Raw genomic sequence first — 144,179 nt, forward strand, 5'->3', positions numbered from 1 at the left:
ACAGGACAACTAGCAGAACCTGACTTTCATTCCTGGTTTAAATCAGCCTTAAAGACAGGTCTAGTGCTCTTTCAGAAGATCACTAAACATGTGTTAGAAAGAGGTTTACCACCCTTCCAGAAGAGTGTTAAACCTGCATAAATAAGAAGCCACATAATACTCATTCAGATGTCTGCAAAAGCCAAGTCTCTTTGCCAGCCCAAGCCAAAAAGGCAGTGGAAGGTAGTGGCCAGTGACCAGAAGGCAAGGGGTATGCCTGAAGCAGCCTCAACTATTCAGTAGATCTCAGCCCTGTCTGCTTCATCATGAACATCATCAACAAGCAATGGCACATTGTTTATAAGGTAAGGCTTAAGTCAGAAAAAGATGGAAAACACTACTTCAACACTACTGGAGTAGCTAAATGTTAATGTAAAGTGCCTCTGTGAAGGATTGGGGATGAGGTGAAGTTGACATTGTGACCTTTAAAAAGTGAATAGCTTGGCATTTTTCTGCTCTGGTTAGAGGGTTGTGAGGATGAGCACCGGACCATAGAATGGTTAGGTTGTGGTTGAGTGCATTACGTAAACTCAACCACTGTAGTGTGTTCACTGTGATTTTAATCTAGCCTACTGTGTTTTGGGTGCAGTCAATTCTAGATTATTTAATAAAAGGTGGATAAATAATCAAATTTAGTATGCTATAACCCAGCCATTGTTTCAATCCTCAAGTCTTAACCTATATCAGATCTAAATACTGAAGCTGCCCCAGAAATGTTAGGCTTAGCATTAGCCAATTTCATCTAGCTGGAAATCTCAGAATAAGGGGAAAAGGGAATTAATAAGAGAAAGGTAAGATTCACTTGACATATGTCACTGGCAAAGATTAGTTGAACGGGGAGCAACATACACTGAACGCCAACCTGATAATCTCTAGCCATTGTGCAGAACAACAGAGCAGCATCTGTAATGAGCCACAAGTATAGCACTGATGCTGCGGTCCAAAGGATGCAACTCAGCACTTGCATTATGACGTGTGACGCATATATATGTCACATCATTTGCATCAGGACATGTTATTTGCCCTTCCAGAGATGTTCTCTGTTCATCATCTGGAAGGCTGCACTTGCTTGTGCTTTACAAGATTTACATCAAATGGTGAAGGAGTAGGCAAAATACAGGTAAAATTCTGTGATATGGGTTTAAAAGAAGCAATTTACACTCTTGACAATGTGAGCAGTCACTCTTGTACAAATCTACTGATTTAAATGGAAATGAGCTGGCACCCCTCCCAGCTAAATGTATTGAGCAACAGGCACTGCTCCATCCCAGCTAAATTGAAAACCAAAGAAGCAACATGATCAGTGGGGGGACCTCTAAAGGCAACCACTCAGACCTTGTACCCATGCCAGTAAAATTCTTGCATTGCTTCAGTGACAAAACTGGAAGACTGAAATGTACATCACCTCCAGTATCCCAATTAGTCAGAAATTCATTAGAATTGAGAAACAGTGGCAATTTTCCCTGTGGTTAATGTCACAAAAATATAACATGTAGTCTAATCCAAAAAGGGTTAGACATGTGATTAAAGGGAAAAAATGAATGATCTATAGTAGAGCAACCTGAATGTTAGGCAACCATAACTAGAATAATGAATGGCGTTGTTTATACATTACAGCCTAGTGAGCACTCCATTGGAATTCTGCTGTTACACGATTTATAGAATTAAACTATAAAAGTGATCATCTCATAGTCTAGTGTGGATTGACTATGCTTTGTGGAATAAAGGAGAAAGCTTCTCCTTTTGGGGATGGTATCTGATGACCCCAATTGCTTGCCTAGTATGGTGAAGCATTGCCTGAGCTGACATTTTACATTATCCTGTAGTTTGGTTTGTTTAGGGCTTATTGTAATGTGTGAACCCAGCTTTTGTGGATATTTAAACCATGGGCTATGGCTTAACATGTCACATGAGCCTAGCTTAGCACAATGTGTAAGCCCACTTGGTTTCCTTAAAGGTGCACAATTGGATTTGGTTCAAATCCTCTTTCAGCTATGAGGATCACTCCCTGATCTTGGACCAGCCAGTATCTGAGGGAAGAAATTACATACTGGCCCTGTCTGGATGACATCTTTAACTGGGATACGGGAAGGGAAAGAATACGAGAATTGCAAAATTGCTTCTCAGCCAATTAAACCAGACGGGCTTAAGTGTCGCTCCAGACATCCAGTTTTGTTTAGAGTTACACTTAGTTCCAATGTTAGCGATGGAGGCAAAGTTCCTGAGAGGCCTTCCACAATAGGACATTTCTAAATATGCCAATCTATGTGGTTGTTTCCATTTTTGCCCCATGTGGCCCCACAGGAGTGACTGAAAATGGTCAGAAACAGGTGGGTTCATAACCCCCCTGGAAATGTTCATATTTGCATCAAGCCCCATTTATCATTCCATAGACTTAAATTCCCTCTCCTTGGAGTGGGAGAATGGAAAGAAGTCCTCCGATCTGATTTAGAAAGTGGCTGCCAGATGATTGATTGATTGAGTAGAATCTGGACCATAGAGATGAGGTACGTTTGGTTGCTCAGGTTGTGTGCAGCTGTCCTGTGGAGCTTCTCTAGAGCAGGGATGCAGGATCCAGATCCATGCTCAGATTGCTGGGGAGGGGTTAGGTCTTTTCCCCAGACTTCAATTCTGACTTTCTCTGTGAAGGAGGTTATGACACCAGTAACCATGGCTGATTTTAAAAAAATAACCAACCACCAGAGGCCCAGGGCATGGAGAAAAATTCTGAAATTAAGCAGCTGTATAGAAAAAGGTGTTCTATTGTATCACTTGGGCCAGCATGTTTATCTTTTTATAAACATCTGCATTGCTTTGTTTAAAAAATGAAGTTATGATTAGGAAAACAAAAACAGTTAGGCTGAGCCCGTTTAGCCAACTGCCAATTTTACTTCTAAAACTTATTCCAGAGATCAGTACAGAAAGTTGTCTCCAACAGGTAAGGTAAACATGCACCACAACAGACATTTTAGATGAATTGCTAATACATTACATGTTTGATTCAAACAATGCACCATGATCTGCAAACTATATATGAGATTTAAGATTAAATAGAAGTTACTTCTGCAGTGTCTGTCAGCCTATCTAACTTGTAGTTCCATTATGACTGAATCCTGCATGCCCAAGCATTTCTAAATGATTATAGAAATCTTTGCATTTTTAAAGGATAACATTGGCATTAAATATAAACATTGTTATTTTCAGACACTGAATGTACATTTTCATGCATAATTTATAGGGAATGCAAATGTAGAAAAGGACACTTCAAATCTTCAGCATGCCAACAATCCATCCCCATCATTGCAAGCTTAAAAGGAGCTCTGGGTACAGGCCAGTTCTCCTCTGCAAGGGCTGTACAAGAAAATAATCCCGCATTTGTGCAACTCCCATTTCAATAGTTTCCTGATTGATCATGCTCTGACAGCTAAATAAACCTACACTACACCTGGATTACACTTGTTTCAAATGTTATTTCTGAAGAATACAAATTTGGCTACTCAATTCTGTTAAATTAAAGCACATGAAAATAACCCTTTGGAGCAGACTAAAAGCTTATCTAATAAGAGTTCTGAAAATTGTTCAGAACAGGTTGTTCAGAACACATGGGGGCACTTGTTAAACCAACTGCATCATTCTTCAAAAACTGCTCTTGGCATTCTCCAGCTTGAAGCAGCTGCTTTAATGATTTGATAAGGTTTCCTATGGGCTCCCACTGTCCCAAAGCATCCCATTTAAAGGATTTGCCCAGCCCTCTATCTAATACAGCATCCTGACTTTTGTAATGGCTGACAGAGACTTATGGGAAACTCCCAAGCATGATAGGAGTGCAGCGGCATCCATTGCATATGTTGCCCAGGGATCAGAGCTCAGATGGAGAAACTATCTGGGGCAATATTTGCAGTCTTGAACCTTTGAGCATTCACATTAATAAGCCCCACTGAACATGAAATCAAAATGGTATCAGCCTAGACGGTGCTCAGAATTCAGGATATTCTACATTTCATGTATTTAAATGTCTATTGGGTTAAGACAGAATAATAGCCCTTGTTCCTTAATGTGTTTTTAAAAATAAAATAAAGGACAGCTGACCCACTGCAGCTGATAATACTTAACAAATACTACTCACACATAGTCCTTCTTTTCAGACTAATGCTTTCTATTCTGTCAGATGATTAGATGATTCTGAGGATTTAGATTGGAGTGTTTTTTAATCCTATCCAGTGATCCAGTAGGCCTTGTACCTACAGGTCAGTGCAAAGTTGCAGTGAAATAACTCCTTTTGAAGAGTCTTCCAACAAATAGTCTGAATACTGCAAGATCCCAAATGCTTAACATAACCTCACCCACCGACCCACCCCTTTGTTTCTTACCACTCTGCAGAAACCAGCTACAGATATTTCCTATGCTCTGGTGTGTTTGGTCCCTGTAGTTCAAACTTCTGGAGAAAATCTGGAGAAAAAGGGCTCCATGGGACATAATATAGCCTCAAATAAATGAAGGCTTGATTTCACAAGTAGGAGTATAGGCAAGTCAGTAACTGAAGTGAGCTGCTTTGCATGGCAGGCTACTGGTATTTTGGGGGGTGCTTTACATAATGGACAATAATGGGAACCACTAATAGGTACTGAGATGGAATGAGAGGAGGATGTCTGATAACCATTTTCCCTGATAGATTTAGCTCCTATTTAACTGAAAGAACAATCATGCTGTGGAAGCCAATACTGCCCAAACTTTGAAAGGTATTTCTTGAAACCAACAGGGCAGAGCAGAGCGCATTTTCTCTCTCATTCTCTCTCTCTCTCTCCACACTGTATATACCCATGATACTTCTGAAATAGTTCTGTCCCTGAGTCTACATTGCCTGCTTGGTTAAAGATTACACACAAGTCAGGTCAGTTGCCAGTGTTAGAGTAACCATAGGCAACTCAGTGTTTTCTAGATGTTTTAAACTTCATCTACTGGACTGTGGGAATTGCCAAAAATATCTTGAGAATATCAGGTTGCCTCCCCCATGTTCAAGAATTGAAACAGAATCGAAACCCTTCCCAAATTCTCCCCACAGTGAACCAAATCAAGCCTGTTTTTTTCCTCTCCCTGAAACAAAACTACTTCCACTTTTTCCCTGTATGTAACTGCAGTTACAATGCACCTTCAAGACACCAAGAGGGGAAAACATACAATAGCGCCCATATTAGACATATTTCCAAAGGAACATCCATCCATAGTTTCTCATCCACCACACAGCAGGCACATGGGAGTCCATGAAAATGGCAGGACCCTATTTCAGTCAGGCAGGTTGTTGTCCACTTCATGCCAAGGACATAAGTTCTACCTTGCTTTTGCAGTACATAAACAGTGAAATAAGGAGGTTGGAATTAGAAACTGTCTTGAACCAAGTCTTACTCGCCTTTCTCCCACACAGAGGTTTTTCTTATGGGTTGAATTCATTCAGCTGCTGAAAGAAGAAAGATAAAATCAAATCAGATTTTTGATCTTGCCAGCTTTAACTGCTGCTCCTCAAATATCTTGACTTGAAAGGAAATTCAACAAATAAGTATAAATATTGAGCAGCAGTCAAGCCAGCTATTTATCCAGTCCGTTGGCAACAGATCAGTGGAGGGATGAGAGGAAGAAAGAAACCACTTTTGAACTAGAGATTTTTAAAAACCAGAAAAGTTTCAGATTACTAATTCATAATGAGATCTTATCAACAGCCTTGTTGTCCAATCACTTCATATTTTAATGGTTTAGGCGTGCATAGAACATTGTTGAAACTAACCGAGCAGGCCTTTGATCCACACATAATTTAGGCGTTATATTTTAATAGTTTAGGCACGCATAGAACATTGTTGAAACCAACCGAGCAGGCCTTTGATCCATGCCTGCACTACCAGATAGTTTTAAGGGGAATAAGGATTGGGGCCCAATCATTGCATCAAAATGCATCTTTCTTTTTCATTATTGCGTTGTGTGTGGCTGGCCACTCACATCATAAGGTAGTTTCTGCCTTTTGTGTATAGATGGAGTATCTTAATAGTTAAGTCTGATAATTACAGTAAGCAAGGAGCCCCACAGTACAGGCAGCCACAAGGCTGATGTTACTGAGCTATTTGGAGATGCGACGTTTTTATATATGTATGTATATATAAAATCTTCTGAGAAATAAATGTAAGTTGTTCTGCAGGCTCCAAGTATACCTGGAGAAAGGGCTTCTTGACCTTGGGCCCTTTTCTACTCTACAGTACCATGAGCGCACAGTAGCTACCAGCTAATCACAACTTAAATTTTATTCAACCGGGATGGAATGGTGTGAGAACAGCTATTGGGATAATCCATTTTCCACTCCAAATTAACACCTGAATCTGAATAAAGTTCTTAGATGAGGACAAAACAGCCTAACTGGTCTTGAACTACTTCCTTTCTAAAAAATTTCCTTGGCAAATCTGGACATTACACACTTTATAAACCCAACTAAGCGCTATCAGCTGCTAAGGAAATAGACACTGTGAAATAGGCCAAGGGGCTCCAGTATCAGGAAAACCAGCTCCAAGAGAGAGATTAATACTTTCTAGTTGTACATTGCAGAGAAAAGGCAATACATGTATTTGTTTCAGCTGCTATAGAATTATATTCTGTATATTTTAATTCTCCATCAAACTAAGGTTAACAGTTAGATAAAAATATCAGTCTATTATTTAACAACAATTCTAAGTGCATATAATTTGAGAGCAATATGCCCATCTAAACACATCATGTATTAACAAATGCATAGGGAAGCAGGGAATAAAGCTGAGTTCCAAAATAGAAACAAAACAGTTCTTTAACATAATTGACTTCCTCTTGTTTGAAATGTCTATTTCACTTTAGCCAATCTGACCAAAACTGATACAGGAGAATATTCATTGATTAGGAAACATGGAAATGTGCTCGTTTTTTTTTTTAATGAAAGACTATTTGATTCAAATTGTTTCAAATCTCATAAAAATATTATGGCATACAAAGCCTTCACCAAAGAAGCTGATGACTCCCTGTAGTACTAATATCTCCTAACATATGCATTTGTTTGATTGGTACACATTTTTCATGGGTCAAATTAAGATTTGCATTGCAGTATTGCTTACGAGAATGCCATGTGCCTTCCAAAACTGAAGTTACTTTTTGAAATCAATGCACAACTGTATTAAAAACATTGAAGAAATGACTTTAACAGTTACGCTGTCTGAAAATGTATTTTTAGTTAGTACCTGCTGCATTTTACTTTATTTTTTAGAAAAGTGCTTATATCACAATAGAGTTATATTACTAACTCTAGTTATATTGCAGACTAAGAAATGATTAAAATTAGAAGATTTGTATTTGTGAAACAAAAACACAAATCAGCAGATTTTATCTTCTCTTCTTATGATTGTAACAAATGAATTTGCAAAGAGAGATTTAGCAGACCTTGCAATAAGGATGTTTGTGTGCATGTGTATGGAAGCTTCTTAAAACAGTGGTATAGTTAAGCTATAAACATTTTGAATACTGTAATGGTAATTAACTTCTACACGCTTACATAGGTTTACATGCCACTGAATTCATTAGGACTTATTTCTAAAGCAACGTAAAATCACTCTGTAAAATTGCTACGGTAACTTATTTGTAATTTATTAGACCTAGCTGAAATAGCAGTATTTCACAAGCAATACCAAGAATGTAATACATTACACAACTTACCAAAAATTGCTAAGAGCACCTCAACAGAAAGTTAATGTATCTATTTAGAGTTCATAAGCAGATTGGCATCACAACTCATGCATTCCGGTTTGTTTCTAAGAAGGCTGTGTTTAATACACTTCCTGTGCTATCACAATGTTCAAACTGAAGGTGACACTGTGCTTTGCAGAACATCTTTCCTTATAAATGTGCAGAGAAATACATACAGCCATAGCCATGCACAAGTCAAACCATAAAATATACATTTACAGATTCTATATTCCTCCTTGTGAATATCAGCCGAGGTTTGAAGGCCTGACTTCCATAATATTGTCTTTAGCTTGGTTCATCTGCTTGTAATTTCTGCCATATACATATATATATATGGGTGGTCAGATGGTTGAATGCTCCTCTGCATTTACAGGCACCCAAGTCTGGAAAAATTGGTATGAAAGCCATTCTTCTTAGTATTCCACTGTTCTATGTAAGGGACTGTACAGGTGAACACTTATGTCAGCCTCCTACCTTGAGGTCTGAAAATTTACAACCTCTCAATTGGAAACTAAGGCCACCTTGACTTCAACAGAGATGATTTATAATCAGATGCTAAGCATACTTATATGGGAGTAAGCCTAGCACTTCAAAGGACTTACAGATTAATTCTATGACTATTTCTCCAGAAGTATATGTGCTTAAGTCCACAGTCTAATTATTCCAGCTTAGATACATTAGGTATGATTTGGTCAAATTAAGCACTTTTTCCACAAGATGGGGTGTCACTGAAGCTCATGGGACATTATGACTGGGTTCATGCATTGTTAAGCCATGATTAGTTTAATCATGGTTTGTTGAATAAATCACAATTGGCTGGGTTCACATAATAAACTGAGCAACAATGAAACAATCCATATTTTAATTCAATGCAATATGTGATTTCAGTTTTAAGATTCCTCACATGCACTTGGGAGTAATTCCCATTGAGTTGCCAAAAGTAACGTTTGCATAGATTTAAAAAAAACTGTACAAGTGCCCATTACGCAGCAGCAAGATCCTGCTTCCAATTTCAGTGATTGTTCCAAGAATCAGTGGCCATTTAGTCCTTTATCTTTCCACTTAGACTGTTGTACAACTGCCCCTAGGTAACAACAGGCTGTGTAAAATGAGAATGTTTAATAAAAAAGATGGCTGTTAACATGCAGTTTAACAAACAAGTGCAAATTATTATAACTTTGCATTTTCCTGGCCTGTCTGAAAATAAACTACATTGATGACGATACTTCCAAACAACCCTTTTAAAAAAAGGACATTCTTTCACATTTTGCGCAATTTTTATCAAAAAGGAAAATACCTTTATCCTGTCGTGGGCTTATTTTCCATATTATAAGAGGATAATAGCCAGGTTCAGCAAAACAGAAACCCATGTAAGAACATTTATTGAATTGTTTAACAGTGCAAACTCAGTTCACATGCAATTTATATGAGGTGAGGGTTCCTTAAAAATACCAGTTTTCACATAAATTGCAAATGCTTGTTACCTTTTACCAAAAGCAAAACCATACATGTGGTTTGTACAAATAAGCAAGTAAAGGGCAAGTATGCAAATACTTGATTCTGCTTGACTAAGGATTTGATTTTGACTTGAGCTAAGGGCTTTTCCCTTAGCCAAGTAAAATCAAGTATTTGCATGCTTGTTCTTGTTTGTACAAGCCGCTTTTCTAAATCTGTATGTAATCTATAGACATCTTCACAATTATAAGGCATAAAGACAACCTTCTAGCAATCAGTAAAACATTTCTCTCAAAAAAAGTTGAGGCAGTCTTTGTTGAATGGTACTTTTTAATACGCGCTCATGCTTGGAAAATATCAGAGGGGGAAACAAAGAGGAAAAGGTTTCTTATCTTTTAGATATTGAGAAATATCCAGCCATGAACTGGTAGTGAGTTGCAAAGGAAACAGGCTGGAAGGTAGCAACTTTCTTACATACAGCCTGATACCATGCACCACATTCATAATCACAATAATGTGAATGTTGTGCAGGGAGGCATAATTCTCTGCACATGTGAAGTCTCTGATGTCTAGGTGGAAAGGGGGCAGAAAGCAGGTGGAGGGAAGGGATAAAGTTAGAGTCTACATTTCATGCATGGCTATTACACATCAGGCCCACTGCCCCATGGCGCTTCTTCAGACATCTGAGTTGGAGTTCAGGTTTGTTAACCTGGGATCTGTGTTGATCTCGTACCTGTAGTGATAGCCCTCCATGTGGTCTCTACAGGCATCCCTGATGTTATACATCCACTTTTTGATCCCCTTTCGGTTCAAATATAAAACCAGGAGGAAAATGGCACCAATGAGGGCCAGGACTATTCCAAGGAAGACATAAGAAGTCTGCAGTGGGGTCTGGTCGTCGATTGGAAGGGGGCAGCTGAGCTCCGACACATTGATGCTCACTAAAGAGCGCTCTTGCAACTCCTGGGGATGGGAGCACTTGAGGGCCCCTTTGGCCTCCACCTGCTTGCTCTCCTTCAGCCAGTTCACCAAGTCCTCAATGTGGCAGTCGCACACCCAGGGGTTGCAGCTGAGATTGAGGACCAGCGAAGGGAGGCCCTGCAGCTGCAGGAGGGTGTCATTCCTCAGGGTCTTGAAAGCATTGCTGCCGAGGTTGAAACTCTGCAGCTGTTGGAGGCTCCCAAAGGACACAGTACACAAACTCACCAGGGAGTTGTTATGCATGTCCAGGTGCTCCAGATTGGGCAGCGCGGAGAACATGCTGGCCGGCAGATAAACCAGATTGTTATCCGACAGGTCCAGGTGCCTCAAGTTGAGAAGCGTGCCTGTCTGGAGCAGCTGAGCCACGAGGGGCACAAAACTGTTGTTGTAGAGGGAGCTGCTCAGGTCCAGTTCCTCCAAGGGGCTGCTGGCATTGCCCAGGGCCACGGGGCTGAGCCAAGTGAGCGAGTTATCGCTGAGGTCCAACTGCTTCAAGCGGGGCAGCCCAGCAAACGTCCCAGCACCCACCCATGTCAGCCGGTTGCCCCTCAGGCTGAGGCTGCTGAGCTCTGAGAGAGAGGTGGAGAGGAAGGAGGCAGAGGAGAGGTTCCTGATGCAGTTACTGGGGAGAAAGAGGCCCTGCACGAAAGGCGGCAACTCAGGCGGCACCTCTGTCAAGTTCTTGTTGATGCACTTCACTATTGGGGCTGCCTCAGAGCACTCACATGGAGCAGGGCAATGGGCAGTTTGCAGTTGTGGCTGCTGAGCCCAAACCCAGCCTGAGAGGACCAGCAGGAGTAGCAGCTGCAGCCCCCCAGCACGCCTCTCCCCACTTAACGCAGGGGGTGCACAGCCCCAGAGAGAGCCCCCCAGCATCACCGCCTCTTGCCAGGGCCTGCTCTCCTGCGGCGCTCCCCGGGCTGCCTCTGTCTCCAAAGGGTCCGTGGCTCCAGCCCTCACCGGGAGGGTTCTTCTTAGGTCAAGCAGGAAGGCAGAGGAAGGAAGCCTGGAGAGAGGCTGCGGTTCCCTCCACGCGTGCAGCCAGGCTGGGACACCGCGGTCCGGAAGGTAGAGGAACAGCCCTGGAGGTGGACTTCTGCTGTTTTACGTCCTGCCACCCTTGAAAGAAGCAGAAAAAAAGGGGAGGAGGAGGAGGAGGAGAGAAGCAGTTTGAACCAAGCCGGGTTGGGGAAGAGATCGTGCTCTGTTCTCAGACTCTGCCTCCCCTAGTGCTGCCAGCACATCCCTGCCCTCCTTCTCAAGATCATTTCCTCCTGCCAAGGCCCACCCCTCCAGTCAAACTACCAAACTGCCTGGACTGCAAAAACAAAACAAGAGCGGTCCTTGGCCGTGTCTTGACTTATTACAGCATGTTTTGCTAGCCTGCCTGGGTCTGACAGAGCCACACCCTTGGGCAACCTTCCCCAGCAGGTTTCATAAAAACATCCCATCAGCCTGGACAGCAGGGGATAACGGGTACTGTAGGCTGGAGGGCATCTGGTTGGGGTATGCTTGTTTATTTGCTTTTAATAGATTTCTTTTCTTTGTTCAGGTGCTCAAGTTAATGTCTCCAGTATTTCCTCTTCCGATCCCCATCCAACAACCTTGTGAGGTAGGCTAGGCTGAGAGTGGCAGTGACTGGCCAAAAGTCATCCAGTGAGCTTCCACAGTTAGAAATGGCCTTGAATCTGGGTCCCCTTACCTTAACTATTATGCCTCACATTCTTTCCCTCACAACTTTCTTACAGCTCCTACAGATAAAAATGCATCCGTACACCTGAATTGCTGCTACTGGGTAAAGCACTAGGATTTCCATCCCTCGCCCTTCCCTGCCGGCATCCTTTCGGAGGACTGGAAACGCAGTGTTGGGCGCAAAGGATTTGTTGTGGGCCAGCAAGTTACTGTAGTTCTTGCCCCTCAAAGGCCGTGCGCTGGCTCTCAGAATTACAAGAGCCACGGTTCTGTTCACCCCGCTCCAACCTAAGAACACGATGAAGAAATCTGCAACTTTTCGCAAGTCCCCCCCCCGCCCGCTGCCAAACCCGAAAGCTTTCGCTTTTCTTATTCATCTCCTCCCCTTCCAACTTTTCCAACATCCTACTACCCGCCGCACCCCAAAAGCAAGCTTCACACACGGGTCCCGGCGCTTCGCCGTTCCCAACGGGAAAACAAGCCCGCCCTCCCCTTCGTCCGACCGCCACCTCCAATCCTAGGAAGGCATGCCCGCGAGCTCCAGCGGTTGCGTTTCCAGGGAAAGCCGCGCGCGGTCGAACCGTGGGGCTCGACATCCCCCGCCCCTCCAGGCGGGTGTAAGCGGGGGTTGAACCAGCCTGGGGCTTGAAATGAGACCGGGCTCGTTACTCTCTCTCCTGGGGCGGGAGGGCGAGGGCGTTAAGCAGCGGGTTCAGCCTGCAAAGCTCAGCCAAGGAAAGGGGCCGACGCAAGAGCCGCCCTTCCTCCTGGTCCGCGCCGCGCTTTCCCAGCCCCGCCAGCATCGGCTTACCTGCCTCGTGCCTCAGCTTCTGTTCCGCCAGTCCCGCGCAAACTCCCGGGCCGAGTGGGAACTGCATGGCACAGGGAGCAACTTTCCCTGCCCCTCTTCCTCCCTCCCTCCGTCCTGGCTTGTCTAGCCCAGCCTCCGCTGCAGGAGAAGCCAATGGCAGCCCCGGTCTCCGGGAGGCCGCCCGGCGCCACGCACCACGCCCTCGGTGGCAGCGGGTGCTTCTCGCCTCCCTGCAGCGGTTTTCCTTGCAAAGGGGCGGTCAAGTGGCGCTGGTCAGCGTCCGCCGGTGGCGCCGGGTTTGTACAGTATTATGCCCGACTGCCGGGGGCTCGCGGAGAAAGGAGCCCTCAGGAGTAAGAGGAAAGTCCTCTGCACAAACTCAGAGGTACTCCTTATGTATGATCGTGGCACCGCTTCACAGAGCTGAACTCTGGCATCTAAAAGGGCAACGTCGTGCTCAGCACTCTCAGAGCAATACGCAGTGCCCTTCCATGTTTGTCTTCACAGCAGTCCTGCGTGGTAGGCTAAGCTGGCAAAAAGATAACCGAGCATCTCATTCAGACACAGGCACCCAGTGAGCTGTGACCTCAGGATACTACTGCCTTACCAGGCTGGGCACTATTATATCCTATGCTGGGTAAACTTACCCTGCTTGAAGCAACATCCTGGCTGGTACTGTAATGCTTTGTAGCCACAACTTTTGGTAGAGGCCTTAACCCTGCTGAGAGGTCTGACTCTTACCTCTCAGTTTGCTGAGGCAGTGGGGAGATTTATACACCAATCGAAGACATGAGGGAGCTGATGCTGGGTTAGGTGCTGTGTTGATTTCACAGCTCTGTTCTTTTTTGTATCAAGGGAAAAATGGAATAAGAAGCAGTTTAAACAAAAATCAGAGCATTCCCTGTACCCAGTGGCTGTTGCACCTTAAACTTTACGCATAAGAGCTGATTCTCCTGTGCTTGAAGACTTTCTACAGGATCCAGAGCTGTGGAAGACAAGGTTAAGTTGTAATTGTGGAACCAGTTTCTCTCCTTCCCATTTCCTGAAGGATGGAAAGAGAAGGTGTACTTGCTGCTAGACCTAAGCCAATGTCAGAAGACAAGTTTTCTGCGTGCCTGAGATTACTGTAATGCCCATGTCAGCTCAGGACCAAGTGACCTTCCAGATGAGAAATGATTTCAGGGACTCTTCTTGCATTCTTCTTTTGACCATGTTTGAAACAAAAAACCATTTGCTGTCCTATTTCACGACTTCGCGTTCTTGTCTGACTTCTCACCTTAGAAGATGAGTTTGCACCAATGGATCTGATCGTTGTCACAAGAGGGAATCAAACCCTCACTGTAAAGGTATAGTTGAGAAACCTTATTCCTGGTTCATATAAGGGAATAGACCAAGATATTCTAAGCGCATTTTAAAAGAAAAAGATCAGTTTCTCTTGAAATAATATTCTCTCGGAATGAGTTGGGGTCAGTTAAAGAAATATTTGGAGCTTAGTTGTGTGCATGTATATAGGTTCTGATCAGGTATTTTCATACATACCATATGGACACTGATGCATATTCTGTCCCAGATTTTTTTTAAAAAAAGATGGGGCATTTTAAACCAATATCTGAGATCTGCAAGTGCTGATAGAGGGTAATATATGTTTCAGCCTGTAAGTGAATGATTGAGCAATTAGTCTGTGACAGGTGTCCGCTGCTTTTCAAGCCTAACATATCAGACAGTTGCCCCTAAAGCTGGCCCTGCTTCTCAGTTATCTTAATGAAATGGAGGAAGAAATATATAGGCTAATGATTCTTTGTGATTTGAAAGCTGAATGATAGCCTGGTTGTATGCATGTGGTGGGGGGTGGGGGGGTGGGAGAGGGGGGCAATGACAAAATACATTTTGTCATAACAGAAATGCTGCCTCAGTGTTGTCTGCAAATACATCAGTGGTGGAGCTTGTGTTGTGCTGTCACGACACACATTTCATCATTTTGACAACATCTTGGCTTGCTGTGGAGGTCCCTGGCTGTACAGATAGGTCTGTAGTGAGTCAGTTATGCTTTTTTATGGCAAGGTTACAAAGCCATTTTTAATGAACACGGTTCTTGCTTCATACTTAGGGGAGTTATATGCTTATCGACTGACTAGTGGTTGGTCACTGCAGGCAGGATTCACAGTTTTACAAAATCCCATTAAGGCTGTTTTTGGGCATTCCGGCCCCACTGAGAATTGGCTGTATACTGAAGGCGTTGTGGCTGGCACCAAGTGAGCCTCAGAACATTTGGGCTGGCAGATTGGGGGCAACGCCTTTGCGGACACCCTGTTCTTCTCCTTTTGGGTCCCATTGGGAGTAATGAAAACTAAGCTGCAGAAAAGGCTACATTTCTGAAAAAGGTGACCAGATGCAGCTCAGCACAAGGATGAAAGGAAAATAAATCAGGATCCATTAGTACGTCTCTGGACAATTTGTTGTACATAACAAGGTTTCTAACCTCCATTTATTGAATCATGGAACTACAACAAAACACTTCATCTTTCTTCTGAATTAGGTTTATTTGTTTATTTATTAGATTTCTACCCTGCTTTTCCTCCAGAGCTTACAGTGGTGTACAGAGCACTTAGTCCTCTGTAGGTGTCCCCCCGCCCAAGCAACTATTTAATGTTACTCAGTAAATCCCCATAGCTGAACTGGGTGTCCCTGATCCTAATCCAGCACCTTAACCATTGTGCCACTAGCCCCATGCAGTTTGTTAGAATGGGTTTCTAACTGGGTATGTAGGTTATCCCAGTACATGACTTATGAAGTAAAGAATTCATAGAAGGCAGACGTGTTAGGCTATGGTGGTAAAAAAAGAAAAATCAGAAGGAATCTTGTAGCGCCTTTTCTGACTAACAAATTTTTATTAAAAGGCATACATTTTCATGAGCTGCAGATCACTGCATTAGATGCATAGAGTAGCTAGATTGATGAAGGATTTAAATGGGGTGAAATGGGAGAGAGAGGGGAGAGAGAGGAGAGAGGGAGATAGGTTGGTTATGTGCATACAGGTTACATGTGAGACAGATTACAGGTACCTTATCAATTAACAATTGCAATGGGTTAAAAATCCATTGGGCTTCTTGAGACCTTCTGAGATTTATGTGAGATGGGAAATGGGGAGAAAGAAGAAGATCCATTGTTTAAATGGCGGTTTGCTTAACATATGTAGGGCATTGTCCATGTATTGGAATTTTATTTGGGATCCTTATGAAAGAGGTTATGGTCATAACATTTTTAGAGAGTTTCTAGAGATAGCAAAATCCCATCAGGATTTGTTTATCATTTGGTTTACCATTCTTCAGATTCTTTTGATGTTCCTGGAAACACATTTCATTCTTTTGCCTGGGAGGAACCTCCAGTGATGTTTTGGAATTTTGGCTGGGCAATGGTGGGAGAATCTAATGTTATTGCGGGAATGAGCAAAATCACTTTATGATGTCATTAGGAACTGAATAAACCAACTTCATCTGTATATCTATCAGCAGTGTTAAATCAAATCTGTATAAAGTATCTATATTTAACTGTAATTAGATTAAGATAATGTCAGTATCAGTTGATTTTAGGGATACAGTAAGCTAAGCTGCCATGTATCAGAACTTTATGACCTTCTTGGAATGCTTGTAGGCCTATTGTCTCTGGCTCCAAAAATCCTGACAGCCATTTGATTGCAGCAAAGAGGTAGTTTTCTGAATCTCTTTGCTGTCATCTAGTGGTCACCCCAGTTTTTGCAGTCAATGTATTTGTATGGCAATAGTTCTCCAGAGTCTCACAGGCACAGTTTTTTTCTTCTTGCCAGTTATTTCTTCTTTGAAATACTGATGCTGGAGGTGGACCCTTCTATAAGCAAAGTGGCTTCTCAACACTGAATTGTAGACACTGGTCTGACATCTGGCATTCCAAAGGTTTTTTTTCAAATCCTGATGCTGCTCTCCTAGGTTCCATGGAGTGAGAAAGTGCTTTGTCAGCTATTTGGAAAGGCTGCACAACCAGCTCCAGTAATACACAAGAGCAGTAATTTCCCCTGCTAGCTCCTACAAGGCAGCCTTTTGCAATCATTTCATAATATCAAAGTGCCAGATTTCTTTTATCTCCATTTTGGATCTGTCTTTTTCAAAGACTAGGCCTTGAAATAATATGTTCTATTAATATCCTTCTAACCACCCAGCGTCCCTCCTTGTGGGGGGAGATGGGTGGTGATAAAAATTTGATTGATAAGTAAATAAGTAAGTAAGTAAGTAAATAAAATGTTCTTCTTGGCAGCAGTGCTGGTGGTAGTGGAGTGAGCCTTGTTTTGTGTTATGGTTTTCTGTCATAGCGATTGTTTGCAAGAAGATAGTTGTGCTTTTTAAGTTGGGGGTTAACTTGAAACTTCAGTGTGCTGACTATTAGTGAGGAAATATGAAAGTGTTCTTGAATAAAACCCTTCTGATATATCTTTCCCCCCAAAATGATCCTGTTGGTTAGGAAAGGGAAGGGTAAGCTGTGTCTTCCAGATGTTGAACTGCAGTGCTCACGTCCCTTCATCTACATTAGCTAGGACCGATGGATTTCAACATCTGGATTACCATATATTATTCATCTGTATACTGAAATGAATATATTCCAGTATAGTGGAATCCTTCTCTCTGAGCCCTAGGCTGAAGGAGATGGCAAGCCACATACCCGATTTTTTAAAAAATGCATGTGAAAGTTTGGAATAGACATTGTCTGGATTCTTGAGAGTAAATCAGTGAGCAAATAAATGCCCTCAGCATGGCAGAAAACAGCTCAAAGTAGAAGCCTCTTTGATCTCCACAGTTCTGGCTCATTAGTGCTACTTTGGTCTTTATTTGGAACAGATGATCGCTTTGCTCTTTCTACATCCAGGAGAAGATGTATGAACAGAACTTTACGGCCAATGACCTCTCCTGCCCAACTGGCCACTGATTTTTAACCAGTGTCATATCATCAACTAAGCAAGAGCCAGCAAGATTAACAACTGTATGTCCACAGCGGCCGATTCACAAGTTGAGTCAGAAGCAAAAGTGTCCTTCCCTTCCTGTATTGCACTGCAAACATGGAGCAGGAAATAGCCTGCATGAAGCGTTCTGGGGACCAGTGGCTTTGGGTTGGTAACGGCTGGATTTGGGCTTGGCCTTCAGATGCTTATTACCTTACATTCTCTTAGCAAAAGAGAGACTCTGAGCTCCCTCCAAAGACTGGGAAGTTATGCCGTGTCCAAAAGCAATTCTTCCCCCTTAGACAGCAAACAGAAGACAGGAGGAAACTGTGAAAGATAGGTGGCTGCAGAACTTAGGGGGAAAATTGTAATAAAGAGAAGGAGAAGAGCTGAAACTTGGTATGCAGAAGTTCTAGGGTCAGTCCTGGAAAAGCTAAGTAGAACTGGGTGAGACTGTTTATTAAATCTCTTAGTTTTCTTTCCACATTTCTTATGAGACACTTCCTGTCTGCTTACAGACAAGATAAAAAAGTAAATGGTGGAAAATGTGCAAAATATCCAAATGACAGGATGAAAATAGAGCCTGAGGCTAAAGGCACAATTGCCACTCCTGTGTGTTAGGCTTTAACACAGCGTGAACCTAAAATGTTAGTCATCCACCCAAAAGGGGATGGAAAAGGGAGTAATAAAAGCACGGTGGCATGTTCTAAGATGCCACCGAACAATATTTATTTATTTTATTTATTAATCAAATTTATCACCGCCCATCTCCCAAAAGGGACTCCATTGCTTGCAGATCAGATGGAGTAGAAAGCAAACTTAGAAGCTCTTAAGAATACTGGATCAGAGTATATTTTAGGAAGCACAGCAACATAAGGTACAATCATGAAGATATGAGAGTGATAAAATTATGATGCTGTGGAAAAAGTAAATAAGAATATTTTTCTCCCTCATAATATTGGAAGCCATGCTCATTCAGTGGAGCTGAGTAGTTGGAGATTCAGGTCAGACAAAAGGAAATTCTTCGTACACACTGCTAAAATGGGAACTTTGGTAAGGTATCAGAAGAATATGACTGGAATCGTTCATTGCATTAAGCCATGATTTCTTGAATAAACCACAAGGCTGGGCTTACTCAATAGACTATGCCAGACCCAAACATACCTGATTTTGAACAGCTTTAAGTGGGAATTAGACAGATTCAAGGAGGTTAAGATAAATTAACTATTAGTCATGATGGCTATATTCTATTGATAGCATTAAAAGCAGCATATTTCTGAATTCTAGTTGGGAAAAACAATGGGATACTGCATTGCACTAATGCTCTGTAGGCTTTCTAAGGGTGTTTGATTAATTATATTAACTAATTCTATTGAAACAGAATTAGTGGACTTGATGGAATTTTGATCTGATCCCACAGGTGCTTCTTACGTCCTGTAATTAACTTGTAGGGTTTTTGGTAAGTAGAAAAATAAGTGTTGTCAAAATGTAATGAGAGCACTGCCCTGAGAATTATTCTTATCTTGAAAGCCATATTCCGCTAAAAATACATGAATATACCTCTAGAATAGTATATTCAGTTTATAAACTTGCTGTCTCTTTCCTATTTATTACTTAAAAAGAACTTTGCTGCAAGTTCTTTAAATTGACCAAAAAGCAGAAGGAAAAAAAAAGAAGAAAGAAAATTCAGAAGTGTCACCATGTTAAGTCAATTGTATTATTCAAAAAAACAAAAACAAAAAATCCTATGGCACCTTAATACAAAGGAACTGAAAATTGGAAATAAAAGTTGAGTTAAAAACCAATAAACAATTCAGTTTTTTCCTATTATTTGAATAAAGAAGAAAGGTTTATTTTCTGATCACTTGTCTGTGCCCAGTGGCTAAGCAGGCTCTGTCCTGGTTAGGAATCCAACCCATCTTAAAGGAGACTACTCCTTTTTTTTTAAACACGTGTTCATCCTTTGCCTGGAAATGTGTGTTATAATCTGACACTGAACAGTTTTATGAAAGTGAAAAAATAATCAGTGTTTGTACTTTCTGCATTTCATTTTCTTCTGACTTCCATATTTACAATCCCTCCTTCTTGTGAAAATGTATCTGTAAATTAAGACAACACACCATTTGATAGTGAACTCTAATAAACTGGTTAATCTTGATATAGCTGTGAGACTGTTATTTTTGTTAAAAAAATGAACCCACATAGGATCAAACAATACCACAAAATAATTGGATTTTTACACTCCCTTTTCTCTTTTCATGGTTAAGTTCTTTGATTGCTGTAAATTAAAGTCAAGGATGCTTCCAAGGATGGACAGAAGGTAGATATGAATTTTCGGATAAATCTCAGAAATTTGTAGTAAAATGTCGTTGTCATTCTTCAGTTTTAAATAAGAGTGTATGGAATGTTCTTCTGCTCATGGAATTGGATGGGATGAATTCACATCCATAAGGCCCACCATAAATATTTGCTAGAGGATATCTCAGCCCACTGGGTCAGACTTACAGTGGGCTGAGGGTACAGGGAGAACTATGGCAGGGTGGGGTGGGGAAGAACTACCACTGATTGAAGGGAAGGCCACTCATATAATATTGGATTCCAATGCAGGATCTTTTTGATGACTCTTAGGATCCTAATTAAAAAAAAAGATAGGTCCGATTAGTTTAAACTCTGGATTCTGTTGGATTGTCCTGTAGCGATAATGTTTCTGCCACCAATCAGTTAAGTTCCTGTGATGTGGTACAGGATGAGTTGCTTAACTATTTGTCATGCAGCTTTTATGAAGAAAAGGAATGTCAGTTTGGCTTGGAGTAAAAATCCCGCTCAGTGCAGGCTGATGACAAGAAAAAGCTGACAGATGCAATATTGGCTTCCTAAGAGAAAAAGGAAATGTGGAACATTGTGATCAGCCCCTTTCTAGGAGATTCTAATCTTGCACTGGCCATTCTTCAGCAAAACCAATTTCAGGGCAAACTAGAATTCATTAAGAGTTCAGTTCCATAGCCTATATTTCAACCGACATAAAGGGCTCATTTGCAATGGCATACTTGATCGATCAATTTACTGGTGACTAAGGTCAAATCAGGATCAGGTATATGATAATTCAGAAGACTGTTAGAATCTTATCACACTGATCTTTATTGTTGGACTGGGCCAGATTTCTGCAAAAGGATATTATTTTTAAGTTTTAGTATTACTTCTCCCTAGAAAGAAAGCAATATTGTGCCATTAACTTTCTCCTTTGGCATAGGATATTTCTCCTCTTCTAGCCAATCTGATTCCCCAGCAGACAGCTGGAATTTGACATAGTTGAACAAAAGTGAAATATTAGTGCTAAAGAGGTAATAATTCAGTATGAAAAAAAAATACTGGTCAAATGATCAGAAATGAGTACTGTAGTTAGACCAGATTTCTCCAGCCTGCTGCCTTCAATGCCCTCATCCTCTGTCAGCATGGGATATTGGCTTGGAATGATGGTTATTGTTATTCAACCCACTTGGAGAACATCACCTTGGGAAAGATGAATGAAAGAAATGAGAACATACTCTATGGTCAAAAAGGATTAAACAGCTCCATTATCTATCCTGTTAATCCTAGAACTTAAATATACTTAGGTAGAATTGAATCTCTGTAAGCTTTTGAATCTCTTCAGCATAATATTTTTCAATAATTAATATGAAATGTTGTTATATGGGATGTAGAGGAACTTTTCTTAGGGAATGCAGATTTTGCATTTACCTTGCCCTCAGTCTGCAGTATTTTATCACTGATAAACGAAATTTGTCCATCACTTACAGCTTACAGTCACTTTAGCAAATATGATGAGATCTATGCATTTGATTGGACAAGTGTGGCAAATAGTTACTGGCATAGCTTATAGTAAATAGGTACCCAAACATTCTTATCAAAATGCTTTTGAGCAAACGTATTTCCTCAGCTGTATAATTCCATAAAAGATGATCTAGTCATTTTACAAAAAGAAAAAAAAAGTTGCCACCATCCTGGTGTTAGCACAAGTATGATATTAACAACAACTATAATGGTAGGAGTATATTGTTGCCTGGCAAGGGCTATATTTTTCATTTTACACACACTGACGAGAAATGGTAAAATCATGATTCCAGGTTCAGAATCTTCTTTTACTGGAATTTGTTTGTAGCAGCATACTTTGAGATTGCTGTAGCTCTGGATCTACCAGAGAATGAGAGTGACTCTCAGTAGATATTTTCAACAATTCAGCAAAAATTTCATACATGATAATAGCATTGAATAGTTTCATCCCCAATACTGTAAATTGGAAAACAAGATATCTCAATGGTGACATCTTGTGGCTAAAACAACACATAGATGCTCAAGCACTTGGGGAGATTATTACTATTATCTGACAAATGGACAAAGTTATTACTTTATTAATAACAGTTCTTAACATCACAAGAATTTAAATACATTTACCAAAATCAATCATACTAATTGAAATCCCATTTAACTCAATGTAACACAAGTTAACATTATTTAATGGTACTAATGTGGAAGCAACATTCCAGTAGATAATCTCTTACACCATTCTGTTTACACAACAGCAGAGGGCACAAGGATCTGAATATCATAGGAACAATCATACTAGGCCCAGACAATAAGCTAGGTTTCCATAATAGTCTTTCTCCTGCACTGCTACTAATAAATATGCATCAGGATATGCTTTCAGTTACGTACGTTTAAGATCAGGGTTTAAGACTTCATCCAACTAGGTGGCAGCATCTAGTTGCCTTGGCTGATCTCAAACTAGGCTGGATCTGACTGGTTAGGGGTTAGATGGGAGGCCCCAAGAAAATCCCAAGACTGTAGACTACATGCAAAGCCATTGGACTACATTACCATCTAATCCATATTTACCTACCTTATTTGCAAGGATATCATGTGAGATCTTGTCAAATGTTTTATTGAGCTAAGGGATATTACATCCACAGCACTCCCTTGGACCACCAAATTAGTTACCCTTTCATAAAAAATAAGGTTAGACTTATATGTTATGTTCTTTACAAGCTTGTGCTGTTATAGAGAGTAAAGAGGATGGCCTTGATGGAGAGAGAGGAGATCCATGACCAAAGCAATGAGGGATGTAATGGAATGTGAGAATGACCTTGGAAGATAGGGCAGGAGGGAAGAGGTACTGCCTAGGGAATGATCAGATAAAAGGGGGAGGAGCCTGCAATTGAGTAACGGACAGAGAAAGCAGCTTAGAAAGGATCCGCCCTAATTTGGCAGGCGGTAAAAAGGGATGGTGGGAGAGTTGTACTTTCAGACTTGCAAGATTCTGTTAATGTAGCCTGACAACAAAGTAGTAGTAGCTTGGCTGGTCATGTTTCCTGTCTGGTTTACCTGGGAGGGTTGAAAGGAGGGAAACATTGGTAAGTCCAAACAATGAAGGAGGAATGTGAAAACATCTTAGTGCAGAGATAACCTTGAAGAAGGAATGCAAGAATGGTTGAGTAAAATTCAGCTTAGTCCTGAAGAAAAAGGAGTGGGGTGAGAATGAAACTCAAAATTATCCTGCCTTGATTCTCTTTGGTATGTGGGGTGGGGGGCGGGCAGAAGAAACTCTGTCAGGCTTTCAAGATTCTGTTGTTATTCCCTACAACAGTAGAGTTCTAGTAGTCCTTGTGGCATCAGTTTCCTGCCCTGGCCTACTGTATATTGAAGGACTGACACAGGCATGCTGCTTGACCATCTCTTCTACTATCTTGTCCAGTGAAGATATTAAACCAATAGTTTTGGATTGATACCTCTCCCCCTTTTTAAATATTAGGAACCCAGTTTACCTTCCAGTCTTTTGGCATGTCACCAGCTCTAAGGAGTTTTCATAGATTGCAATCAGTGGTTCTGAGATAACATGTGCCACTGTCTGGTCTTGGAGTCTTGAATTCATTTGAAGTAGAAAGGTAGGTCCTTCTTATACCTATAGCGATCCAGAGCTGTGTTCTTCCCCTTTCTTCAATCTCCCTGTTCTGAGAGAAGACAGATGTAAAGATGATGTTATGCAGTTACCATCTACCCTATTTCCTACCACGCAACAGACCAACAGACTCCTTGACTCTTTTTTTATTTTGGATAGACACCGCAAAATTTTATTACTGTATTGTACATTCTTCATCGCCTGATCTCATCCTGAGCGTGAGCTATTCTGACTCCATTCCTATGGGCTCCACTTAGCTGTTTGTTCATTCCTTTCTGTAGTTTTCAGCCCGATTGTTTCCCATAAATACCATTTTTGCTTCTGTTTGTCAGAGAACTATTTATTAATACAAGCATCTGAAAGTTTTACCCATTTTTCCTTATTTATGCTCCATGCAGTGAATGTCTTGTTTATAGGTGTTGTTTGTGCCTGTGTTTTTAGTTTCCCATTTTTTGGGACCTTCCATCCCAATTCGTCTTGTTTATCCTTTAAGCTTTCAAGACATGGAAACGTGCCCACCTTTTTCTGAGTTCATTAAAATCTCCCTTCTTAAAGTCAAGGTATATGGCTGACATCTCTCAGCTTTTCCTCTCCCAGTTTTCTTGAACTCCAATGTGTTGTATTACTTTCTCCCAACTTGCCTGACACCTTCACCAAGTTTTTTAGAGGGTGGCCCATAGTAGTAATGGGAGACTTCAGCTACCTTGATTATCTGCTAAAAAATGAACCCATCTAGAAGTGGAGGATCCAACAGATTTCTAATCTCTCTTGCTGACAATTTCATTTTTCAGAAGATGGAAGAAGAAACAAGGAGTTAGGGGTCAGCTATTCTGGATCTAATCCTGGATACCTCCACTTCTAGATGGGTTCATTTTTTAGCAGATAATCAAGGTAGCTGAAATCTCCCATAACTACTATGGGCCACCCTCTAAAAAACTTGGTGAGTTGATTAGAACGGCACTGTCCACATCTTCTGCCTGGGTAGGTGGCCTGTAGAAAGATCTAACAATGTTACCATGTTTGCTTTTTGCTCCTTTTAATTTTATTCAGATGCTTTCATCATTCCATATTTCAAGGACACAGATTTCTCCCAGGCACTTCCTTCAGTCCAAAGCTGCTCTCCACCTCTCTTTTTGTTGGCTCTATTTCTTTTGAACATGTAATATACTTTGAGTTTTATATTCCAATCATGGAATGTAAGAAAGTTCATCTCATCATGTTTCTGTGATACCAGGTCACATCTACTTTCCTGTATAACTTATAGTTCCTGCAATTTGTTACCCAAGCTTTGTGCATTCCTGCACAGATATTAGAGACTTGGGACGCTACTATTTTACTTTCTCTAGTGCTCTATGTTGACAATTTCTTTGTACCCTTTCTTGCTTTGTTTTTACCATAATCACATGAAGCCATGTTCCTAATGTGCAAATGTTCTTCAAATCTGTGCCTCTGTCACCCTCCCCCTTCCAACAAAGCTTAAAGCCTCCTGCCAAATGTATTTTTCCCTGCACTTGTGAGGTACAGCCCATCCCTGCCTAACTTGCACTAATAACTTAAACCATGGTCTAGGAATCCAAATCTTGACAACAGCATCAGTTATCCATTTCCAGGATTCTGCCTTCCGTTCTTGTCCTTTGATTATGAAGGGGCATGACTGGAATGATGAAAACATTTCTTGTGCCACAGCTCCTTCGCCTTCAAACAAAGAGGCTCTGCTCCCAGGCATCTTCCTATGTCCTGTCCTCCTTTGAAGGCTTCATTCTACTGGACTTCCTGGATAGCTGTCTGTGTGATACTGTGTGCGGCATCTTCTCTGATGTTCCTAAGAAGGTTGGCTGGCCTCCAGTCCTTTTACATTTTCTTTCAGCAAGGAGACAAGCTTGCATTTGCGATAGGAGTAACTAGTTTACTCTTCTGGTAAGGAAACATAGCACTCACCTGGCAAGTCACGAGTGCTGCAAGAGGGTGTTGATTCTTCTGGCAGTATCTGAGTTGGCTTGTTCCTCCCTCTGCTAAAGGCCATCATAAAACTCTTTTTTTTGTTTGCTTTCTTGTTCACTTGCTTTGGTCATGAACATCCAGCTGTCTGTCCTCTTTCTAAAGAGCACTGGTTAAGACTGAAGTCTGTATGTATGAAGTCTGCCCTGTATCAGTTATGGAAACAAAAATATCTGAATATTTTCCCCTTTAGGGCAGCCATCCTTTTAACAGTGCTGGGACTGCAATACACAAATTGGCCATGGTGACTGGGAATTCTGGAATGTGCACAATATTTAGTCCCACCTTCACAGCTATGCTGCTCCTCCTGCTGTCATATTCTGTGAGACAGGGATAATATTTTTGGAGATTTTGCAATTTCCAGCCCTACTTATGCAAAGTGTGTGGTCCCTTTTGCTGTGCTTACTGCATTCATACAAGGAGCACATGAAGAAGCTAGCAGAGCTCATTGTTGAAGGGATAAATCATACGGTTGACTCATTTTACACTTTCATCTGCATGACATCAAAGGATGAACACTGAAGCGACCATGCATATGTCTATTGGCCCTGACATCCTGCCTGTACTCACATCACATGCTTAGCTACGATAAATTTATTTGTAGTTTAATCTAGCCCAAACTTCTGGGTCACATATGCTGATCCATAAACTAACCATATGGGCCGGGTTCATACAGTAAAAAAGGAAATGGGAATACCAGATTTGTGGTTGTATGGTGTGTAAACATAATCCTCTCTGATCCATCCGTGAATTGGCTAATGGAGCCAAACAAATTGCTCTGTAATGTATTCTGTGATGCTGTTGTTTATTTAATGGGGATTTCAGTCTGATAATTTTATATCAACCTGTTGTAGATAATTATGGATATTGATTTTATTTTTCAAATTGATTTCTATGAGTGTTGATACTGACCTCTTCGGCATTCAAGGCTAGTGCAGTATTAGGAGAGGGTGGGGCTGTTGAGTGCTGTTTTACCTTGTAAACACAAAGTATATTTTCCTTAAGTCATATCCCTAGTGATGGTCATCAATAAAATAAGCAAACAGCTTAGTTATTAAGATTAGTTTCCATTTCTGGAAACTTTATAGTGGAATACATTTTAAATTTGTTATTAAACCATGTATAATACATAGGGCAAAAATTATTTTTTCACAAGGAGGAGACTCAAAAGAACGCTTCACAACAAAAACATTAAACTATAAAGGGTTATCTTAAGATGCTAAAATCTGTTCTATTATTCTTTTATTGTTATAATCATTATAATGCCAGCTATTTTTCGCAGGCCAAACTTTAACGTGTCTATTCCCATTGGCTACTCTCAGGAAAGAGTGGTAAGCTTAGCAATTATTACCCAGTATTATCTGATTGTAGTGGGGGGAGCGGTATCTGTGCTGTATTTTTGATTATCACATTATTTGTATTTTCAGGTTGTTTGGATTGTGAGATGACTGCTTCATCTCGGACAGATTTTTTTTAAGCATACACACACCTTGACAATAATCACTTAGCTGAGTATTCTGAAAAATGCCCATATAATTTCGTTTTAAAGCTAACTTACATATTTCATGTTTTTCACTGTCCACCCTAGATAAGCCACCTTCCCTTCCGTTTGGGCAACTGAAACCTAAGTCCATAACCCTGAGTTTATAGAAGATGAATTTTACATCTCCTTCAAATTGGGCTTGCCCCTAGCGACATCACGGACACATCCCTGCTATTTACTTGGCGACGATGAAAAAGCGGTGGGCTGCTGCTTTCTTCCGTGATGAGTTTTAACATCCCAGGCTAGCTTATTTCCCTGGGATTCCTAGCGGTTTCTCATCTGGTCCCGCTTAGCTTTTTCAAGACCAGCCCAGGTTGGCTAAATGGTAGGTATTCCTACTGAAACGCGCCTGCACAACACTAGAGCAACAACGCAGAGTTCCTTGCAGGTTCCTTGAAACTGGAAGGGCTGGAGAACATTCCTCTCCTGCCGCCACGAATCTACGCAGACCCTTACTGCGGAGCAAGACCCATTGAATTCAATGGGTCTCAGCAGGAATGCAGGCAGCGCAGCCCCCTCCATCGCAGCCTAATTCTGGGTAGCCTTTCCAGGGAATACAACTCAGTGAGGAAACACAAGGGTTCCCGGACCTACAGCCGAAACCAGCCCGGGCTGCAATTCAGACGGAAGAAGGGGAACGTAGCCGCTGCGGACCGCTCCTCCTCGTCCGCACCCCGATCCTGAGCCTCCTGCCAGAAGCGCCCTCTGCGTGTCAGCCCCTTCCTTCCAGCGCTGGACAGAAGCCGGCGGGTAGCCTCCCACCAGCCAATAAGCACTCGGAATACTCAGCGCGCTGCCCAATCCCGCGCTCCTTTGCTCCCGTGTTCCTGCCGCCTCTGTCTCGCCGCCGTCAGTGGCTTCTGGAGGTTTGCAGCCGTGGCGGGTCCTCGGGCCGTCTCTGCTTCTTTCCGCGGCCGCGCTCCTGGCCCGGCTCGGCGTCCTTCGGATTCACTGAGGATGAGTTTCCCGGCCCGCCAGCGCGCGTCCTCCTGCGGCCGTCCCAGCTCCTTCAACTAGCGACTGGTGAGGCGGTCCCGAAAGGGAAAACTCTGCTGTGGGGATTGTGGGGGACCCGGGGAGCGAGAAGGGCAGGCGCAACGTGCAGGAATAGCAAGCGGGACCTTCACGCCCGCTGGCATCTGATTTTCACACCTACTGCAGGCAGAAGTCCGACAGGTCCAGGGTTTCCAAGTATGGGCAAGGAGGAGGAGGTGCCCGGATTAAATTTCTGCACGTCACGGAGATATTAAAGCTTTGCTGATGTCTGTGCGTGGATTGCTACTCCCAATAGATGAAGAAGAAAGGGAGGGGAGGGGGAAGTCAGCAGACGGTGTAACGGGCAGTGACTGGCGAAAGATTAGGTACAGTATATAAAAGGAAAGGGTATTAACTCTTGCCTCTCCTCCAGGTGATTAGCCTAAATTAAGCAAATAATAGATATTTCCGAGGGTTACTATACCGGATGTTATATAAAGCAGCCTTTCTCAAGTTTATGACCCCGGAGGAACCGTTGAAAATTTTTCAAGGCCTTGGGGAAGCCCTGCACATTCAGACTCAAATAAAGGCCAGAAATTACAAAATTATTATACCGTTTCATGTGTAAGCCTGTGTATATGCATTAACTAAAAATAAAGAATGAAATTTACCTCTTTAATGTGAAGTTGCCTGAATATGAAATAATTTTTTAAATAAATCGGGATCTCCAGGGAACCCCTAGTGACCTCTGGTGGAACCTTAAGGTTTCTGGGAACCCTGGTTGAGAAACCCTGAGCTAAAGATCACGGATTAGCACAAAAATGCCCTGCCTGTTCCTTAACATTTTTTGTAATAGAACTTGTAGATTTTGCATTTGCCCAAGAGTAGTACTGTAGATCTTCCTCTTCCCCTGATCCTGATATAAAATTCCATTGTACTGTTTTGTGGGTTCTTACTGGGCTACTTTTTGTATGGCTGTTTATTTTAGTGACAATGCTAAATATTACCTGACTCTCAAATGTTTCTATTGCTTAGGTCAGAAGCTCCTGACTCTTTTTACTTTGAGTGTAAGATGATTGCCACACAATAGCAAGTTGTTTATCTTGATAGAATAGAGGAAACCCTGTATTGTTAGAAAGAAATCTCATATGAAGATATTTCAACTTTAAAGTGGTCAGCTTAATCAGCCTTCCTCAGCTTTGTGATCTCCAGATATATTAGCTTTCATGTCCTATAATGCTCAGGTAGGATGACTTTTAGAAATCTTTGGGCACTAAGGTAGGAGGGTGATCAGAATGTTTATTAAGTCTGAAATATTCAGGAGCAAAGAATACCAGAGCAACATTGCCTTTAGTGCTCTGTGTGTCTTTTATGCTGGTCTTGGTAGTTTCCAGATTCTCTCTGGCATCCTCACCATTTTGTTCATCATGGAAATGAAGAATAAAATTATGTTTGTTATGGTTGGGGAGCTAAGTGAACTGTGTTCAAAACATTATGGTAGGTACTTTAGGTTTTTCTTTAGCATTGTTACAGCCCAGTATCTTCAGTATTGTGCCAAATATGCCAACTATTAGCTGATAGGTTTATATGAATTAGCTATAATCCACTGGTTCTGGGCAAAGATTCTGAAGTGAGTTCCAGTTACAAGCCATGAGGATGTGTGATACGGGTTGGATGATTGAAGCACTTGAAAGTGCCTCTTCTTTTTATAGTGTTTCCCTCTGATATCAATATTGTTAACAGTAGAACATACTTAGTCTGATGGTGCAGTTGTATTACCTGGGAGTAAGTCCAATCAGACCCTGGTAAAATTTATGAAATATATATAGCATTAGTTGTCTGTTAGTAGCAAAGTGAATGTAAGGGGATTTAGAGTTGACCTTGGAAAGATATGAAAGAACCATTAAATGGAGAAGGAAGGATTCTTGGAGAAGGGATTACACAGTCCAGAAATTGAAAGATGCTTGAGAAAGAAACTCAAAATAATACCACATTGATTTTCTTTAATATAAGATGGGACAGAGAGAAACTTGGACTGGCTTTCAAGATTTTGTTATTATCCCCTACGACAGTAAAGTACCATTCCTGAAATCCCTGCAGGATTTGTTTCTTGACCTGGCCTACTTTGAATGGCTGATGTTATCTGAGACCCAGTCCTCATATAGGTTAAGTAATATTATTTACATATTAGAAGAGGATTAACAGAAGTACAGTATATTTTTTAAGAGAAGAAATCTGTCACTCTGAAGAGGATTTATCACTCCCTCCCCAAAAAAGTGCCAATGAGGGCTGATCCACCATTTTTTAAAAATTTATTTATGAGATTCCTTTATCTCACCTTTCCCTCAAAAGCTCAAGGTGGTGAACCTAGCACTCACTCAACAACAACCCTAACCCTAACTTTCCCCCCCTTTTCTCACCACCTCTCCTTTCATAAAAGTTCTGGGAAACCTCAAAGTTTGTTCATTGTTTTGTGACGTTTTTGGTTGCTTAACTCTGAATTTTGTCATTCGCTCTTCCTTGTTTTGTTTCATGAGTCATTTCAACTATCCCTTAGAAAATGCCCTTAACTGAGTTTCAGAACTGAGTTAATGTTTTTACAATGATAGTGGTTTCAGACCAGTGTTTGTGGCTCCTAGGAAACTAGGACATAGCATTTATTTATTTATTTGGTGGTCTAAATATACAGTAGACTCTCAGTTAACCGGCCCCCATGGGGATTGGTAGATGCCGGATAAATGTAGTTTCTGGTTGCTTGAGAGTTACTATTAAACCCTGATACTCACTAGATGGCAGCAGAGTGATACAGATTTTTTTGCCAGTTGCTTGAGAGTGCCATTTTTTTTCCTGGTTCAGTTTTTCTGCTGGTTGCTTGTGAGTGCTGGTTGCTTGAGTTCTGGTTAACTGAGAGTCTACTGTATTTTTCCTGTTAGTTGTCCCTTTAGTCAAAACCTTAAAATAGGTGTGTGTGTGTGTGTGTGTGTATGTGTGTGTGTATGTATATGTGTGTGTGTTTGTGTGTAAATGAAGGAAGGAAGGAAGGAAGGATGGGATGGGATGGGATGGGATGGGATGGAGATAAAGTTAAACTCTCCAATACTATGAAGTTACAATGAAATCTTGATTAAAAAGTGGATGAATCTAAAGGTTCTGGGGCAGAAGAAAATAATGGGAAATTCGAGACTGGTAATGCTGTGCTGTGAATGCTTTAAATTTCGTGCTCACATATAGCAAGTGAAATACTTCACTACTGTAGTTGTATCTCTAAAACACTGCTTACTTACCAGTTGGCATTTCAGTTAAATATGCAGTCTAAAAGAGCTGTGCTTTGATTATTTTTCAAGTCTCAAATTAATTGCTTCATTTTTTTCCATAGAGTTTTTTTTTTAATTTCCCCATCTGCTAACAGTTAACCACATAGCTTTGGAGAATCTTGTTGTGATTTGGTTTCTTCTTCTTTTCTATAAAATATATGACTCAAACATTCTGCATTGCTATGGAATCAGAGATTGATGTCACTTTTCTAAAAGGTGATAGAAAGTTCATATTTGGAAAGTTGTACCTTGTGGCACTGCCATCCACTTCAAATCTGAGTTCGGCAAACTTGTTCCCCCAAATCCTGAGGATAAGCTGTCCTGTCCTGAAGAAAAGAGCTGCCATGGAGCGCCTACTGCAAGGGTATTATAGACTGGAATTGTATATGGTTTTAAGGTACATAAGCCATTGCACTAGTAATTACTTTATGGGGTAATTCAGTGTTCTAGGAGGCTTCTGGTACACAAAGGCACTTGCACTTGCAACTACTTGGCATTCTATTCCTTGTTTCATTTTAAATAGTCATGAGATCTGTTGCAGGTTTCTTTGTTCTGTATCATTCTCTGTTCTCTTTCTATTGTTTGTGAACATCTGGATGTCAAGAGGGGAGAAGTTGGATATTGTTTGATTATATTGTATTGCATAGTTGCTGATATTTTGAATGGTATATATCTGAAATCTGTGAGGCTAGCATTGTTTAAGTTTTGGGGGTCACAGTGTAATATGATTTTAGGACAAATTACTGTACTTCTAGCATGCATAGGATTAAGTGTATTGCCACTCCTGTCCACCTGTCCCCTTAAAAGAGAATCTTATAAAATTTACTTCATGATAGGTTAAAAAGCTGTTGTGATTTTTGAACACACAGTTTAACTATTGATAATCAAGAAGGCATATATAATTTTATTTTAAAAAATTATAACTATTTTAAAATCAATATAAAGACACTGAATATACTCTTGGATGAGCCAAGAATTTTAGGTACTAAAATACACCCCCCAAATTGGGTTAGGCTGATCTGCGGATGGATTTATCAGTGACTACAGGTAGTCTTTGCTGAACAACCACTTGTTTGGTGACCGTTCAAAGTTATGACAGAGCTGAACAAGGGGGATTTATGACTGGTCCTTGTAGTTGCGACTATTGCAGCATCCCCATGGTCACATGATTGTGATTTGGGTGCTTGGCAACTGGTTTGCAATTACAACATTGCAGTGTCACGTGGTCAAGTGATTGCCATTTGCAACCTTCACTGCTGGCTTCCGACAAGCAAAGTCAATGGGAAAGCTGGCAGGATGTTGCAAATGGTGATCACATGACCGCGGGATGCTACAACCATGTGGGATTTGCCTAACGGCAACTGGGACTGCTGCAGCTGCTGTTGTAACTGCAGTCACATGACGTTGCACTTTATGACTGCATTGCTGAGTGATGGGGTTGCTGGTCTCAATTACCATAGTTAAGCAAGGACTACCTGTATATACAATAATGCTTTTTAAAGGTACCCGTATATCCTAAAGGTACTCATGGATAGCCAATTGTGAAAATTAAAACATGAAAATTTTGAGGGTCAGGTTATCCGTGGGTGGCACATTTTTCATGGTACTTTAATTAAAAATTTGAGGGTCAGCTTATGCACAGATGGGCTTATCCACAAATATATATGGTATATCTTTATTTTACTCAAAAATTAAATCATATTCTCTTAAGAGGGAGACGTAACCATCTCTCAAATAAACTCAATTAAGGACCCATTTCTGTTAAAAAACCCCCACTGAGAATATATATCCACTGAGATTAAGCACTATGAATAACCTGCATAACATTTACTTTATTGGATCCCAACAAGTTTGAGTATAGCAATATCACTATTAATTCTGTTCTGTGAACTGCTGTAGAAGACTGCCTCAAGGTACCGAAGCCTCATCGTGGCTGTAATTGTAGGGATCATGTATTCAGATGCATCCATCCTCTTGGATGCAGTTCCCTTCTGCCAAATTCCTGCTTGGGAGATTTTGACTCCATTTGATGATGTCAGCCCTTTGAGGTAGGCCAGGAAACTGATACCACAAGGCTTCTGGGAATGCTACTTTATTGTTGTAAGATATTAGGACTGAATTGTTGTTTTCCCTCCCTTTCTGCATTCCTTCATCAATGTTATATCTGCATTTGTCAGGCTCTGCCTGCTACCCAGTAAAACCACAGACACTAGTGTAGGCTTAGGTTCTGGTTTTATTTGAGTATAGAATGCATGCCCTTAGAAAAGCTGAGAGTAAGTGGAGCGCGCCGGAACGGGATTTAAATAGCCCGCGCCGGTCAGCGCTCCATCCCTTCTTACTCCGGGTGCGCCCCGAGCCCCGTTGGTTCCGTTGCCGGTAGGTGAGGGGTGGTGGAGCCCCTCCTGTGCCTCGGGCGTTCCCTTGACTGTTTTCTTGGCCGGTGATGGTTCATTGCCGGGCGATCCGGTTGGTAATCTTTTTGACAGCTCGGGCGCGCCTCGTGTTCTGGTCTTGTCAATTACCTTCTTTGCAACATTGTATCTCTCTCTTCCACACCTCCTGCTAGAGTCGATACTTTGTTGCCAGCACCTGTTGCTCTCTTTTGTTAGCTAGTTGCCTTTTCCCTTAATCCGCCCGGTACCCATTTCCCTGTATTGTTGTGTGAGTCCTTGCAATGTCACAAGCATCGCAACGGTGATCATGACAGCATTCTTCTAGAAATGAAAACCTTTGAAGCAGGAAGGGAAAACCACAGTGAAAGGGACAATATCCAGGTGGTTGGGGGGAAGGAAAGAGTGAGGGAAAGGAGCTGAAAAAAGTAGGGAGAAATGGCCCAGTGGTGATAGGGCAGCTCTGCTGCTGGGAATTTGCAGCTTTCTTTCTATGAGGGTGATATGGATTGGTCCTTGTATAGGTTCAAACCATGGTGACCCAATACTGTGGCATCCCTTCTGGGATGGAAAGGAACTTAGAATGCCCCTTCTGGACCAAGGCTGGAGAGCCTGTCCAAAGGGAGGAGCAAAGGGACTTACTGAAGAAAGGCTTGGATGTCCCTTGTTGTTGGACCAAGACACCTGATAAGCCCTACAATTTCTGTGGCTGGAGGAAGGAGACAGGCTGGGAGAGGAATGTCTAGCATAGGAGGAAGAAGAAGAGGCTGTAGTGCCAAGGCAGCAGGGAAGAAGGATGGGCATGTGGTTGTTCCTGACGAGGATTTGTCTGCTGCTTGTAGACTGTGCCCTTAGGTATTGGCAACTGCCTGACAGCAACTCTGGCTCAGCTAGCGTGTCTTTTTTATCAGTGACTTCCCATAGTGATGAGGATGGTGCCATGCTCTCTTCCTGGCTGGGAGGAAGCATCTCTGTCTAGATCCAAGCTTATACCTCTAATAGTATTGTCTCCTTCCTTCTGTTTTTCCCAGATGTTGGAGTTCTGCAGACACTATACTCTTTGTTCACCTACTTCTCAACAATTCTGGCTATCCAGAAATTTGTGACTCCCCCAATTTGTTCATTACTCCCTTTTTGAGAACGGGAAAATGTCTACAGAGCAAATTTCAGTAGGCTGTTAGTTTATGGGGGGATGGGTCTTGCACTGGCATATTTAATTATTTCAATTAATAGAGCAATTCCAAACCAAGTATGATCCAAGTGTTACTTATGTTAACGTTAGTAAATTTTTTTTGCTCTTGTATTGCAAATGAAAACATTTTATTACTGCTTCTCTTTTAGTCTGGCCATAAAAGAAGCTGTCATGAGTAAGGATGGCGAGCAGGGGGCTCACCAATTCCTCAGTGCTATGCATGCGCTTAACAGTCTGGAAGGGAGCCCCCTGCTCACCATCCTTACTCATGACAGAAGCATTTCTTATTTGACTATAAAGTCATTTCCAGCAGTGGCCATGTACTTCAGTCCCTGTAATAAAATTTGCAGTAGTTTATTGCTGTTACAGCATTTTCATGGTTTATGGACAAACAAGTAAAACTTGTTGTATTTGTAATGCTAGTTATTGTATTTACTAGAATATAATAAAAACAAATTTGTAGATACTGATGGAAATAGAGATCTTTAATATTATGTTAAATTCTAGATACACACTTTTCCTGTTTGGGGAAGAATCTGGGATCAACTATATTTTGAACTGAATCCTAACTTCCAACAAATGCTACTTAAAGCTTGCTATATATGTAGTAGTTTCTAAAGTGGTTTACTAAGATAGGCTTACTTTTCTAGGAAACTTGCTTTGTATAGTAAGGGTGGTTTCTTTATGTCTTGAATTGTTAATTTTGGGCATATTGCCATGAAATATGTAAATATGACTGAATAATTGTCGTTTCGTCGTTTTCGCTTTCCTCTTCCTTGGTGAAGTAGGGGAAGTCCTTTGCTGCGGTTTCACCCGTTGCGACTGGCATTTTCCTGAGTGCTGGGGTTGGCTTGGTTGGTGCCTTCCACGAGCTGTCCCTCGCCTTCGCTTTCGGGCAAGCCGCCGCCTTGTGATCTTCCTTCCCGCACCTGAGGCACTGACCTTTAGCGAACCGTCGGTCCCTTTCTTCCTTCCAAGGTGGGGGTCTCGATTTCGCTGGTCCTGCCGCTGTGCGGGGTCCTCTCGCCGCCTCTGCCTGCTGCGCTTCCTTCTTCGCTTGGAGGAAGGTGTCCTGGGCGTCCTCTGCCTCTCCTGCCAGCCTGATCCACTCCACCAGAGTGTTGGGGTTGTTTCTGCAGAGTGCCCACCTGAGTACGTTCAGGTTTAGTCCCTCCTTGAACCGCTCAATGAGGGTGGATTGGGACCATACTTCGACCTTACCGGCCAGGGCTTGGAACTCCATGGCATAATCTGCCACGGAGCGCTGTCCTTGTTTGAGGGTCTTCAAGGCTCTTTTCGCCCTCTCCCTTTCCAGGGGGTCCCTGAAATGTAGTTCCACTGCCCAAAGGAACTCATTGCAGTCCTCAAGTTCCGGGGCGCCTGCCTGGCATAACTGGACATACCAGTCAGCGGTCCGGCCTTTTAAATTTATTGCTAAGGCATTTACCTTGCCTTTCTCTGTTCGGAAGTAGGGGCCCCACTCCTCCATGTAGTTTCTCGCGTTGGTGAGAAAAAAGGAGAGTTTTGTGGGGTCCCCATCGAACTTAATGCCGAAGTCCTTGATCGCCGCTTTCGGTGGGCTCCAAGCCACATCTGGGCGTCTCGGAGTGCTTCGGTCCGTCGGGGCTCTGTGGTGTTGACGTGGGGATTCCCTCCGTTGGGCGTCGGGTGGTGTTGGTGCCATCTCTTGCCGGCTCCCGCAGCGTTCTGGTCATCTCACCAACGGGGTGGGAGGGTGGGGTGCAGCCCATCTGGCGGGTTCTTGGAAGCAGACTCTGCCTGGCGCTGCGTTGTCCTCTGGACCTCTCCTCCGGCTTTCCAGCTGATGCGCCTCCGAGGGGGGGGTAATGGGTGTCGGGCATCTGGGGTCTGGCCTCTCCACGCCCCGCTTGTGGGGTTCGTGCGCCGCTGCCAACCTCTGGAGTAGCTGCTGCATCGCCTCCAGCTTTTCCTCGAGTGCGCTCAGCCTTGCCGCCGTTCGCGAGCTCTTCCTGGTGCGTTCGCCCCTCCGCTCTCCTTCGGTTCCTGACGCTGTGGATGATGGGACGTCCCTCGGCTCCTCTGGGGTTCTGGGCGATCCTGGTGAGGATCCCCCCGTCTCGTCAATGGTGGCCCACGTGCCACGGGACTCACGGGTGGCGTTTGCCGTTGCTTCTCCCTCCGAACTCGATCCCGAGCTCACCTGGACCTCACGCCGTCGGGGCCTCGGGCACCTTCCGTTCGTTGGGATGGGAGTTCCGCTGCCGGTTGTCGGGTAGTCGCCTCGCCGTGAGCTGATGTCTTCCATGCTAGCTTGGTTCCCTCACAGAATGGACCTGGACGGGTGCTAGTGGGAAAATTTTTTTTTGGATTCCCGTCTTTATGTCAGGGCAGCCTTGTCTCAAATAAAACGCGGACTCACTTAGAGGGTCTAAGGGTTTCCGGATTTATTGAAACAGAATGCATGCAGAGAAAAAGACGGGAATACGTGAGGGGTGGCAGGGCATCCCGTTTATACCCCGGTGGCGGACCTTGTCCCCCTCCACCCCCTATTGTCCCCCAAGCCAGGTCCGGATGGGGGATTAGAGTGGTAATGGGTTCGGTGATGGGTGATTGGGGCGATCTCCGATGATCCTCTTTGTCTTCTTGCCTTCGCCCGGTGCAGGTGCGTCCCCCGGGGTAATGAGTGGGAGTTCCCTCGATCTTGCTGATGGTTCCCAGGTCCGGTCTGACGTGCCCTTCTATTGTCCTGGTGATTTACTTATGGGTTTGGGTGCTTAAGGGGTGATGTGTGTGTTTAAGGGATGATGGCTCTCCCTTCCTTTTTCCTGATGTGCATGTTCCTCGTTGTGATGTACATATGCCTTGCAATGGGGAACATGACAGCTTGGCTTACAGAAAAACATGTCTGAAGCCCCCACTTACATGCTTAACTTGTTTGTCAATATTTCCTACTTGTTAAGTAATAGGTAAGAGAGATCTACTGAGTCAAAAATGTTTCACAACATAAGCAATCTATATTTTTTTATATTAAGGTCCTAAATAGTATTCTAACTGAAGTTGTCCTGCTTTTGGTTTTGTTCCCTCAGTTCCTTGTAGGGTCAACTTGATAAACTAAGAAGACGTTATAAAATTGAATTTCAATAGATTGCATTTAGTAGTGCACAAAAACACGTTTTATGCCTTTCTAATCTAAGAAGAGACATAGCTTTCAGGAGGAAATATTTCACTAACAGTTATTAAAACAGATTCTCCTGGAAAGAAAGAAGTAAAGTTGAAATATAACTTGCCTTCATAAATCCTTCTAACACAGATCTTATTGTGTCTACACCAAACAATTGATGCTATGAATTGTGTCATTCTATCTATCTATCATGGAGCATGGCATCATATTTTTCAAGGGTTTTTATAATTTATTTAATGCTTAAATTTGTTTGCCACTCCCTTCCATACTGACTCTGAGCAGCATGCAAGAAAAAAGACAGTGCGGTAAAACAACTAAACAATAAGGCACCATCCACTGGAGCAGGCCCAAACTAATATCTCTTAATGGCTTTATCAAACAACCATGTTAGTATAGCCCTGTGAACACACAATAGAGAGGAAGTGGTCCAGATGTATGAGGGCAAACTCCTCACAGAAGGCCATGACCATCGCTGAGAAGGCCAGATTTTGGGGTCTCTGCAGATGAAACAGTATTTGATAGGTATGCTTTATAATGAACATTATTTAATATTCTACTGAGAACATAAATTACTTAATTTTGTACCATTTTTGTGTGTACAGTCTGATTTGTCAGTCTGAATAAGACTGTTTGCCATGAAATCTCTGTATTCTCACCTCAGCTATGAATACAGCTGCAGAGTGATTCTATACATGTCTATTAATAAGTAAGTCCAAATGAGTTTAATGGGACTTAATTCAGGAAAAGGAAGGGGCCTTAAATAACAAGTCAATCTTCTTTCAGCTTGTAATCCTTAATATAGGTATAAAATGTAAATATTTATGGTAGGGGTTTCCGAAATAAATGATATGCAGACAGTTGGAAAAGAACAAAAAGTGGCTTTTGGTGGGAAAGGCAGACTGAATGGCTGTGCTTGCTGTTTCGGCGGGCAGAGCAGACAGCGTGGCGGTTTTTTTCGGGCTCAGGTAGGCTTTCCTGAAGCCCAGAAATGTTCTCCAAATCAAGGAAAATACTTGGAATTATCTCATTTGTCCTCTGGAATGGTGGCTTGCAGCCAGGAGATTGTGAGCAGCGTTTTGTGGTTGATGGTAAGAGCAGCTGGGAGGCGGAGACGTCACCATTTCCAAGCCCCGCTATAGCCTTATAGGGACACTAAGACCTACCACCCCATTTCTAAATCCCCATTTTTTTTTAAGTATATGTACCCCAAGAGACACTTTCTACAGCGAGGAGAAGCTGGTTCTCTTGGTGCTTAACATTATTTTTGGGATTATTTTTTTGACTTTTATCAAACCTTTATGCAAGATATCCAGGACACTGGAAAATATGAGAGCTAAAATGTGCCATCAGGATGGGGATGTGGTGGATGAAATTGAGGAATCTAAGAGCAATAGAAAGGTTTCTTCTAAGACTGTGATTGGGCTTTCTGTCAAGATGCTGGATGAAGATTGGATAATGAAGTTGGAGAAATCTAGGGGAGAGAGTAAACTGCAAGCCATAAGTAGGGTCGATCTCCTGGTGGAATGCCATGAAAAGAACCTGGAATTTTGGAGGGGGGCAGCTGGGCTGTTTGATTTTCTTAAGAAGAAAGCTCTGTGCATATCTTGGGAATATGTAACTGCTCTGGTTTATTTTGAAGTGGGATAAGGGTTGAAGAACGTTTATTTGGTTTATTTTAAGGATTTGACTGATGTTATTTGCCTTTAAAGATTTGGATTTACTGTTTTGAATTGGCTTTGTTTTTTGTGTTTATTAAGATTTTGTGTTTATTAAGATTGGGATTATTAAAATTGTTATTCCATTAAGTATAATAGCTGACAACTTGTGTGCTTTTCAATTTGATTTTTATTATAGTAGACAGAAATGTATAGAATAGTGGTAGGAAGGGAATAATTAAATATGTTTTAATTTTTGGAGGCGAGAAAGATGTTTAGGAGGTTTATATGGACTTTTTTCTTCTTTATTTTAATATAAGGGGGAGGAGTAGCTGTACTTACTGATTTTTATTATGTGTTAAAGTGGAATGACTTATAGAAATAATGTGGTGTTTTGGTTTAATATAGAGTAAGAGATAGATTATGGAAATTTTGTATATCCTTGCTGTTAAAAGTTGGATGCCACATCTTCCTGTAAATTTAATTTTTTTTCCTTCTCTTGCGTTTCTGCATTTTTTTAGTTTTTTTCTTTTGTTGTTGTTTTTATTGTTGTTTTTATTCTTTCCTTGAAATTTAATAAAATTTACTTTAAAAAAGGGAAAAGAACAAAAAGCAAAATGGATTATAACTGAAAATAAAGAAGGGACTACATTAGAGAAATAAGTTTACTTTGTTACTAGGCTCTTCAGCATGATATATACAGTATTGCTAAATTTTTACCTTGGATTTCTCTGTGTTGCAGCTCTCATTTTAATGTGGAAAAAAGGCTTTGTAAATTCAGTAGTCAGTATATTCCCCCTTTCCTTCACCATTATGGAATACGTGGGTAAATAATGATTTGGGACATTTATTACTAATGAACTGAGGCTAATGTCTAGGAGAGAAAATTAAAATATTGTCTTAATATGATCTATAGAAATGTATAGAATAGAACAGTGAATGAAGATGCAACTGAAGCAATAGACATGCATACAGCTATGTATATTTCTCAGAAAACTTTCACATCTATGTCAAGAATTTTCCCAATTTTGTATTATAATTGTTCATGAATATGATCAGTTTATTTGCCTCATATTTGGGATGAAAAATATACTTAAAATCTATCATAGATACCTACATATATAAATGTGGATAATTTGATCTTTTCCCCCTGAAAATTGCTAATTGTTATGATTGTATAACAATAGGTTGAAGCATTAGAGTGAACTCAGAGCTTTGTTGGCAGTGCTGGTGATGAGGTAGAAGATAATTGCTAGGAAGAAACAAGGAGTACATAGGCTGTATATGCCATATTTCCCAATTCATAATGCTGTTCAGATCTTCAGCATTCTCCCTACATTTCTGAAGATTTGAGTCTAGGGTTGTTACATCAATATTTTATACTCAATGGTATGCACATAGAACATATATACTCTGCTTGTTCTCACACATAGTGTCCTTTTTATATATCGAGATAACAAAATAACAGTACTAGACAATTTTCTTTTTAGGAAAGCTAGTTGAAAGGTGGTTGGGTTGTGGCTTCAGAGGCTTTTGGAGGAAATGGATTATCTAGGCCCTTTTCAGTCAAGTTTCACAGTGGGACATAGCACTGAGATAGCACTGGTTGCACTTGCTGGTGGCACCAAGACAGAGGTAGTGCAACCGTACTGATTCTCCTTATTTCTCAGCAGTTTTTGATACCATTAACCATGGTATCCTGGACTGATACAGGGATTCGGAATGGGAGACTATGTTGTGATGATTCTTCTCCTTTCTCTGTGATAGGGTCCAGTTGGTGTTGGTAGCAGGGAAAGATTGACCCAGAAACTCCTGGCATGTGGACTGGCTCAGGGCTCTTTCTTTTTTAACATCTACATGAAATTGCTGGTTGAGGTTCTCCAGTTTGAGGTCAGCTGTCATCAGTATGTTGATGGTGCCCAGTTGTACATCTTATACTTGGGCTGGCCAGGTGATACTGTCAAGTCTTGCCCCAGGGTCTGAAAGCTCTTCAGGTCCGGATGAGAAGAAACAGGCTGAAGCTCAAGACTGACAAGGCTGATGGGTGTAGGTATTTGGACTCCCCAAATCTAGAGATATTCCACCTTTAGTCCTGAATGGGGTTGTACTTCCCCTTTCAGGACTGGGGAGCAATTTTGGGGTCTTCACAGTTCTGCTCAAGCAACAGGCAGCAGCTGTGGCCAGAAAAGCCTTTACATAAATTCATCTAGTGCATCAGTTGCATCCATATCTGGACTGAGAGATCTTAGGACAGTCACTCATGCTTTGGTCACCTTGTGTTTGGACTATTGCAATATGCTGCACATGGGCCCTTGAAGACCACTCAGAAGTTCTGACTGATTCAGAATACAGCAGCATGGGCAGTTATGGAGATTGCCACAATATACCCCTGTAACAACTCTGCCTTGTGAGCTGCACTAGTTACCAGTACATTTCTGGGTGCAATTCAATGTGCTGGTTATCACCTATAAAGACCTCCATGACATAAGGCCTGATTATTTGAGGAACCATCTCTTTCCATACTTTCTACCCATACTATAAGATCAAGCAAAGTCAGCATGCTTCAGGTCCCATTATTAAACAGTATCATCTGATAGGAACGAGGAAGCAGGCCTTCTCTGTCACAGCACCTGCCCTCTGGAAAAACGTTCCATCAGAGATTCAGATCCCCCCCCCCCAAAAAAAACAATTGAAATGATCCCTTAGAACCTGGGTCATTCTCTAGGCTTTGGATAGAATGTGGGTGGACACTATGGGGGATGTTTGGTTTGGAAATGTTAGTGTTTTTTTCTGGATGAAGAAAGGAAAGAAAGAAAGAGAGAAAGAACAAACCTGTAACACTGCTATGTTAAATACTCTAATTTAATCTGTTTCCTTCCTCCACTCCTCTTCTTACAGGTCTCTCTTGCAATTATGGATATCTAAAAGAACTAGACAGAGTGGAGGGGGAGCCCCCCTCCCCACTCCATTTTTTGCTTTTTGGAAACATTTTTTAATTTTCTGGACAGTAATATGTTTTGTAGATTAAACATGAAGAAATGAACTCTGAATTTATATTGATAAAGTTATTTATTTTTTTAAGTATCAAGCCTTAATAGCACAAAGATTCCCATGGAAGCTGCTCAAAACTTGGAAATCATGAACTTGTGAAGAACAAGCAAAGCAAGAGTTTGCAGGGCCTTATCTTGCATAAAGGAACAGTTCAGTGGGGAATAAGATGAGTTCTTTGGTGCCTGATTGTACCTTGAAGTGTCGATCGCTACAGCATGCTTTAGATATTGTTTCAGTAGTGACTCGGGGAACTGAAGGTCAGATCAAAGCCTTTCTCACTTCTCACTGCTATAATGCTGCAACAAGCAAGGATGTGTTTGGCAGGAATGCCCTCCATATTGCCTCTTCCTGTGGTAAAAAAGGAGTGCTGGACTGGTTGGCAGAAACAAATGGAGTGGATTTGTTGGCAAAAGACAAGGAGTCGGGATGGACAGCTTTGCATCGTGGCATTTTCTATGGCCATATAGATTGTGCATGGTCATTATTAAAGGTATTTCACAGTTTTTATTAATATTGCAAATCTGTGCCAAGCGTGATGCCTTGAGAAATCAGTGGGCGAAAGAAAATTTTGCATGAACAAACATTGATTGCATTGTTGCCAGCTCCCCTGTAGTTAATCATTTTTTAATTTGCACATACCTTTTAGCTGTTTGCTGAAGTGCTAAATAAAGTATAACTGGATTGGTCTATTGACAAAATATTTAAGCAAAAATCCCAGTCCCCCCCCCCACAAATGCTGAAGAATTGAGAATGATTGGAAAGATATTTATTTCCCAATCAAGTAAGTGAAGTAGAGAGATACATGAGCTAATAAAAGATTCAGATTTGCTTCTTTTTTGTCTATTAAAATTGCTTTAAACTAGAGAGTAATTCTTGATTGTGTTATGTAGGCTGTATTTGCTAGCTACGCTATCAAATATCCCTACTTTATGGGTACGGTAATTAAATTTTGCCATAAGAAGTTAAGGAAAACTAAAGACAAAGTGTGGACGCAAAAATGAAAAAAAAAGATTAATGCTAGCAGCTGGTCAAGATTTATTTCTGCAATTAACAAGGAGGGGGGATGTCTAGTCAGATATCACAGCTTGGAGGATGGGTTTGTACATTATTCTATATGTGGATGATTATGCCTTAGTACAGAGCTTCTCATTTTCTTCATTTCTTTTCCCCTTGTTTTCAGCATGGTGTGAACTTATATGTGCAGGACAAAGAAGGCTTATCTGCTTTGGATCTTGTCATGAAAGACAGGCCGGCCTTTGTTACCTTCAAGAATACAGGTTGGTAATTGTAGTGAGAGGTTTGTTACACACTTGAACATAAATACAGAATTGTTTTTTGGCTGGTGGAAATAGATTCCGTACTTGATGAGTGCATTAAAAATATCTGTTGGATATAATAATAGTACCCCATTAGATGTTGAATATCCCTCCTTGGCACGTCTGGTCCTGAAGGCAGTTCTCATAATGTGTAGATACCATTAGGTAGTTTAACTTGTCAATTTTCAATCCATTATGGTGTCAGTTATTTGAAGGAGGCACACAAAGAAAGCAGTGATGCCAACATTTGGTGTTTGCTCTGCTTGAGCCAAGAGTTAATCTTCCTTTTACCCTAAAGCAGCAGTTTTTGATAATTCCAGTCTGAGGGTGTTGTTAAGTCATCTGATACGTTTTGGGGCCATCATTACGTATAATTGTTGCTGTTATTAAAATGGGTGAGGTTATAATCTAGTCTCTTTCCCTCAGCTTATGCTGAATTATCGTAGTATACTAAGACTTACTGTAGCATTAGGCACTTCTCGGCCTTTTGGCTAAAACCAAGTGTAGTGTATGCTGAATCTACATTTTTGTACCCTTCCAAATTCTGAAATTACATTTGTTTTTAAATGGAATAATCCATAGACTTTATCCAATAATAATGATAGCAACAACTACTACCATTACTACTACTTTATATGCCATCAAGTGGTATATACTGATTTGTTCTTTGGAACTTTTATGTTCTGTTTCTAGGCTTATCTTCTTTGCAAAGTATGTTAATTTCAAATAAATTGCACTTGCTTCGAAAAACACTGTTTTTAAAGTTCTGTTCTGTAATAAAAAAGTAAAGCTTTAGTACCAGTTCACCTTTGGGAGCATATTTTACAAAATGTACTTATAAGGTAAAATGTATTTGTATATATTATAAAAATTGAAAATACAACACTTGCTTTCATGAATAATGTCTGATTCAGCATCAATGGAATTATGTGTCTGGTTGTATTCTGGGTGTGTCTGTCTTTTAAGATGGTATTACCTTAATTTTGATTATGCAAATTATTGGGTGTATAATTTTTTACAGTAATACATTGTAATACAGATTAATGTTCTTAAATGTTATTTTGGAGATATGTGAGAAACAGTCATAAGCAGAAATAAAGTAAATATTTCATCCAGATGTCAAATGATATAGTTAGATCTTAACATTTTACTTTAGATCCCACCGATGTCTATACATGGGGAAACAACATCAATTTCACTTTAGGGCATGGTGGTCAGCAGAGTAGACACCATCCTGAGTTGGTGGATCTCTTTCCTCGAAACGGCATTTATATTAAACAGGTAATGCAGGCGTTGGGGAAAGTACTGCAGGGTGGGGGACTGGGGTGGTGGTGGCGGTAAGCCTTTGGCTGACCATAGAGGTTTGGGAGGAGTTTTTATAATTGTATAGCAGCTAGTTCTCTTTCTTCTTAGCAGGAATATTTGAAAGGAGTTGTGATATTCTTGTGATATCTGTTCCTTATTATACATCTGTGCCTAAACCAGTTTTCTTGCTTATTTCATTAATCCTTTAGTTTCTGATCCAGTCCTATCCTAAAACCCTTACCAAAAAGCAAATTCTTAGTACTTTTAGTTTATTCTCGCTTCTTGTATTGTAATAGGCAGTATCACCCCTCCTATCCCAATTTTACATGACTGCTAATTATCATCCTTAGGTTTGATTTAAAATTAAGTTCAGTTCAGTTATTTTTATGTTTTTAGTTTCTGACTACTCTAGCATTTTACTTTTTGTCACAGACACATTGTTTTGTGTGTAACTCGCAGAAACTTAATCAGGCATTAAGTACTTTGAAATGGGATTTCATTCAATGTAGTCTACTCACTGTAACTCTAGTTTCTACCGATCTCCAGTATGCTTATTTAGAGGGCACTTTTTAAATTTAACATTAACCACAATCCCTAGGGTGCCTCCAAAATACAAGAGTGGCAAGAAGCAAATCCCTTATTAATCCCCTCCTAAATCGGTATTAAGATTCAAACTATACGGATTTGTTTTTCTGAACTTGTGTGTTCCCTTTTTAGGCTTATCTTCTTTGTAAAGTATGCTAATTTCAAATAAATTGCACTATTCTCCCAAAACACTGTTTTTTAAGCTCTGTTTTGTAATAAAGAAGTAAAGGTCAGCTTTAGTGCCAGTTTGCCTTTAAAATACCAGTTTCTTTTAAAACAACGGCACACGAATTCTGCAGTCTGAAATTTGGCAGGTTTTCTCACTTTTTAAAAGGGCTCTTGTCACTGCAAATTTAATACAATTCTGGCAGAAAGCAGAAGCATTTTCCTGTTACTGAGAACATCAGCTTGGGAAAATAAACATAGGGATTTCTGGACCCACTGTTCTTACTCAGTCTGGACTGAAACTGGTTTTTACAAATCATTGAAATGGAATCTATATCCAGTCTTTCACTTGGTGCATTCTTAAATATAAAAGCCTTATTTGCAGATTATGATATAAACATAGCACTTTGAAAAATGTGAGAAACTTACATGCTGGCAACCAACTGAACATTGGATAAGTTCAATGAGATGACTGCTCATCTCATAAAGCTGTCTCTTAATGTTAATTAACTTCACCCTGAGATCTAAAGTTGATCCTTTGTATCTTAATATTTCAATCATTGTCTTAGAATTTTTAAGATGTAAGGCTTTGCTGATAATTTTCATCTAATCCATACTTACCAAGAAATGAAGACTTTTATTTCCATTGTGTTTGTGGACAAGGGGAAAAAGTTGAAAATGGACAAGCCAGCTAAGTGCTTTTTGGCTCTGTTAGCAGTTGTCATAACTTGGTTGGGATTGGGCTATGTGAAAACACAATAAGAGCCCTTGTAGTTTTGCATTCTGTATTGCACAGTGACCAACCAGATGTATTTAGGAGCTCCAACATCTGCTCAGTAGTTAAGTAGCTGGTATTTTAAGCATACTGCCTGTAATTCCAAAGGAAGCAAATAGTAATGATGGTTACTCCTTTGGGGGGGGAGATGGGCGGTAATAAAATTTGACAAACAAACAAATAAATAAAATAAATAGTACCCATTAAAGCTCATCTTCCATGAATTGATCTACTCCCTACAGGAGGTTGCGGTAGGGTAGTAACCATTCTCAATACAAATGGAGCTAAGATTCCAGTTAAATGAATTTTATTGCAGTATAAAATAGTAGACTAAATAGTAAATAAGCAGAGCAGAACAGAGCAACCTCCCTCATAACAGCTTACCTGCGCTGTCACTTACATACCTAGTTTCAAAAAGCAGATGTGCCAGCTTACAGGCTAGTATTTTTTTCTAAATGCCTTCCTGACTTTAGTCCTGCACCTGTGAGACCACTAAGGATGGTGTGGTGGGGGGACCCTTTAACTTTTATATTTCTAATGCAGAGAAGAACAGTTTCTATCATGGCAGTTTGCACTGCCACCCTCCCCTTTTATAACTATCTAAATTCCTGGCCATCTGGTGGTAGCACTGAATTTCATTTTAACTGCTTGTTGGGTGAGTACTTTTTTTTAATTGGTCTGTCTGAATTTAGTTTTAATGGTTGACTCTAAGTTATACCTTGGTAAAAGATGGGGGGAAAAAGTCTCTGTTTACATTTTCTATATCATACATGATTTAATGAGATTTAATATACTAATGTCTTAACTCCTTATACCCATCTTTGCTCCAGGTTACAGTAAAAAGCCCCAGTTGCTTTTTCAAATGGGAATTGCTTTCATCATGTGGGAGCTGTTTTTTTACAACTTTTTCAGCTCTGCAGTATATTTTTTAAATGTCTTCATTGGTTAGATTTAGATCCTGCCTTCCTTCCAGGGGCTCAAGGCAGCATAGGTAGCGTTCCCTTCTTCATTTTTTTCCTCAAAGGCAACCCTCTGAAATAGGTTGGCCTGAGAGGTGATTGGCCCAAAGTCACTCGGTGAGTTTCTGTGGCCGAGGGTGACCCTGAACTTGTCTCCCAGGTCCTTGTCCAGCACTTTAACCATTACTCTATATTGATCCTTTTTTAGGGGTGGTCACCAATACAGTACTGTATATAGTATTCCAAGTGTATTCTCTCTGTTATTTATTTGATGGTATTAGAGTTTTAGCTGTTTTATTTTCAGTCAGTCCCTAATTATTCCAAGTGTGGAATTTTTATAGCAGCCACCTAGTGTGTTGGCACTTTGATTGAGCTGTCTTTTAGTCCAGACTCCCTTTCTTCTTCAATCATTGCCCTCTCATATCCCATTACTGTATATGAGAAGTTTGGATACGTTGTGCAGTGGGCATCGCTTTGAACTTGCTTACATTGAACTACATTTACCATTTTGCTCATAAATCACTTTCTTGTCCTTTTGGAATTCATGGCATTTTTCTTGATCTTAGGTGTATATTCTAGCCAAGCAGTTATTGATGTAGATTTCAGTAAGCTTCAAGCATCCTGGGAAGACTTGATCCTCTTGACTTTACTTTTCAACTTTGTTTTTACCAGTCCCCTCATTTTTTTGGTTGGGGTGAAATTTTCTCTTTTGAATTCTAACAAAACTCCATTGAATTATATGCACATTGAATATGCTAGCATTATGATCAGATACAGTCTCCTAAAAAATAAGTACTTGTCCTCTTGTTATCTATGGACTCATTATCTGTAGTTCTGGTATCTGTGACTGGTAGAGACCCCAGTATATTTGTACAGGCTTTTTTAGCATATCTGCAGATTTGGCTTGTTTTTTGTTGTGTGTGAAAGGATGGGCAGGTTTCTTTGTGCATGTGTGAAGTACATTTTTTAGGGCAGAGGGTTAGATCACTTGTGCAGTATATCAGTATTTGCTTCTTATTTTCTCCTTCATTGCTTGGTTGTGGTAGATCTCACTGAGTCAGCCTGGTTATGAGACCTTCTGTGACTTTTCTATCTCCCATACACACAATATCTCCTGTGTCACTGGCTGCCACGTAAACATATTCTTCAAAAACTTCTCTCTCCCCACCCTCCCCTAAATGTATCTTGTGTGGTGGCAGCTAAGAAACGCATGATGAAATTTTTGTTTCATCAGTCCAAAACACTTTGGACTGATATATTTAGAACATTTATCAAGGTTTTCTTTTGCCTATTTGAAACAATAACTTTTGTGAAGACATCAGAGAAAGGTTTTCTGACAATTCTCTTCTATAGAATTCTGTTTTATAAGCAATGCTGTACTTGTGGACAACTATTCTAGTGTCAGCTAAACTTTTCAGCAGATGATTTTCATTCATTTGTGGGGTCTGTTTTGCATATCTGACCAGTTTTCAAGTAATTCTAGTAGAGATTTTTCTTGGTCTCCAGATCTTGCCATGACTTCAACAATTTCATGTAATCTTACCAATGTTGCTTATAGTTGAAATTGCTAACTGGAAACATTTAATGGTGTTATAGTCATTTTCTGCTTTGTAAGAGTGAATTATCTTTATTTACAATGCTGAGACAACTGCTTAGAGGAGCTTATGGTTGTTAAAATTAGACAAAACAGCCATCACAGCCTGAGAAGTTAAAAGTCAAAGTACTTTTTCAACAGTGGAAATGTCTTCACCTGGCTAGTTATATAGTAGGCCTAATGAATCAATCACTTTTTGCAGCCTTATTAAGAACCTTGTGGAAGGAAGGAAGGAAGGAAGGAAGGAAGGAAGGAAGGAAGGAAGGAAGGAAGGAAGGAAGGAAGGAAGGAAGGAAGGAAGGGAGGGAGGGAGGGAGGGAGGGAGGGAGGGAGGGAGGGAGGGAGGGAGGGAGGGAGGGAGGGAGGGAGGGAGGGAGGGAGGGAGGGAACAAACTGTAAATTTCCACATCTGCACATACTCAGTCTTTTCTTATTTTGAATCTGTAAACAGCTGCACTTAAACATGCATTCAGATTTGCAGAAAGATCATATTTAATGTTGTATCATGTATAGGCTGTGCCAGTTTCTGTTCACATAGGAATCCATTGAAACATAAAGTTTGGTTCTCTGACTTCTCTGTATAACTGTGGCTGAGTATCAGCATACCAGTGGTACTTCACCTTGAATCAACAGATCACCTTTTCTAGCAGATGTTAAATAACATGGGGAAAAAGATCAGGTTTTATGGCACCTCACATTGAAGTAATTGTAGGCTTAATTGCTCCTCCCCCGTAATTTCTAACAGGAAGTGCCCACTTGGGTAGAGCCAATCCACCATAACACAGTTCCTCCAATCTCCATTCCTTGCAGGCGGATATGGTGGTCAGTGGTGTCAATAAGACTAGGAGGGGGACACTTCCCCCATCTGGGCTTTGGCAAAGGTCATTCATCAGAGTGACCAGTGCTACTTCTGCTCCATGTCTGGACCTGAATCCTGACTGAAAAGAGTTCAGATAATCTGTTTCCTTTAGGATCTTCCCTACCCTCTCGGCAACCTTCTCTTAAAAGACTGGGCAGTAGTTGTTCACTAGGGTTAAACTGAGAGATGGCTTCTTCAAGAGAGGGCATACCTCCAGGAGAGAGATTGGCATCTCATCCTCCCTCAAAGAGGCATTTATTGCCTCTTGAATCCAGTCCTCCACATCTCACTGGCTATCTGAAGGTACAGCCAGAGATGGCAGAGCTCATGCTACAGAGCACTGTTTACTTCCTTAGGTGGATATGTAGGAAATGATCTGTTGCTACAGGTTTTCAGATTCATGCATAAAGTTATACTCTTGCCTTGGTAATTTCTGTGTCATTTGTTAAAATCATTTGAAAAATATTAAAGACAATTGTTTTTAAAGTATCTATTTTTCTTATGTAACTTTTTCCTGTAATACAGTAAAAATAGTAAGTGGTTCTGTATGTAGGCATCCAGTATTATAAATGTAGAATGTGCAGTTTATTTAAATTTGTTTAGTATATATTCATTTAAAATCAGACTGATGCATGATTTCTTTCTGCATTATTACAAAGACTGCCCAGAGTCCCTCCTTGTGGGGGGAGATGGGCAGTGATAAAAATTTGATAGATAGATAGATAAATGAATAAATAAATAAATAAATAAATAAATAATTTAAATATCAAATTACTTTGCAAAAATTAGCTAGGTGCAATTCAAGTCCTCACTTTTTTTTATCTCTCTCCTTAGGTAGTACTCTGCAAATTTCACTCTGTGTTCCTTTCCCAGAAGGGACATGTTTACACCTGTGGACATGGTCAAGGAGGACGCTTGGGGCATGGTGACGAACAGACTTGCTTGGTATTCTAAAACTAATAACTTAGGTTATGAAAAAATAATTGGTTTTCAGAGATAGTATCAGATCCACTAGGATATATACACAGGGCTTCTGATTTCTTTTTAAAAAGTGGCTATTTTGCAGATACCGAAAATGTGTTTCTGTTTAATGTAGTCTGCTTTAAACATGAATATTATAACTTTAATTGCATAACCAGAACGTCATGTACACAGACATGGATAACCTGTTATCCACAACTTGAGAACCATCAGATGCTGACTGTTATTCCATGATGATGGAAATAGTCCAGTGTAGTTGGAGGATACAAGGTTGTCTTATACTATTAAAATACCTTTTTAATAGTAAACTAGTAAACTGTTTATGTACACAGAGATACAGTATACAAGCAAATATATATACACATGTATATATATATCTACTGTACATACCCATTGTCATGCTCCCTGATCAGATGTTCTCAGAACACCTTACCGTACTTGCATCCATTGTGGTCCAACCCATGTCAGCCTGCGAGTCAACCTGATGGGAGGGGGAGCATGCTTGGAGTGGGAATCATCTTGTTTGGGCTAATTGCTCCTTGCACCAAGGTATACACAAAGAACTGTTACAACCATCTACTGGCACGAGAAGGAGGGGCACGTAGCTAAGTGGGCAGTGCGGGGGATTTGAAGTTACTGTCATTTTAAAATGTAGAAATGTGTGGGAAATTTCATTTGGAACTTTTTGCCTCTGTACTGAATGCTGTGCTTCATTAAAATAGATGTATAAGCAGAAGCTTATGAGTCGTAACTGAATGAATGCATGAGTGTTCCAGTCATCACACCCATATATACACCTACATATACACTTCTTGAAGAAATTAGGGGATGCTGTAATTCTAATTTTAGTGGGTAGTTTGTATTAAACTTTTTTGATGTTTGGTTAGAGATTGGCTTGGTAATTGATTCCACAAATAATAAACTCTTTTCACTATTAACGAGTTCTCAAATTATTTGGTAGTGAACATGAATTAAGGAATAATCTTGGATAATGTTTTGAGAGGTAGCCATGGAGGAGTATTTTGCAGCAAATCATACTTTAAAATTAACAAATTTATTAGAATATAATGAAAACCCTATTAGGACATTTAGTCAGTTTCCAGTGTAGATGGGTTATATTACAGAAAAAAACAAGAGAGCTTTGTAGTACATTCAGAAATTTACTTTTCTCCACAAAAGCTTGTATTGTAATAACAGTATCATTACAGGGTGTCCTACAATTCTTTGACATATTTATAAAGACTAAGGATGATATTAGGACTGTTGGAGACACAATATGTATGTTACGTAAAATACTACTTTTGAAGATGATTTTGCTTGGGTTCTAGATAACAAACCTCCTAATTGAGAGAGATGTGGCTTGAAACATTGAAGGTGACATTTTCTTCTCTGTCTTAGATTCCTAGACTGGTAGAAAGCTTGGTGGTTCATCAGTGTTCTCAAGTGGCAGCAGCTAAAGATCATACACTTGTACTAACAGAAGATGGATGTCTGTATGCCTTTGGCATCAATACTTTTCATCAGCTTGGTATACTTCCTCCTCCTCCTAACTGCAGTGTTCCCAGACAGGTAAAATAACCTTCTTACTAAGAAGGTGCTTTAGGTTTGCCTATACATTTGTATGTGCATGTATAATGTATGCATACCTGTGGGCATGAACATACTGCCATATATATGCACTTTCATATATCAGATGTAGAGCCCATAGTACTGTGTGATATTATTTATTTTATGGTATTTATATTCTGCTCTATTATAAAAACTGTAGACAGTTCACAAAGCCTATTCGTTGAAGGATAATAAAACCATGTTCCAGCACAATATACATATATAAAATCCAGAATTAAAATTTAACTCACAAGCAATTAGAATGAAATGCAGCAGCTAGATATTAATCTCTGAAATCTTATCTGAAAGGCTAACTTTTAATCGCTTTCCTAAAGATAGCAAATACAGGTAGTCGCTCTCTGAGTGAGATGGGCAGTGAATAAATTTGATATATAAATAAATAAATAAAAATAAATATAAACAGTCCTCACTTATCTCCCGCTATTGGGGCTAGCAACTCCATTGCTAAGCGACACAGTCATAAATTGAAAAATGCAACCATGCCCAACTTATGACAGCAGTTCATCAGTTTGTGCTGGGGTCATTAAGCGTGATGTCATATGACCACAACTTGCGACTTCCTGCTGGCTTTCCCATTGACGTTGCTTGTCGGGAGCCAGCTGTGAAGGTCGCAAATGGTGATTACGTGACCAAGGAATGCTGTGACCATCATAAATGCATGCTGGTTGCTGAGCACCCAAATCGCAATCATGTGACTGCGGGGATGCTGTGATGGCCACAACTTCAAGGACCGGTCATAAGTCTCTTTGTTCAGTGCTGTCATAACTTTGGTTGCTGAACAAGTGGTCAGTAAGTGAGGACTACCTGCATGGGGACTCTTTGGATCTTGGAGGAGGAGATTTATTACAGAGGATGGGGATAGCAACAGAGAAGAACTTCTTCTGGGCTCCAGCCTTCTTTCCTTTTGGGTGGATGGAGCTTATATGATCCCTTCCCATGTGGAATGGGCAAGACAGTTCGAATCACTATGATTCGTGCTACAGTTGAGGGAAAGTTATGAATAGATCAGTTAATGATTAGAACTTAGTTTTCTTTTAATACATTTATCATCCCAGATTTATGAATGGGCTGTAGAAATATAATTTCAGCTATCAAATGTTGCTTACAAGACAACTTGCCCTCAAGGCAATTGGTGTAGTGGTTAAGGTGCTGGGTTAGAAAACAAAAGACTGAGTTCTAGTCCTCCCTTAGGTCTGAAAGCCAGCTGGGTAACTTTGGGTCAGTCACTCTCAGCCAACCTGCCTCACAGGGTTGTTACAGGAAGAGGGAGCAGTAGGTATGTACACTGCCTTGAATGATGAAAAATGAAGCAGGATAAAAATCTAATAATAAATAAAAAAAATTGAAGCAACGTGTCCCCCAGAAGGCTTGGTATGGCTGCTTCAAAGTTTTCCCTGGTTGCTTTTGCATGCACAGGCAGCACTTCTACTGGGTCCGACAGGGAAATTAAGTGACTGCATGCATGCTCACGCGCGCGCGCACACACACACAAACACAGGAAGACAATGGGGAAAAGCTGCTTTGAAGGCTTTGCTGTGCTGAGCTTCTGTTTTGAGTGCTTTGCAGAATCCTATTAAGCAAGCTTTTTATTGTGATTAACATCATTTTTGGTGCTTTTAATCTAAGCATGAGCCAAGCAGATGACAACAATAAAATATTAAAGCACATAGCAATCTGAGGGAATGTTGCAAGCACTTGTGAAAGCTGTCTTTAACAATTAGAGTTCTTCAAGGTCACTGAAAGATGTCCAAGCCTGTTGGATGAAAAATGTTTCTCTCTGACATCTAAAGCTAAAAAGAGATTGCTTGGCAACTTTCCCTGAGAAGGGAATTCCAGAGTTGTGGTGTCACTATTGCAGTGTTCACATTTCTTTTGTCAGTGGTTGGTCTAATAATGTGTTCTTAGTTTTTGCATTTATGAATTAAAATGCCCTTGTCTTCATGTTCTTTAGATGCATGGCTAAGCTAATTTGATTCATTACACCTGTATGTATGTCTGGGCTTTTGTATACAGGTTCAAGCAAAAAATCTTAAAGGAAGGACAGTGATTGGTGTGGCTGCAGGCAGGTTCCATTCAGTACTGTGGACCAAAGAAGCAGTCTATACAATGGGACTGAATGGTGGACAGTTAGGTGAGATGTAATTAAAATATTTGAGTGTTTGGGGGAAAATCTCTTAAACCTTGCTGTTCTTTTTAGAATCTACTTGCTGTATCGCTAATAAGATGTCTCAGTTGAAATGTATTTTAAGCAATGCTGTTAATGACTGAAACTAACTATGCTCTTGGGAAATTGCTGATTTTTTCATATTGGAGTTTTCCTCTTAGTTATTTGATTTTGGTTACTGTCTAGCCCTCTTTATGTATTTTGCCTGCAGAATGTGCATGCCTGCCCACCCCCACAAAAGGAAGGATTATTCTAACAATTCCTCCCATCTTAATTCCCAGAATGTAAATACCCTTAATGTTGCATACAGAATTTTGTAATTAAATAAAATTGAACTTCAGCATTTTCAATTTAGGAGCTACATAATCCATGGAGCATAGGTACAAATTTTAGAAAAACTTACAAGGTTTCTTGAAAGAGCATGTGGGTTTAGTCTGTAGATTTGACAATGGATTCAGACTGGTAAAGGTTGCATTATGAACTGTATGAATCCATATAGCTGTAAGATTCCTTTCAAATAAATGTGCTCCAGGTAAAGGTAAACATATTGACCATATTAGCAGTAAAGTTTTGTTTGTAAAATGTTTTAATACAATTTGATCCTCCCTATAAGGCTGGCTTTTAGTGATATATTAAGCAGACTATTGTGCAATTATTCAGTTAATAAACAGATTTTGTGACCATCTTTCCATGCTGTAATCCAGAATTCCGTAAACTTTTCCAATGTTCTATTTTAATATGGTCTTCATTACAAATAATCTGTCTTTGGCAGGAAGACCCTGGAACATTGTTACTGATCAGAAAAAATAAGTGCCGAGTTTGGTGGGATAGTGGACTAACTCAGTATAAGGCTGCTTCATATATTGGCATATGTTTAAAATTACTTTTTGATCCTCTAGGCATTTTTATTGTGCAAGTGGGTGAATGGAAACACTTATTTCAGCCTTTCTTAATAAGAAAAGAATTGTGCTTAAATGCCAAGTAATTATGGATCTGAAAAACTTGACATTTAGGGTATTCTCTTACATTGTAGGATACTTGCTAGATCCTAATGGAGAGAAGTGTGTAACTTCTCCTCGCCAAGTCTCTGCTCTACATCACAAGGACATCAATATGTCCTTTGTCACTGCAAGTGATGGTGCCACAGTTTGTGTTACTGAAAAAGGAGACATCTATTTGCTTAGTGACTATCAGTGCAAGAAGATTGCTTCCAAGTGAGTGGATTTTTTTTCAGAGAAATCTGTAAGCTTCTATTCCTGAGGTTTTTTTTAACTATGTCAACAAATTGAAAGGCTGTGTTTTTTTGCAAAATCTTCTGGTTTGAGCATACCCATCTGGCTGACATCTAATCGTAGGCCATTTGAGCTGTGGTGCAGAAGGTTGCATGTGGAAGGACTAATACTGCTTGCTTGATTATATAGATGTACAAGTCTTTGCCCAGACTGTTGTGTTCGTTGTGTGAAATAGAGTTCTGCATGTAGAACTGGCCTGTATGCAACCTGTTGTTTCTTACAGTACTGCAGGAACACAAGAGAAGATAAAGCCAATTTAGTTTGTCAAAATAGAAATCCTTTAGATAATCCAACTTTTGAACATTTTTTCCGGAAAAAGAACTTCAGTGAAACAAACAGTATTTTAACATTTTCTGAACAGTACCTATGTTAGTCTGTTAAAGCAGTGTGGTAGCACCTTAAATGGGGGCCATTTATGATATCCCATTATAGCATCCTTTTTTTAGTTTTTAAAGTGTTACAAATTAATATTGAAATTTTATAATAATAATGAAATTTTGCACATTAAAAGTGAATTATGGTGCCGTAGAGTTAAAATATAAATCACTGACAGTAAAACATTCTGCTGCTTTCAGTTTCAAAATTCTGTCGCAGGGCTGGGGAAACAATTCTGGCCAAAGGTTGAATTGACTTTGGGTAGCCATGAGACAGCTGTGGGTGGATTCGCCCACTGCAGGCAAGTAGCCTGACGTATTTTCCTAGAGACCACCCCCACACTCTCCAATTACTCACCCTTTATTTACTCATACTACACATGAAATTCTCCTTCCCACTTATTCAGCTTTTCTTACCTTCTTTGAAACCTGTGAGAGTAACTGTGACAAAATGATGTTGGTCTTACTGAGTTTTATTTGAAAGTTAGTATGCAGCAGCACTCATTGTTTGCAGAGGAAGTCTGTGTTGTGCAGAGAATCAAATGGAATATACAGTATATGCCTATATTCATTTATTCATTTCATTAGTCCACCAGTCAGTCAGTCAGCTAGTATACCACTAAATCCCATAAGACTCCTGGTGGTTGACAACATTTTATATATATAAAATGTCCATTGTTAAATCGAGATCAAAACATCCATGGTAAACAGCATTAAAATAAATCTAAAAATCAAATAATAATTCAGAGGTTGTAATCATACATTCAGATCAAGATGTCATCAGTTAATATGCAAACACTGTATGGAGAAGCTTAATCCTAAGCATCTTCTGAAATGAAATCTGGATGGGGCTTAGTCCCTCTGAGCTTTAGCCTACCTCACTTGACAATAGTTGGGTACTAGTGGAGGCTTCTCCTGGAACAGGCTGGCTGATGGGATCCATTCTGCCTGAAGAATGTGTTTTACCATTTTTTTGTATGAATTGTAATCTCACGTTGTCAGCTGCATGTAATCATATTGACTATATTTAATTTTGGTTAAATTTAAATATAAAAAAAAAAAAGCTTAGCTTTTTCCAGGCCTTGGGTTTTTTTTTTGGAGTACAGCTCCCAGTATGCCACTGAGAAGTCAAGTGTGGCCCTCCATCTGGAAAATGTTATATACCCTGCTCTAAATGCTGATAGTGCTAGATAATGTAAATTGTATTTTGTTTAGCTTAAGTTATTGTAAAAATGAAATTGGAAATTCTACAAATGTTTCAATACAAATCTATGATAATCCTTTCTTTTAATTATAAATTGATACTATATGGCTTTCTGGATTTCTCAAATTTTGATTACCTAGATTGTGACTATAATTTGAATCATTATCATCAAATTCTTTCCAGTTTACTTGAATCTGGAACTACAATGCTTTTGTAAAAATAATGCTTAGCTTTCTGTTTTCAGGTGCCCAGGGAACTTTGCGCGCACTCTTGTCAGTAATCCTTACAATTTGATTCATACAACTCATATAATAGGTCATTATTATTTATTGAGTATAAAGAAAGCTGAAAGGATTATGGTTTATTAAGATGATTTATTGTGTTTGTGTTGACATTTCAACTCAAAAGGGCCTTATCCAGATTTTAAGTGTTTTAACCCACTTGTTGTCTCCACGGTTAAGGATTTAAGCCAGTCTGCTTCCTAACTCTCCCTGTGAGTTGTGAGGAAATTTGAATGCTGCTCTTCTTTTTTTCTGTTGCTTTTCAGTGATTCTTTCAGACAATACCTTACAATTAAATGTTTGTGTTGTTTTTGTTGACACACAATTCACTTTTTTAAAAAAAATGCTAGTTATGTGGTAGATGTTGCATGATTTGTGAAGCAAATTGTTAGCAACAGAACAGGACAAAATGTCACATTGCAGTACCATTGTACCGATGTGATATTCCTACAGCAGTGAGAAGGGTTACCGTCTGCTGTTCTCTTTGCTTACTCATTGGGCTCCGGTCACGCCTGTATATCAACACTACGGTTCTTTCATTTAAAACTCACTTTTTCAACTACAAAGAGATTTCTTTTTATATTGTTATTTTTATTTGTTTACATCTGCATAAATGCTTTTGTGCTCTTGTTTAGGCAATTAAATCTAAAAAAGGTTCTGGTAAGTGGAGGGCATTTGGATTACCGAGTGAATCCTCAACATCTTAAAGAAAATGGAGGTCTGAGGATTTATATTCTTGCACTGGATCAAGCTGGAAGAGTAAGTTGTCTCTCTCCCTCTTCCCACTGCATTGCTATACCTGGACAGCATACCCGGGTGGGTAAACTGCTGATCAGAAAAGCTAATTGTGCTCCCCCACCCTTTCTAACACTGAAAATTTCCTTTTTGAATTGGTTTAAGATTATGTATAGTTGCATCAACAGAATCATAGAGACCAAATTCACAGTTAGTTTTCTCAAGTACGTAAAATAGGCTCTATTGACTTCTCAGTACAGGAAATAATAAATGCAGAATGAAGCACTTAATCAAGATATAGAGTGCAACTGATGTAGACATATTTTTCTTTCCCTTCCTCCTATATTATGTTTTAGGTGTTGTGCTGGAAATCTGCCAACAGTCCAATGAAGCAGTGCCGATGGGTCTATGGCCGACAAGTGTATATGTCTGATATTTTTCTAAATAGGAATGAAATTATGTTTGTTACCCAGGATGGTGAAGCTTTTAAGGGAAAATGGATGGATGGGAACAAACATTCAGAAAAGAGAGGTCAGTTAACCTTCAGTAGGCTAATTTTGATAAAACTGAAGCCTTGAGTTTAATCATTTGTGGATAAGTATCAACCTGAGCATTCTGGATATGAAATCAAGAGTATAAGCATACATCTTGTCCTTCTTCTCCTGAAGCCAGCATTTATCTGTCTTTCCACCAGATCTGATCTGGGTTGTCCTTTCATTTGTCCTGAGAGAATGTGGGGGCCACATAGAAAGTTGCAGTGAAAATGGCAAATTGCAGTCTTCTGATTCCCTAACAGAAGCAATTCCCTTAGTGAAAAGATTACATATGATTTCACTCATAGTTATTTCTTCTTATCTTTATGTGTTCAGACTCAAAACAAAAAAGTACACAGTCATGTTGGCAATTTTACTCAGGTATGTGGGACTGCTGACACCTGAGACAGTACTACAAACAGTACAGCAGAAGATATCTGACTAGTTAGTGCCATCTAGTGTATTGAAGTAGTATGGTTGTATATATAAAACTGATGGAATATATGCTTGTTATTAAAAAGATATTACTTTAGTAATATATTTTATTTATTTTAAAATGCTCATACAGCTACCCATATTGTAACAACAATCCTGGATGCCACACAAGATAGTAAAAACGACAAAAACTCCATTATCCCTAGAATTTCAACTGAAAGGGTCATATAAACCAACATATCTTCTAAACTAGCAGCATACTAAAATTAGGCCACAGGTGATGGATTTCTTTTTAACCAAGCATTTTAATGTATTAAATATTGTGAGATTTTTTTTAAGAAACAAGGTATGCACCCTAATATGTATGCATGTGTCTCTGATCTTGACACTTTCATATAGATTACAGAGTAATTATACAAAGCAATTATCTGTCTAATTGTCTTGCCCATTCCATGTATTCATTGCAACATGAGTGTTCGTGCTGCAAATTAAGAATTACATTGTGTTTTATACTGCTTTGTATATGACATGTTGGTCTGATACTGCAGTGCTGCTCTTATAGGTTGGATGCATAGCCAGTGTAAAATGTTGGGGTGTACAGGTGGTCCTTGCTTAATGACCTTTCATTTAGTGACTGTTCAAAGTTATGATGGTGCTGAAAAAAGTGACTTACAGCTGGTCCTCGCCCTTAAGACTGTCACAGCGCCCTGCGGGCACATGATCACAATTCAGACACTTGGCAACTGTTGAGCATTTACAATGGTTGCAGCATCCCATGGTCACGTGATTGCCATTTGCAACCTTCCCAGCCAGCTTCCAACAAGCAAAGTCAATGGAGAAGCTGGCAGGAGGTCTCAAGTTGCGGTAATATGTCTTGCTTAACGACTGCAGGTGATTTGCTTAATGACCGCAACTGAGACTGCTGGAATTACCTGTCCTGTCTCAGGCCATGCATCCACAAACACACAGAGAGGTGGTTGCAAACTTTACTGGAAAGTTTGTGAAGCAAATAAACAAGCGGCAAAAGGAATGTGAGTGCAAACACACATGCAAACACACTAAGAGAAATCAAGTCTCCCAAAGTCCAGCAAGCTTGCCTTGAGAGTGTTCCTGATCCAAAACAGCAGGCACAAGAATGGTCAAGTGAAGTCCAAGTGTCCAAACAGCATAGAAGGGTTGTCAGATGGTCTCATATGAGGCTATGGTGGTGTAGGTTTTAGACCTCCTTTTTGAGAGACCCTTTGAGTCTTCACACCCTGATCTTACTTCCTGCTTTTTGGAACAGCAGCTTGGTAATTTAAGCTCCCACCATCTGTCTTCAGGGAAACACCTAACCTGGTGTCCTCCCCCTAACCCGAGTGTACGGGCAGCCTTATTAAAGGCCATGAGCCAGCTGTGGGTGGAGAGATAGAACTTTCACCACCTATGCTGCCTGATTGTCAGCCCTCTGAGGTAAACCAGACAGGAAACAGAACCAGACAAGCTACTACTACTTTATTGTTAGGCTACATTAATAGAATCTTGCAAGTCTGAAATGCCTGCCATCCCTTTTTACCACCTGCCAAGTTAGGGCAGATCCTTTCTTCCTCCGTCCGTTACTTAGTTGCGGGCTCCTCCCCCTTTTATCTGATTGTTCCCTAGGAAGCATCTCTTCCCCCGTCTTCCAAGGTCATTTTCACATTCCATTACACTGATTTCACAATTGAGAAGTCAAAATGGGAAAAAATGAGAGAATTCCTTGAATGCTACGTCCTGGAAGTTCAGTCATTTTCTCTTTGGAGGTGATAGACCAATCTTGCAAGAGATAAACAAAATCAAACCTTTTTTTAAAAAAATAAGAAAGATAGGAAACGTAACCCTTACTTTAAAAGCAGTTTATATGCATGCAAAAAATTATACAGTGTTCTAGACCTACCACAAGATGTCAGTGGTCTGCTACAATTAGTGAGATTAGAATAGAGACTGATTCTAGGATATCTTTCAGCTCATAAGATGTTAATAAAGAAAAAAACTCTTAAATCTTGGATATAGCCTGTAATAGGAATAATGAGACAACATGTCCTACTTCCACAGTAAAAGTAAGCACAAGAGATAGCAAGGCTTAACTAGCACCATGAGGACAGATAAAATATAAAATTCCTAATGCAATTTTCTCACTTGACTTGTTTATCTTTTCCTTAGAGATAAATGGACTCCTGAAACAAAATTCTCTGCTCTGCTTTCCCTGACTTTTTTCAGCTTCTTGTAGATTTCACCTTCCATTAGAGGCTCAGAACTGTGTTGGTTCTCTTCTTTTCTTAGGCACAGTACCAAGCTTCTCCATTTCTTCCTCCAGTTCTGCTGCAAGATTTAAAATTAAATTTAAAACATTCAAAACATTTCTCCATTTTCTAGCACAGAGAGAGGGGTTGGGATCTAACTCCTAGTGCAGATGAGCAAGAGCCTTGTCTTATTCCCAAATGTGGATTGAAGATGTCTGCAGTCTGGTTACAGGGAGTGTGTATACTGTGTGTAAGCTAGCAGCCTGTGTGAGCTACAGACCCTACTGAAGCCCTAAGATGGAGCTTGCTTATCTTGTGCCTAAATCTGACACCCTCTTAATACATTTGCTTAAATAAATAAATACATAAATAAAATCCAACATCATGAGAAATCTCTGGTAGCAGTAGCTTTGGGGAATGAGGATGTAGTCTACAGATGTAGGAGCCCTTAAAGAAAAAGAGTAATCATTATTATCTGTCTTTACTCTTCAGTTCTAGAAATCAGAAACTCCTCACTTTGCTAAATTGTGTGTAGAATTTTAGAAGCCCAGAGAGGAACCTGACTGCAGGCCAAGCCCCCCTGTGGTTATGGGCCTGATTAGGAGCACAATTCAGAAAGCAAACCAGATATGAAACTTTCAGCCTCAGTAAAACTATTCAAATAAAAATATTTATCTTCCTCTACTGGTCATCTAATTAATTAACTTTTTCTGAATTTTACAGAGATTGTGTCCGGTCTTCAGAATTCTTCAAGTGATATCTCATCTCATGATGCAAGCAATGTATATGAACGAATACAACTTGAGAAACTTGCTTTTGTTCACAGAGCAGTCAGTATCACCACAGATCCTAATGGATGTAATTTTGCTGTTTTACAGTCAGATCCCAAAACAAGGTTTGAGTACATATAGTAATAACCTGTTTGAAAGTGCTGGAGGGAATAGTGCTAGTGAACAGAGAATTCCTCCTAATGATTAATTATGCTTTTATGCACATTGGTCAAGCTCCTACCTCATTAATATTTAGCATTCAAGTTTGTAATGTAGATACTCTTACCTTACTAAGAAGAGGGGTAATGAGCCCAGCCTTGCTGTCAGCAAATAAAAGAATATTGGACTATATTTAAAAAACTAAGGAAAATATGGATATAAATACAGTAAAGAAATAACATACGTTAAATCTTCAGAGCGGGAAAATGTTTTTGTTACTGTTAAAACATATATATGAATTAAAAATTTCTTTTTTAATTAATTTTTAATATGGATTTTATATTTTTAATGCTTGTTTTTATATATATATATATATATATATATATATTATTTTTATTTGATTATTCTATGTTGCCCAAAGTCACTTCCTGGCAGCTATATAAATTTGACAAAGAAACAAACAAATGGTCTTTATTCAAGATACAGTCAGCAGCTGAGAGTGTTCCACAGTCCCTCTTCCAAAAGGTGGGATATATTTGTGCATAACTAAAAGGCACTTGTAGGTCAATGGCAAGATTATATTCCTTCATTGTGTTTTTGTTTCTTTTGATGTTCATCAGCAGGTAAAAATTCCTGTCTTTAAAGTTGTTGCTTTCTCTTTCATTAAACATGAAGATTTTTATAGGGTATATTAAACGCTAGTTTTGTTGAAAAATTAATGCTTATATACTTCTTTCTTCCAGTTTGTATGAAATTCCAAATGTGTCAAGATCTATCATTACTGAAGATTTTGGAAAGTTGTTGAGAGAAGCTGAAGTTATGGACACCATCCATGACGTAACTTTCCAGGTTGGCACTAGGACTTTTCCTGTGCACAGATACATGTTGGCAATGCGCTCTGATTTTTTCCAGAAAGTCTTTGTATCAGACCAGAGTTGGTTAGATTCTGCTGACCTTTACCGTAAAGATAAAGATGATGTTGGTTGTGATCTCTTTGTGATGGAGAAACTTCATCCAGACTTGTTTATGTACCTCCTCCAGTACATTTACACAGACTCATGTGATATGCTGATTCATGGCTACAGGCCCAGAATGGTGTACAAAGAAAGAGTGGAAGAGAATGAAGACGACTTAATTACAAACTTGAATAAAATAGCTATTCATGGGGATGTTAATAACAAGTCTGCATTTGCGGTTTATAGACGCAACCAAGGGCAGATGATGAATGAAAAACAGAGGAGTAAATCAAAAACCACTTCTAAAAAATGCAAAGATGTTGGAGAAGGAATTAATCTTATTAAAATGTTGCAAATTGCTGCAAAGAAATTTGGTCTTAGTAGTTTAAGTTCAAGGTATGTGATCCCTTTATATGATTTTGTATGTGTGATTTTTCCCCCCTAATAGTTTGATCTTTAGGTTAAATACCTGGATCCAGTATTGAATCTGGTAATGGGTAGGACTCTACCTTCAGAAGAAATATTTGAAAACATGTGGCTTTCTGCATTTAATTGTGTATGGTGTTGTAGCAATGTTGTACTAAGAGAAAATATTCTTAAATATTCTACCTTGCTGTTTGACCATCCTGAGGAACTCATTTCCAAATATGCCGAAAGCTCAATAGCTAAAGTAGTATCCTGTTTGTGTGTGTTGGCCGTGAAAATTCTACTGCATTTACTATGCTACTTAAATTATAATAACAAAATTAGCTATGGACTTTTTACCAAAGATTTGGAGCAATGCTACAAATCCTGTTTAGCTTCCCTGTTTCTAGGAAGCCTCGGTAATCTTTTTACTTTACTAGCATAGAGAAACAACTGTATGCAAAAGCAGACATTTTTCTAATTCCTGGAAAAAAAATGTACTCAGTACTAGAAAGATACCATGTATTGAACTTTGGCAGATAAATTTTCTGTTGGTTATTTATTATTACTTTCAAAATAAATTCTTGCTATAACAATGATTTTCCTCTGTGATTGTGAATATTTTTTTAAAATTTTTCATGCAGGCTAGATGGAATCAGAATAGAAAATGGAAGAATTAATGTTGTGAACAGAAAAAATAGCAATAAACCAAAGTTCAGTCAGAAAAAATGGTGAGTTTATATGACCCGGGAGAGGTGGGGATTACAAGGCCAAAGAAACCAGTGGGTAATCTGGAAACTCCTCTTCATGAATTGTTCTTTTATAGTGGTGAAGGGGTTTCATATCTCAGTGATGGCTATGAGCTATGCTATTGAGAGTGTGTGCTCGAAGAAGAGTCACCCATGACAGGCTGAACATAGTAGAGGGATAAGACTAAATAATATCCACTGGGGAAGAAAAAAACAGTCTACTCCAGTATTCTGCCAAGAAAACCAGATAGACACTGACAACCCATTCAGTGTGAATATGATACTAGAAGGTTACTCCTTGGGTCAGAAGGTATCCAATGAGCTATTGGGGAAGAGCAGAGGGCTGGTACAAGTAACACTGGTGCTTATGCTGGAGTGAAGCTAATCCTGATGTGACCAGAAGCAAAAGGAAAGATTAGCATTGCAACATTGGTATGTGGAATGGCAAAATGTTAAACCAAGGCAAACATGATATTGTCAGAGCAGAAATATCAATACTGGACATTGACATTCTGGGAATCAGCAAATTGAAATGGAATGGAACACATCAGAGGAGCATCAGATCTACTGTGGGCAAGAAGGTCACAAAATAATGGAGCATCTGTTAACAAAAGGAAGTCAAAGTCAGTTCTGCAATACAACCCAAGAAATGATAGAATAATCTCAATTTGAGGTGCTAGGCAAACCAGTCAGTAATATGGTATACAAATCTATGCTCCAACCATAGATGCAGAGGAAGTGGAGGATGAACAGCTATATTGTGACTTGCAACACCTTGTTGACACAACAAAAAATATATGCTAATTATAGGATACCTAAAAGCTAAAGGAGGAAGTAAATAGCATCTCAGTGTGAAAATTTGGCTTTGGTGTATAAAATGAAGCAGGATAGTAACTAGTAAAATTTTGCAAAAATAATTTCAATATTTATAACATATATCTTCTCCAAACAGCCTAAATATGTATCTACAGAGGGACATCTCAAGTTAGATAAGACTGTAATCAAATTGGCTATGTACTCTGCAGGCAGAGAGGGTGAATCTGTTCAGTCAGCAAGGACAAGATCTGGCACTGATTGTTAGTTCTGATCACAAACTTGTTTTTGCAAAATTACAACTGAAAATTAAAAAAAACTCAGACCTAGAAGAATATGACCTCAGCAGTATACCATGTGATTGCATGAGAAAGCTAAAGAGTAGATTTAATGGACTAGAATTGACCGAGTGCCTAAAGAACTCTGGCATCATTTAAGACAGAGCATATGAAAATATCCAGAAACTTAAAAAGCCAAAAGAAGGCAAAATGGCTCTCTGTTAATATACTGCATATAGCGGAAGAAAGTTGGACATTTGAAACATTTTAAGCTTAAAATGTTTCTGGCCATGGTGGGAATGATCTGATGCCGCTCCACCTATAGCAAAAGTGTTCCAAGCTCAAAATAGCCCCTGTGAGCTCCAAATACCTCCAGTACGGTTAGGCAATTCCTCTTTCTTGGGCGGTTCCCAGTCTCCTCCTCAGTATTAGCAAGGTTAGTATTTTTGGGGCTTGGTGTTTGTCTCCATTTTTTACTGTGCTCTGTTTCTTGGATTGTAAATCTTCTGGATAGCTACCATCCATTTCACTGTGTTCGTTACTGGCGCGCAAAATATTTTGTATTCAAAATTGGTAGTTCCAACCTTACTAGAAGTGTTACGTTCCTGCTGCGACCATGGCAGAAGTATTCTGAGCTTACAATGGCTGCCTTGAGCTTGAAATACTTTTGGTGTAGGTAGAACAGTGTCAGAACGCTCGTCCTGTGGTTGGAATAATCCATTTTAAGCTTAAAATGTTTCAGATTTGAAACACTTTGAACACCTCTAACACTTGTGTGTTCAGCAGCTCTGGGTACTAAACTGTAGGATACTACAGGTAAAGAGAGCTTTTGTTGAACTTGTACCTTGCTTGTAAGATTCTCAGCTCCATCTTTGGTTAATATTTGAAAGAAGGATGAAACTGTTTTTGTGGTTGCGTGCTTTTATTTTTTTTGAAATAAATAAATACATTATGTGTTTACATGTTCAGCTTTGTAAGGAATAAATTACTGCATTTGATTAATTAGTGTGTGTGCATATATTACAGTCTATTATATATAATGTTGTAACTTGTTTTAGTTCATACCTCTGTGATGTGACTATGAAGTCGAAAGATGGAAAGGAATTCCCATGCCACAAATGTGTACTCTGTGCAAGACTCGGTAGGTATCCTGTAAGGTAGCTTGGTTATTTTATTAACAGTTCTATGCCTTTTTAATGCATGTCAAAATGAGATCTCTCTCCTTTTCAGACTACTTTCACAGCATGCTGAGCAACTCTTGGATTGAGGTGAGTGTGCAGCTCCATTACCAGTCCCTTTTTAAGAAAAATTGTGCAAAAGTATTTATTGGGGATTATGTGGAGAAAGTAATTGCATATGGAGTAAATTAAAGTAATGCCATACAGCATAGAGGATTATATCCTTTTAAGAATATAAAAATCATGCAAGAATAAATCAATATTTGCCTTTTGTGTAATGGATTAAAAATGGATACTTAAATCATTGTAATACCTATAATTAGTATAAAGTATTAGCTGCGCTATATTGATGGATTTTAATGACATGTTTTAATGGATATAATAGGAAGCAGGACCTTGCTTAGTGGAAGGAACTTTAGATGTTCTGGGAAAGAGGAAATATTAAACAGTCAGTTAATAATAAAACTGAAAGAAAATTAAAATGTCCTCATTGCCTGTCAAAGGTGTCCTTAGTAGACCTCCTTAAAAATATTTTTAAGAGTAGGATTAGTTAACTTTTATAGAAATTGCATTTGTGATGAGGAAGCCACAGTAGCAACAACAACAACAACAATTATTTCCTCATGCTGTGCCAACCAGTGTAATCTCAGATGATAATCTGGAGCTTGGAGCAAGGTCACACCTTTTCATATAGTCATACATTCTCTGATAGTCAAGTCCATGTATCTGGCTAAGCCACAAAGCATTCAGGCTATTGCATTTATTAATCCCCGATCCCTATTTCTAAAGATTATTTGCTTCTTCACCCTAGTACTCCATTTATTTCCATTTTACTGTGTGTTCCCTTTTTTGAATAGAAATGCTTGGGCTCCTTGCTATTCTCTGATTGTAATGGAATAGATTTTTTTCTAAAGGCTTGACTTGCTAGCTAACTAGCACTTTACTTATTTAATTTATAACTCAATTTTCTAAAGTCGCCCAACTCATAAACAACTCTGGAAGTTAAAAACAGCATCCAGTACAATGAAATATAAAATAGAGATTTCGTGGGTGGTTGGCAATGCTAATGGAGGCAACTGATTCATTGCTGGATTTGGCACTTAATTTCCCGTAGCTGTGCCTGAATGTACATGGCTTGTTAGAATTACTAATGGTGTGCACATATTAGTGTTATATAACAATAATCCAATAATCCAAGTCCTCGTCTCCACCCCCCCAAATGGCATTGGGAATTCTTTTCATTTACTCAATGTCCAAAGCTTTTTCTAATAAATCTTGAAAGCATGAAGTCGGTTTCTCAAGTTTGTGTATACGGAAACTGCCAGTGGATGACTAATAGCTATGGAACATTCAGTAGACTCCCTTACAGTTATTTTCCAAGCTGGAGCATTGCCAAAATTTTTGAAATAATTCGGTTATGTCTGCAGGATGCTGTGTTCATGTGAGTTTTTCCTTCATTTGCATTTGGCTTGATAGTTCAGAACAATTGATCAGGCATGGATGCTATACAGTGTAATGTATCATTAATTCCCATATTGTGTGCTGTGAGAACAGAAAGGCTTCTATGAATCCACTGTAGATGCTATCAGAAGAGCCTGCCAACTGCTTTTTAGCTTTATTCCCTGCCATAGCCTGCTTCCTGGAAACTGGATTCATTAGAAATAGATAATTCTGTGACGTCTCTTCACCGGATAGGCTTCCATCATCTTTCAGATAAGAGTGTAGAAACTGGAGGTAGTCTTTGAGGATTGAAAAATGTTATTCTGCTCTAGTTCTTCTTACACAAAAATGTAAGAAGCATTAAACCTATGTATATTATCCTGGGATAATATACATAGGTTTAATGGAGATACTGTAATCTTGGGAAAACCTCTCCTGATTTTCAAGAATGAAGACAACTTTCTTTCTTTCTACACCTATTGTATAAAAGTATATTAATGTGGGCTACCAACAGAAAAAGCAAATGATCTTCATTATTTGAAAATAGATAAATAAAACAAATAAATAGATATTTATTTGTTAATAGTTATTTTGTGTGGGCAGCATATGTCTTTTGAAACCTGAAGACTTTTCTGAAAGTTTTTAGCAAAATTGTCCTGGATTGTAAAGTGGGCTTGCACTTGAAATGTCTGTTTAAACTCCCTTTCATTTAGGCATCATGTTGTGCATCTCTAGAGTTGCCATTTCCATCTGAAATCCTGCAGGTTATCCTGGATTATATTTACACAGATGAAGCTGTTACAGTAAAAGGTGAGGGCATTAATATCTCTTGCATTACTAGAATAAGAATTAGTACTAATAGGAATTAATAGGAATCTGATATCCTTTGAGAAGATTGGTGTTGCACATTATTAAGGATAAGGTAGAAATTGGGATTAGAGCCTTGTGTGGTGCAGAGTGGTAGGCGGTAGTATTGCAGCTGAAACTCTCCCTATGACCCGAGTTCGATCCCAGCGGAAGCTGGATTCTTGGGAAGCTGGCTCAGGTCGACTCAGCCTTCCATCCTTCTGAGGTCAGTAAAATGAGTACCCAGCTTGCTGGGGAAGGTAACGACTGGGGAATGCAATGGCAAACCACCCCTCTATAGTCTGCCAAGAAAACGTTGCTAAAGTGGGGTCCCCCAAAGGGTCAGACATGACTCAATGCTTGCACAGGGGACCTTTCACCTTCACCAGAAATTGGGAGTAAAGAAGAAAGTAGTATTGACAGCCACAAACTATGGTTTGAAACTCCACTGCAGATGGGATTAAGATTGCATGAGGGAGAAACTCTTCTTTTAAAATTATCATCTTGTATTCCCCACAGCAACTGTTGCAAATAGTAAGTTATTTTAAAGAATATGTTTGTAGAAAGCTGAAATGAGGAAAATGGGAAAAGAGATAATTTATTGTGGAAAATGGAATAGAAGTACTTCTAGAGGACAACTTGTGTATTCCAATCCAATAATTTAAAACCATTTGGTGTCAAGTTAGTTAATATACTACAAATGCTAGAATGTGATACTGGTTCAACTAGCCAATGGACAATAAGTAGAGCGAGTTGGAAACTTGTTCAAGTTACAATTTTTCACTGATTTCCAGAATCTCAAAATGTGGAATTCATCTGCAATGTTCTTGTGGTAGCAGACCAGCTCCTTATGTTACGGTTAAAAGAAATCTGTGAAGTAGCCATTACAGAAAAATGTGAGTTATTCATTGTTTCATAATGTTGTTATAATACTTTCATTTTCTGTTAAAATAATGTAAAAGTTCTTATCAAAGTAAAGACATGGTCATGTTGTTTATTAAACATGGAAGCACAAAACCTGCTCTTAAAAAATAAGTGCATTTACCCAGTCGTTTCCCGTCTATGTTGTATGAATTCTTGCTAAGGCTTTCTCAATTAGAAGATTACTAATAGTGAAAAGAGAGCCAGTTTGGTGTCGTGGTTAAGGCACTGGGCTAGAAACTGGGAGACCGTGAGTTCTAGTCCTGCCTTAGGCACAAAGCCAGCTGGGTCACCTTGGGCCAGTCACTCTCTCTCAGCCCTAGGAAGGAGACAATGGCAAACCACTTCTGAAAAACCTTGCCAAGAAAACTGCAGATGCTTGTCTAGGCAATCTTTGAGAATCGGGCACGATTGAACGGATTAAAAAAAAAGTGACATGTTCTTTAGCAAAGATTATCCATCTTTTGCAAAATGTATCTGCAAGAGCACACAAAAGAAATTTATCTGTTCATGTTAGTGCTCAGTGTGATTTGAGTATGCATTTTAGAAAATGCCCTAGAATCTTGTGAATACACTGGACTATGGATGTAGGCCTTTCTCTGTATATGGGTAGCCTACGAGTGGCACTCAGTGAAAAGCATCATCTTTTATTGTCTCTATCATGCTCTCCAAATAAATAGCCACTATTTCTAAATTTCAGTGACTTTAAAAAATGCTGCTGAGCTCCTGGAATTTTCAGCCACATATAATGCTGAACAGCTAAAACAGTCTTGCTTGCAGTTCATCGTATTAAACATGGCAGCCATACTTGAAACACGGTAAGAGCAGGGCCTTGATCTTAATTGCTTTCTTATTGATCTATAGTGATACAGGGAGTATTATTTTGTCTACTGAATGATTACATATCCTTTAGCCCCCTATCATGCTTCTGTGCCAAAAAAGCCATTTGGAAATACGAAATCAAAGACATCAAAATAAAACCATCTAGAGGCAAGATGTTCTTTTGCTTTTTAATTAAAACAGAACATTGACAAAATAATAAAAATAACAAATAACAGAATTATATTAACCAACAACACAATCCATATTTTTAATAAAAAACACAAGTTGAATGCATACATCCATCATGTTTGAATAAATTTATCTTTAACTGCTGCTATTAACTAATTCTCTTTTCATGTACGAACTGTTTTGAGGTCAAAACAGCCAATTTGAGTGTTCTGAGCCTGCATCAAAACATGCATATTCAAAGAATTGTATTTTGAGGGCAAAACAAAGTATTTGACATGTTTCAAGTTTTGTTCCAATGGAATGCAACCATTTCAGGCTGCTGTTTTGTTCAAAGTTCAAAACACCTCTTTTCTCAATCCCTGTCACTTTAGAACTTAAGTCTATTATCAATATACCCCTTGCTGTAAGAAACTGAATTAAAAAAAAAATAGAAGTCAACATGTTCAGCTTTCACTGTTTTCTACTGGGTTACAGCAGGGTATAACACCACATTTAATTTGTATTTTTCATAGAGTTCTGGATGTTTTAAGTGATGAAGTTTTGAAGGATCTTTCTACCTCTTACAGAAAAATGGTGAGTTCTGCATTGATTAATTAAAGCAGACTTCAATTTAAAGTAACTTGAAAGAAGAAATGTAATGACAATTGTTTCTAGGTTCCTGTTTGAATGAATGCAGGCTACTAAAGTCATATGATATGCTTTGAAGTCATTTATTTTTTTTACTGAAACTCTCTTCCCAATTTATTTTTGATTATATGCAGCATTGATGGCAGTCTCATGCTTCATTAAAGTTATGGAAATATATTGTGGAGTGTACCAAATAAAGTGTAAATGTGCTAGTGAATCTTGGCAGAGAGAGCAGTTTCTCATATACTAAAATAACATAGCTTTAGTATGAGCAGTGCAGTTCTAAAAAATAGTACAACTAGTTGAGCAGCACAACTGATAGTAGCTTGGCACACATAGACACCAAGATGCTTGCAATTTCTCTAATGAGGGAGGGTTCTTGGACCCCCCCCCAAACATTTATTTCTCTATAAGATCTTTCAAACTCTTAAGTCTAGAAATGTCAAGAGATTTCAGCATTCATGCTTGTAAATTTGGTGCTCCTATCAAGAGATTTTGGTAAATTCATTTTTAATTTTTACTGTCCCTGACATTGTACATGGATACATAGGAGGGTGTACATCCTGAAAACGTTGATCATCCCTGACATTGATCGTCCCTGACATCAGTCAAAAGTTGATTTAGAGAATAACATATTTCATCTTAATTTTCTTTTTATATTGCATTAAATTCCTATGGCTGCAAAGATTATTGTAATTTAGTAAAAATGCATGAACAACATTTTCTACTTTTTGATAAAGAAGGCTATCTGTGTGGTTTTTATGCATTGTTTCCTCAGATATTTATGTGAGATTAATTTGTTATAGAACATTCATAGAACACTGTAGCACTCTTTAAACCACAGATTTTTTTTTAGAATTTCAGCATTCATCCTAACAGCTTTTTAAAATACAAATCTGATGGTTTCCTATTTTTTCTCATTTTCAAATTTTAAAAAATGTTACGATGTTGCAGATTCCTGCTATGGACCGCAGAGTAATTACTCCATACCAAGATGGTCCTGATATTAGTTCTCTGGAGCCTGAGGAAGGAGAAACATTTGTCTTCCTAAAAGAAGAAAGGAGCACAGAGCAAGCCTTGCAGTGAGAATCCTTTTTCTTCTGATAGATGTAATAGGCCTGAATGAAGCTCTTATTCCAATTGAGCCTTCAGTGAAGGAACCTTTAAGTGCAGGCCCACAAAGCACAAAGTTGGGGCTGCTGCTTCATTGGCCTTCAGTCTTTTGCACATGCATAGAAACATTTATGCTGAAATGCATTATCTGAGCAAAGTAGCACACTCTGACACTTTGGTTGCAGGCTTTTTAGTCCTGCTTCACTCCAGAGAAGAGAAGCCAGATGGCTCTGAAGCATTGCCCCTCCATATAGCTCTAATACTTGAGAAATAGTCATACGCTTGGAATGGAATATGTATACTAATATAGTGGGCCTGCCAACCCTCAGAGCCCCCCAGAGTGGATGGGCTGAAAAAACAGGTTCCCATTTTATTGTTGGGGGGGCATGGGGGGCAAGATGAGTGTTCAAAGCTTTGTAGTGCCTTAAAGCACCAATTTCACTTCTTAAGAACCTTGAACGGTGCTTGCCATGCTGCAGAAAGTCTGGTCCAGCTCTCAGACAGATGAAAGCTGGGTACTCTTCTCTTAGAAGATTTTCTTTTATGCTTCCTGAGTACTATAAACTCCCACTGTAAATTCCATGGTCCTAATTCACAACTAAACAAGAAGAAGTAGAGAAAGAGTTAGGCAACTGCAGTGTTCAGGTGTTGATCCTAGTCAGCTTGTACAATGAGCAGTAAGCCCACTTCAGTGTTGTAGTATACGGTACATTGCAGAGTACGGAAGGAACCTTGGAATGGAATATATTAAAAATGCCTAGCTTTTCAAAATTGGGCTAGAAAAACCATTGATCTTGAATTTGAGGAAATTTTAATCTGGGAGGCTATAGTAAGAGGGGTGGACATTTTAAATCAGTGCTTTTCAAACTTGACAACTTTAAGATGTGTGGACTGGGGAATTCTGGGAGTTGAAGTCCACATATCTTAGAAACACTGTTGTAGGTGCTATCACTGTAATCAGGAGTGAGTGAAATTGAAACAAATGTTTGTTTTGTTTTGTTTTGTTTTTCTTAAACTAGAGAAATGCTTCTCAAGAAAGCTAAAGCAAAGGCTAAAAAGAAGCCTCGAAGACGGGCAGACAGTTCAGGAGGGTATAATCTGTCAGATATTATTCAGAATCCACCAGCTACAGGTTAGTGGCAAAAAGGGCTGATCTATTCTTTTTAAGAATGACTTTTAGGTAACTTTGGCATAATGGCAAAAATATAATGTATGAAGTTTAACATATGGCTTGTAATGACTGTTTTTTCTGTAGCGCCAGGAGTAATTTAGGGATGTGATGAGTCCGAAGGTCCCGCCACTTTATAAATTAAAAGTATTGTGTGCAAAGGCTATACAAAGGGTTTGAAAGAGAAGTTGCACAACGCACATTAGCATGAATGAAGCAGCTCTCTCTGAATCATTACAGGATCCATGTCCTTTTCAAGTCTCATGCTGCTGCTTTGAAAACTGGCTCCTCATATGCATGAATGCACAGCCACTTTACTTTGTTGGTGATTCCAAAGAACTGGAGACAGTTTTTAGAGCAGCAGAAAAAGATGCCATTGCTTTCATTATTTGAAGCAAGGTTTATGCTAACAGCTTTTTCTAATGCCTTACACTGTCTTACCCCCTACTTTCACTCGAGGTAAAATTAACCAATTGTTTATTTGCTGAAGCAAGTTAATACACATTGTTCCTCTTCGTGTTTAGATGTGGCAGGCCATTGGTTGATTTCTAGTCTGAATACATACCCTAGTTATAATGTTTAATAAGACAAGACTGCTACTGATATATGCATGCATTTGCCTTCTGATTAACACATAGAGCCCAAGAAATGGTGAATGTAGATTTGAACTCCAGAAGTTTGCAGTCTTTGAGGTTCAACTTCATTCAGTTTTAAGCCACAAGCCAGCTTGAAGTTATACTTTCAAGCTTCATTGGTAATGTCAGGCATAAGCATAATTATCCCTTGTTGAAAACAGTAAAGACCTAAAAAAAACCTTTATCCTTATATTTTAAGAAGAAGATGTCTTTTTCCTTGGGTTATAAGGTAAATGTGAATCTAAACAATGATTACTTAATTAAAATGGCTGTAATAGCACTTCCGATTGGGACGTGGTGGCACTGCAGGTTAAACCAATGAGCTGCTGAGCTTGCCGATCGGAAGGTCAGCGGTTCAAATCTGTGTGACGGGGTGAGTTCCCGTTGCTAGTCCCAGCTCCTGCCAACCTAGCAGTTTGAGAACATGCAACTGTGAGTAGATTAATAGGTACTGCTTTGGCGGGCAGGTAACGGCGTTCCATTTAGTCATGCCAGCCACATGACCACGGAAGTGTCTATGGACAAACGCCAGCTCTTCGGCTTTGAAACGGAGATGAGCACCGCCCCCTAGAGTCGGACACGACTGGACTTAATGTCAAGGGAAACCTTTACCTTTACCTTAATAGCATTTCCAAGACAGCATCTCTGCTTGTATCACTCACACACAATTAGCTTACATTGGGTTAGCATTTTAGAGTTCCATGTAAGAAAAAGAGTGTATTTAGCATGCTGCAAATAACGGATTACTCATTTTTTTCATGTCATTTTGGTTGTAGCTTTAAAGTAACATTTCAAAGTAACCTTTTCAAATTGTGTGAAGTTAATGCTATTTTGATATGTAAACAAAAATGGAGTCAGTGGCTATGTAAAAACAATACCCAGCTATTTTTTGCTATATACCTAATTGAAAGTTAAAGGGGTTATAGCCCTACTAACCAACACATAGTCTCTTATTACTAAGGGAAAATTGAAAGGAAGATTGTTGTTAGATTTTCTAAGTGATAAATTTATTCTGTTAAGAAGAAAATATACAGATCTGCTTTTTTCATGCAAGCAGCTTACTATAATGCAGATCATTGTGATGTGCAATCTTGAATTGAAAAGATCTTGTTTCAAGTGTAAACAGGTGTCTCAATCCCTCTGAAAGCATTCCATGCTTGAAGCAATGGTGTTTCAAAATGTTTCCCCAAAATGTCTGAAATGGTGTAGTTTGTACTTAAGAGGCAATACAGTCCTCAACTCCAGCTCTGCAGCAAAGGAGAAAAACAATTCTGCACATCACATTAACCACAATTCCAGATCCTCTGATAGCTTTAATTCTGCAAGAATTTCAGTGGCTTTCCAGGAGCCTGTTAGGAGAATTGTCTCTCTTGCTGCTTCATTCCCCAGAAGTTACACATGTGTAGCAGTGGGGAGTGTTGAGAGTAGTGCATAAAAGAGCAGGCAGTGAAGGCTGCATGCTTGAAACAGAGGATTTGGGGCAAGGATCAGGTAAATGCTTTCTCTGTGAACTCAGGCAGGCAGTCTTTCTCAATCTCAGCAACTTTAAAAGGTATGGATTTCAACCCCCAGCATGCAGGGGAATTCTGGGAATTGAAGTCCAAACATCTTAAAAGTTGCTGAGATTAAGAAACACTAGGCTACAGGATAGCAGTCCATTCCCTAGGTACCAGAACGTAGTATCAGTAGTTTTGCTTCCTTGGGCATTTCTGATTTGCCCCAAGATAATTTTGTATTTTTTCCCCATGCAGGGATACATGCAGGGATATTGAGACTGGATAAAGCTAATTCTGTTGAATCCCTCCCTGAAATGCTGACATCTGATTCCGAAGGCAGCTCGGTGGGAGTGAACAGTCCCAGAGATTTGCAGTCTCCTGATTTCACAGCAGGACTCCATACAGATAAAGTTGAGGTTGGAGTACACACGTTATTTTTGCCTTAATACTCATTGATCAAGGACAGCATAATTTCTAAAAATGTTTTTAGAGGCAGATTAACCATGCCTAATAGTTAAATGATTAAGGGGAGAACCTCTCTTATCTAAAGTGCCATGCCAGTTGATTGGACCTCAGTGGTTTATGTGTATGTCATTTATGTGGGGCTGTTTCCTGAATCCTGCAGATGTTATCCCTCTACAATAGGCTGTGGCTTTGTCATCTACAAAATATTACACTACATAAAAATTGATGTTTTGTTTAGGACAGAATAATTTCAATAAAAGCTGTGACAGCTTTCTCTGAGAAACTGCCCTTCAGTAATTTTGGAATACAACTTCCATTTACTCCAGCCATCTTGTTTAGGGATGATGGGAGTTGTTGTAGTCAGACTGAGAAAGGCTGAGTATAACCTGTATTTATTTGAGTAAAGAATCCAATGTTAATTAATTTGAAAAATGGCTATATACTTTTAAAAAGAATATAGCATGTTGTGGCTCAGGAGAGAACCGCAACCAAGATTACACTTCTTGGATCATGAAATCATTAAACTGCTACGGTTCATGCTGTAATCCTTGTATGCTGCCCAGAGTTACTGTTATGAAGTGGCCAGCCATATAAATCATTTAAATAGATGAATAATAATAAATGGATAGTATAATCAAAAGCGGCATGAAAGTTTGTAGGGTTTTAGATGTCAACCCCCAAATGTTTTTTTTTCTGGTGTGCAGATTGTTTCCCAAGATGAAGAGTGTTAAAAGCACTGCAATGTGACATGAGAACTAGCTTTTAAAATGAGATGAAGAGTTGCCTTTGTAAACTTCAGCCAAAATAGATTGAACCCTATTATCTGTAAAGTCCATAAGGTTCCTTTTCTATAACAATGTAACGCTAGTATCTTTTGACTACAGGTGAAAGAGAACACGGGTATTTCAAATACATTTGTTTCCCATGCCAACAAAGAGGTAAAAATCTGTCATGGATCATCAGTGCAGAAGAGTTCTCTTCCACAGAGTATTCCTAGTAACAAAAACACCTATGTGAGTTCTTCCAACTGGGTTGCCAGCTCTTTTAGGTATACATTTTCTGTGTTTCTACCTTGGTCAAATACTGTCCTCTTGCAAGGCTGTTTCTCTGTCTTTGAAATGTGAGCTTCCCTCTCTGTTAAAACGCAGGGCCCACATGCAAATGATTTTTGAAGAATCAAATCACTTGACTACTTTGTGGTCATTCTGCTCAAAACAGTAATGTATTTCTGCTTAGGCTGCTAATTTCTACCTTTCAGTGGGCACTCTTGCAAGCCTAGCTATGTTTGGTTGCAGTTTACATTTTCCATCTGTAATAATCTAATTCATAATCGTCTTTAAAAGAAAAACAACCATACATCTTATCTAAAATTCTATCTTAAATATTTTACTCAGCATTTCAGTGGACCTAAAAGTATCCTTGGTGTGTGTGTTTCCTGAAAAATATATATAAAATGTTCATCTGAAAACATTCTATTTGAGGTTTGCCATAATTGAGGAAGTAGACATAAATTATACATCCGGTTACATATAGAAGGCTACAATAGTGTTTGGCAACTGAAATGTAAGTAAAAATGGATATCTTGAAAAGTAACAACTTATAATTTTTTTTTTTAATTCAGTCCTACCAGTCCTCCTGCTGTTGATTTAAGAACTATTATGGAAACTGAAGAAAATCTGCAGAAATGTGGAAGCATGCCAAAGATAAATTCAGGGTTGGTAAAAACGATGTAATTCAATCAACTTGACTGATGAGCATTAAAATCCTAATTTGCTCTGTTTGTGTGTGTGTGTGTGTGTGTGTGTGTACACACACACACACGTACATACATACATACATACATACCTTGTTAGAAACATTTTTGAAGTTTTAGCTTTGGATTAAACATTAGTAGTGCAGTATCCATGTTGCCCTGCAAACATGGTTCACAGATTAGGAATATTTCTTTTTAGAACTGCTGTTACTATTCAGATTACAGATTTAGATAATAGTAGGAGATAATTTTGTAAATTCAGGACATATAATCCAGCAGTCTGTGACTGATACTCTTTTGTTATATTCTGTTTGATAAGCTTTAGTAAAGTACTTTTACATTTCTGTGTCTAATTTTAGTAGAGCCACTTCTCATGGAAGTAAACTTTCTCAGAAGCAGAGGAAATTGATTGCTCTGGCTGCTAAGGATAATAACCCAGAGATTGTGCCTGATGCAGTTTTGCTACCTACGGTTTCCAAAACAACAAAACCAGCAACTGTGTGGTATGCACCTTGTTATTTCTTTAGGTTACTGCATATTGGGGTCATTTCAGTTTTGTTTCAGACTCACTGTTTCATAATCTGTGGGAAGGACAATAATTCAGTACTAGAGTATGTGGTCTGAATGCAAATTTTGGATTCATCCCTGGCACCTCAAGGCAGGAAAAGAACCTGCTTGAGACCATGAAGCGCCACTGCTGGTCATGGTCTGTGGAAATACTGGGTGGTTGGACCAAGAGCATGATTAAGAGCAAAGGAAGGACAAAATCTCTAGTTAAAGGATTTACAGATGCATGTGTGCACACAATATTGGTTCCTTGAGTAATGAATTTATTTTAGTCTTTAAAGTTTCCATATAAGTTAAGTATCTTACTATGCTTAGCTTGATTATATTTTTGTATTAGTAAATGAAGTATTTGCTGAATGTTCCTGAATGCTTAGTTAATAGTGAGGGGGAAAAAGTGGGGAGGGGTTATTTAACATGTTATGTTATTATAGTATAACCCTAATTTAAAAAAACAAACATGCATTTGGCATCAGATTGAGGTTTCTGTGCTTGCAGTATGTGGCATTCTCTTGAAGCGTTGTTTTGCAGCGAAACAAGATACTTGTCTTGGAAATTCAGCAGGTCTTCTGGCAGGAAAATATGCCAGATGGGTGTGGGAGCTTCTGGAACTTTTTTGGTTGACATGGAGATTCAGGATACCTTAAATCATACTTGGCATTGTTCTTGCCAAAAATAATGTCCAGCTTCACAGATTTGTCAAGGATATGTATTGTTCTTTGAAGATTAATTAGGTAAAATATGTGGAGACTGTTTTTAGGGTGAAACGTGGAGGAAGACTAAAAGAACAAAGGCTAATCTTTCCTTTTGGAAATGGATTTAAATATCATTTCCAAATATGTGTGCATGCATATACATCTCTGGTGAAAGAACATAATTTATCTGCCCGGAGATGCAATTTCTCCTTCCTTCTGGCAGGATACCCTGTGCTGTTCTTTTCCAAGTGCCAGATGGTCAGTTTTTCAGTTAACAGGTTCAGCAGGTTCTTATCTCTGAGTATTATTTATTTCTCATGTTATGCTTAAGACCTATGGTGGCTTTAACTGAAAAACCTCATGGTTTGCCTAACATGCCATGAAGAGGCTTGCAATACTCATGGTACGTCAATGTTGTAAGCATGTTTCTTCATCTAAAATGTTGAAATTTAATAGATGTGTAGACCACAACATCCCAATTACTGCAAAAGCCTGAAAAGAGAAATGCCTTGTTGAGAATGAGAGCTTTTTGTGTCTAACAGGAAGAAAATGTGTGATGGTTTTTATGTTAGAACAGTAGGAAGGAAAACTTCATAAGGCCTTCATATATTTGTGCCCACCTCTGTTTTTAGGTAATAGAATTATTCAAATAATGCTGTTAAAATAAGCCCTACTTATCTTCCCCAGCCACTTTCAGCCTGTGCTTCAAGGAGGAAAGTCAGTTTAGAGCTGGAGACTAGTCATTGTTAATGGCTCTGTGTGTGCCTTACATCATATTTTTCTTTTTGGTCATATAATTTTAGTGTAGTTGAACTATGAATTTACCAAGACATATTATGTTCAGTCAGATTACTGCTAGATGCATCGTCCAGTACAGACTACTGATACATCCCTCAGTGATAGTGTTAATTTCTGATTTTCAGCAGTTGTGTTAGAGGGGCACCTAGGGGGCCACAAAAATGGCATTGCTCACCTTTGATTTAATGACTTCACCATTCCTAGTAAAAGCAGATTCCTCAGTGCTTTGTACTGATTGAACAAGGTAAGTGGAAGATATAGAAATGTAATGTTCTAGGACAGCAGACATGAAGATTCATGCTTCTGAGTGATTCATTTCACCAATAGGAAAGATAGTTTAGTCAGTGAAAGAATTGCACTAGGCTTATCTGGAAATGTAGCTTAGCAAAATTTGGTTCATTTTACTTTAGGGCTTCTTCATTGCATTCTGCTTTGCCAAAATCATTCCGTGATCTCCTGTTACAAGAAAAAAAAGTAGTTGGTGCCAGTTGTGCTAAATCAGTGGAGAATGTACCAGCTGAAAAATGTCTGAGGTGAGATTGCTTTACATTGTGTTTCCATTTCTGATAAAGCACTTTTCTAAGAAAGACTGAAGATAAAAAAAATCAGTAAATGTGTATTATTTTATTTTTATTGGTGTACATTCTGTAAGGATGCAGTGGATATCCAGCATCATGAGATCAGGCTGCCATAATTCAGTGACAAAATAGTCAAATTTCAGTATGATTTTTCATAGCTTCTGTTTTCTCAAAACTGAAGGTGGAGATAGAAGCAGCAGGCTGCTGGGGTGCCTCCTGCACTCGTTCCTATGATTCATGATCTAATATTCCGAAAGGCCTGAAAACTTTGTTTATTGGGCCACAATCAGCCCTTTTAAAGTTTTGGGGAGTTTTAATGATAGGAACGGGAGGCAAACTGTTCCTCTTCTCCCCGTTAAAAGCTCCAGCCCACTCAGATGACTCAAAAATGGTCTTCTGCTGCCATCCTTCACCTGCCTCCCCCCCCCCCCGCCAAAGTTGGTGGTGGTATCATGTCACTGGAAAATTGGGGGGCTGCATTATAACCTTCATCCATTGTCCCTGGGTAGGCATTAGGACTGACATACCATCCTTTTGGGACTACAAAATGTTTTACATAATGCAAATGAATGGAGCAACTTTCTTTCCTAACGTGCAATCTATTTTTTAAGTCTGGATCTATGCCACTCTGCCATAACAAAAAAATGTTTGCCAATCCCAGTACCGTCAAAACAACCATCCTGGACTGGAATATTGTTCAATTTTATTCAAACATTGTTTCTCCCTGAAATACCGTTCCACTGACTCATATTCTATACTAGTGAATCCCAAAGCTGCAGTGGCTGTTTATGTGTTCACAGAAGTGCTGGCTTAAACATTTTAGTTCCTGCTGAACAGTCACTATGTGGTCATGCAACTTACTTTATGGACTGCTGCATTTATTACAAGTTGTTTGGGCTTTGTGTTCTGACTTTTTGTGCCTTAAAGAACGGTTGTAATTAAAAATTCTTGTACTAATTTTTGTCTGTAGATGCACAAATGCCATTGCTCTTGGAGCAGAAAATGAACATTCTTGTGAACCAACACAATCAGAAAATCATAAGTAAGTTATATTTGTAGTGTAAATATATATGTAGAGAAGCATATCTTGTAAAGTTGTGATGCTTTGTATTTGTAACTTATCTTACAGTCCTTGGTTAGCATCATCCTTGAGAAATCCAGCTGCAGCGTTGCCTATCACATTTGCAGAAATTGTAGAAGAAGAACTTCAGCAAGAAGCTGCTCTTACCCGAAGTAGAGAAAAACCTTTAGCTTTGATCCAGGTAAAGAATAAAAGTCAGCATTATGCACTCTAGAATGTCTGTTTCTTGCCTTCCTTTCATCTCTTCCTTCTTTTTGGTTCCAAGGAGCCTTAGTGATGTTTCTAAAAATGCTGTACAACACAGTGTTCTTAGTGTTTTAGGCTGCAATATGTTTATTTATGTGACCTCAGGTTAAGTATTTCATATCAAGATTACACTGAACTGTCATTATTTCAGTAGCATAGCTAGGTTGCTTCCCTTCTGCTGTGTTTTGTTAAAACATTATGGATTGCTCTCTAACTACAGAATCCAGAATTGAAAGTAATAAGGTGTGATTTATCCCATTAAACGTTTTTTCAATATATAAAACATCTAGTGACTGCCCTGTATGCTTTGCCCTGTGAGCATTTGTTCTTATTCCAGTTTTTGCCAGATTTCTAAGAGTTTCTCCCTCCCTTTCCTCCCTTCTCATTTCAGATTGAAGAACGTGCTATTCAGGATTTGTTAATCCACTATCAAGCAGTTGGCAACCCTGATGAGTTTGTTGTTGTTGAAAGGTCTCCACAGGGGCCAATTGCAGCTCCTATGTGGAATAAGCATTGATGCCATCCGTATTTTAATTTCTGCTGTTCATAAATGTGAGGTTGTTTGTTGTTTGCATGGATCTGCTGATTCTAAAATAAGAATGAGGATAGTAAGGTGTGTGTACCACTTTTCAGTATAGTATCTGCTTTGAAATGTGCATTTTCCTTATCAAATTGCAGTACTAGATTGTGTTCATTTACCAGATGCTTTTTATTCACTAGTTGGAGTTGAAAAAAACTGGATAGGTTTAAACTTAAAATAGGCAGGTCACATTATTTCTTGTAACTAATTGTCAGTAATAAGTACAAAATCTGGAATTGCTTTTCCAATTGACAGCAATTGAATTCTCATATTTGTGCATACATGTGAAATTAATGGGATTAAAAATGATCAACCTGAATTTTGGATTATCTGAAAATGCCTTTGTATGTAAAAGCAAGAAACAGGTATTTGATGTCTGTGTTTTTGTGTGTGTATATTCTTTGCTTTTCTGGACAATGCTCTTAATTCTCATGTCTTATAGGAATGCAAACGCTTGCATTGTTATAAGGATGGTGGTGATGATGATGATGATGATGATGATGATGCTACTATTACTTCTTAAGCTAATTTTCAGATGAGGTCTTGCAAGAACAGTGTGCAAAATGGGATCTGATAAACACAACATGTTAAATTGAAAAATCTTTCAGGAAAGTTGCAAGCTAACTGTTAAAATTTGAAAGGAATTGGGACAGCTTAGATCAGTGTTTCTCAATCTCAGCAACTTTTAGATATGTGGACTTCAATTCCCAGAATTCCCAAGCCTCACTTAGATGTACGCATATAACATTTAATACTGGGTCTTCAAAGCCCTGATTGCGGTGTGGGTTTTTGCTGTTGTTCAAAGGCCTTTCTGCAAAGTCGAGAAAATGATGTAAATTATGTCTGAAGTTGGGGGGAGGGAAGGATGACTTCTTTCCATCATTTCAGATTCTCCCATAGTAACCTGTGGCTACAGTGGACTTCCCCTCATGACCACTAATGGCCCTTGGAAGAAATAATCTTTATAATCAATGTAATTCTGTTAAATGATGTATGATTGAACCCTAAGAATAACTCTTGTCAACAGAGCTGCAATAAAGAGCTAAGTGAAGAGCAAGTTCCAACAGGCAGTCCTGAAATGGCAGTCCTTATCTTCTGTGCTTGTGTGAGAAATTCTTAGTGTGTTCATTGCGCTTATGCAGGAGCACAGAAAAGGTGCAGGGATCAAGCATAGTGAGTAAAACCCTGGTTTCCCAAGAAATTAATTTCATTTTCAATTTGCAGTTAGAGAGTCATCCCTAAAATGGGGCTGAAGAAGCTCTTGAGTGCTTTTCTCAAGTGATGTTTTTCCACAGTCTACCCCTTCAGGAGATATCTTCACAAGATAATGACTCCGGCACTGATCAGGCTCTCTGCAGAAGTCCTTCTTTGTGTTTGTGTGAAAAAGAAAAGGTCCATTTATCAGGTTGCTTATAAAAAACTGTATTGACATGTATTCTTCCAAGTGGGTACCACATAAGAAGAGAAGTATATTTTCCTCATCTAGTACAGTCTGTTTTTCTTACATTAGTTTTTTAATCATCTTCAGTTAAAAGGTTCACTTTATTGATAATTCTAAGGTATCCTAAGGTGAACTCAAGTGGTGCAAAGTGTTTTGGATTCGAAATAGCTGTTAGAGCTAAAAAACCTAGCTCAGAAACATATTTTGATGCTGAGCTTCTGAAGGTCTGAGCTCTGAGCTATTTCAAGATCAAAACACTTCAGCTAATGTTGGAAGGACTATTTCAAACTCAAAATGGGACATTTCAGATCTGAATTATTGTGGACACCACTAGGGTGTACTAGCGACATATTCATCATTACTCTGGTTAGTGTTCACACTTCCTTTCAAACTCAATGAACTGTACTTCAGTTGTGCAGGGTGGTGATAACTGTATCTCTCTCCCTCTTTTGTTTTAAAGGGGGTTTCTCATCCCAAGTGAAAAATCAGCAGCCAGAATGTTGGGCAACTCTAAACTCATAAATCATGCTTTGGGTCCAGAGTTAATTGCTAGACCATGGAGCTTGGTGTAATGATTACAAAGTGAATCTTAGCTCTGTCATTATTAAACTACTCTATCTGTAAGGTGTTCCCAAGTGGGTTTATCTTGAAATAATGGGTGAAAATCTATTACTTCAAGATAGAACGGTTACTTACTTCAGAGCAATGAGGTGTGTCTTTACAATGAGTGTAAAACCCCATACGAATTCAAGAGTTGCAAGTCATATTTTCTAAGATGAGTGCTGTTTTTTAGCTGTAGTTAATTTAAATACTCATCCCCAGCGACTTCTCATTAAATATAAGATTCCCTAAGAATGATTCCAGATGCATTAATTTATTTCCCCTATAAATTCCACAAGTAGTTGCTTGTTGTGGCTAATAAACCTTTAAAAATAAATTTCTGTCAGCTTTTTTTTTCAGCATACAAACTGCAATACTTTTACTTCAGAAAATGCCCAATTGTAGTTCTGTGGTTTGTCACAGGGTTAATGCAAAAGTACTTTAATAAAAAAATTAATGTCATCAACTCTGCTATCCTCTTCCTTGCCATGGTGGCCTGTTGTTTTGCAATTCAGAGCTTTTTGGGGTCTGCACTTTTGCATATCCACTCTGGAAAATAAAAAAATCATTGCGCTCCGTATTGCTTAAAATCCTCTTCCATCTCCCAATAAAGTACATAGATTGTACATATAGAGCCATTGTCCCTTTTTAAAGTCTTACAGACGTCTCAATATAAAGCAAAAATATCATCTGAGAAAGCTATGAATGTACCATTATACAGTTGAGGAAAAGTACATTTGTATTTTTCAGGCTATAGCAGAAAGGAATAAAGCTGAATCTAAACCAAGCAGTAAAAACTATTTTTTAATGCTATATCAAAGTGTCTGTGCAAAACTCAGTTTCTGTAGTGGTTGAAAAATAACGGTGACACATTTATTCTGTGAAGCGGAGACAAAATATGATTTTAAAATATGGAAGTCAGAAAGAAAAAAAAACTGCTTCTAAAATAATGCTTGGAAAATAGGAAACCCAATATAAGGTTCACAAAATGCCTCAAATGAAATATGGGGATTGGAGTAAAACCCAGTGTGTACTTTCAGAATCTATTATAGAAGGTTGATGGACCCTGCAGACCAGATTGAGAATGGGGTTGTGCTGCACGGGAGCAAGAAGTCCTGCCAGTGGAATTGAATTGCATCATAGTGCACAAGCAGTTTTGGCTTGTGATCCATTTCACAGGGTAAATCTAAAGAAACACATTTTTCTATGTATGTCCCATTGGGTTCATAACTAAATCTTAAAAGTTGCCAACACGTTTTAAAATGTCAGCAAAATAGAAATAATGATGCAATTCCTTCAGACAGAAGCTACCCTTATTTTCAGATTCGGATCTTAACTGTTAACATGCTCATCACTATATTTTGATATTAAAAACGCAAGCAGTTGCAAGGTTGCTATACATTTGTCCATTACGTGGTTTAATTAGATCTGTGTTGAGAATGAAGAAAAGTACTCTGAAGATTAATTACTGTACAGTGGACTTCCACTTGAGGAACAGGCTTCTCTTCACTGTCTCCTGTCATCCTGTCCAAACTTGCTCCAGAGCATCCCACATGGAGCACATTTGAAGGGTATGGGAAAAGGAGGAAGAATTAGTTCTGCCAATAGAATGACACTTGGGGTTACAAACATAAATCTGTTTTGCACCATTTAAAAACATTAGGTGGTACTTGTAAATGGTTCCAATTTTCCCAGTGATTGTAGTTTTCTGCATTTCTTTTTCAAGGTCTTACCAAGATTCTTATACATCTCTGCTCTTGCCATTACAATGTTCCAATTTCTTTTGGAAATGAGCCTGTCTCAGTTACTTTGTAGAGTTCCAAATTCATAAAAAAATACTGAGTTGAAAATAAATCATCAAAATCAGGATGAGCATCATGAAACAATGTTCCCAGTTGTACACTCCAACTTTGATTTTTTCCATCGTTTGAATAATTTATTTTTTTTTCAAATTTCTATCACCACCCATCTCTCCTGAAAAGGGGACTTTTAATCCCCTTATAATATCTATAGTGCATTCATGATTTATTTTAATACAGGGTGAATTCATGGTTCACTATTTTTCTAAGGATAAATAATGGGCTTTTATTACTGCTGACATTACTACAAATATCACTCTGTTTGAAATAGACACGATATGATAGGTTCATAATTGAAATCTTGTTTGGCTGTCATTTCAAAGAGATGTGCGTGTCAGATTTTAAACAGAGTAACAGCACTTTTTAATATCCCTTTCTATACACACTTTCTTGAAAGTTGAACAGTCTGTTATCAAACACGAGGCAGGAGAAAATAAGAGCTTTATTCCCAATACTGTAGCTCTGTTCAAAATCATTTCTGAGTTTTCCGTCATTTTACTTAGAGTTAAAAATGTATTAGTTTTTGTATGTTTACATGCCGTATATGATGTCATAGTTTTTTGTAAGTTCACAGGGTTTGATGCAAGACCCACTGCAAAACACTTCTTGTGCATCCCCCTCCCCTTAAAAAAAATTAGGACAGTAATTCAAAGAAGGAGCATTTCCTTTTACTTTCCCCAGCCTGTTTTGCAAGTGTAATCGACAAGTAGGTAATTGCATCCCTTTGCCCACTTGGAAGGTAACCACAATGGCCTGAGATTTTAAAAGGGAACTTTTTCTCTGCTGAAAATATTTCCAAGCTGTAATGTTAGCTGAATGTGTATGTGCACGTTTCTAACTACCTCTATTTAGAGTTAAGAAAAGAACACAAGATGCTGGCTAGTATTCCCTTTCTAATTCTGATTCTGGTTTGTCTCCATGACTGGAGGAACATGGTCTTCCTTGATCTCTCCCAGACCCTCTGGGTCAGATAGCCCTGGACCCTTGGTCGTCCCCAGCCTTTAGCGGTTTTCTCTGGATTGTGCCTTGTTCTACTTTTGGGCTGCTTGCCTTGATGTCTCCTTGAACTTACAGCTCAGTAGTGCAATTCTGCACAGCCTGTCTCAGGTTCACTAGCCAACATTGCTCTGCACTAAAGCTAACAATCTTAAACAGCCAGATCCAACTTGCCTAGATCTATCTTGGGTTGCCAGCCATCAATTCTTCTATCCACATTCTTCCCACTGCCTTCTTTTGAAAGATTCTGCCAACTCAGCTGCTGTCCCACCTTCTTTGGGAAAAATCATTCTAAGGGAGATTACTGGCCGCTTCTGTTTATCAGCTAACCAGAAGAGAGTGCCTATCAACTATCTGATAAGGGAGCCATGGGCAATAGCAGGGTGTCACATTCAGTTTCCTGGTTCACATGTTTAGTTCTTATTTATAGTGTAAGTGGTAGAAAACACATATGGAATTACAACATTTCCTGCTACTAACATTTTAAAAAATAAAGCCAACAAAAGGCATTTGATGTATGGGTCACAGAGTTAATCCCACATTATTAAGTGGCTAAGTTTTTTTTTGGGGGGGGGGGTTGTTTAATTTTTGAGCCAGATTGACCCAAATACCACTTTGGTTTTTCTGCAAACTGTAAGTTTTTTTGTTTGTTTTTACTTTGAGTGGCTAAATTACCCTTCAGAGCAGTGTATAGCTTCTGTCTAAACCTCTCTTGGTATTCTTGTATTCTTATATCTACAAGCTGCTGCTTGTAATCTAATTTATTATAAATACTCTAATTTATTTATTTTTCAAATTTCTATCACCACCCATCTCCCCCAAAAGGGGGAGTCTGGGTGGTTATTCTTATGGTTTGGTTTCATATAGATGACCTTATTTATGTAGAAAAATATTAAATATTTAATGTTAGGATCTCCTTATAAGTTTGTAAGTATTCATAGAATCAGAGGTCAAGTCCAACCCCCTGCACACTCCAGGATTCACTACATCATCCCTGATAGATGACTATCCAACACTCCTTAGTTTCTAATATTTGCACACCAATGAGGTTGTCTATAGGCCAAGCTAAACAATGTAAATAACTACACATTCCCATTTGGAGTGGGATATGATCAATTAGTTATACTAGTAACATTTTTTTAAATTCTGCATTTTAAGTATACTTACATGCTTTGTGCTGTTTAGTTGGTGAAATTTAAAATTGACTTGCATAAGAACAGGAACTTGGTTATCAGACTATGGAGAAAATGCAACCACAGTCATTCAACATGAGAATTCTGAGTGAAATATTTTAGAAAGTCGAACCTTTTAAAAGTTATGCATTTAATTGGAGAGGATCAAAGGAAATGTTTTTGGCTTGGTGCATGGCTTACTATCTTTATCTTTGAATCCTTAGATGCATTCTATTTATTGCCTTTATGCTTTTCCCTCACCTTTCCGTTCTGCATCAGTTGGAAGCTTCTGATCAGGTGCTCCTAGTAAAATATATATGGAATAGAAGACAGAGGGAAGTTTTTTTTTTAATCTACCCAATAATTGTTGAAGAAAGTCAATTTTTAAGGGCTTTTTTGTAGTCTCAATTTCTGATTCATAGGAATCATGAAGCACTGCTTTCTCAAATACTCCTCCATTTAAAAGAAATTTTTAATAGTAGCAAGTGAATTCCACTGAGAACATAAACCATTTTCCTTCAGTCAGGATGAATCACCACCTGTATCATTCTGCATTATGACTCATTCCTGAGGGCTATTTTCTCTCCTAATTTCATGTAGGCAGCTGTTTGCCACATCTGCTAAATGTCACTGAGCAGAGTTGACGCTTCATTAGAAGTGAGGTGCTTTTTCATAATAGTGGCTGAAACAATAAGTGAAGACCAAAGTGGAAGCATTAATGAAAAGAATGGAAAAAATTGTCGTCTTGTACAGTTCAAGCTATGTACAAGGTGGGTGGTTTTACCTGAAAGCCTTGAATGTCTGCCTTCAAAGGAGGCTATACCGGGAGAGGGAGTTGAATCTTCTGGGCCTAATACGAACTGACATTTGAGCTAACATTTTTTTAAAAAGTCAGAAGCTATTATTTGCAAATAAGATTGGGTTACCAGCCAAGATGGCTACTTCATGTTCTGTTGTCTTCTGCTGGACTAACAGGAATCTCCTACCCAGAAGTAGTAGCAGACCTAACTGCAATATGTAAATGAGGCTCTTTCTTAGTAACATGCTGTTATCTACATGCAGGTAACCAAAGACTGGAGGAGGTATAGAGTTAGACTTAGTTGTGGGTGTCACCACTGTGTAGCCAAAAGAGGTACACCAGCTTTACATCTGCAACGAATCTGTAGCCAGCCTCCAAATGTGGAGCTTCTTGCAGCCTTAAACATTAAACTGCCATGCTCTACAAAGCAGGACATCTTGAGTTCTGGTAACCTGCCATTTGCTGTCCTGCTCAGGTTGCAAAATATCTTGGTTGGGCTTTGGTTGTAGCTATAAAATTTTGTGACTGTTAGGAATTTTCACCAAAAACAACACAGAGGTATTATTCCCTATATGAAACAGGACACTGAAATTCATAAGGAAGTTTAATTTTGTTCAAGCAATTGTTTCCTGTCCCACAACTGTGCAGTTATTGTGCAGTTAGTCCTATCCCACAATTGTGCAGTCACTAACTGCTTTTCTGTATTGAAGCTTGAATTAAATACAGTACAAATACCTTGAGGTTCATTGCCACTGAAGTCTTTTATGCTGCTTCCCCCCTCCACAGCTTACCCAACTAAGGATAATACCTCATGAAGCTGAAGTAAGGAATTCTCATCCACAAAGCTTATTCCATAATTTGTAAATCTTTGTGGTGACAAAAAACTCTGTGACAATATTGCAAGAGGTGTCACATTCAGTCAAAGCATCTATGGAGATGATAATCTGGCACCTTTATTTGTCAATTTATATTTGCAGGACTTCAAAATCCCTGCTTTTTCTATGTATAGGGCAGATTGCATCAGAACATTTATTTCAGCATGACCCTGAATCAGGATTAAGGCATTCACATTATTAGCAACTATCACATTGTATCAGTCAAGGAAGTGTTTGTAAAAAAAGAGGTTGTACATGTGCTATAAAATGAATAATGGGGTGATGTAGTCAAGCAGTTCCCAAGTGTGTTCTTGCTGCTGGGGAAAAAAAAAGCTTAATAAAATGAATGTACTTTTGGGTGTTATCTATTTGGTGTGTCACTGATGTTTTGTACCAGCTTTATCCAGCTGAGGATCCCAGCATTACCTGCTAGTATGAAAGTCATTTTTTCTTGCACCCAATGTCTGATTGGAATAACCCAATTTTTTTCAAAGAATTATGGGTGCCAGTTTTCCTAGTGAAAGAATGATGGCTAACTATTAAAAACACTTAGCATGGTCTTGGCAAATAGCAGCACCTAGCTGCCCTTAGGTGGGTTAAGAAGCTAAGCAGGATTGGCCTAATTGATTTCTTGGATGAGTGACTACCAGGGAATTACTGGGGCATTGAATACGATGGTGGCGATGGCACCAGACTTCTGTATTATTGCCAGTAAACTTCAAGAGCTTGAGTCAAAGGAGACTTTAGTGTAAATAAGCCCAGAAGGGATTTACATATTCCACCTACGCAAATCTAGCATTTATGCAAATCTCTTCTTATCAGCTGGGAGAAGAGGAAATCAGCCTTATAAGCTCAACCACAATGAAACCAGGGCTGCACATGTTGGCACTGCTTGTATGGGAATTTTTGTGTGTTGCAATCCAATACATCTAGATCCATGTTTTTCAACCTTGGCAACTTTAAGATGTGTGGAGTTCAACTCCTAGAATTCCCCAGCCAGCATGGGAATTGAAGTCCACACATGTTAAAGTTGCCAAGGTTGAAAAAAACAGATCTAGACAGCATTGAAAAACATCCTATACAATGAGTTTCAACCCTCCCTCTTTAACTTTGGGAAGGAAGATCATCCTATGTCTGATTTATATTATGTATTATTTTGACAAAGAAAAACAAGTCCAGTTCTCATTTTTCCCCTCTCACATATGGACACACAAACACACACTGGTATTTGTTCATCTGATGAAAATTGGAAATAAGGTCCATTTCTATTTTGTATTGGCATAGGAATCACAGTATTTGCAATGCTGCTCTGCTTTTACTTCCTGGCCATGAAGCTTGGGCATACATGGCCCCATTTTAGAGAAGAAAGGTTCCAGCTAGCTATCAATTAACAAGCTCTTGTATTACTCACTGAAATATTTCTTATAAAGCCATCTCTACATTTTTCAAAGTGGCTTTCTCCACTATTACCATTCGGATTTTTCCATTCTGCTGGAAGCACAAGTAATTTTTCTTAGTATTATTCAGATAGATGTGAGGAATGACTAGCATATATACTGTTGTCTTTGGGAGATGAAGATTTTGTGGCTTTTCAAACAGAAAGATAGAAAAACAAGAGTTCATAGATCTGTCAACAATGCCCAGATAACCGATCAAAGCATATATTCATAGCTCAGGGTTGAACTGAGGAGTCCGTGGTGCTCTCTGAGCCTTGTTGTTTTCTTGCAGACGTTTCATTGCCAGACTAGGCAACATCTTCAGTGCAAAGAGGGAGTGGGCCTCGCTCTCAGTTTATATACCATGGCCCAGATAAATCAAAGTTTCAGTTTAAAAGTAATATACATTCTAATATTGGGCACAATCAACTGGAAAGTTTCTCGCTATAATGCCCTGCTTATGAGGGCACTAGTTTTTTTATATAATGATTGTCTCTGATGGCTGTTAGAGGATAATTCTCTGAAGACATCTACTCGAAGGTTGTCAAAAGTGTGCTGCAAAGAGAAAAGCTCATGTTAAGAAATAGCTAGGTCTTGAAGTTGCCCATCCTTCAGGTAAGACAAATATATTTCCATATATATTACTGCGATTATTTTGAAATCGGCATTTACATATATTAAATATATGCAAATGTATGCAGAACAGAAGATGCATAAAATCTATTGTGCTTCAGTTCTTAATAAGTTGCAGGCAAAATCAGGTGACCAGGGGGAAGGACAGAAGCACCTCTAGGCTCTTTCGGGCTCATGGGAGCATGTCTCCTTTCCATCCCCATCAATCTCTTCTGCTATCAGTCTGCTGTTGCCTCTCAAAGAAGGCAGACACAGAGGCTCATGAGATGACACTAAAACTATTTGGTGCGTAGTCTTGCCAAGAATGCTACACGAACATGTCTGTGTGATGACCAGGATTCTGGTTCCCTCAGGCAGGTTAATTCTGTGGATCAAAAGGATGAGCTTTTGCCACTAAGAAAAAAGGCAGATTCCAAAGAAAGAAAGAAAATGGGCCTTCCACATAACTCTCTATTATAGCTCTCAGCATTGGCATTTGGGTAGAATTGTCAAAACCCAGCATTATAGGATCTGTGAAAACCATTGAATAGTTTTTATTTATTCAGGCCAGTTTAGGCATGAAGAAAAATGGTCTTTTTTGTTTTTAAGGTGAATGGGCTTATCACTCTCTTCCCCCTCCTCTTTAATGCATTTAAATTTTTATCTCTTGCTTTCTGATTTCAAAGGAGCGGCAGGCAATGTAGTTTCAGCTGCTTGTCTACCTGACAGAAGGTTCTTGCTAGAGAATAGTGTTAAGAATAAGAGGAGGAGATCAAGGGATGGGAAAGGAAAGAGGGATGGTCCTGTCATTACACCATTCCACTGTTTCAGGCTTGTGCTTCTCTGTGGTGTGTTCAGGAGATACTTTGCCTTTACTGACAATATTAGGAAAGGGAAGAGCAGATAATTCCTTAATGAAATTGCTCTGCTCTAAGAAACAGTGGTAGGGGTTCAGCTCTATTTGTGATTCCATTTTTTTTCTTTTTTTTTGACAGAATGGTGTAGATGAGAATTGGAAGTGGAGGTATACGAAGCAGCCTGGAGACACCTGGTGTCAGACCCGCCCATTTGTGTTGCAGGGCTGGGACTGGTGGATGTTTTCCACATTGGACGATGTACTGAAAAGGGAAGGCAGCAAAAGTGGATGAATCAGCCAATCATTTGGCATATCATGCACTCCATATTCGTAATCAGGACAACAGTCAGGAGTCCTTGGGAGCCAGCTGGCATGCAAGTTTAAATAACAGCAGCAACAACCAGCAGTGACATGGAAGAGAGGCATTAGAAGCAGGGTAGGGAGGGGCAATGGGGGCAGCAAATCAACATGGCTTTCTGCTGATTCAGGGAAGAGTGAGAGCACTTCAAGTCAGCAATGGGGAAACACAAGTGAACTAGCACATTTTACTAAAAGAGAGGTTGAAGGGAAACAGGGAAATAGGAGAAATGGGTGAGTTAAAATGTCTTAATTCAAAATAAGTCAGTGAAAACAAACCATTTAAAATTGTAGTCTGTTCTGAACTTCAGGCCCCCTTGTGTTCCTAATAACTTCCCATCTTCTGTTCCTTCCTCCTTCCTTCCTTCTTCAGGATGGGACATTCTATGGTGAAATAGAACCCTTGCGAGGCCTTGCAATGCACCCATTTGGTCCACAATCCTGGGCATCAGGAGCCATGCGAAAGCTGGCTTCTAGCTTCTGGTGGTTCTTACCAAGCCTGAGAGCCATGGGAAACCTCTCCCATTCAAGGGCATCATCACTGTCTAGGCGTCATGTGCTAGAGCTGGGCAATGGATAAGTCCACAGACAGGTTTTAGCTCTTCTTCTTACTCCCTCTTCTATTTTTTCACTTGCTCTTTTCTGTCTTCCTTTCCTTTCTCTAACTTTTCTGTTAACTCTGTCTTGCCCTATAAAGTACATACCTTTACTATGATATGAATACAATGACAAACTTTATAATTGCTGAGTTGCTTCCATTTAATGATACCCTCTAGTCTTCTTCCTAAAATGGTCTACCCTCCCTAATGGCTGGCTGTTCTCCACTTCTGGAACCCTCTTTTCCAAGGGTCTGACCAAGACTCAGCCAGGAGAGTTTGCAGCAATGATATCATTCACTAAAGGAAGCATTTAGTGGCTAGGGATAAGTGTGGGTTTGTTTTAGTGGCATGTTTTCTATGTATTTTTGTTATATATTTTTGTGGCTTTTTTGGAGGCATTTCAAGAAGTTATGCGTCTCAACCTAACGAATATGTCAAATAACTCTAGAATCAAGAGGATCACATTTGCAGACTACTGTCTTTTGGAAGATAATTCTAGAGGCCTTAAGATATAGGGAATTGATAGAAAGGGAAGGGGGGCTGCCTTACCAGTGTCACCGAGGCTCTGACCTGGGGTGGGGGGATAATGGTCAGAATTGCATTAGGAACAGTATCAAGGGAAGTCTGAAGGACCCAAAGGTACCCCACAGCTCCCACATGCCCTGGCAAGACTAAACACATGTGCCAGAGCTGTACTGGGGACAGTACATATAAATATTTGTTGTTTATTCATTTAGTCGGTTCCGACTCTTCGTGACTTCATGGACCAGCCCACGCCAGAGCTTCCTGTCGGTCGTCAACACCCCCAGCTCCCCCAGGGACGGGTCCGTCACCGCTAGAATATCATCCATCCACCTTGCCCTTGGTTGGCCCCTCTTCCTTTTGCCCTCCACTCTCCCTAGCATCAGCATCTTCTCCAGGCTGTCCTGTCTTCTCATTATGTGGCCAAAGTATTTCAGTTTTGCCTTTAATATCATTCCCTCAAGTGAGCAGTCTGGCTTTATTTCCTGGAGGATGGACTGGTTTGATCTTCGTGCAGTCCAAGGCACTCTCAGAATTTTCCTCCAACACCACAGTTCAAAAGCATCGATCTTCCTTCTCTCAGCCTTCCTTATGGTCCAGCTCTCTCAGCCATATGTTACTACGGGGAACACCATTGCTTTAACTATGTGGACCTTTGTTGTCAGTGTGATGTCTCTGCTCTTGACTATTTTATCGAGATTTGTCATTGCTCTTCTCCCAAGGATTAAGCGTCTTCTGATTTCCTGACTGCAGTCAGCATCTGTAGTAATCTTCGCACCTAGAAATACAAAGTCTTTCACTGCTTCTACATTTTCTCCCTCTATTTGCCAGTGATCAATCAAGCTGGTTGCCATAATCTTGGTTTTTTTGAGGTTTAGCTGCAAGCCAGCTTTTGCACTTTCTTCTTTCACCTTCATCATAAGGCTCCTCAGTTCCTCTTCACTTTCAGCCATCAAAGTGGTATCATTTGCATATCTGAGATTGTTAATGTTTCTTCCAGAGATTTTAACTCCAGCCTTGGATTCCTCAAGCCCAGCATGTCACATGATGTGTTCTGCGTACAAGTTGAATAGATAGGGTAAGAGTATACAGCCCTGCCCTACTCCTTTCCCAATCTTAAACCAGTCCGTTGTTCCGTGGTCTGTTCTTACTGTTGCTACTTGGTCGTTATACAGATTCTTCAGGAGGCAGACAAGCTGACTTGGTATCCCCGTACCACTAAGAACTTGCCACAATTTGTTCTGGTCCACGCAGTCAAAGGCTTTAGAATAGTCAATAAAACAGAAATAGATGTTTTTCTGAAACTCCCTGGCCTTTTCCATTATCCATCAGATATTGGCAATTTGTTCCCTAGTTCCTCTGCCTTTTCTAAACCCAGCTTGTACATCTGGCAATTCTCGCTCCATGAATTGCTGAAGTCTACCTTGCAGGATCTTGAGCATTACATTACTGGCATGTGAAATGAGTGCCACTGTTTGATAGTTTGAACATTCTTTAGTATTTCCCTTTTTTGGTATGGGGATATAAGTTGATTTTTTCCAGTCTGATGGCCATTCTTGTGTTTTCCAGATTTACTGGCATAAAGCATGCATTACCTTGACAGCATCATCTTGCAAGATTTTGAACAGTTCAGCTGGGATGCCGTTGTCTCCTGCTGCCTTGTTATTAGCAATGCTTCTTAAGGCCCATTCAACCTCACTCTTCAGGATGTCTGGCTCTAGCTCACTGACCACACCGTCAAAGCTATCCCCGATACTGTTATCCTTCCTATACAGGTCTTCTGTATATTCTTGCCACCTTTTCTTGATCTCTTCTTCTTCTGTTAGGTCCTTGCCATCTTTGTTTTTGATCATACCCATTTTTGCCTGGAATTTACCTCTGATGTTTCTAATTTTCTGGAAGAGGTCTCTTGTCCTTCCTATTCTATTGTCTTCTTCCGCTTCCACGCATTGCTTGTTTAAAAATAATTCCTTATTTCTTCTGGCTAACCTCTGGAATTTTGCATTTAATTGGGCATATCTCCCCCTATCACTGTTTGCTTTCCTTCTTTCTTGGGCTACTTCTAGTGTCTCAGCAGACAGCCATTTTGCCTTCTTGGTTTTCTCTTTCTTTGGGATGTATTTTGTTGCCGCCTCCTGAAGAATGTTGCGAACTTCTGTCCATAGTTCTTCCGGGACCCTATCTACTAAGCCCAGTCCCTTAAATCGATTCTTCACCTCCACTGCATATTCCTTAGGAATATTAGTGAGCTCATATCTAGCTGATCTGTGGGTCTTCCCTAATCTCTTTAGTCTGATCCTAAATTGTGCAATAAGAAGTTCATGATCGGAACTACAGTCAGCTCCAGGTCTTGTTTTTACCGACTGTATAGATGTCCGCCACCTTTGGCTGCAAAGGATGTAGTCAATCTGATTTCGGTGTTGTCCATCTGGTGAAATCCATGTATAAAGTTGTCTCTTAGGTTGTTGGAAGAGAGTGTTTGTTATGCAGAGTGAGTCGTCTTGGGAAAATTCTATCAGCCTATGTCCTGCTTCGTTTTGTTCTCCCAGGACATGCTTACCTGTAATTCCAGGTGTCATTTGACTGCCCACCTTAGCATTCCAGTCTCCCGTGATGAAAATAACATCTCTTTTAGGTGTGTTGTCCAGTAGGTGCTGCAGATCCTTATAGAACTGCTCTACCTCAGCTTCTTCAGCATCTGTGGTTGGGGTGTATATTTGGATCACTGTGATGTTAGATGGCTTGCCCTGAATTCGAATTGCGATCATTCTATGGTTTTTTGGATTGTAACCAAGCACTGCTTTAGCCACGTTACTATTAATTATGAAGGCTACTCCATTTCTTCTGTGGTCCTCTTGTCCACAGTAGTAGATCTGGTGGTCATTTGATGTGAAGTGGCCCATTCCAGTCCATTTCAGTTCACTGACGCCCAAAATGTCTATGTTTAATCTTGACATCTCACCAAGAACCACATCCAATTTGCCCTGGCTCATAGATCTTACATTCCAGGTTCCAATGGTGTGCTGATCCTTAGAACATCGGATTCGCCGTTCACCACCAGCACCGTCGGCCGCTAGCCGTCCTTTTGGCTTTGAGCTAGCTGCGTCATCACGTCTGGGGCTAGTTGAACTCATCCTCTGTTCCTCCCCAGTAGCATTTTGACCATCTTCCGATCTGGGGGTCTCATCTTCCGATGGTATACCGACATATCTCTGGTTGTACTGATCCATTTAGTTTTCATGGCAAGAATACTGGGGTGGGTTGCCATTACCTTCCCCGGGGATCGCATTTAGTCTGACCTCTCTGTCATGACCTTCCCGTCTTGGGTGGCCCTTCACGGTTTAGCTCATGGCATCACTGAGGTGCTCAAGCTCCAGCACCACGACAAGGTAACGATCCTTTGATAAATAAAAATAAATACCAAAGTAGGTCTGAACAATACTTGGAATCTAAAGGACCAAAAGCTCTCTCATAGCCCTCAATATGTTCTTGCCACTGGCAAGATTTTTTTTAAATATGCCAACTCAGGTGTTGGTATATTGAACTGTTTATTGATTTGTTTTCCATTTAGCATCAATAGGAGATAACATCTGCCCTCATCCTCTATCTATGAGCCAGCAAAGCTTAGCATGGGTAGTTTCTCCACTTGAAATGTCCTACCCCTATTGGATTACTCAGAGAAAAGAATGAAGTATCTTCCATCCTTTAGAACATACAACTATTACAGTCCATGTAGATGTTTGGCAATAGATGCGCCCACCCCCACCTTAAAAAAAGTATTCATTTAATAACATTATTACTAACTTGGTATCTGGTTTACAAAGTGGGTTACTGTTTGCTAGTCTGTAAGATAATATAATACTCTTGTTTTAAGTGTTATGCTGCATGTAAGATACTTGAAATGTTTTTTAAGTTTCATTCTAAAATACAAATCTGATACTTGTTTTGTGATAGGAATGGAGAAAATGCAAATGCCTGTTTTGCTGAGTTTCTCAGTTTAACATATTTTGCTGCATTTCATCTCATTTCTGTCTTAGTTTGCATTTTTTTTAAAAAAAAAAGTAGCATGAAAATGTGCATTTTAGATTATGTCCAATAATCTAATATCACTGTCAAATGCCATGTTGCCTAATGAGTGCATTTTGCAAAAAATTATTTCTCTCATAATGCATGTATGTTGCTTTCATGAATATTTGTGTTTTGTATATATTGTATATATGCATTTGTTTAAAAAATGGAGAGCTGGATTTTAAAGTTGGGAAAATACGATTCTCATAGCAAAAAGCACAGCAGGAATGTGTTTAATTTGCTCATCATTCTACAATTGCAAATTAAGTCAGATTCCATTAAAATATGAACTGACAAATTTTCCCCCATCCCTAAGTCAAGACTTTGCAATGGAATGCCTTTCCTTTCCTAAGAAAAGAGACAAACAATTAAAACTTGTCATTTTTGTACATGGTGGCATAGTTTAGACTTCCCAAAGGTATAATAAGAGTTGACTTTGTAGTGACCTTTGCATCCAAACCAGCAATAAAGGGAAAACCCTCATCTTAAACACAGTGATCAACTTGCCATCAAGTCCCACTCTCATATTTTTAGTTCTTGTGGTTTTGATGAACTCGAAAAAAGGAAGGTAAACTAATCTATTAACATAATGGGTGGAAAAATATGCATTTGTTCTGTAAAGCTGCAATCTTATGCACCCTTATTTGACAGTCCTAGTGAATTCTGTAGGAATTCCTTCAGAGGAGACATGCTTGCCCTGCAGTAGCTTTTGGGGGAATGAAGCCAAATTTAATTCCAGGTAGGTAATACAGTAGTTTGTTTGTATGGTCTCTGAAGCATGCATTCTGAAGTTAAAGCACAAAGCTTGTTAAGAAACAAATGCAACTGAATTCATGGGAAGTTCAGTTTGCCATACACATGATTGCTTTACAGCAGGAGTTGGCAGCCTGAGGTTGTTCTTCTGAGCTTGAGAACAGAGATGATTTCTATCTACTAGGTTAAGTCATGCTTCTTTAAACTGATCTGTTTGTGGTACTGGCCAGATGTGGGATATCTGATCTTTCCTTTGTCTTACAATACAGTTCTGAGTTGTGGATCATCCCTTGGGATTTGTAAGTGTAACCTTCAGTTCTATCAGGCTGCTCAAGTTCTAGCCATGTTTCCACAATTAGATAAGTTAAAGACCTAACAGCTGCATTTTAGTTTTAATCTGGTTAGTTTTTAATTATTTTTTTCTATTCTGTGACCCTAACTTATTTGTCTAAGAGAGCCAGTTTGGTATAGTTCATAATTCAATGTATTATGTGATGCCAATACACGGTATAAGTTCAGTAACCAAGTTACATATGTCTGAACATAGTCAACATGTAGGTGGCATAGCAAGCAACCACCTTGTCCCAAAGAGTCAGTGTGTAATATATTCTCTCCCACAGGTTCTCCTTCAAATCCCCTTTCAGAAAATGCAAAATACCTTGTATGCTATTTTATGACATTTGAAATGTTCTTAATAAAATATTGTTGAACATTGAGTTGTGTACTTTTTTTAAAATTAAGCTTGCTTTTCACATACTTTGCAAAATACTTTATCCCTTTAGAACCAGCAAAGGAAGGTTATATTTCTAATATCTGAAAAGAGATTTTGCAGTTTGAGTATTCTGTTGTTTCCAAATATTAAACAATGATACATGCCCATCATCTTTACCTGGTACAACTCAGAGACATAATCTCTGCTTTTCCTAATATAAACACTCATCTCTCCCCCCCCCCCCATTTTCTACCCAGGGACCTCTGCATTTTTCCTTAGGCAAGACAGCTGAATGTTTTCTTAGTGCTTTGGGGAATGGTGCTCAGGCATTGCTTTTTCATTCCAGGTGCTTAGATGTCACATGGCACCTGCAATGGCTCATTCATTCAGGCTGCAACTTTTTCTTTTGTAGTTAGGCTTCATGTGCAAATTTCATGGCTTGTTGCTTGCACTGTTATGTCCCTGCCCTGGTCTCTTTTTCAAAAGAAAACAAAACCCTAGCTAGCTTTGGGACATTTTAGAGAATCCAAAACTTTGTATAGTTCTTTCATGACAGCTTGATTGGTTGAAACAAAAATCTTGCCTGCATACCTGTAGTCATGTAAAGTATAAGCAGCTTATCCTCCCATTAGAGATGAGGTCCGAGAACAAAGTTCAGCCACCATGTGATTTTAAGACTGAAGAAAATGCGGAGCTGGGGTCTTCTGGCTGATCTGCATTGCCATTATTCTGCACAGTTCTGGACCCAGTTTCCAATGCTTACATTAATGTGATGAAGGCAGGTTTTGAACAGAACAACATGAAACTTGTTCTCTTGAGTTCTCTGCAGCTATTAAGACCTTTTCACACTATATGTTTTGCCAGTTATTAAAATCCTACTAATCTGAGTTATCCTACTAAGACAAAATGCTGCCATTGTATCTATGTGGGCTTGTCAATTGATTTAATGCTTTGGGCCAGTGAGTCATTTCTGCCTACAAAGATCACATTTACAGAAGGAGTTTTTATACTTTTCTTTAGTCACTGCATTTCTTTCTTCTATTTTCTTCTTTTATAGATTCAGTCTGGAAAAATATGGAAGCAAGCAAAACAGAATCATTCTGCTTTCAGTATTATATATGCTCAGGTGATCAATTTAATGACTGAAGTCATAGCAGAAAGTTTAAAACTATTATGGTGTGATTTCCACATGGCACTGGGAGGAGTTCTGGATGGATATCTCTACACAAAGTCATGACTGATTTAACTGTGAATCACTCAATAAATAATAGTTGACAGGATTTGCATAACACATAATCCAAAACCAAAAAATTGCATGTTGTATGAAGTAGGAGGTGAGTGTTGTACCCTCTTCAGCATTTATTACAATGTCAGGAGAGCATCTCTTCAAACAATAATGACTATGTAAGATTAGGTTGTACAGTTTTCATGCTGAATTGGAGATTTCACAATAGCAACCCATCCCCCTCGCAAGACCTGGATGTTCTTTTTGGTAATTTCAAAGTAAGCAACAACTCCACAACTTACTGGAAGTGAAGATGCTTCCTTGAATCATAGCTGCTGCCATTTTTAATGCGGAAACAGCTCATCGGATGGCAGGCAGCCTAGTCCCCCAAATGGGTTCAAGAATGACTTCCTACTACATAGCCTTGTTCTGAAGACAATTAGAATGAGCCAACTGTTCTCACTAAAAGATGTTCTAGGTGAAGAACAACATTATTAGTTACCCTAATAAAGTTGTGGATCCATCCTAGCTGCTGAATGAGATCCTGTCCCAGCAAAAAAATGCCGTTGTAAATTAATTTTGCAATGTAGCTTTCCATTTCGAAACATGTATAGCAGTGACAATTCTACGGAAAAAAATGCCTCTATGCATGCAAATGTACAAAATACATGACCACAGGATGATAGTTAGGAAAAGCTGTGCACATTAGACAAAATGCAAATAAAAATGCAAATGTTTGGAGAAATGTGCAGAAAAATACATAAAACTGTTTTTTGACTGAATTTTCAAATTTGTTACAAGAACAGGGTTAACCATTGTTATGAGTGGAGAAATAAGAAACTATAGATTTATCCACTCCTGATTTGGAGACACCTTCTTTCTCAACTTTCTCCAACTTCAAGTTGAAAGTTCTCTGTAGAACTTTAGAAAGGTGAAGGATTAAGTCTCTGCTATGGCCATATTAAAACATCCACACACAAATGGGGGGTCCTATGAGATATTAGTAAAATACTTTGTAATCATTTGCTTTGTTTTTTTTAAAAAATAGTAGTCTCTTCTGTATTATGCTGACTAGGAGTTATCACTTCCTAATCATATCTCACTGTCTCCAAACAGAGAAAAAAGTTTATTTTAAGTAAAATTCAGAGTAGCAGAATTATCCAGAAAAAGAAAATGTAGACTTACAAACAACATTCATAAATGGAACATGAAAAAGCCCATTTGTCTTTTGTCATACTTTCTACCTAGATAATATTTTCTTTGGTTCTCATAGTCTTCATTTATTTTGTACATGTTTTTAAGTTCATAGTGTTGTGTGTTAATATGAGATTTATGGAGTTTTCTTTTCAAGATTATTTTCATTATGAGAATCTCTATTCCATGAAAAAAACACAGCTCCATAAATGATAGAACATTATGAATTGAGGCAATCTGTGCTTTCAGGATTAAAGTCTAAAGGACCAGCTGTAAAAGGAAAAGGAATTGAGAAGGAAGGGATAAAAGCTAATTTAGGCTGTAGTTCTTATTACTCCCATCTGTGATGGAAATAATTCAGCTAGTTTGATAGAATGGCTTCTGATAGCTGAGGAGGGCGAAGAACAGAAGACAGGCAGATCATTTTTCAACAGATTCAGTAGAATAATTCCATCTGATGTTCTCACTGCAGCCTGAAGGAATGGCCTTGAAAATATTAGGAAGTTTGACAAAGAGGCAGCTGTATGTAGAATTTATAGTTTATACTTTATATTGGCTGGCTTATAATTTGAGGCAATTTCTTACTGTAAACCATATTGGACTGGAGATCTTGTACCAGAAGAGCAAAAAGGCCACCAGTACATCATGTAGCTGCCACAAGACTTGTGCTGCATTTCTGTGTTCTTAGAAAGAGCGTGTGCTGATGTCAGAGGAGCAATTTGTCTCTCCTTTTTCCTCCAGTTTTGAGGCCAATCCATGGTGCAGTTGTCTAGCCAAGGAGACAAATGTGGTGAAATCCATATTTTTCCAATTGTTGAAGAAAATGCTGCCCCATACTCATCCCCCCATCAGAGTCATGCATTGGACATGCCTGGCAGAATGCTTGCTGGAAGATGTCTGGGCTTGTTGAATTACATAAACATGTATTTGCATTAATAAAAATGATTATAAACCAGCCATTATCTAGCCCAAAGCATTCCATGGTTTATCAGTAGGGAAGCAAGAAATCTTTGGTTTGGTTTGGTTTCTAAACCTTTCCTTGCTGCATTCCATGACCCCTTTTTATTATCCCCAGAAACAAGATGAAAGAGAAAATAAGTATGCTTTGCATCTCTGGTGATCTTTACAGAATCTGCTTCTGAAGAGAAAATTCCATAGAGGATTCCTGGAACTTGAAAGGCCTAAAATGGAAAAAGCGAATGGCCTGAGTCTTTCAGCCCCCTTCAGCAAGTATGTGCAGCTCAGCTGGACAGGCTGCAGGAGCTGTCTATTAAGCACCTGAATTTATGCCTGTGGAATTTTTCTGTCTTGAGGCCATGGGACACTTGTAAACCTTTCCAACTGGAAATAATGGATTTTCAAACATGTCTATTAGCTAGATGGTCCTTAATACAAATCTTTAAGACAAATTTCCTACAAAATTTGCTTCACAAATTTCCATGTGCAAAAAAGAACTTTTGGATTTTACTGGCACAAGAAGGCTTGGAATTTTTCTGCCTTATTGGTAGAGTGTTGAATTGTTTCAGATAGGATACCCAGATGTTAAGGAAAGAGAGGAAAACTTTATTTGTGTGTTGAATGATGCTCAGATTAGGCAGCCCTGTCACATTCTGATTAGAATTGGCCCCTCTTATGCTTAGACACGGCAGGGGCCGAGGAAACATTCTCTGCTCATTAGTAGCTTCTCTTCTCCAACTCAGTTATTGAGTTTTTCATCTTGAATATAAGGCAGTGTTTCTCAACCTTGGCGAGTTTAAGATGGGTGGACTTCAACTCCCAGAATTCCCCAGCTTTGCTGGCTGGGGAATTCTGGGAGTTGAAGTCCACCCATCTTAAACTCGCCAAGGTTGAGAAACACTGATATAGGCTGGCAAAGTGTCCTGCTTTAAAAGACATAGCCTCTTTTTCACTGGACTGTTTAGTCCAAGGCTTATTTAAAGAAAGAAAAGCATTGGAAGGCAGAGCAGGGACCCTGAAGGCCTCATCAGCATGTGAGCACCTCAAGAGTAGATGGAGTGGGGATGCTGGCTATCGGGTAACTATCTTTCCACTGTGGACTGTACATCTGTTTAATAGGTTAGAGATGTACTGTACAAGACACATTTTAGCAAATAATGGCGATGCTAAAGGCTGGTGGTTTATTTTGCAGCATGGCAGCTCCCCATGTCTGGATAATTAAAAGCAAATTTAAAAACGAAATTAAGATGGGATGGGAAAAGAGACCCCTTCAGGAGATCATCATCATCATCATCACCACCACCTTGATGTCTCTTGATTGTGGCAAACCCATAACACTTCTGCAGATTGAAGGTTTATAGCCTAGATAGAATAAAATCTTTTAAAAAGTCTGAGAAATGGATTGTTAATCTGGTATTTTTACAACACATTTTGAGGAAGAATATACAGGTCTCCAAAGTTTTATTTAAAATGGAGGGTGGGAGGGGAAAAGGGATTCAGTCAGTTAATTATTGATAATAATTCAAGAGAGCATCAGAATATAACCAAGCAAACTTGTGTTATTTGGAAAACTGGCCTTTTACTTCACTGGAAAGAGAATCTTGGTATCAAATACAAAATCTTTCTTACAGAATTTTGGCCCCTCAGAAATTTAAGTCCACCAGAGAGAACATTCTTCAGCAATGGTGAAGTTAATTATGCACAAATAAAGCTTTTTGCAAGAAGATATCTTCTTGGCATAGTTTATATGTGCCTGAAGCAAAAGTCTATTACTTTAAAATTGATGTGCTCAATTTTTGCCAATTTTCATTTAATGTTTTCTACATTTCTTTGGTTAAACTAGCTATAATAAAAACTTCACACTAAGCTTTTACTTACTAGCTTCTGGGTGCAATTTCAAGTGCTGGTGTCAACACAAAACCCCTTAATGGCTTAATGTCAGCCTACTTACAGGATCACATCTCCTGCTGAAGTTGGCTTGCCTCTTACAATCATGTCAGGAGAAGCAGCTGATTGTTCCCCACTTTGGGGATATCAAAGAGCCAATTTGTTTTTGAAAAGCATTGTTTTTCGGTGATAGCACCTGCCCTTTGGAATGACCTCCCATCAGAGGTTAGATCTGCTCCTACCCTGACCACCTTCCAGAAGATGTTGGAGACCAAGCTCCTCTGAAGGGCATTTGGACTGTGATGCCTCTGTTTGGTATTGTACACTTTATGGTTTTTAATCCTTTTCTGTATTTTTTAAATTGGGTTTCTATTGTATTTGTAAACTGCTGAGTGTCTATTATATTGCAGCTAAAAAATTAATAAAGACATTAAGAAGCAATAGTTGATTGAATAAAACATTCATAAAACACCAAACCATAAACAACTGGTTTCCTATTTGCTTCTGCTGCTGTGGACATCTGGAATTTTGAGGCCATGTTTCTCACTGTGGTATCACCGTGGCAAGTGTGGCCAAACCCACTTCACCAAAAGGCAAATGGTAAGATTGTTCTCTCTCACCCATTTTAACTTCTTGAGAAACCTGTCTGCTACTTTTCAAAGTACAATTAAAATACATATTACAGAATATAAAACAGATAGAATACAGATCTAAAAAGAAACAAGAAAAACTAAAACAGCGCAAGAATAGATAGAAAAGTATAAAAGACAGGTGACTTCCAGCCTTCTTCATCACAGGGTTCTGAAACAGCCTCAGAATAGTCTGGAAAAGAATAGAAGTGCATTTTATATGTTTCTATTTTCTATGAGTCACATATTTCCAGAATTTTTCAAGAAAAGCAAATCTGCTGAAGGGTTTTTTTTTTTTTGAGACAAAATGAATTAGGATAAAATCTTGAGTTTACTAAACCTAGCTCTTCCCTCCTGCTTTTAAAAATGATCTCTGTTCCCTGATATCAAGTGGTTTCAAGAACAGTAACTTTCAGGGATACCTAAATATACTGTATATTTATTTATACAATAAATATACAGTATATTTATACAATAAATATACATTTATTCAGACTGGAAGCATTTAGTAAATAAGCAATTTATTCTAGGGTGCCATGCCTGGAATGACACCAAGTATACAGTCTCTTAGAAACAGGAATATTAACCCTGCTCAATCTTCAGAGTGTCTCTTTCTTATTTATTCTCACTGTATTACTGAGTTGTGGAAACTGAAAGCAGAAGCCATCACACTTCAGAGAAACAATTTATACAGTGTGCAAAATGCACCCAATCGGAGGAGTTATCCCCACAAATTATTCTGCCAGCTTCTTTATATAGTTTGAAGTGGCTGTTGCTGTTTGCAGAACTGGTGAACAATTAGGCAGCATGTGGCATCTGGTGAAGTCATGGTAGTATATAGACATTTGCCAGATTGCAATTATTCATATAATGTTTTGCCATTTGTTCCATGCGGTATCAGCACCAACACCAACTTTAGTTAGTCCCTGGGCCCCCACTATTCTCGCAGATACTACCGATGCATGAACTTTACTCTTCTCTTAAAAACAGCAACAACCACCTTAACATGCAAAACAAAAAGGAGAAGATCATCTACCTGGAGCAATTCGCCTTTATTTATATGGACCAGTGCATTTTGGACTAAAATGTGCCTGAAATTCAACTTTCCCCCAGATCTCTGACACAATAAACCCCATGTACCAGCTCCTTCATCATTTTTGTCCTGATCCACACATTTTGATAGGTACCCTCTTTTTCAGTTGGTACTGATGTTCCTCAGTTAAGCAATTGTGATTTTTTTTCCAGTGCTGAATTTTGTATGCAAACCTGTTGAAATATGATGATTCCTAAGGGCTCAAATGGTATCTCCACCACTCATATAATATACAGGTTTTTGGACCACAGTGAACTGCTAGGGTGTGTCTCAGAGACCAAGTGTGCTTGAAAATATTAATCCAGGCATTGATAGTAGCCACAACAAAATTAAAAATCATTCCAGGAATTGCTTCTCTCCCCTTGACTTTTCCTTTCTCCCTCTTTTGCTGAACACCCTCCTGATCAGAAGGAATCCTCAGCCAGCACTCCTTGCAAATATACTGTATATTTCTTACAAATAGTATATATATATGTTAATACATTGGGGGAATGAATGTATCAGAAATCACATAGATCCTCTTTACCACTTTTTCTGTTTTACAACCCAAGTGAGCAATTAAGACAGACAATTATGTATATAAAATGTGTCTGTGCTTGAAGTTCAGTTGTTATGCAGATTGTAGGAGCTTAGGGCAATTAAATTGGTGAGACAGGGATTTTTGTTTGTTTGTTTGTGTTCTTCCCCTTCTTTCACCTGTGTTTATCTTCCTGGGGCTCTGTCATGCCAGAGCACAGCTTCCATCTTGGGGTCTTGGTCACAGTTCTTGCTCATTAAGAGCTTTAGAGAGTGAAACAGCCAAGAGGGCCTGACTGAGGGTCTCCCTCATGTTCTTACATGCCTGGCTGCATTCAGCATGAAGATCTGAGGAGATTTCTGGGAATGCCCATGCCTGCAAGAGCAAGCAGCTCTCAGGCTGAAAGAGGCTGTGTTGTCAAGGATCCTTATATGAACATTCAAAATAGCTGTGTTATAGAGGTTCCCTCCAAATTACTGAAATTTGTGACTCTCCAGGGAAGGCCCTCCTCCGTATAGCTCATTGCTTGGGGAAGAGAGACAAGGGTAGCAGAAAGAATAAGAAAGCACCTCAGAGAGGAAATGGTGTCTCAACTCACTTTTGGCTCTGGTTTCACTGACTGCTTGTTGCTCCCCAATGGATTACTGTGAGGGAATACAGCTCCTGTCAGGAAAAAAGACACTCCACTCAGTTTACCAAGCTAGCATGATCACCAATAACACCGACATGAACATTGCTCTGTATTATTTCCTTAAGGGAAGAAAATAGGAAAGCTTCTTCTGAGGCTTTATATTCATGTTAGAACTGGACAACCTTGCCTCTTTTACAAGGAATGGGTGCAATAAATTGGTGGTCTTAAGTATTGGGGGAGTGTGTATATGTCTGTCATATATTTCTTGCCGTCTTCCTATTCTACCGTTACTGGTAGAACACATGGGACAGTATAGCCACATTACATTATGGAAATTTGTTGTCCATTTTCTGCAGAATAATGTGGCTGGCATGAAAACTTTTGGCTGTGCCCTGCTGCTTCAGCAGAGCTATTATGGAAATGTCTAACATTCACTGTAACATTTTTGCTATAAAAGATGAAGTCCAAGTACTTAAAACAGGAAGTGTTTAGAGAGATTCCACACTCCTCACTTTGAAAAAACATCGACTGCTCTTACATCTGAAGAACATCTGCCAACTGAAAACATCTGGCATCAATAAATAGGCTTTTAATTTTTGCGCTTTGGGTTCACTCCACTTGTTGCATTCAAATATGGCCAGTTCAGATGATTTCTGCTATGTGCCAGTGTAATGAATGTAGCATATTCTTGCTGAATTAGGTTGCATGACAAAGCTACTGATTTTTTCATCCAACAGTGTCCAACATGTAAAAGATATTTTATCGATAACATTATTTATGGCTTGCCTTTCAATCTAGGCACCCATGATAGCATGAAATAAAAAAAGCATATGAACGTGAGATCATTAAAAACAAAATAAATACATAATTAGGCTGAAATCCACATAGTTCAATGTGGACTGGTAACAAGACATGAAGAAGATGTCAGTGAAAATGTTTAGCTTATTAGTGCAGCAAAGATCATCAACCAAATAATCAGTTAGAAAGCATAACATTGGTTTAGCTGCTACGAAGTTTGTTTCAACCCATATATTAGGTGTGCTACTGGTGTCCCTAGAGCATTTAGACGGCTTTCATTAGTTCCTTCTACCACTGCTTCTTACTTTGACATAGTTACACACATCCCAGAATATAGAAAGCACATGGATATGGAGTCCCAAATGACTACAAAATGAAAAAAAAAAATCGATACTGTAATTTTATCTGAGAAAGACTCATTTTTTCCTCAAATAATTTATCCTTAAACTGTGTGGGTCATCCTGGATTTGCTAAGAATATGGAAAAAGAGACAGGTGAGCTTTTTTATGATTTAACTCCCTGTGGAGGTGTGGGCTTATCTTAAATTCAGGACTGACTTCCTTTTGAGCAAAAGGTATCTGTGACAATTTTATGTAAACGTATTGAAGATAAATGTACTAACCCTTTCAGAACAGTAATAACCAGTGTAAACACATAATTAACAAATGGAACTAATTAATACGTATCATGAAAGACAAAACAGTTTCAAGCCTGAACAAATGACTCACCTTTTTCAACAGAGTCCAATTTAGCACTTTTACATTGGAATCCCCTTTTGCCATGTCTATGAAGTTCTGCAAATGATAAGCAAGCTTTAAACATTTCTAGATCTCCTCTTCAGGCACAGAAAACAAAATGGGCAAGTGGTGGCACATGTGACATTTTTTCCCAAACAACTCCTCTTTAAACAATTGGGAGAGCTGCAAACTGTATAACATGCTGGGTCCATGGATGACAGTCCATGCCCTCTCTGTGAATCTGCCACATCCCCTTAATCTCAGTTCTTGTCATATAGAGCAGGAGTCTCGAAGAGGAATTCTAGTCTCTTTGTGAACATACAGCCTGCTTTGTCAAGATGAAGTCAACAAAACATTAATCCCCAGCTCTTCAGTTCACCAACAGGTGCCTGCATCAGGGCAGAAACCTGACACCCTTAGATGTTTTAGGCTTCAGCAAAGTCAGTAACAAGTTCTCGTGAAAACTGAAATCCAAAAGGTCTTCAGGGTACCATTAGGGCTTTCTGGTCTGCATTAAACTGATTTAATGTAGTTTCAGAGTGATAGAACATACTTTTGGGAGGAAGGAATTCTAAAATACGGAGAGTATCACTGGTAATTTGCGACCTGTATAATCTCTGATATCAGGAGATCTTAGCTGGTATTCAGCTGAAGAGCATGATTCCTTCAGTTTATCTACACTCTTTTCGGTGAATACGTGGTATCTTTTTTTGCCTTTTCTGGACTGAACAAGGGTCATCTGAGATCTGTTCCACAGGCTTGTCAGTCTTCATGTTGTAACCAATGACCCTGTATTAATAGAAAACACTTCTATTTTTGCAACTCCTCTCTCCCATTTCTCACAGTGGTGTGTGAGGTATAGTGGTGAAAACTGGATATCTACTTTTGACCCTTCTTCTAGTATTTACTACAGCAAAGTGTCACACTTGGACTATGTGAAGCTTTGATTAAGAGATTCAGTTAGAAGCTCATGTGAGCAAATTGACTTTCAGTTGGCCCATCTAGCACATTCCTCCAAGAGGAAGCACTTGATTATTCCTCACTACTATGAAGGAAGGGAAATGGAGTCCAGGAGGTGCTGTTTTTAAGTTGCAACTCCAGCTTTGTGAATTGGAGCAAATCTAGCTCCTCTCCAAAGAATTAAGGTTTGTTCCATCTCCCTTAACATTCTGGAAGTTACTTAAGGTGAAACACTTTAAAAGAGTGTTTGATGGATTGTTTATTATTACCATCTTTATTTTAATTTTACTTTGTTGTGTTATTTATTACATTATTTTTAATGAATTGGGTTTTTTTTTATTCTTTTTGTAATTTGATTAATATGCTGTTTTTTCTATTTTATTTTATATCCTATGGTAGATGTTTTAATGTTGATTCTGTTTTGTAGCTGTTTGTATTTCTTCTTATCACTGTAAACCACCATGAGTCTGTAGCTTGGAGGCGTGCAAGGGGAATGAAAGAATACATAGGAAATCAAAATCAACTAATTTTCTCTTCCTAGTTCATCCAAATTGTATACATCTGAACCTATGTGCTGATTTAGAAAGTTTGGAAAATCAAAGCAAACTGACTTCATTTCTGACTTCATTTGAATCATTGAATCAGATCACATCAGTGATCCTATTTGAATCAACATCTGTCATCTTCCTTCTAATAATATGGAGATGAGAGGTAACAATTTAAGAACAGATTTAAAAATAAAATACATTATGAATTGCCTTAGTTGTGTGTAATGGCTTTTAGTATATTTAGCTTCCACCATCCAGACCACCATTATAATATTGAAGAAATCTTAAATCAAACTGACTATATTTGCTATTTTGTCTAATGGAGTGCAATTATTATCTAAGAAAATGTCCAACATTCACCAATTAAGCTGTCATTATAATGTCCCAATCATGTTGCCAGCCTAATATGTAGTTAAATGTATTTTTAATGTGGTTTCATCTTTACTGTGGAACATTATTTTTCTTCTTCCTAATTAATTCAGCCATTTCAGTTGCCACCTACGAATAGCAATTATTTCAACATCCAGAGCACTTTGGCAATCTGTTTTCCAGCTCTCCATTTGAGCCAAGAACAGCTAAAACTGCTGATTGAAAACAGTTCTTCAGTGTAATTTCTTTCCCAGGCCTCTCCCCTTTTGCTTGTGAATCCCTTTTTCTTGGATAACTCTATCTACCAGCCACACAAGCTAATGCAGACCAGTATTGACAGGAAAGGTGATTCTTTCTAACTCTGCTTATCCTTCCCCTTTTTCATTTCTTTCCCCAAACACAACCTTCCCTTTCTTTCTTTGCCAATCTCAAGCTCAGCTGTGTCCACGGCTTCCCTTTTAGCATATGTGTGCATGTGTCAATGCTACATTTTAAAACTGTAGAATTGGAAGATACCTGACAAGCCACCTAATCCAACCCAGCAAGATTTCCTGGAGCGTCTCTTATAGATGACTCTCCAGCCTCTGTTTGAAGACTTCCCATGAAAGAGAACCCACCACTTCATGCAGCAGCCTATTCCCTTGGCTGGCAGCTCATACAGTTAAGAATTTCCTCCTAATGTCTAGCTTGAACCTACTTCCTTGTAGTTTCAACCCATTGTTTCTGGTCCTGTCCCCTGGGGCAATACAGAAAAGTCTACTCCCTGTTCTGTGTGATAACCTTGCAGATATTTAAACATGACTATCATGTCTCCCCTGGGTTATCTCTTCTGTAGGTGAAAAAACACTCAGATCGTTCAACCTAATAGGACTTGTTTTCCATATACCGTATCATCTTCGTAGCCTTTCTTAAAACTTGCTCCAAGTTGTTACTGTACTTTTTGAACAGTAGTGCCCTGAGCTGGACACAGTATTCCACAGAGGTCTGACCAGCGTACAGTACCATTTTTTGTTTTTCTCTCATTTTAATTTTACCCAACGCTTCCAACAAGATTTCCGTCCTCCAGTTGCTAAACTTCTGTGCAAATTTCTTTTCTTTTCATATGGTGCCACACTCCAGTGACCCACTGATGGGTTGATTCCTTGAAACCTTCCAGTGCTTTGTGTTAATCATGAATACCATCCCACCAAATGTCAGTGATGCCTAATACATCATAAGTGTCTTTCTGAATTAGGATTGCTAGTTCTCCCTGTTTATTCCCTTATTCTGGGCATTGGTGCAGAAACATCTGAGGCTTTGAGTGGCATTACTAACTGGCTGTTATAGTTTCCTGTGAGACTCTGAGACACCACCCCTGGCCTCCTGCTTCTCCCTTACGTTCTGATTTCTTGGCCCCAGTCCTTGGCTTATACTTGTGGGCTTTTGACATACTCCTCCTTTTGTTCTACTTTCATATTTTACCCCCTTCAGATTGGACTGAAAGTACCTGCCAAACACTTCCTTCCCAGTCTTCCTAAGATGTAGCCCTGTCTCTTTCCAGAAGTCCATCACATAAACAATCCCTTCTTGATTACACATCTATATAGCCTTTAAGAGTTTATTTTACCAGTAAGTTTTGGGTGGAATTCAAGATGCTGGTTATCATCTTTAAAGCCCTAGGTGGTATTCAAATAATAAGTTTATTATTTATTTATTCATCAAATTGCTTGGTTGCCCAGCTCCAAAACAACTCCAAGCAGCTTTGCAATAAAAAAATAAACATAATAAACATAATAATAATGATGCATATTTAAAAATAAACAACACATCCAAAAACACTTATCCCATTTCCCAAGTGAAAGGGGTGCAACCACCCACTAAGCCAAAGCGTTGGGGAAGAGCCAAGTTTTGAAGGCTTGTTTAAAGATGGTAGGGTGGGGTCCATATGAATCTCCAGAGGGATGCTGTTCCAGAAGGTAGGTGCAACACAGACAAGGCTCACTTCCTAGGTCCTACTAGATGACGTTGTTTCATTGACCGGACCCAATCCTGCCAAGCCAACTTTGTTGGATCATATGGTTTGGGCAAACACTAGGGGAATTTTTGCTGCCTCAGTGCTGAAAATAAACTATGTAGAACTGCATAATTAACTGTAATTATGTGTAACATTATGTAAAATTATGTATATTATATATAAAATTATGTATAAATTATAATTATGTATAAAATTATGTATTTATAACTGTATAAAAGATGTCTCATGAAGACAGATCACTCAACCCATCCTGTTTTTCAGCAGTATGAAAATTTTCATTTCTAAGGTCTCCCAAGTCCACCTCAACTGAATTTATTTATTTATATAATGTAGTGATTGCTTCAATTTAAGAGATTCTAAGCAGCAGTGTATATTGGACTCTTGCTTGGCAAATGTAGGGCTACTAGACCTGAGCTACAAAATTCTGGAGGCCCATTAGATCAAGCAAAGTTTGGTCTTCTCTCTGCTGGCATTGCACCCTGGTTGTTCCCTCTTGAAAGATTTCTCAGGACGTTGAGTTCATTTAGTCTCTTTATACAAACCACAATGCTTTCACTGGCTAACTCTAAACTAATTTTCTTTTAAAAAGATTTTACATGCATTCTGGAATCTGAAATAAAGGCCTGCCATGCATAGTTACTGTTTCACACTTGTAACATTTGTTGGTTTAGACATTTCTAGACTGGAAGTTATGATTTTCTCTTGAGCTATTCTCCTTTCCAACACAAATATCCAAAAATTTCAGCTGACTTCCAGCTATTGGCTCTTTCCTTGTTCCATATAATTCCTGAGGTATTTCCCCCCTTCTCACATTCTCCATATGACTGTGTGAATACATTAACAAACCAGTCAGGTTTACTGAAACTCCAGCATAATTTTGGAGAGTGCGCTTCCTTTGGGATGTGTATATATCATTAGAATAATTTTTTTTATTTGAGCTGATTTTAAAATATCTCCTTGGAGCCTATAGAACCCCAAAGAATGAAGATTTATCTTCATTCAACAGATCATTTCAAATGCAGTTTAGTTATAGCAAAGTGAACACAAACTTTATGTTGATCCTGCTGTTAAGAAGTATTAGCTACTGGCCTCTAAGCAACAAAACAAAACATTTTTATAAAGCAGATGATTTTTCAATATGGAGCCATTGAGCCTTCCTCCATGAGAGCCTCATTGGTAAAAATGATTGGGGGATCTGAGGAATATAGTATATGAGTAATAAATTATTACCCCCACCCCAGATTAGAAGCCAAGTAGGAGAAACAGGTATAGGGTCAATGGCATTTAACTTGTAGCTGAGATGAACATTATGAAGCCCTCCTATGATTTATATTTCCAGGTCAGGTACGCAGGCCCTAGTGACATTGCTACTGTAAAATCCTCAGATTGATTTATCCTCAGCATTCTTCATGACTGCCATATCCTGCTGTATCCTGCATGACAAGCAGAATTTCAACATCTTTCCCTAGTAATTGCATCTGCATCTGCATGCCAGGAAGTTTTTCATGACTGAATTTATGGCTCTCAGTTGGTAAGGAGACTGATAATCTTTATCTACATGGTGTTTCTATTATATAGTTATATTGTTTTCTTTGGTATTTAGGAACCAATAGTTGATTGTTGAGTTAATGTCGAAGAGGGCATTGATTTGGACAAATCTCTAAACTGATTTGGCCTGATTCAAAAGATACACAAGTGAAAGCAGGTCTCCTCTGAATATTTCCAAGTCTTTCTTATTGCTTTGGAATTTGGAAAGCTATAAAGAAATATTTATTTCTCCCCAAGTGGTACATAGAAGGAAACTCCAGGATTGGGAGAAAAGGCAGAGATTGGAGGAAGAATGGTTTTAAGACCAATAGCTCTACTTCTAATCACAATGGAAGGTTCTATCAAATCCAATCACAGGGCTTTAGAGAGGGATAAAATGTACTGCAAAACCCACATCCCTTGGTAATCTGTTCTTACAGGAACACTAAAAGAGGTATTGGGCAATCACTTGGATTTGGGCAGATATGCCACTGGTACTTACTTGGAAAATTATAGATCTTCAGTCCTCTCTTGTCTAATATAGCTTGCTCCATATCCACATCCTTCTGAATTTTTGCAGGTTTCTTGTCTAGAGAAGCATTTATGTAACCTATACTTTTCCAACAATTTAGGGGGAAAAAACCCAAACCTAAGGGAGAAAAGGAAAAGATATGATGCTATATTGAACATATCTTTGAAGATACAGTATATTGTAATTATCCATTCAGAATTCTGCAAGTTTCTTTAGTAGGGTCATCCTTATTCTGGACTGAAGATAATTTTAATAGCCATTGCCAAAACCCTCATACAAAACATTTTTTTAAAAAGCCACAGGGCTTAAACTTTTTCACTCAAATGGAAAACCCATTGTTGCATGAACCCCCCTAAACCTGTTCATCTTAAGCTTGGCAGGCCATGAATCTCTTGGAAGGATTAACTCTGCTTTCAAATCACATCCAATCCTGGCAAGAAATGAAAAAGGTTATTAGTATTTTTCTTTTAAAAATATGTAATGGTAGTGTAGTTGTTTGGCGTGTGTGTGTATGTGTTTGTGTAGGCACATATGTATATATGTATACGTATCCTTAAGCCATGTATTTAGGTCAAAGTTTGCATGAAAAGTGAAATATGATGAGACTATTCAAGCAGGCCATTGTAGTGGAAAGGATTGTATTGGAAGATTTCAGCTTGAGCAGCATGTGGAAAAATACCAGAATGAAGACCCCCTAAGAAGACCCAGCAAAGAGATGGCTTTTGAAACAAGAAATGGCTCCCAGGTGAACTAAGTAAAGTAACAGCATTCAAGTGGAAAAGTATCAAGCTGGATTGGAACATAATTCTACCAGGCCAACTAGACATTGACTTGGGTAGGTATATATGGGGATAAATCAACCTTTAGTCCAGAAGCCAACAATAAAAGTTGTAAACCTGTAATGGTTTCTACACATCTTGAATCCATGGACATGGCGCTAACACTTGCTGACTCTTTTGGGCCCTCCATATATGGTTCCAATAGAAGCAAATATCTGCAGCTCAGGGTTGAACTGTGGAGCCCTTGGTGCTCTCTGAGCCTGGTTGTTTGCTTGCAGACGTTTCATTGCCAGACTAGGCAACATCATCAGTGCTAGTGAGTGTGGGGGTTGCTCCCTGTTTATATACAATAACTTGCCCTGCCAGTTTTGGTGGGGGTGTGGCTTTCTCCTTGGTAGTTCCTTGATTAGGAAGGAACTGATTAGGAATCAAGGAACCACCAAGGAGAAAACCACACCCCCACCAAAACTGGCAGGGCAAATTACTGTATATAAACAGGGAGCAAACCCCACACTCTGATGAAGTTACCTAGCTGGGTAATGAAACATCTGCAAGCAAACAACCAAGCTCAGAGAGCACCAAGGACTCCTCAGCCCTCCATATAAAGATACTGTTTCTCCATTTCCAATCATTTCCTGGAAGATTCCATTTTTTTCACCTGAGATTTGATTCAGTACTGAATTGAATTAGGGGACTTTCAAACAGTCAGAGGTAAAATGGGCTGTTTCCAGAATCAGGGTTTGAACTGAATCCTGTGGTCTTTGCTATCTGTAGTAAATGTGATTCTCCCCAAAACTAATGAAAATGTAATTCTCTAACCCGACTAAAGCTCATCACATTTACTGGACAACAAGCTTCACTAATTCTATGGGGAATAATTTTGGTACAAACTTATATAGCAGTGTGCTATGCAGTGCAACATGAGACTTACCTCCAAATAAAAATACTTATTAATTGTAGTAAATATTCTCTCTTCAGAATGAGACAAATACAACATACATCTTCAGTTCACAATTGATATTGATGAAGAGTGCCACCATTACCAAAACTTACTAGTCAGTGTTTGATTTAAATAATTCAGGAGGAATCAAGTGATGTTTCATTGATGGGCTATTTGATTCTTTCTCTCCCCATCTTCTTTATTGCTAGAAGTGCCTTATTTCTAATTGTACTTTCAGCTGTCTAAACCAAACCCCTGAATCTGTTTCCTCTTTCATTCTCACTATATTCATGTATTCATTCTCACTTCATATTCAACTGAAGCGTTTTGTTAAAATCAAACAAAATATATAGAATGAGGGTTGGAGTTAAAAACATGATTTCTCTATTAATCTAACTATAAAGCAGGGATTACAATTATATTCTTTTAAGAAAAAGCTTGAAAGAAAGATTGTCTGAAGAGCAAGCCACCATTACAGCATTTACCAAGACTTGTGGTACAGAGCAAACCATGCAACACAATGATTGTAGGGCTATCATATCTGGGCTGCAAAAAATCTGGATGACCATTAGATGGAAACAAAGAGTTAGAGTTTTCTCTATCCTCCTGCTGTGATCTAGTGGTCATTATTTTTCTGCAGTCCAGATATGATAGTCCTCCTGATTGGCTGCAAAAGCCAATTTTGACCCAGAAGCACTGATAAGGGGTTAGTGGCTGACTGTGTCAAGCATATGGTAGAAATAGGGCATCTCTTTCAAGCCAACCTATTCTAAGGATTGTTGTGCAATTACTGTGTTTGACACATGGAATGTCTGAAGGAAATGCAGGATATATATCTAAACAACCGATCAATTCTATGGGTTCAGAGATGAGATGGCCAGTGAGTCTTATGTTCTGATTATGTCAGTATGGAGAGTGAATATGCTCATGCCAAAAGGATATAGCTTGAGACGTGTAAATTTTATGAGTCAATACAATCAGGAAGGTTTTACAAGATCCTGGATCATCCAAAAATAATCCAACACATACTAAGTTCACAGCAAGCATTTAATCAAATGTGTGGGCTCAGTGTGACATTTGCTGCCAAGATCCCAATTCCATTTTTATACATCCCTGCTCATAATATTTATTTTGTCAGGCGGGTGCTGCTGTCCTGTTCAGAATCAATAAGACATGGGAAAACTTCAGCAAAAGTTTGAGTTTGCTGTAATATTCAGGCTGGGATACTTATTGACTTGATTATTCTTTAAAAGGTTGAAAAATGTGCAGAACTCAAAAGGAGCTCTGATGGAGATCTTCCTTAGCAAAGGAGAGATGACTGAAAACCAGCTGTAACTAGTGGGCAATTGCATTTTAGGAACCGAGCCAAATGAACAATGTAAAAACATGGAATTGGTGACAAAGATAATAGATAACTCTGTAGACCAATGTTTTTCAACCTTGGCAACTTTAAGATGTGTGAACTTCAACTCCCAGAATTCCCCAACTGCCATTCCCCCAGATGGGGTGGATTCTCCTTTATGAAATATGTTCAAGCAGAGGCTTGACAGCCATCTGTCAGACATGCTTTAACACAATGGTCTAAGTCAGTGTTTCTCACATTTGGCTGCTTTAAGATGTGTGGACTTCAAATCCCAGAATTTCCCAGACAGCCATGGAATTCTGGGATTTGAAGTCCACACATCTCGAAGTTGCCAAGCTTGAGAAACACAGGTCTAAGTGGTCCCTGCCTGCCAATGTTATGATACTGCACCCAGAAAAGTCCAGATATCTTGGATGAAAATTCCCAGTCATCATGACCAAGTTTCAGTCCTGTCTTGAAAAAAACAATTTCATTCAAAGCCCTCTTCCCCATTTGAAGACAAAGGTTCTCAGAAAAACATTAGTTTAAAAATACCTCAATCTTGCTCATTTACAAGGTGATGGTTTCTATGAATTGAAAAATGTAAGATTGTGATTCTCTACTTTGTAGAAGGGTGGGGTAGTATTTTTTGACTTGGTTGCTCTGCCACTGCAAAAAAACATGCTTCACATATTCTCCACTATGGCATGATTCATACAGCCAGGCTATTCCAGGGAGCAGTGGCTTGTTTCTCACTCCATTCCTTGAAAATCAGCTACTCAAATACCAACATGCCTTTGGGGAATTTCTGATATCTTTCCCACCATAACTATGGATCTCTTTGAAACAAAACCTAAAAAATGAGATGAGTATGTTGAAAACTGTTATGTTTATTTAATATAATGCAATATTAAAATGTATTATACCAAAAAGCCACATGGGTAAGCATTGTAAACTAGGTAGCAGCTTTTGCAAATCTCTGGAGAGCACTTACAGCCCATCCATTCCCCCAAGAGGAATTACAGCATCAAATTATGCTTCTTTTGAGCATAGTATGTTAATTTGAACCAGTTTTCAAGGTCTCAAAATATTTGTGGGGAAATACAGTAAATACTAGTTCTGGGAGGCTTAGGAATAATAGCAAGATGGAAATTCTGTTTTTGACAGTCACAAGAATTAAGAAACCATTTATCTCCCATTTAATCTTTGGAATTTCAGAAGAATCCATAGATGTTTGCCAAAGGGACATTCTACTGAAAAACTAGCACCTTTCCAGATACCACATTTAAACACATAATGTTGCTGTCATCAAACTAATAACACTTTCTTTTAAAAAAGGTAATGATATTGCTCATTTATCAGTTGTTGTGCCAGGTATGCTGTGTTGATAGCATCCTAAAGAGATGAATATTTGCTAATTCCTCATTGTAAGGTAGAGTGCAGGCAGATTAGTACCTACTGATAGATCTCCAGGAAGGTTGACACTGCATTCCATCATCCCCATGGGGCCATCTTTTCTGCTTTTGGTCTTAAGGTTACAAGAAGGTGGGTTGGCTATAGAAGAATTATTTAGGGTTTTTGGAAAAAACAAAAAATGGGGCTTGGCCAGTACAAAACCACAGCAGCTGCTTGTGCGGGAAATGTTCAGCAATCCCTTCTTAATCATTCCTAATTTTTTCACACAGACAAAAAGGGTCTATAGTTAGCTTATAACTAGACATACTTGAAGATAAGGGAGAAACGAAACAGACCCTTCTCTCAGATATTTGAATCATCTGAAGATTTCCTCTTCTGCCACTCATTAAAAGTTTACTGGAGTAAGATTATTCCTAATGCAGATTCAGGATGAATGCAAGAGGCTCAGACCAATTGGTTAGGATTGTGCAACATGCTTAACTGTGTTAGTTAAAAACATAATTGCTGTGTTAGCACAGTTTGTAAAACTTGCTTATTTTAACTTTGGTTTCTTGTTTTTTGTGCCTCAGAAGGTGATGTAAACCTAGCCTATTTGGTTTCTTTGTAGGCCACGTTCTAAAAATGGGCTAATTCAGTAATCACAAGAAGCATAATATGCAAACTGAGTCCCCAAATACAGTTTAGGAAGTCATCTTTTTAATTAAAAAAGACCATGAGTGCATTTTTCTCATCAGGACTGTTCAACCACAGGTTGTTCCTCAGCTTGTATTTCAATCGACTAACCACTCTATGCTGTTTCACCTTTTGGCATTATATTCAAGTCAGTTTTAAAAGGTTATTCAAGCAATTATGTCACAATACAGCAACATGCTTTTGTCTATAGCAGTGTTTCTCAAGCTTGGCAACTTTAAGATGTGTGGACTTCAAGTCCCAGAATTCCATGGCTGGCTAGGGAATCCTGGGAGTTGACACCCACACATCTTAAAGTTGCCAAGTTTGAGAAACAGACATTGTGTTAAAGCATGTCTGACAGATGGCTGTCAAGCCTCCGCTTGAACATATTTTGTAAGGGAGAATCCACCACATCTCTGTGTAATTGGTTCTCCTCTTGAATTGATCCTACTGTTAGAATTTTTCCCCACTAACCTTTAATTGGAATCTACCTTCCTATAATTTAAACCCATTATTTCATGTCCTGGATTCTTGGATGATACAGAACAGAACTCAGCCTTCTGTGTAACATTATTTCAGGGATTGGAAGGGCATTTCTGCATGGCCAAGTTGCCCCATTGTCAGTAGGAACCACCATCTTTGTCCAGTTGGCCTACTGTCTTCTACTTTCTTCTAGATAACTCCCTGCACTTTGGCTACTGAAACACAGTGGCAGGATCACCCCTTCATCAGAGTCAGTGATCTCTGCAGCAGCTACTGGTACCAGGAAGATTCCAGTCGCATGGTGGCTATAACATTTGCCTGATGTGCAGAAGTTATTGGTTCGAAATCCAGGTGGTTTTTTTTAATATACTATTTTTCTTTCTCTGAACTACCTACTTTTCTGCTTGGCTTTCTTTTTTCCTTCAGCAAGTCTACTGGTACACCATTGAAGCTTTCTCTTCTTTTATCTTCCCCTGCTCCTAAAGAGCTCAAATGCATCAAATATGGATGTCAGACTGACTGGTCTGTAGTTCATTCCTTTTCTCCTTTAAAGATGGGGACAATATTGCCTTCCTTCAATCTGCTGATGTTGCACCTGTTCTTATCACACAATCTTCTGACTAGCCCTATGGTTTTATAAGTCCTGCTCATAGTCAAATACTCTCCTTTGTCTCTCTTCAATCCCATACTCAAGCTCCTCCCACTTGCTTTGATCAGCTGTTCACAAGTGACAATGGCTAGACATCTTAAAGGAGCTAATTTTGCACAGCTGTGACTTTTATGATAGGATAACACACACACCTTTCAGTGGGACTCCTTTCTGTATTTTTCCTATGGCAGCAGGTAGTAGAGCAGCTCAGTGAGTAATGAGCAGACATACTGTAGATGACAGAGAAAAAACTTTCTCTGCTCGTTCTCATTCCCCCTTTCACTCACCCATCTCTTGTGAGTCATTGCTGGTCAAACATCTAGCTCAAGAGCAGAGGGGTCCTCTATCCAGATAGGAATGGAAGGTTTCAGGTCTTCTATAGTCTTGCCAGATCTGTTTTCCTAACCCCCACAGTCTGCTTTCCTATTTGTAGGAGTTTTGCAGGGCCATTAAGACCAGGCTGTTCCCCCAGGCACTGGGCCAGGGTGCTAAGGGAGCTCTGATGCAGTTTCCAGGTTTAGCCATTGTTAGGAGATTTTTAAGGCCTTCCATTTGCTACTTCTTATGCAATGGGTTGTGATTTTGTTTTGTTTTTATCTGTTTGCCACCCAGAATGCCTTGAGTAGATAGGCAGCCCTACGAATATGCTAAATAAATAAATAAACTAGCTGACAAGATGTGGGCGTGCCTCTCCACTTTCAGATAATGGCTTCCTGAGCTCTCTTTCATAGATGTTGGCTCTAACCCTTTTATACCTTTCTTTCAAAGTTTGTCACATTCATTAGGATTTCTCAGAGATACTGCATAGAGGTTTACCCAGACCATTAGCAAATTCCTTCCTTGGATGAAATTAATCTGGCTGGGGAGCTTTAAACCCCTTCAGAGTAAATAAGTATTCCCTAACCATGTTTCTAGCAGCTTAAGCGTCAATCCCTCTTGCCCCAAGTTTTGGCAGGTGCTGCAAAGAAGACACGACTCGCCAGCCCTTGTATTGTTTACTAAAAGCCTTTCTTTTTCCAAAATCTGTCTTCAGTATTCCTGCCCAAAGGGCTGCACAGGAACCTCTATTTGCAATGCTTTGGCAAATGACAGATGGCAGACAGACAGCAGCTTTGATGCAACACAACATGCTTCATTGAAGCAAATCACATTGCCTCTTTGCATCATTCTTGGTGAAACAAATCTCTTTAGTAAGAAAAATCTAAGTTATCTGACTTACTTCTACATTTCAGGGCCCTGCATACTCTTTCCTGGAGACCTGTCCCTCTTCTTGTCTCCTATATGCATCCTTTTCACTTTCAGCTCTTCACTAATCCCTTTGCATGGCTACATTGAATACTTCTGCAGTCTTCTGTTCCCCCAACCCCATTGGAATTGTGTGCATTTGTGGCTTTTAAAAATCTGCTTTTTAAGGAATTCCCATTACTCTTCAGCTCCTCCTTCTAATAGCTTTTCGTGATATAGAATTTACTTAACTTTTTCCTCTGAGTTATTTAAAAACCATTTTCTTGAGGATGCATATTCAGTAATACTCAGCCTTCTCACAATGTTCCATGTTCACATGGTACATAGCATAGGGCCTGGTTACTTGAGGGACTGCCTGCCTCCCACAGTATCTGCCCAGCCAACTCAGTCTGGCAGGGTTGGGGCGCTCCAGGTTCCTTCGATTAAACAATGCCATCTCTCAGGACCCTGGAAGTGTACCTTCTCTGTAGCAGCACCTGCCCTCTAGAACAAGGTTCCCCTCAAGATCTGGATAGCCTTCACGTTGCTGTTGTTCAGAAGAGCCATGAAGCCCTGGCTCTTCACCCCAGGCCTTTGGTGAGGGAGAGGGAGACCCCTCACTTCATTCTTTCTGGTCTGTCGTGCTTGCCAACTTTTATCATTTATTGATTTTTTTTGTAATTTCTTTGATTGTCATGAGCCATCCAGAGTTGGTGGGGGTTGGGTGGCATACAAGTTTAGTAAATTATTATTCTCATTACTACCCTACTTGTTAGCTAATTTTTCCCTCTTGGCTAGTATCACATCAATGATATCTACGTACTGCTAACTGACCCTCTTGTACCTTCCCTCATTCTCTGGTACAAGAGCCTTCTATCAATGTGGCACTACTATGCACTCTTTGATGCTGCTTACACAGCATCTTTAATTGGGCCCTGTGCACAAGGTGATGGCAAGAAGCATATTGTGCAAACTTCAAAACCACCCAGCTAATTAACCCAAACAAGGGCAAAATAACTTCTCCCGGTTAACTAATTCCACCTGTTGTCTTGCAACTACTAACCTGAGTGTTAAAAATCCACACCACCCTCCCCAGGGTCCACTTGTGATGAAACTGGTCTTCAAATATTAATTCAAAGACTCTTGCCACAAGCCATGAAAGGATATGAAAGAGATCTTTATTTAATACAAGTGATCAATTTCAATGTAAAGCTCAGTCTGAAGAAAAACACACACAACAGCTAAACTAAAATCCCCCTTACAGTTCTCACCCCTCCCAAAGGCTGCAAACATTCCCATAACATCAAACAGCAACCCCCCCCCTTCCTGCTTAACTAATGGTAAAATTCCATTCCACCTTCTGGCAGTTCTCCCCCATTTTCTCACATTCTAGCCTAATGAGCACGGATAACCCCACACCGCTGACCTTGCAGATGCTCAGCTCATCTTTCTCCTTCCTTCCCAGGCCTAATTGCTTACTGCTACAATTACTACAAAGCCCATCTCAAATCTCTAATCCTTAAGCTGGCAGGATGGTACATCCTGATATACCGCCCCCCTTAAACAACCCCCCCAACTACTGTCTACACACAGACTATATGAATACACATTTGTATGCATACTGGACAGAAAAGAAATAATACGTTACCAAACCATAACATCAGGAATCCAACTCAGTTATTCCAAGTTATTTAGGCTTATCTGGGTACCGGTTGTGAAATTCTTTCACTAATTGGGGTGCTTGAACATAGTGGCTATTTACCCACTCACTGGGAGCTTTGGGGAAATGTTTAAGGTAAAGGTAAAGGTTTCCCTTGACATTAAGTCCAGTTGTGTCCGACTCTAGGGGGTGGTGCTCATCTCCGTTTCAAAGCCGAAGAGCGAGCGTTAGTCCATAGACACTTCTGTGGTCATATGGCCAGCATGACTAAACGGAACGCTGTTACCTGCCAGCCGAAGCGGTACCTATTAATCTACTCACATTTGCACGTTTTTGAACTGCTAGGTTGGCAGGAGCTGGGACTAGCAATGGGCGCTCACCCCATCATGTGGATTCGAACCGCCGACCTTCCGATCGGTAAGCTCAGCAGCTCAGCGGTTTAACCCGCAGTGCCACCGCGTCCCCTGGGGAAATGTTTCCACTGTATCAAATACTGCAACCCTCCATGGTGCCGCCTGGAATCCAGAAAGCCCTGCACTTCAAAATGTTGTTTCCCCTCAGCCATCACTGGGACTGGTGCAGGTTGTTCAGGATGCCAATGTTCAGAGTCCTTTCCTGGCTTCAACAAACTGCAATGAAAAACTGGGTGAATCTTTCTCATATTTTTAGGCAGTTGTAATTCCACTGTTACAACATTTATCACCTTAGCAATAGACCCGCATATTTTGGGCCCAACTTCTTTGATGGTTGCCAAGTCTTTAGGTATTTTGTAGACAGATATACTTTCTGGAGTTGGGGAGCTAAGAAATTTAAATAAATAAACAAACAAACAAACAAATAAATTTTTGTACTCTGCGATCAAGACTCTGTGAACAGGATGCCTAGGACAGGGTGTCAATGGCTCCTGATTGCTTGGGCAGAGACAGTGGAAGCCGGGGCAAGGGTAGGTGGGGAGACAGTTCATCCTCCACTACAGGCATGTGAACTTCCAAATGTGAGACAGATGGGCCTGATTCAGTAGGGCTTTTCTTATTCTCATAATAGAACTTGAGAAGTCAGGCTGCCTTCCAACTAAAGATAAGCACATTTAAGCTACATTTGTATAAGCAGCGTTTTAAGATACATCCCATTGCCCAGACCACTGCCCTACTTTCCTTGTGCTTTATTTCATTTTCATGTCATTTAATACTTCCACCACATTTTGCATTTAGGCAGGAAGCTCAGAGCCTGTCTAAGTGTAGCTCAGTGTCAAGTTAAGAGATGGCTGCAGGGCTCACATTGTTATCACCATGTCTGCAGCTAATAAATCTTTCCTGGCCCATCATGGGAATGTGGATTTCCCCCAACAGTCTCATGGAATATATTTGACCCACAAACCATGACATTTTCTGCTTTTCTCATTGCACCATGGACTGCTGACCCCTAAGCCAGTTTGGCCAGATGAGATAATTTGGCTTTAGTCTCCTACTATACTCATAAGACATTTTAGTTTGCACCACAAAAGAATGAATCAGCAGGAGCAATAGCAAGGGTTTCAGCATGGCTGGAAAAAATGAAGTTTCCTGAGTATCTTGCAATGAACAGCAGGCTTCAAAGAGATTTGGTTATGATTTTCCTCCTCCCACCAAGTCAAGTACACATGGAGATCATCAATCATCAGTCATCAGTCATCAATCATCAATCACCAATCATCAATCCATCATCCATCAATCATCATCATGCTAAAAACCAAGCTGCTTTCCAGTGTTTGCAAAATATACTTTAAGTCTTCAGTTAACACCGAACAGAAGCAGCTTTCCTGAAGCAACATTTGTAGTCCTTATGGTTACACCCCTTGCTGAAGGATTCTTCTACCCTATCCTAAATAAATGACAAATACCAGGTATCTACGGCTCTAGAGTTTGAACTCATCACCTATTGCACAGAACTAAGTCATCACATGTCTCAGCACCACACTGCAGGAAGGATTCAGATCAGCTGGAACTGGGCATATGGAGGGAACTGGATATATTTGCTAGAGAAGACTGAGGAAGGATATGATCACACTTCTCATTTGAGAACCTGTGTCTACCTCCCTTCATCCCTCAGTTTTGGTTTCTGTCAGTTTTAATTTTTCTGACTATTCAATATATTCATTTCAGCTCATTTCCACATCAGTCTGTAAATTTGGCAAAAAAGTGGGTAAGGAACATTTGTCTATATTTTTGAAGGCATTTTTCCCCATATGCACATTTTTGCATATTCATTTATGTTTGTGTGTACTGTTAGCAAGGAACTTCACTCTACTGTGTGTGTGCGCGTGCACATGCTTCTAAAAATGCATATATTCAGGGAAAATGCTTCCTGAGCTTGAACAACCCATAGCTTACAGTATACCCATATACTGTAGACAAAATTCTGCCAGAGATTATTGAAACTGGGTGAGTCCTGATTCAGTGCAGATGGTTTGGGTTACAGACCTAAAGAGACTTCTTAGCCTCGTGATTCATTTACAGAATTAGTCAGAAATAATTAAGTCAGAATGCTTGTTTTCTCCAAGATGGTTAAGAATGTTCTTCATGACCTCAAGAGAAGATCAGCACTAGCAGTGGGAATTTACAGATCACGTATGGCTCATTGAAGAACACTGGGTTATATTCTGTTTCCCATCTTCAGAAGAAAACTTCCTCTGAGCTTATAGCCAAAATGGCAACAACTATGCATGAGGAGAGGAACTAACAGATGAATGAAATCTGTTCATCTGTTTTGTCTCCAAAATAAAAGAAAGATTTTCCCGGGATGGGGAGGGAAAATCTAAATAGCCCGATGTTTAATGGTCACAGAACGGTTTATTTGAACTGTAAATTTCATCCCATTCTGCTATAACTTACAAAAGAGTTACAACTTTGCTAGACTTTGAGAGAATAGAGCTCTCTTCTTCTGAATCTTGCTCCAGATCTGCTCATTGAGCTTAACTGACTGACCTCTAATATTATTCAAACCTAATCAGGACATTGGGACTTTGCACACTCAGTGATCATTTCATGAGGAGAGGGAAGTAGAATGGAAAGGCTGGAACATTTTATTGCAGATCCCACATGTTCTCTGAAGCATTATTCTGACCCCTTGACCCCTCCTTACCTTTCCTAACCCCTATAAATGGCGCATTCAGTCACGTTATTTCATATAGGCACTTCTGGACAGTTTGACATCAAGAAGGCAATTGCAAACCATTCCCATGTAGAAGCCTACATGGCTGAGTCCAACAGTTAAGCTTGACTCAAAGGAGTCTTTAGTCTCTCTTTCGCTCTCTCTCTCTGTATGCCAGATGTTCCACTAGATCTGAGTGATGAACTCTCCAGATGACAGATGGAGGAATCCTCCATACCAGAGAGCAGTTTACTGCTATTATGGCCATTGGGGTAGCTCAGAATAAACCACATGTTAGTGTAATGAATAATAAGAACTGCCAACTCACTTTGGACCAGGATGGACCAGTATGTTCAGAACCTTCAGTGACTTGCAACTGCAAATATGGTCTTCATTTCCTGGAGGCTGAATGACTACTTCTTATGGCAGCAGGAAGATCAGTTTGAAGATAGACGGTACTAAGGTTCACCAGGTTTGATCAGGATGCCTTTGGACTTTAAACATAGGGATGGTAAATATTAGATCTCTTTGTGGCAAATCAAAATGGGAAGAACTAGTGCATGAGCTGGAACAAATAAAATGGGATGTAATTGGACTATGTAAAATTAGACCTAAAGGTGAAGAACTGCTCAACACCAAGAATAGCCACCTGTTAGATTAGTGGGAAACAAATGCCAATAATTAGTCACAGTGATGAAGAAACTGAAGAATTCTATGAAATGATTATGCATCAATTGATCCAGAAGAATCTCCCTTTCAAAACAATTATGGGTGATATGAATGCATATTTATGTCTTTCTATAGTATAAATATTTTCAAATACATTTTCCACAAATTTATGCTTTGAATGAAATATTTAAACTGAGAATGACAGATGCTAATCACAACTGTAGCAGATGTCACACATCTGTTCCACCAAGCTTTTAACTGTAAATTAATTTTAATGATATTGGTTTTAATTACATTGATTTTATGGCTATCTTTTGTATTTTTTTAAATTATTGTAAGCCACCCTCCTTGCCTGTTTATATAAACCAAAAGACATGGTAGAAATATAATTAATCAGTAAAACTAATGGAGGGTTCCATCTATTAAGGTGTCATAACTAGCAAAACAGGACGCTTCACACCTTTTCCAAATGGATTGGTTATAGGGCAAACAAAGGTTTTGCTGAGGCTAGAAAGTCCTAATTCTCTGGTTAATCAATAAATGTGAAGATATTAAGAGAATGTATGGGAGACTCGTGTAGCATTGCTATGGGTCATAGTTACTGAGATGCATATGAACCAGGACTTACTCCTTGTTTTGTTTTGCTTTTGTTTTTCTTTTTATAATATCAAGCCTGATGAAGACTTCTGTACAACTTGAAAGCTTGCACCTGCTTTTGCTTTAATTTGCTTCACCACAACAAAGGAATCATCCAGCTGTGAGTATGGATGGATCTCAATATTTTTTCCCCATGGACCAAGGTAGCAGTGATTGTTCTTTATGAGCTTTTCTCATACAGAGGCAAGGATATGCAAGTTTGGCAGTAGAAATGCCAAGTAACTTTTATAAATCCACTGCTTAATTGCTTCAAGGTCTCTCTTGAGAAAAGATCTGCCCATTGAGCTTAACTGTAGCTTTTGGGCACTTATTTCCCAGAATCACTTTTCTTTGCTTTGGAAATCAGTGGCCTGGCCTGGCATGGGCAGTGTTCTTCGCGGTGGCTTACTCAGTCCTTGAAGAAACCTGCCCATCCTCCTGGAAATAGATCTTGTCTTACTCATCAGTGTTTAACCTGAGAAAGAGGACAAGAATCTAAGAGCAGGGATATTATTCCTTTTGAGGCCATTCTCTTTCCATCCCGAAGTGTAAGTCTTTCTGCTGCAGAGCAAGTCTGTAATTTAGGTGAGATAAATATATGAGGTGAAATCGCACCATCTCTTTCAAGGATCCCTCTTTTCTAATCATGCTGAAGAGTCAGAGTTAGAACTACTCAACTCATTATGATGGTTAGTTTCAGACTCTGCAGCACAGCCAAGCTGAACTTTCCGTGCCTGTTAGTCTGAGACCTTCATGAATGTAGCAATGAATACATACACGCAAACGCTACAGATGTTTTTACTGATTGCATTTCTGTCCCACCTTTCTGTTTCTTCAACAAAGTGCTTGCAGTACAGCACCAAAAAAAAAAAATACAATATAAATGTATACATTAATACAATTAAAATCAAATTTAAACAGAGATAAATTAAATAAGTAATGGCTTGGCAGAAGAGATCTGTTTTTACTATCTATTTAAATAGTGGAAGCACAGGAAGGGAGCAAACGCAGCTCCCTAGGGGATGTGTTCCACAGCCCTAGAGTCATGCAGGAGAAGGCCGTTTCCTACTTACTCATCAAACAGCTGAGCTTGACCTAAGTAGCCAGAAAAGTTTGTAACAGAAGAAATGGTTCTGCAGATAGTCAGACCCTTAGATGTTAAAAACTTTAAAGGTCAACATCGACACTTGGAATTGTTCCCAGAAGACAATCGGTAGCCAGTGCAAATCTTTTGGTACAAGCATCATATTATGTACCTCACTGGCAGCCTAGCTACCACATTTTGCAATTTACAGCTGCTTTTCAAAGATACACATACAACACATAGTAATCATGATAGGTTGTAACTAAAACAGGTTGTAACCATGTCTTGGGCACGTAGATTTTATTTGGGGTAAGTAGTCTTAAGTGGCAAGGTAAATCTGCTTCACTATCCTTACTGGCATAGGATATGCAAGAACATGATCTTGTACACATGTGCAATGGGATTCACTCCTTATCTTCCACTAGGGTTGCTTCAAGCACCTTTTTTCTCACTTAATGTCCTGGAGTTCCTCAGAGAACCAAATAGCCAATGGGATTAGTGCACAGAGAGAGGCCACTCAGGAATAAGTCAATCCATCACTTCTATGTTCCAGAAATAAAACTGCCCTCCTGATTATTGGGAAAGTTTTAGGAAATTTCCTGAAATACAGTTGTGTCCATCAGCTGCCTGGGGAAGATGGAATTGGCCCTACCTCTCTTCAGAGGTCTGTGGCCCTGGTTAACCCCAGGAATTATCAGGAAATATGTCCATGACAAGGAACTTGTTCTTATTTCCTCTGTATCAGATCCCTGCTCTGAAATATGGATCAGATTTAATATGTGGTCCGCTACTTGTGTATTGGGTTTGTGATGACCTGGAACAGGCTTATAGTTGAACAAACCCTGAACAACTTCTGAGCCTACCCCAGAGACTGCAGGTTGAAACAATAAAGTACAAATAATCTAGGTATATCGACCACAAGCCCACAGTGAAATTAAGTAGCTGAGGCAGAGATACTGCTCTGCAGATGAGAGGATGGGACAAGGGAAACATTGCTAGCTTAGCCCTCTGACCCAACCATACAAAAAAGGCATCACATTGGACAGCCTATGGAAGAGAGCTCCTAGTAACTATTATGGCCTCCTGTTAACAAATTGCACCTCTCCCTTCCTCCCTTGGAGTCTAGGCTGAAGCAACCACTGAAACCCAGAGGAACATATCTTGGTCAGGAGCAACCCTCACCTTTACCCACCCAAGGGTCAGTAATATATGCCAAGTCTACCTTTTCATCCACATTTAAGTCCTGTACCATGATGGTCTTATTGCAGAGGGCATTCAGTAGGATCAATCTGAGCCCAATCGCAGTGACCTGAATGGGGGTCCTGCCATTGTCAATGGTTGTGGGTAAGCTAATAAATTGTTGATCTTTGTTGATCTTTCTCTAATCAAACAAGTTAATTTTGCCATTTTTGCTAGTACTGTCAACTTCACCAACCACTCCTCCATTCTGGCTATTTCAGAGTCTTTCCATTTTTGCACATATAATAATCTTGCAGCAGTAATCATATATAAAAATAATCTTCCATGGCTGTTTTCTAATTGACTGTCCATTAATCCCAACAAGAAAAGTTCTGATTTCAGCTGAATATTGATCTTTAAAATTCTTTGTTTCATTATATGTATTTGAACCCAGAAATTTCTGGCTTTCTTACAAGACCACCAGGCATGACAAAATGACCCTTCATGTTGTCTACATTTCCAACATAAATTTGAAGTGCCTTTATATATTTTAGACAATTTTTCTGAAGTCATATACCAACTGTACATCATTTTATAAACATTCTCTTTTAGGTTATAACATAATGTAAATTTCAATTCTTTTAACTACATTTTCCCACTGTTCCATCAGAATATTGTGTCCAAAGTTTTTATCATACCGTCTTTCACTTGTTCTTCTTCCATTTCAAATGTCAATAAAAGTTTATATATTTTGGCAATTAGATGTTCATCATTTGTACAACTCCAAAGTCTGTCTTCTGCTGCTCAATTCCAAATGTCCTATTATCTACCTTAAATCTTTCTCTCTCTTAACTGTGCATATAAAATCCATTGAAAACTAAACCCCACTGCAGCCAATTGCTCTTTTGATTTCATCTTATATTCCCCATGTTCCTGGAACATGACTGGAAACCCTTTAAACTTTTTGCTGAAAAAAGAGAAAAATGAACTTGTGATTTATGGGTTCAAAGATTAGAAACGGTAGTTTATGGAAAGAAGGAAATTATGATGTAACCTTAGAAAGAGAGGGTAAAATATATGCATATATAATCACTGTCAAAAAGCTCAGAAGTCAAGTCTACCATCTTTATCATCTTTTCTTTTTTTCTTTTTCTTTTTCTATTTTTTAAAATATATTTTATTCCACTTTATTATTTTTATAAATAATTCAAGGCAGTGAACATACCTAATACTCCTTCCTCCTCCTATTTTCCCCACAACAACAACCCTGTGAGGTGGGTTGGGCTGAGAGAGAGGGACTGGCCCAAGGTCACCCAGCTGGCTTTCATGCCTCAGGCGGGACTGGAACTCTCAGTCTCCTGGTTTCTAGCCTGGTACCTTAAATTTTATTTCTTATTTTCATTGTTTCTTTTCTAATATTTGTTTTGTTTTTATCTTGTTAAAAACTTCTTCAGTAAAATTATATTTAAAAAACAGTTTGGGGGTAAGCTCAGGCAACCCCACCACTTTCTCCCTATGTTTTACTCCCAACAGGTTGGAATAAAAAGTAAAATGGAAGCAGAGTTTATAGAGGATCTGGGCAGAGATTAGGGAAGGAAATGTGTGGTGGGGCAGGGTTGATGGTTGAGGAAAGGAGGTTTATTGATTGATTGCTTAATTAAATGTATTTCTATGCTACTGCAATTGATTATTGGCAGCACACGTAGAAAAAATACAATATAAAGTATATCCAATACAAAATAAGAACACAGCAGCACTATAACAATACAAAGAGAATAAGAATACGGCAAAATCAAATCAAATCAAATCAAATCAGGAGAAGACTCTCCAAAATGGTTTGACGTTCAAGAGTTTTTGGAAGACCAGCAAAGTGATTGCTGGAAGGGCGGGGAAGCAGTGATGGGTTAGCAGAGTGAGTGAACTGAGGTTTTGTAGAGAGTAAGGAAGATGACCTTGATGAAAATTGGCAAGAACTGTTACCTAAGTAAAGGGGGCTGAAACATTCCTTAAGTTTTGAAAATTGAGATAATATTTGAAAGTGGCTCAGGAATAAGAAGGGGGGGGCATAAGTATAAGAAGGTGGGGGTGCGAGAAGGTGGAGGGGCTCAATCAGACTTACAAGATTCTATTATTATAGCCAATCTCAATAAAAGCAGTTCTAATTTTAGAGTTGATTTTCTGGTCTGGTCTACCTAGTGGGGCTGACTGTTTTAGAGCATGTCTGGTTTTCCTTCCCTCACTTTTTTCTACCTTTGCCTCCCATGCATCCTCTTGTCTATCTGATCAGAGGGAAAGTGGCTGGTAATAACACAAACCCTTGACAGCATTATCCTCATGCAAGCTTTGTCAGTATTATCTTTGGAGAAAGTGGATAAGAACTCTATATTCTAAAATGGTGATGTTTGATTCAATTGGTGTGATTGTGTCATACCAGAACGCAGGATTAGAGGCTGACATGCAAAGCCAGACGCACAATAAATCAGCACTACCCTGGGGAAGGTTAGAGTTACTTTGTACAAGCCAAGAAACGAGAATCAATGTCTTTCTTCTAGCTGCCTTCACAGAGGTAGAATCATAGATTATCTAAAGGTTTGGAGAAGAGTTTTTATAATCTTCCTTCCTATTTTTATCCAGGGGCTGTTTGTGGAAAGTGCTTTCTTATGGCAAATGCAATTTCACATAATTCTATCATGAAAGGCATCATTATTGTATGATCCAATATGAGGCCAGGCCAATAATGAAGGAAGAGGTCTGATTCTGAGTTTGGCAATGAAGGTACTTAGCTTACGATTGCTGGTAGCAGATGTGTCTCCTGTATGTGGTCTTCTCCATATACACTGGATGTTGCTGGTGGGGGAGGAGATTCAGCTCTGGAAAGGTGGTCAAGGCAACTGGGAGAGTTTTCCAGGATTTCAGATGGGCCCTTTCCTAGCCCAGCCTGGGATTTTCCAAATGCAAATGAGCATGGATATATGTAGGCAGAAATGTGGGCGGTGGCTGATGTTTCTGGGATGGGTCCTGTAGGTGGGGTGAACCTGTTTTTGTGTTTTTTTCTGACATGACTGGGATAATGTGGCTTGAAGTTGATTGTCCTTGGTGCCATTGTGCTATCAGTGTGCTCTTATTTTATGATTATTTATTCTTATTTTGTTGGTTTTAAACGTTGAGTTCACCTCCCCGAGTCATGAGGGCAAGATGGGCAGCTATATAAATCCATATAACAAATAATTATTTTTCTCTTTTCAACATCGGGTATATTTTATCTTTCAGGGTAGCAGGAGGAGAACTTGGCCTCACAGAAGAGCCAAGCTACAAAAACAAGAGAAAGACCTCGCTTCCTAGTGTGCTAAGCTATAATATGGTTTAATTATGGCTTAGCATGTTGTACAAACCCATTGAAGTGTGGCTTATTCAAAAAACCACAGTTAAACCATGGCTCAATACAAGGTATGTGAATCTATTCTATAAAGTGGGATCTTCCAAGGTAGTACTTCCATGGGTGGTAATACTGACTGAAATGTGCTCTGATTGTTCTTTGAAATTAACCTTTCCTGGTATATTTGATCAAGAAGCTTCTTACTTCACCACTGATGGGTTTGCATGAAATGCTTTTGTATGGTTAACCACAGTGTACACCATTGACCCAGTTTTTTGTATTCCTGTGTCAAGATGAAGCTCAAATGTGGTTGGCTACTTTGTGGCTCCATGTGTCACACAAACACAGCTCATTTCTTTTTCTAAGTAAGCGTGGGGTTTGGTTGTGGTAGGAGTCCAGTTAAGAGAGCTCCAGGAAATGCCATTCCAGGAGACTGAATTAGCATAAAATTCAAGTTCTTAGTGATGTTACTTTTAGCCATTCCAATGTGATTTGTATTACTTAACATTCAGTTTTGTTGTTTTTCTCTGAAGCGGTTGGCCCCTACAATTAGCATAATGATGAGAGTAATTGTCATATTTTCAGCTTAGATGTTCAAGCTCAACTAAATATGATAGCACTTGTTCTCTATGATAAAACCAAAAGCTGCTGTAATCACTAGAGGATGGAAGTCTGATTTTAAAACAAATTGCTGAGTTTGTACCCAGCGCCATAGTAGCCCCGGGAAGGAAGTAGAAGGCAGTGTGCTTGAAATGCTGAGTGGAGTTCAGCCCTATGGTTCCCAGGTCTGATTGGGGAATGGCTCTCCTAGAATGCAGGGCTGCGTTCAGATGACAAGAAGGACCAGACTGGAACCATCCTGGGGTAAACACTGACTCCAGAGGGCTGGCAGCATAAAATTACAGATGGCCTGGTCAAAAAAGGCAGTGGCATCTTTGACAGACTGTCAGCTACCTCAGAAATCACTGAGAAGCTGTTAGTTCCTGCTGGTGATTTTTTTAACTGTTGGAGAAAAAGAAATAAAAAGCTATACTGTAGTGGTCTGGCAGAAGATATTCTATTCTATTCTATTCTATTCTATTCTATTCTATTCTATTCTATTCTATTCTATTCTATTCTATTCTATTCTCTATCTGATAAGACAACTACAAAAAGAAAATAAAAGGAAATATAAAAACAGATAAGTAAACCAACATAAAAGAACAAGCTGAATAAAAAATCAAATGCAACAATACTAAGAAAACATTATGTCTGTATAAAAAGGGGAGTTTGATTATTCTACAAAAACAGTAATTAACTAATTAATTTGTATGTGTATAATTTGTGTGTGTGTATCCCATTAATTTGCATTATACAATTTGAAATTTTAAGTTCTAACCAGTTTTGCTATGAGTAATTATCCTCAAGTATTTCATAAAATTCATACAAAATATTCCAATTTTTACATATTTCTATAGCAAACTTACTGTCTTTTGGCAGAATATTAGATTTATTTCACTTCATCCTATATCAGAATATTTACATATACATAGCTGTATAAGCTATACAAATCTAGGTACAGAGTTTTGGTCATTGTTAAGAGGACTCAAAGTATCAATGGCATAAAATAACAACCACCTTTCCTGACCTTGTACTCATAATGGTTTATGTGAAAAGTAAATGAAAGAGAGGATTCCTAGAGCAGCCTGGATTTTGAAACACCTTTTTAGGACTTTATCTCTCTGCCAGTTCTTTGCTTGCATGATCCAACTAATGGGGAAGCTGGTTTAGCCCCCAATAGTGCAATCCTAACTGGGTTATGATACTTGTATGGCAAATAACCCAAATGAGCATCTCGTCCAAATATAGCCACTGGCTGTGTTCACATGTCAAGAAAATGATGCTCACATGACACAGTTACTCAACTGTCTCCTCCATTGGTGAATTAACCCACCTCTTTGTATCAGCAGCATATGAGCTGAGATGACTGGGGCTGTCATTTTATTCATTCATTCATGGATTCATTCATTCATACGCAAAAGAAAAAAAAATGAGGAAAATGTCTTAAGTATGTTGATTTCAATGAACACTGAAGTCAGCATGCTTAACACTTGGGAAAACCTGGACAGCACGTGGCAGCTTCTATTTGCTTTGGGATGGTGTTTTGCACCACAGAGGTGCTGCCTTTCTTTTCGTCAAGTTGACAGTGTGCCAGAACTTGTGTGCATCAGGTGCTTCAAGTCACCTCATGGTCAGCACATCCATTGCATTTTCAGAACAGGCAAAGCGAAGCAGCTCTTAGAAGCCGGGACTATGCAAAACACTGTGTGGAGGAATGCCCAGCCCTAGAAATTAATGATATGATCTGATATATACAGGCCAACTTTCTGCCTAGTCTTCCAATTGAGATTCCTTCAAATATGGAAAGAGAAGTTAGTTCATCAGGCCATTGTATAACAGATAGAGACTGGCCATCTTTCTAGCCTCATAGAGTGTGCCATTTACATATCTGTTGTCCTCCTGCTAGTTTATTAACTACAGATGTCAAAAATTGGTAAGCAACTACAAAAAATAGTATTCTAGAATGAATAAGTGAAATCACTTTTGCCCAAAAAAAGAACCATTACAGGTAGTCTCCCACTTACAACAGCAATTGGGACTGGAATTTCCATCGCTAAGCAATGTGGTTGTAAAGTGCGACTGCATCGCTTAGCAACATAATCCCTGCAGTCCCGGGTGCCATCATTAACTGAATCCCACAGTTGTTCGGAGAGGCAACTTCCTTCTGGCTTCTCACAACCAAGTCAGTGGGGAAGCTGGCAGGAAGCTGCAAGTCCCAGGTGGCTCACAATCAGGCTGGCGGGGGGGGGGGCATGAAGGGGCGTGCGAGGGGTGCACAAGGGAGATGTGGCAAGGGTTGGGGAGGGTGCATGAGGTTGTGCAAGCATCCGCGAGGGTGCAAGGGAAGTGCAGTGAGGGTCAAGGAGGGTGCACCGGGGTGCATGAGTGGCCAACATGGCACGAGCACAGAGGGGCTGCGGGAGGATATGCAGGTGGGGGAGACTTACCCCCGTGACTTGCGACTTTCGTTGCCGGCTTCCCCAGGGCTGGCAGGGAAGGTTGCAAATGGTGATCACATGATTGTGGGGCGCTGTAACTGGTCTGAAGTGCAAGTCTGTTGCCAAGCACCCAGATCCTGATCACATGGGGGTGTTGGGACGGCTGGAACTCAGAGGACCAGTTGTAACTGCCATTTGTTCAGCACTGTTGTAACTTTGAATGGTTGCTGAATGAATGGTCATAAGTTGAGGATTACCTGTATATGCAACTTCATCATGTGAAACAGTCATGTTTTGAGCACATTTCCAACTATTAGCTGAAGTTATAAATTTCTTAATAAGTAATCCTCTTATTGAATTGTTAGTTTAAATCTATGGAAATGTGGCAGATAGATGCCCAAATGTCCTTCTTTTGACATTCATGTATTGAATGTGACATTTCCTTATTCTAAGCCTCACTATTCCCTTGAACATATAATTTAGTTTTACAAATAATTATGGTAGGCTTATTATTTCATAAAGAAAATGCTCAATCCTGTAGCTACTAATGGTCAGAGTTCCAGTTCACAGGGAAACATTTGTGTTCTACACAAAGGTTCCCTGCTGTAGACAACTCCAATGTCCCTATGATTGGTGATGTCATCCACGTGACTTGAAAAGGGGAGGGGCCATTGAAAATGGTTGATTTGAGAAAACCACTGCCCTCAGCAACAAATGAAAGCCACGATAGCCTGCAAAAACTGTCAGAAAAGCAATCAAGAAAACAGCAGCTCTTTGAAGAAAAAAATTATTAGTTAGTATTAGTTTATTTGTTAGATTTATATCCCCCTTTACATTCAGAACCCCAATGGCAGTGTACATAATGCGTCTTCCTCCTATTTCCCCCCACAACAACCCTGTGAGGTAGGTTGGGCTGACACAGAGTGACTGTCCAAAGTCCACCCAGTTACCTTCCATGGCTGAGTGTCATGATCGCCGTTGCGATGTTTGCGACATCGTAACGGCTCGCATGACAAAGCGCGGGTGCGTGTCAATGACTGGAGAGGTGCGGGCGATAAACCGGACAAAGAAGGTAATGGGTTTGGGAGATCTATTGAACAACAAGGTCTCATTGGTCTTAGGCATTCCTTACACTGAGGGTGGATATCTGGGTTTTCCTGAGGCCAGCCCAATATCTTAACCACTACACCAGGTTGATAGATGGACATCTCCCAAGAGTGAGGCTGCCAACATACTGCAGAATACATTAGTCATGTAGCTGTACTTCTATTAGACCAGGTTTAGAAAATCAGTTGAAATGCTTTCAGCTACATTTAAACAAGCTATCCAGTTAAGAGGTAAAAGTACTTGTGAGTATAATCAGACTAAGCTTCTGTAAAATACATGTCTACTGTTGGTAAATGAAAACCTAGAGTATAATAGATACATAATCTTTTCCAGGTAAAGCTTACGATTCCACCCAGCCCAATGCCGCAATGGTGAAACATGACTCTCTCTTGATATCAGCAGTTTGAACAAGTTAATTGCAACTATGGAAACAAAGCCAGATTAAGAATACTTAAATAAACATTACCTTTTCTATGAAAAACATAGGCTGTGTTAAACTGCTTTTATAGTTTAACACCACCCACTTGCAGAGTTTGCTCTTCCTGTGCTCCCCACTCCTAACTGCTTCACTTAAGTAGTTCATGTTAATCTTTTAGATTCTCCACCCTTCATGTATATATCTGGCAAATATTTACAATATCAGCACCTCATCATCTCTCCTTTTCCTTCCTCTTTGCTGAGCCAGCTGCAGGTAGCCTATTTATTTCTTTTTATCTTTTTCTGTCCGTAGGTAGGCTCCTTTGCCCACTTGATCTTAATGGCTGCTCAGAAATGAAATCCCTCTAATTTACCTCCTAAATGAGTAACTTGAATGTATCAGCCAGTGGCAGGGGAGGCAAAACAAGATGTCTTTTTTTTTTTCAGATAGTGGATACATAAATGAGTTGTGATGGTTAAAAATTATAGGCCACATCCCAAACATTGAAAATGAGAGTTTTCATAAGGTTCCAGAGCTAACTAGGCCCTCTTCCACACAGCTACTCTTGTTACTTTCCAAATAATCTTCAGATTCTTAGAACCACTTGAGTAATGACTTGTAGTTGTCCCAACCACAGCTGTAGAGAGGTCTGCCTCAGCTGACCACTAGCACTCCCTACAGCTGACCAATGGGGAAGCTGAGTGTTTACCTCCTTCCTTTCTTTGCCATATTTGCTTGTATGGTTAAACAAACAAGTCAACACAAAAACCCAAAATATTGCTCATTTACTGCTAATCTCCTTCTCTCAACACAAAAACAGGCTGGAGCTATGGCAATTTAGTTACGTAGAACGGAAAGAGCCACGAAACAAGGAGGAGAATTCTGGTGGGATTTGCTGCCAATGCGGAAATGGCCTGCCATCAAACCCTTCAAAGCGTCAAAGTCACAGCTAGAAAAATGTCTCTTTTGCGGTGTGTGCTGAGCTGGAAGTAAATTGGCTCTCAGTGGAGCAGTCCGGGGTCCATAGCAGTGCCAAAGCCCCATGTAGAAGTCACCTTAGTTTAAACTAAGTTGACAATGGTAGAAAAAGGTTCCCATCTCACTGTGTGTAAAGTGAGCAACCAGCAACCTTTTACATCCAGGAAGTGGATGTCAGAGTAAAATACATTTTATTAGGCAGGAGGGAGACATGAATTGCTCCTTTCCTCCACTTCTATACAAAAGCCCAGCTCTTCCAGAGATTTTTCAGAGGATTTTAAAATCATCCCAGATCAACATCTTGCTTTGGAATAGTCAAGCGTCATGTCTGATTAGAAGAAAGTCAACAAATGGCAAAAACACATTTGCTTACTGTATAACTGGGTGTGGTGTTGAAATGAAGTTCTATGGAATTGGTCTTAGCTCCACCCCGCCCCCCACTCCCCAGCAACCTTTTACATCCAGCCCTAACCTTCCATCCACATGTAACTGTGTTCGAACTGTTAATGCATATTTTCCGAAGAATTGACAAGGTTAATTGGGACACTGGTTTCCATACAGATGATAAACAACACAGTATTGGACCAGGTCTCTAATGTAAGTGAACAGGGGATATTTATGACGCCCAGGTTAAATTATGCTTTAGTCTAAACTCCAATGCATTTGAGATAAACATACAGATGAGAGAAGAGGGATCGAACAGGAGTCCTGCTCAGCCTTGACAGACTGGAATGCTTGAGGGAAATCATCTTCAAATCACTAGCCAACTTCTGAGCCAAACAAGGTGAGCAGTAATTACTTGTTCCAGACGAGTGATTCACCTATGTGGCAGAGAAAGCAGCCTGGGCTTTCTGTTTACAAGGATATCCTGTTATTTCATGGCTTCACAACTGTTTACATACAGCCAATATTTCTGGCTGCTTTCCAAAAGGCAAAAGCCTTCAGAACCTGCTCCACAATGGGAAGTGAGCAGAATGTAGAGCTAGCTGGAACAGAAACATGGAAAACACGGCTTTGAAGCTGCAGATAGCGATGAAATGTTTCATCTTCTAGTTCTGATCTTATCAGGCAGATTTTAACATTCAGCCTTTTTTTCCCCTGCAGCCATTCTGTTTCCCCCCCCGGTTCAATTGGCACAGCATGGCACGGGTTACATCTCTTGTTTGAGATCTGTAGAGTCAGCTTTGCTAACCATGTACCTTGCCTGATGCTTTAGGTTACTTCCATCATCCAGTGGCAAGAGGCACATGAAGTTATTATCCCAAACATATGGGGAGAATCAGGTGGTCCAAGATCTGAATTTTTTAGTTTTCTCGATTCTTATATTAATGCCCAGTTACTGCTGAAAATAATAATGGGTGAGAATTCTGGCCCATAGCAATCTTAAACCTGCGTTCATTTGACTGAAAGAAGACCTGGTTTAAGCCTTATGTGTCAAAAACTACCCCTTCAGTCTGCTCAATGATTCTTTTCCACTGCAGGGAGGTTGCAAGATGTAGGCAGCATGCAAGTGTGTGTAAATAGCTAACTAAATGAATTCCATCTACCAAATGTGGTCTTTCTTTGGTATATACTGTCACTGATGTTTTTGAGATTCCTTTTTCAGGAGAGTTGCTAGAATGACCATGTCGGGGCGAATATTATAGATCTTCCTTTTCTGATGAGCTGTCATGGCATACATTGCTGAGCAATGATGACCGTGAGGTGACAACCACACTGAGTGGAACTGTGGTGCAGAATGGATTGGGCTACGTCAGGCATCTGGGTGAGGCCAAGATTTTATGACTTTTAAGAGTACAGTTGGAGGTGTTTGTGTGAAAAAAACATTAATTAAACTTAAATTAGGTCTTACACTGCATATGTTTTGCCTCAAAATGGTGGAAAACCAAGCATAAATTTTCATCAACTGTCTACTCTTGGTCAAGAGAGGAAAAGTTATAGAATATTCTTGGTGCAAAACTGGACAGGATCAGTAAACTCTGGCTTGAGCAAAGAAAACTTCCTCCCCAGGGGACTTCAAATCATCCTAATCCACAACAAACTGTTCTGGCAGCAGAAAGGTTTTGTATGCTCAGGTAATGTGTGTGAACAAAAGAGGTCATCACGTTGTGGCCAAAATAATCTCAGTGGGAAAAATCACCATTGCTTTCAGCAGACCTGCAAAATGGACAATATAAAAAAAACAATGGGAAGGAAGCGTTGCCATATTTGGACTGTAGAACTGCTAAATGTAGTAGCCACTTATTCACAGTGGTTGAAACCTAATGCAATGTTTTCCAACTTGTGGCTCTCCAGATTGTATGAATTACAACTTCCTGACAGCCTTGGCCAGGGAAAATGATCATTTTAATACTACTATTGCTGTTACTCCTCCTCCTCTTCATATTAGCTTTGATGAGCTAATCCAGCATCCCTTTTCCAGCAGCAGC

The 144,179-nt window shown here is 39.4% G+C and overlaps 2 protein-coding genes across 2 annotated transcripts; one reads left to right on the top strand and one right to left on the bottom strand.

Annotated features, from left to right (window-relative positions):
• Positions 1–9,058: 9,058 nt before the first annotated feature.
• TPBG (trophoblast glycoprotein) lies at positions 9,059–11,315 on the bottom strand. Its single transcript, XM_063312666.1, has one exon. The coding sequence runs from the start codon at positions 11,095–11,097 to the stop codon at positions 9,916–9,918; it is 1,182 nt and encodes a 393-aa protein (XP_063168736.1). The 5' UTR covers positions 11,098–11,315; the 3' UTR covers positions 9,059–9,915.
• A 16,711-nt stretch (positions 11,316–28,026) lies between these two features.
• Positions 28,027–84,762, top strand: IBTK (inhibitor of Bruton tyrosine kinase). The gene is made up of 29 exons (XM_063312677.1): positions 28,027–28,207; positions 42,772–43,414; positions 44,105–44,201; positions 45,397–45,521; positions 51,317–51,427; positions 52,862–53,032; positions 55,106–55,223; positions 56,290–56,470; positions 59,043–59,166; positions 59,499–59,673; positions 63,095–63,266; positions 64,044–64,652; positions 65,306–65,392; positions 67,560–67,642; positions 67,732–67,769; positions 69,833–69,929; positions 70,760–70,861; positions 71,587–71,704; positions 72,410–72,470; positions 73,479–73,606; positions 74,657–74,769; positions 77,204–77,352; positions 78,286–78,449; positions 79,023–79,115; positions 79,514–79,657; positions 81,622–81,744; positions 82,760–82,831; positions 82,919–83,051; positions 83,508–84,762. Exons 2-29 carry the CDS (start codon positions 43,091–43,093, stop codon positions 83,631–83,633), a joined length of 4,038 nt encoding a protein of 1,345 aa, XP_063168747.1. The 5' UTR covers positions 28,027–28,207; positions 42,772–43,090; the 3' UTR covers positions 83,634–84,762.
• The last annotated feature ends 59,417 nt before the right edge of the window (positions 84,763–144,179 follow it).

This window comes from Candoia aspera, chromosome 1 (assembly GCF_035149785.1).
Source record: "Candoia aspera isolate rCanAsp1 chromosome 1, rCanAsp1.hap2, whole genome shotgun sequence".
Classification (NCBI taxonomy): Eukaryota; Metazoa; Chordata; class Lepidosauria; order Squamata; family Boidae; genus Candoia; species Candoia aspera.

What these genes read in the sequence shown, in the direction of transcription:
- IBTK (XM_063312677.1), top strand. Translation starts at nt 43,091, where the DNA reads ATGAGTTCTTTGGTGCCTGATTGTACCTTGAAGTGTCGATCGCTACAG. An exon ending in ACTGCAGTGTTCCCAGACAG is followed by an intron (nt 53,033 to 55,105) that starts GTAAAATAACCT and finishes TTTTGTATACAG; the next exon opens with GTTCAAGCAAAAAATCTTAA. An exon ending in CAGTCAGATCCCAAAACAAG is followed by an intron (nt 63,267 to 64,043) that starts GTTTGAGTACAT and finishes TCTTTCTTCCAG; the next exon opens with TTTGTATGAAATTCCAAATG.
- TPBG (XM_063312666.1), bottom strand. Translation starts at nt 11,097, where the DNA reads ATGCTGGGGGGCTCTCTCTGGGGCTGTGCACCCCCTGCGTTAAGTGGG.